General features: G+C 38.4%; 14 protein-coding genes across 22 annotated transcripts; 7 read left to right on the forward strand and 7 right to left on the reverse strand.

Moving 5' to 3' along the window:
• Positions 1-8,433: 8,433 nt before the first annotated feature.
• Positions 8,434-10,068, reverse strand: LOC103322224 (uncharacterized). The gene is made up of 2 exons (XM_089044660.1): positions 9,182-10,068; positions 8,434-8,920 (listed from the first exon to the last, which is right to left on the reverse strand). The coding sequence occupies exons 1-2, from the start codon at positions 10,066-10,068 to the stop codon at positions 8,434-8,436; spliced, it is 1,374 nt and encodes a 457-aa protein (XP_088900786.1).
• A 5,939-nt stretch (positions 10,069-16,007) lies between these two features.
• CHX19 (cation/H+ exchanger 19) lies at positions 16,008-19,179 on the reverse strand. The gene is made up of 3 exons (XM_089044935.1): positions 18,810-19,179; positions 17,642-18,643; positions 16,008-17,462 (listed from the first exon to the last, which is right to left on the reverse strand). Exons 1-3 carry the CDS (start codon positions 18,996-18,998, stop codon positions 16,203-16,205), a joined length of 2,451 nt encoding a protein of 816 aa, XP_088901061.1. The 5' UTR covers positions 18,999-19,179; the 3' UTR covers positions 16,008-16,202.
• A 394-nt stretch (positions 19,180-19,573) lies between these two features.
• LOC103322198 (structural constituent of ribosome) lies at positions 19,574-21,434 on the reverse strand. The gene is made up of 3 exons (XM_008224088.2): positions 21,153-21,434; positions 20,319-20,480; positions 19,574-19,890 (listed from the first exon to the last, which is right to left on the reverse strand). Exons 1-3 carry the CDS (start codon positions 21,339-21,341, stop codon positions 19,741-19,743), a joined length of 501 nt encoding a protein of 166 aa, XP_008222310.1. The 5' UTR covers positions 21,342-21,434; the 3' UTR covers positions 19,574-19,740.
• A 501-nt stretch (positions 21,435-21,935) lies between these two features.
• Positions 21,936-27,094, reverse strand: LOC103322199 (DEA(D/H)-box RNA helicase family protein). The gene is made up of 8 exons (XM_008224089.3): positions 26,567-27,094; positions 25,610-26,232; positions 24,758-24,952; positions 24,312-24,499; positions 23,524-23,737; positions 22,885-23,016; positions 22,524-22,699; positions 21,936-22,390 (listed from the first exon to the last, which is right to left on the reverse strand). Exons 1-8 carry the CDS (start codon positions 26,820-26,822, stop codon positions 22,153-22,155), a joined length of 2,022 nt encoding a protein of 673 aa, XP_008222311.2. The 5' UTR covers positions 26,823-27,094; the 3' UTR covers positions 21,936-22,152.
• A 642-nt stretch (positions 27,095-27,736) lies between these two features.
• On the reverse strand, positions 27,737-29,291 carry RBL14 (RHOMBOID-like protein 14). The gene is given in 3 exon segments (XM_008224090.3): positions 27,737-28,183; positions 28,186-28,762; positions 28,930-29,291. Coding segments are annotated over 3 exon segments (1,002 nt in total). The 5' UTR covers positions 29,143-29,291; the 3' UTR covers positions 27,737-27,971.
• A 349-nt stretch (positions 29,292-29,640) lies between these two features.
• LOC103322202 (Galactose oxidase/kelch repeat superfamily protein) lies at positions 29,641-32,363 on the forward strand. The gene is made up of 4 exons (XM_008224091.3): positions 29,641-29,906; positions 30,016-30,155; positions 30,483-31,058; positions 31,458-32,363. Coding segments are annotated over exons 2-4 (1,161 nt in total). The 5' UTR covers positions 29,641-29,906; positions 30,016-30,153; the 3' UTR covers positions 32,041-32,363.
• A 23,118-nt stretch (positions 32,364-55,481) lies between these two features.
• On the forward strand, positions 55,482-63,146 carry LOC103322203 (Alkaline-phosphatase-like family protein). Of its 3 annotated transcripts, XM_008224092.3 has the most exons (20): positions 55,484-56,068; positions 56,148-56,182; positions 56,267-56,388; positions 56,646-56,735; positions 56,863-56,982; positions 57,081-57,164; positions 57,249-57,326; positions 57,702-57,827; positions 57,911-58,000; positions 58,427-58,462; positions 58,558-58,613; positions 59,207-59,351; positions 60,007-60,451; positions 60,572-60,663; positions 60,833-61,382; positions 61,643-61,778; positions 62,002-62,043; positions 62,341-62,497; positions 62,614-62,697; positions 62,786-63,146. In XM_008224092.3, exons 1-20 carry the CDS (start codon positions 55,806-55,808, stop codon positions 62,924-62,926), a joined length of 2,892 nt encoding a protein of 963 aa, XP_008222314.2. In that variant the 5' UTR covers positions 55,484-55,805; the 3' UTR covers positions 62,927-63,146. The 3 variants fall into 3 exon arrangements, with proteins under 3 accessions (XP_088902981.1, XP_008222314.2, XP_088902982.1); XM_089046855.1 differs by having other exon boundaries at positions 55,482-56,068; positions 57,081-57,326; XM_089046856.1 differs by lacking the exon at positions 56,863-56,982.
• A 141-nt stretch (positions 63,147-63,287) lies between these two features.
• On the forward strand, positions 63,288-66,518 carry LOC103322226 (protein NRT1/ PTR FAMILY 4.5-like). The gene is made up of 6 exons (XM_008224119.3): positions 63,288-63,974; positions 64,091-64,184; positions 64,279-64,496; positions 64,589-65,011; positions 65,107-65,231; positions 65,362-66,518. Exons 1-6 carry the CDS (start codon positions 63,972-63,974, stop codon positions 66,278-66,280), a joined length of 1,782 nt encoding a protein of 593 aa, XP_008222341.3. The 5' UTR covers positions 63,288-63,971; the 3' UTR covers positions 66,281-66,518.
• Positions 66,519-66,869: 351 nt separating this feature from the next.
• Positions 66,870-71,673, forward strand: LOC103322205 (pectin acetylesterase 10-like). Of its 2 annotated transcripts, none has more exons than XM_016792385.2 (12): positions 66,870-67,674; positions 68,176-68,258; positions 68,784-68,913; positions 69,029-69,102; positions 69,403-69,489; positions 69,568-69,692; positions 69,776-69,836; positions 70,337-70,390; positions 70,528-70,605; positions 70,838-70,943; positions 71,027-71,214; positions 71,356-71,673. In XM_016792385.2, the coding sequence occupies exons 1-12, from the start codon at positions 67,467-67,469 to the stop codon at positions 71,461-71,463; spliced, it is 1,302 nt and encodes a 433-aa protein (XP_016647871.2). In that variant the 5' UTR covers positions 66,870-67,466; the 3' UTR covers positions 71,464-71,673. The 2 variants fall into 2 exon arrangements, with proteins under 2 accessions (XP_016647871.2, XP_008222318.2); XM_008224096.2 differs by having other exon boundaries at positions 71,069-71,214.
• HYH (HY5-homolog) lies at positions 71,607-73,212 on the reverse strand. 2 transcript variants are annotated; one of them, XM_008224094.3, is made up of 4 exons: positions 72,945-73,212; positions 72,505-72,715; positions 72,078-72,234; positions 71,607-71,969 (listed from the first exon to the last, which is right to left on the reverse strand). In XM_008224094.3, the coding sequence occupies exons 1-4, from the start codon at positions 73,084-73,086 to the stop codon at positions 71,913-71,915; spliced, it is 567 nt and encodes a 188-aa protein (XP_008222316.2). In that variant the 5' UTR covers positions 73,087-73,212; the 3' UTR covers positions 71,607-71,912. The 2 variants fall into 2 exon arrangements, with proteins under 2 accessions (XP_008222316.2, XP_008222315.2); XM_008224093.3 differs by having other exon boundaries at positions 72,505-72,808.
• A 3,268-nt stretch (positions 73,213-76,480) lies between these two features.
• Positions 76,481-79,479, forward strand: LOC103322206 (neurofilament protein-like protein). Its single transcript, XM_008224097.2, has 2 exons — positions 76,481-76,769; positions 77,445-79,479. The coding sequence occupies exons 1-2, from the start codon at positions 76,725-76,727 to the stop codon at positions 79,233-79,235; spliced, it is 1,836 nt and encodes a 611-aa protein (XP_008222319.2). The 5' UTR covers positions 76,481-76,724; the 3' UTR covers positions 79,236-79,479.
• A 6,485-nt stretch (positions 79,480-85,964) lies between these two features.
• IAA31 (indole-3-acetic acid inducible 31) lies at positions 85,965-87,263 on the forward strand. 2 transcript variants are annotated; one of them, XM_008224098.3, is made up of 4 exons: positions 85,965-86,346; positions 86,520-86,719; positions 86,849-86,948; positions 87,033-87,263. In XM_008224098.3, the coding sequence occupies exons 1-4, from the start codon at positions 86,114-86,116 to the stop codon at positions 87,085-87,087; spliced, it is 588 nt and encodes a 195-aa protein (XP_008222320.1). In that variant the 5' UTR covers positions 85,965-86,113; the 3' UTR covers positions 87,088-87,263. The 2 variants fall into 2 exon arrangements, with proteins under 2 accessions (XP_008222320.1, XP_008222321.1); XM_008224099.3 differs by having other exon boundaries at positions 85,967-86,346; positions 86,852-86,948.
• Positions 87,264-91,198: 3,935 nt separating this feature from the next.
• Positions 91,199-94,563, forward strand: BSH (transcription regulatory protein SNF5, putative (BSH)). Of its 4 annotated transcripts, XM_089047473.1 has the most exons (11): positions 91,199-91,406; positions 91,524-91,612; positions 91,721-91,815; positions 91,904-91,975; positions 92,076-92,123; positions 92,212-92,295; positions 92,407-92,445; positions 92,583-92,665; positions 92,840-92,902; positions 93,345-93,418; positions 94,077-94,563. In XM_089047473.1, the coding sequence occupies exons 1-10, from the start codon at positions 91,357-91,359 to the stop codon at positions 93,367-93,369; spliced, it is 648 nt and encodes a 215-aa protein (XP_088903599.1). In that variant the 5' UTR covers positions 91,199-91,356; the 3' UTR covers positions 93,370-93,418; positions 94,077-94,563. The 4 variants fall into 4 exon arrangements, with proteins under 4 accessions (XP_088903599.1, XP_088903598.1, XP_088903596.1 ...); XM_089047472.1 differs by lacking the exons at positions 93,345-93,418; positions 94,077-94,563 and adding an exon at positions 93,048-93,209; XM_089047470.1 differs by lacking the exon at positions 93,345-93,418 and having other exon boundaries at positions 91,200-91,406; positions 91,910-91,975.
• A 1,553-nt stretch (positions 94,564-96,116) lies between these two features.
• Positions 96,117-97,217, reverse strand: LOC103322209 (SsrA-binding protein). The gene is made up of 2 exons (XM_008224101.3): positions 96,893-97,217; positions 96,117-96,632 (listed from the first exon to the last, which is right to left on the reverse strand). Exons 1-2 carry the CDS (start codon positions 96,990-96,992, stop codon positions 96,508-96,510), a joined length of 225 nt encoding a protein of 74 aa, XP_008222323.1. The 5' UTR covers positions 96,993-97,217; the 3' UTR covers positions 96,117-96,507.
• Between the last annotated feature and the right edge of the window lie 25,372 nt (positions 97,218-122,589).

Raw genomic sequence — 122,589 nt, forward strand, 5'->3', positions numbered from 1 at the left:
GATACTGGTTAACCGCAAAAACTTCGGCGGTTTGTGGTCCCAAAATAAGCCTTACCGCAAATACTTGAGCAGTTTGCGGTTTTCCCCAAAAATTGATGTTACCAAACCACATCCACCCTTACTCCTCTCTTTCTTCCTTCGCGATTTTCACTTTTTGGTTAATTTTCTTATTATTTGAAGTAATTCACTGTCATTTTTCATATATCACCTTCTCTTTTATGACTTTACCCTCTATTACATTATGAAATGCAACACAATGTAAAACAATTAGATGGAAATTCTTACCCTTTGATAAGCTAATAATCGATGAAATAACAATAGAAGGTAGCTAGAGGTTTCATTTTTGGGATTTAGAATTTGAATTCAAAGTCTTAAATCTAGAGTTCAGAATTTGAAATCAGTGCCTAAATTGGATTCAGAATTGTAGAAATGCCATTTGCATTGTGTAGGGGCTTTTTCTTCCAAAGCAACTACAAATGGGAATTGCCGTAAAGAGCAAAATGAATGAGATTACCCCTTGTGTCTGAGTTCAAAGATCAAACCCCAAAATGTTTCAAAAGAATAGTGAAGCCTTAGGAAACACCATGGTCACCTTCACCAACAAAAACAATGGCAGCTTACATATAAGTTCTTAGGGTTTACAAGTAGATTCTTAGCTTGGCATGAGAGGCTTGTGGCATGGAAGCAAAGTTGTCACGAGTTTAGCCTTAAAGGGAGAGAGCTGTGAGTTTCTAAAAAGAACAAGGATTCTAAGAAAAGGGAGGAAAGGATTATCAGAGGGTTTGGTTGAGAAGAGGGGAGAGGCTAGGCAATGGGTGGCTTAAGTGAATTTCCTCGGTAGCTTTGACAGAGGTTCTGTCAAGTACAGGCTGTCTGCTAGGAGGAAAAATAAGGGGAGAAGGATGAACAGAGCATGAAATTGCTGGGTTTTGGAAGTAAGAGAGGAAGCTTGCTCTCTGGATGTGGTTGTTGGGTAGGAGGTGCTTTATTTATAGCCGTTGGAAGCTCCTCCTTCCCAAGAAACCCTAATGGTTTCTATCCAATTTGGCTAAATATTTCCCTTCCTTTCTCCTCTCCTCCCTTGACTTATCCTATCTTGGTGAAATTCTCTCTGCCCAATTGCACAAAAAACAGGGATTTTTGGGAGCTCTAGGCTTTTCCCGTAGCTGTTTCAGTAGGGAACTCCCATTCGTAGTCTTCCCCCATTTTCTTTCCTTCCTTCTTCCATGACTAGATCTGATGAAGGAAATAAATAGGTATACATGCTGGTTTGAAGGCTGCTTCCCCTCTTGGCAGCAACTGCGTGCTAATATCCCCTGGTCCTTTGAATACCTTTGCTTGAAATTCATTCCCACGCATGTGATGGAGCCTCTCAGCAGATCTGCATATGTGGAGGCCTTTATTCTATAGCCAAGTGCTGGGGCTTTTGCAGATCCTTATTTTAATTGCATGTCTAAGACAATAAGTGGGTTTATCAAATAAATTGGCTAACTTCACCAAGTGTTAGGCTATTTTGTCAAGGTGATGGGCTAATTTCTCTAGGACATTGGGCTACTTTCTCTCTCTCTTTTATGCTCACCCACATGTTTGGGCTCAAGAAATGAGCTTGAGTTTCAAGGCTCCCAAGCAACCCGAGACTTCCATTTCTTGGCCTATCAATAGGCCTCGTGACAACTTGTTACCATCCATACCACAACCTACTCAAGTAAGACCCGGACATTTGAGTGGCTTGGGCCCACTTAAGCTTGTAGAATGGTTGGGTGAGAAATAATGATTTTCCGCTTGGAGTGGCATGCTTTTTTATCATGATGTTTGACGGGCTAATTAGCATCTGCTCGTAGAGCTAGTGTATTTTATGATATTTATCTCAATCCTTAGCATGGTGGATTATTTATTTCGCATGACATGTGGACTGTGACTAGTGCATGGTGGACTCTCGTGTGCTCTAAATTGGGTCTTTTCTTCAAATGGTGTCCTATTGGGCCGAGAATTTATTTGGGCCAAACCATGGAGTTTTTTGGGTCTCAACATTAGCCCCCTTAATTATAAAGGCCATGGACAGGTGCTGGAATGGGCTGAATAATTAAACCCAACCGAAAAAATCAGATTTGTAATTTTAGGGAACCTCTTCTCTTCCTGCGTGCAAAATGATGGTGTGTCATGATAGACCCCAATAGTTACTTGCAGTTTCCCAACACTAACCACCTTTTTCCTCTCTTTATTATTATTATTATTATTTATCTTCCATTTTCTTCCTCTTTTTGAGCACCAAACCCAACTTTTCTCCGTTACTCTTTTCTTTGTTCTCTTCTATTCCTCCGACGAACTCCGAGTGAGTGAGAGAGTGAGATCATGCATAAACCACCCGCCTCCAGCCGTTGGGAAGGAGCCCAAATCGAAACTCTACCCAGTCATCCCTTCCTCATTCCAAGGAGTCCATTCACCGCTTCTGGAAGGGTAACCTTTATACCGGTTTTTCTTCCAAAATCCCAATTTCTCTCATTTTCTAGGTGTATTCAAGTTCTTTCCTTGGGAGATTAACAAGGTATGCTTTTTCTTTGGGATTTATTGGGGAATTTGTTGGGTTCCTCACACTCATGGATGTTGCCCTTTATTTTGGCAGCCAAGCATCAAACCCTTTTGACCTATTTTGTTACTGCTGCAACGGGGGTGCTTACGGTGTGGATGCTAGCAAAGAAGGGCTCGCGTCAGTTTTATGAGTTTCTTTCTTCTTTGCTTCGTTCCTTTTTATAAGCTCGGAAGGGTACCAAATTTCGTGAGAAGAAACTATTGGTACGGGTTTCTCCCCTTTTCCCTTTTCTTCACTTTTATCTTGCAACAACCTCTTCTATGTTTATGAAAGGGCTGAACTTTGCATGATGTGTTCTATCTCTCTTCTCTCTCTGTCTCTTTTGAATTTCTGTGCGGGTATATCGTCTGGCATGAGCGGGGGCAGTCGGAAGCTTTGCATCGCACTCCTTCTCACTGAATCTTCAAGCGCTCCGGCTTCCCAACTTAAGCATTTAGACCTCCGTATTAGTCTTTTGGTAAGCAACTCAGCCAACCTAAGCATTTTAGGAATAAGTACAGACTGGTGTTTGGTCTAGGTTTACTCCCCTTGTGATCACATGCTTGATTGATTGTGGATTTCTTTTTGTTGTTGTGGGAAATAGAGACTGACAGAACGCAGGTCTTGTAATGCTTGATTTTTATTTTTATTTTGAGAAGGAACTTGCTTGTCATGCCTATCAATCATAGAGTGAGACTTTCGCTTGTCATGGGTTTGAATTTTAAATTGCACGTTTGCTTGGATGAGCTCAACTTGCCGTGCTTGACATGTATTTCGTATGTGCTAATTTTCTTTTGCTACTTTCCACCTTTTCGTGTGCAGGGATTTGTCATTTTTCCAAGAGTTGTCATGACATCTACCGGTCCATCATCCATTATCAGGGATCATCTTTATTCCATGGATGACAGGTAAAGTGAGGAAGGCCCTTCCTTTGCTTAAGCGCTGGTGAAGGCGTAGTCATAGATGGAGACCAGCGCCAGAAAGCAGCTCGAGTGGTTGATCCTGCTTTTATATCGAGGTCTTTGTATAGAGAGGTCTATTTGGCGGTCCCTTTATTCTTCTAATATCTATGTGGCACCAGCAAGGTTGGTCAGAGTGGGTTGACCGTGAATTGAAGGACTCGTCTTCCTGTGACATCCTAAAGCTGGGCAGGGGTGCTGGACGCTACCTTCCTTTCTAAAGCGTGTGACATCCACATTGAAGCCAAGATACTCCGTTATGTGGTTAGGCGATGGAGTACCGAGACGCACACCTTCATCTGTTCATGGAGAGAGTTTACTACCACACTTGAGGATGTGGCCAACATTTTTCACCTCCCAATTTGCGGCGGCCAAGATCCCTTCCATGTCATGCTGATTCCAGAGGATGAACTAAAACTTGAGGTTTTACGAAAGGGTGCCCCGACTTCTCCTAGCACCTATCTACGGTTTAGCAATTAGATACTGATATTTCAGAGGATGTTAACAAGAATGAGCCATGTCGTCTTGCTGCGCTTATATCATTATGGCTTGTGAGATTCCTTTTCTATGATTTTTCCCAAGACTGCTTGCACGAGCGGGTGTTCCCTTTGGCCTTGGTGATAGCGCTTGGCAGCGTGATTCCTCTAGCCCCATGTTCTTGGGACATCTGTACCGCCTACTTGACCAAGTTCAGTTTCTCAAGAGAGGGGCCGCAGGAACCATGGCTATCGAGACTCTCTTGAACTTTAGCTTTCTGCAAGTCTTCTTATGGGAGCATTTCAAAGGGATAAAGGTGCTCCGCTTCCCTTTTCAAAGGCTAAGTTACTTGTTGATTCTGATGAGGGTTCCTACATACCAGGGAGACTCCCTTTGATCTGCAGGTGGTCTTAGCGAATGCAAAGGAAGGGTCAAAATATTCTGGAGTTGTTGGACGATGTTGAGATCTTCATCTTCCGTCCTTACCGTGTTTTATCGGAGGGATTTAAACATGTACCCTTCTATGCTAATTCTGACGATCTGGTTGAGGCCCCTGCAATGAAGGCACAAGGTTGTCGATACGAAGAGAAGCACTTTAAGTGCCGCATGCCTTCCTTTGCCCACACTAGGTGATGACCACTTGGAGATTTCTGTGCATTATTCACCACACCGACTCAGGCGACAATTTGGGCTTGATTAGGGTGTACCTTCCAATCCTAGTCCATAGAGATCCTTCTTCATTATATAGGGTCTTTTGGACCAGGACAACGTGTCGGAAGATGGCAGACTTCTTGCCCTTGCTTTGGTCGACAAGGGTCTTGGTGGCCTCTTGAAAGCTTACCAAAGTTATTGGAATGGCTATTTTGCTTCGTCTAGTCGGTTCGATCTGCTTATTGCGATAGATTACTTCCCATTATAATTCGTCATGCTCGCTTAGTGTCGGAAGAGAAGGCCATCTCCTTGAGTGAGAAGCGGAACTTGCCCTTCACTTCCAAAAGTGGGGAAATTGTTGGTGATTTTTCAAGCTAAAACAAAAGTTAAAAAGGTCGGGTTTTCACAGTGCTGAGAGAAGTGTTGCACATGGAAAGCAAAAGCGAGAGGAAAGTTGCGTGTTGAGAAGAAGAAGAAAGGTGTAAAGGCTGAAAAGTTTTCCCCAATGTAGCGACAAGTGGTCCTCCTAGCTCTAAAGGGAATACTCCCACGGTGCCCTTACTGGCTGACAACGTCGGCATCAGCGACAACAAGCGAGGTTGGCGAGGTGCGAAGCTATCTTCTCACAGTAAGTTCCACTTACTCACAATTCATGTATGTGTTTGTTTTTTTTAAAAAAATTTGTTTTGAACTTGCTTCCCGCCTTTTTTATTTATTTATTTTTTTTATTTTTAGAGCACTCCCCAAATCAAAGGCAAAGGCAAGGAAGTCCGCGATTCCAAAGCGTCGAAGCATGCGCATACTTCAAACAAGGTCCGCTGGTGCTCGCAAAGGCAAGGGTGAAAACTCGGGACCCAAGGTAGTGGTGACAGTTGATGATGATGACGATGGAAGTGACGAAGATGATGCTGTAGAAACTGGGATTAGCATCCACGAGCAAGAGAGCATTCACGACACAAGTGGTATGGATGAGGACCTTGACGAAGACCAATATTACAGTCGTGATGAAGACACATACCCGGATCCCGATACTCGGAGAAATCGGATGCCTAAGACATGCCTCCTGAACTCGTTAGTGACCGTGAGTGGCATGTTGACATTGAACCGGTATCAAACAATTTTCTCGCTTGTTTTACTTGGTATATACTTGTTGCATGCTGCCTGTTGTGACTCACAACTCATGCCTCGCACTTCTCTTGCAGGTTGTGCCCACTATCTAGGACACGATAGGTTGCTCACCGGAGGCTGGCGTTGTCCTTCCTGCTGCTGTCACTAACACCACGCAGGTTGTCGGCAAGGTCCCGTGGGGCATTTATCAGAGAAAAACATGTCCTGACATGAATGGGAAAATTCCTTCACAGCATTCAAAGCCTTCTTTGATGGCAGCATCACAATTCTCCAGTCCATCGACGAGCTTCTTATGCTTTGCCATAGGTTCAATGGCTATGTGACATTCCAAGGCGCTCTTGTGTATCCAGAGACGGTTGCGGTCTTGAGAAAATTCATGGACAAATATGGGAGCTTCATGGAGATTACTGGAATCACCTCTTCTTTCTCAAGGAGTGCTGCCTTCCGAGCCCTTGGCTTGGTGCTTCACGGGATAGACACCATGTAGCTCCTAGATATCACTGATCATAGACTGCTTTGTTGGCGAGACACGATTTGTGAGGCCATAACTTTGGGAATTCATGTGGATTTCCTCCTCAATTTAGTGAGGAACTTAGCACGTGCCATTCATAGCATGAATTCATCGCTTGGTTCTTACAAGGTAAATGCCGCAGTCGACACTTTGAACATTAAGCAGCGAGAGTTAGAGGACCAACGCCGAGAATTACATGCCTTTCTTCTCACTAAAGGTGTTTCTTGATAGTGCTGAATGTGTGGCGGAAGCAGCAGCCAGATCGTCTCCTAGGGCTTCCTACATTCTTTTCGGGCATTCTTCATAGCCTCAAGGTACATAGTTCCTTTGTCTCTTCTTCTTTTCTTTATTGACAGGCTATTTCTCCCAGCGTCACTTAGTCTTGACACCTACCTTCTTTCTACCTTGCAGGTTGTCCTTCCTTGGCCTGGTGATTGATTATCTTGGTGCATAATTATGTTCCTTTTGAGACTATAGGATGCATGGATCTTTGGCATGTGTAATTTTATCTCCCTTTGATTGTAGTTTTTTTTTTGGGACACTCTAACTTTAACGACTATGTCGTTATGACTTTGTAATGTAGTATTGAATCACTGGAGCTTGTATTAATTTCTGAATGCTTGAGGCATGTTGTAATCCACATATATTATATATATATATATATATATATTGCTTGGTTGGTAAAATTTATTTTTGTGATCTGCTTGAGATTTTCTGACAGGTCGGATATCCTTAAAAACAAGGTACATGCTGCCAAAATTTTGGCAGGAACAGAATTCCTAGATTTTTTTTTTGCAAGGCTTGTATAAATACACCTTCTAGTCATGCCTTCAAAGGGCCAGACTAGTGTGTGCATGGTTTTCACCAAGGTTTTGTAAAATTCCCAGATGTTTCACATATTCTGATTATTTATCAAAAGGGGACAATGGTTTCGTTGTTCTAGCACCTCAAGAATGCCTGCCCTTTTTTTTTTTTTTTGATAGCTTGGCTTTGTATACCGCGTATTATTTTGCTTAGGCATGCTGCTTGTTGATGGTTCAGGACCCTATCCAACTGACTTTGCTTGACATGTTTTATTGTTAGGTAGCGTGTTTTTTGTTTTTTTTGTTTTTTTGTTTTGTTTTAGTGTAAAAGAGGTTTAAAATGTATAAAGGAATAGTAAAACTCCAGAGACATATATATATTTCAAAATAATCCTTCATTCTCATTGCAAAGCCCCTGCTACCATGATGGTGCACCTCACAAAAGTATCTTTTTTCAAAATATGAAGGTAAGACAGAAGGAGTTTATGTCTAAAACAAAAGGAAATGCAATAATAAAAAGTGCTTGACATAAGATTAACTTAGCAGTAGTAAGGCTTGAGCCACTTCCTGTTGATAGGATCCGTTAGTGTGCCTTCTTTGTAAGAGACCAAGCGATAATAGTTGCTGCTGTAGACTTCTTTGACCGTGAATGGGCCTTCCCATTACGGGGCAAACTTGGAAGGTCCCGACACTTGTCTTCTTACGTGCTCCACAACTTTTAGCATGAGGTCTTCTTACTTGAAGGAGCGAGGCCTGACTGTCCTGTTATAGGCTTAAGCTACTGATTACGTGATGCAGTGCTATCCTCCTTTCTGCTTTTGCTCTTTTTTTCGTCCAAGGCCTCGAGGTTCAGCAAGCACCAATCCGAGCATGACGTTGTATCCCATTCGAGGTCATTAACGTACTATGGCGGTGGGGATGGTAATTTCAACAGGTGAGATGGCGTCGGACTCGTACACAAGGGAATAGGGTGAGAAGCCTATGACGCTTCTTGGAGAGGTGCGGTAAGCCCATAAGGCATCCGGCAAGTGAACATTCCAACCTCCTTCATACTCATGCACCATTTTGCTTAGAATCCTCAATAAAGTTTTATTTGTGGCCTCGGCATGACCATTTCCTTGAGGGTAATACTAAGTGTCGAGCTCACTTGCTTGTTAACAAATTGGGTGCAGTTGTCAGTGACGATCTTGTATGGGATTCCGAATCTACACACGATGAAATTTGAAATGGTAGGCCTCGTGGCCTTCCGAAGAGGAACCGCCTTTCAACCCACTTCGTGAAATACTCAGTGGCTGTGAGGATCCATATATAGCCGTCAGAAGGTGGGTGGATAGTTCAGATCAAATCAAGCCCCCAAGTATGGCCAGGGAATGCGTATGTCCTGTAATAATGTGGAGGCTTGTGGCTTAAATTGGCATGGACTTGGCATGTGTGGCACTTCTTTACAAAATTGTATGCATCGTTCTTCATGGTAGGCCAATAATACCTGACATTCAGCAGCTGCCGGTGAAGCCTCTTCATTCCTTGGTGTTCGTCACACTCTCCAACATGAATTTCCTGCATGACTTGCTGTGCTTCTGACTCTCCCAAGTATTTTAATGGTTCACCATTGAACCCTTTACGATAGAGAGTCGACTCGTCTATGAAGTACATTTTTACTGTCTTTTTGAGCTTGCGAGCATGCTTGGAGTTGGTTGGCAAAGTTTCGTTGATAAAGAATGCCAGTATGGAGCCTTCCAATCTTCTACGAATGAGATGGTGAATGTTTCTTCGGTGGAGGGTATTGTTGAACACTTGAGACAATTGGCTTGAACCATTGTACCTTGCATTGCAGATGCCAATACAAACTGATTACTTTCCAAATTGCAAGTGGTGCCATTTACCTCTTGGAGCTTCACTCATGCTTATGTTGTCCCTATGCAGCGGTCAAAATTCCTCTTGGAAGGCATCTGTAAAGCTCCTCAAAGATGATTGCATAGTCTTTTAATTCCTTGATGTCGCTTCCCTTGCTTATTTTTTCCTTCACGAATTTCCTCCAGTCGCTTTCTTCTCCTTTGACTACTAGCATATCTTTTTTTATCACAGTAATGTTGGGTTGCTCTTCAACAAATGAGAGCTTCGACCCAATGTAGCCAAAGCATCAGCATATCTATTAGTGACCCGCAGAATATGTTCCAGCACGACTTGTTTGAAAGAATTGACAAGCCTTTCAGTAGTTGTACGATATGGTGCCAATGTTGCCTCATTCATAGCAAAGCTCCCTTGCAATTGACTCAGCACCAGGTTTGAGTCCCCAATAATTTTAATTTTTTCTACACACATCTCCCTTGCTGTAGACATTCCCATAATGAAAGCCTCATAATCCACCATATTATTTGTGCATGAGAAATTTAGCTTGAATGAGAGGGTCGTGGCTTGCCCTTCGGGATTAATGAGCATTACACCTGCTCCTCCACCGTTCGATGTAGAAGACCCATCAAAGTAGAGGGTCCATAGTTCATCCTCTGTAGCAACAACAACCATTTTCCGCAGCTCCCCCAGAGCTTCCTTATAAAGAATTGATTCTTCTACTTCAGGAAATAAAGCCAGCATGTCAATCACGGCTTGTCCTTTGATGGCCTTAGGAGTTGTGCATGTGATATCAAAGTCAGATAGCTGTAGTAGCCAACGTGCAAGACGTCCAGATAGCACCGATCTTGTGAGCAAGTACCTTATAGGGTCAGACTTCACTATGAGCTGTAGCTTGTGAGAAAGAAAGTAATGCTGCAAGCGCTGTGTAGCATAGACAAGAGCAAGGCACAAGAGCTTGATCTTTGGGTATCTTGTTTCGGCTCCCCTTAATTGTCTACTCACATAATAAATAGGACTTTCTTCTCCATCGTGGTCATCTTGAGCGAGTAAAGCCCCAACCGCTGCGTTCGTTGCATCCAAATAGAGCTTCAGTGGAAGTCCCAGAATGGGCGCTCTCATGGTGGGCAACCTAGTGATTAATTGTTGCACTTGCCTTACCTTTCTTAAGTAAGGGAGTAAAAACACTCATTGTAGCAGCGAGGCCTAGGATGAAGCGTCGAATGTATGATAATCTCCCCATGAAGCTTTTCAATTCTTTTGGGTTTCTAGGCGGTGCAAGAGAGTTTATGGCTCTAGATTTTCAGGATCCACACCTATACCATGTGGTGCACTTGGAACCCCAAGAATTTACCGGATGAAACCCCGAACGTGCACTTTTTTGGGTTCATCTTCAACCCGTATAGCCGACACCTTTCCAGCATCCTTATCAGAACTTCTTGACGGCTTTATCTGGTTTTTGACTTCACCACAAGGTCGCCCACATAGTCTACTACCACTTTTCCCATCATATCGTGAAACACTACTATCATGGCCTTTTGGTATGTGGCGCCGACATTCTTAAGACCGAATGACATGACCATGTAATAGAAATTCTCATATGGTGTTCGAAATGCTGTCTTCTCAGCATCTTTGGGTGACATCTTTATCTGGTTGCAGCCGCTAAATCCATCAATGAATGACAGCAAGCCTTGCCTTGAGGTTAAGTCGATCAAGATATCCATGTTAGGCAGTAGGAACTCATCCTTTGGGCAAGCTCGGTTGAGGTCCCGAAAATCCGTGCATATTCTAATTATACCCGGTCTTCTTCTTAATGGGGATAGTATTTACCAGCCACGTTGGGTCCTTGATTGGTTTGATGAATCCAGCAGCTAACAGCTTTTCAATTTACACTTTGATTTTCTTTTCAATTGCAAGATGAAAATTCCTTATTGGCTACACCACAGGTTTCGTACCAAGCTCAATATTCAAAGTATGACTTACTAAGTTTGGATTTAAGCCGGGCATTTCCTCGTAGTTTCATGCGAATACATCTCGGAATTCCCTTAATAGAGACGCCAAAACTCCTTTCTCTTTCACTCGTTAAGTGAATGCTGATGGAGATGGGCTTTTGGGTAGAGGGATCATCACTCAAATTAATTCTTTTCAACTGCTCAGCCACCGCCATTGAACCATCTTACATATGCCTGGGTGCAGTCATTGGCTCATGGAAAGCACAAGGCATGGATGCCTTGTTATCTGGACCCTTACGGTTGTTTGCTTGCATCCCTTCTCCTCCATACTCAGGGCTTTCCTGCAAAACACGGTTGAGCCCCAAACCTGTCATAAGCGATACACTATGCGTACGTCTGGTAGCGTCACTTTTGAGCATTGGGGATGATCATAAGCATGGTTGTTGACTTCCGAGTGTTTCTTTCTTTCTCGATCGATAATGGTTATGAGTTCCTCTTTGCTCATATCACAAATTTCAGTCCATGAAGGTAGGTAGGTCCTGAAATCCTTGGATGGGTTGCTTCCGGCACCTGTGCACTCGATGTAAAATTCTGCCTTGGAGTAATGGACTTCATTTTTGTTGAACGATGCTTGATTTCTTGGTATGCGAAGTGACCTCAGCCCAATCTTTCCCTTCACGCATTGATGGTAAGTAGAGACCACAAGTTTGTGTTTGTTTTGCCATGACCTTCCAAGTAAAGCATGGTAAGCCACATCCACGTATACTACATAGAACTTAGTAAGTGATCGGATCGACCCCACCTTCAAGTTTACTTGCATGTGATCGATCGTGACCTCACTCTTATTCCCGAAACCGCTGATGCCTGTTTGAGATTGCACGATTTTGGATAATGGAATACCAGCTGCCGTAAGCACAGACAGAGGCAATATGTTGACAAAGGAGCCTATGTCTACCAAAGCTTTGCTTATAAACACATCATTGATCTATCCTTCCAAGTAAAGTGGCCTTCTATGATCCGGATATGGAACCTCCATGTCTTCATTCGTGAAGACAATAACATTATCATTTTCCAAGAATGACCTTTTTAGTTGAGCAAAAACAATGAGGATTAGACTTTGCAGAGATGTTCCTAAGAGCTATATCAGCTACTTCTTTTGCTTGAGGCCCAAAGCCAAGTTGGTCAAAGAGTGACTTGAACTTCGGGTTCCTTTGGAGGACATGTGAAGCCGTGGGCCCCTGTTTCAGACCTAGGTAATGCTCTATCACGCTTGTTTTAGCCTCTGTAAGATTGTGAAACATTACAGCAGCTATTTCCTATTGTCCCGATGAAGCCCTGAGTAGCATTCTTTCGATGTCTAAAGTAAAAACTTTGTTGCCCAAATCATCACCCCATCCGTTAATGAGCGGTCATGGTGTGTTGTAACTTGAAGGTTTTGAATATTTACACCAATATGCTTTCTCCATGTTTTCGCAAGGTTCCCATATAGCTTACGACGACTTTGGGTCATTCTTCCATGGGTGGTACAGTTCATCATCGTCGAGCAAATCATCGGAGCATGAAATGACAGCAGCTACCTCATTTGCCCTTCATTTTGATCAGCAGTGGTTGGATGCCTTACAAATTGATGGTAACGACAGTATATATGATCATTCTTCTCCTCTCTAGTAAGGACTTTGTAGGGTCTGAGAGGTTTGATTGCATCGTCAGCAATCATTGTATCAAGGATGGCGTGGAATTCTTAGTCTTTGCAAGGCAATGACGGATATGTCTCCCTATCCTTTCGTTTATGCGAGTTATGGTCACTAGATGGCTTGTCATCCATAGTTAATGTTTGGTGCGCCTCCTTCTCACTCTTCCAAGTCCTCTGTCCCGTCGGTTTGACAGACATGCTCGTCTTCCTCTCTGCTTCTAGTAGCCGAGAAAATTGGCTGATGCCAATATTCTTCAAATAAACTATGTAATCTGCTACGATATTACTGATGCAAATTTCGACAAGCGCCTCTTTGTCCTTCTCATCATAGCAATCCATAGTTAGGTCCTGAAACCTGCGCACAAAGTCCATGGGATCTTCCCCATATTTTTGGTGAGTGTTGTTGAGTTGAGTGGTAATAACTCTTTCCTCATGCTAGAAATATTTCTTACAGAACCTGTTTGCCAAATCTTCCCAAGAACGAACAAAGTCTGGTGCCAACGTTGTATACTACGTATAAGCACGATCAGTAAGGCTTTTCAAAAATTCTCGAAGCTGTAGATTATAATCACCAGCATGTGGTCCCAAGGCATCAATGAATGGATTGATGTGCTCCTTCGGGCTCCCTTTTCTTCCATCGAAGAGGACAAAGCTTGGTGCCTCATAGCCTTTGGGATATGGCTATTGGAGTAAGCTTGATGGATATGGTGGCTGAGGAATATACTTCTAATCCCCCTGGCTTCGACTTGGTTCCTTTTCTAGCATAGCAATGAAGTTTTCTTGGGTGACAAAAGATGGTCCCTTTTGTTCAGACCCCTTTCTGGCAGCAGAAGACTCCTCTTGTTGAAGTCTCTCGTTTTCTTCCCTTGGCTTAGAAACTGAACTTTTCAGCTCTTTGATTGTGTTTGCCATCTCCCTCCGGGTCTCTCCTATGGCATGGATGGTAGCAACAAGGTTTGAGAGAGTAAAAGCTCCCTCACTTGTACGTTCTTCTTCTCTAGATAAGGCATTTTGCCTTGATTCCGAATCACCATGGTCTAGCCCGTCTTGGGAAGTCATGTTATTGCTTCTATTCTTTTCTTTGGAGGCATTGATGAAGATAAGGGCGTAATCCCTAATAGAGTCGCCAATTTATGTAGGGGCTTTTTTTCTTCTGGCAGCTACAAGTGGGTTGGGCTGCCTTAAAGAGCAAAATGAATGAGACTACCCCCTATGTCTGAGTTCAAGGATCAGACCTCAAAATGTTTCGAAAGGATAGTGAAGCCTTAGGAAACACCCTGATCACCTTCACCAACAAAAACAATGGCAGCTTACAGATAAGTTATTAGCGCTTACATGTAGATTCTTAGCTTGGCATGAGAGGCTTGTGGCATGGAAGCAAAGTTGTCATGAGTTTAGCCTTAAAGGGGGAGATATGTAAGTTTCTTAAAAAAAAACAGGGATTCTAAGGAAAGGGAGGAAATGATTATCAGAGGGTTTGGCTGAGAATAGAGGAGAGGCTAGGAAATGGGTGGCTTAAGTGATTTTCCGGTAGCTTCGACAGAGGTTTTGTCAAGTACCAGAACAATATGCTAGGAGTTAAAATAAGGGGGAGAAGGATGAACATAGCATGAAATTGCTGGGTTTTGGAAGTAAGAGAGGAAGCTTGCTCTCTGGATGTGGTTGTTGATTGTTGGGTAGGAGGTGCTTCATTTATAGTTGCTGAAAGCTCCTCCTTCCCAAGAAACCCTAATGGTTTCTATCCAATTTGGCTAAATCTTTCCCTTCCTTTCTCCTCTCCTCCCTTGACTTATCCTATATTGGTGAAATTCTCTCTGCCCAATTGCACAAAAACAGGGATTTTTGGGAGCTCTAGGCTTTTCCCACAACTGTTTCAGTATGGGACTCTCATTTTCAACCTTCTTCCTTTTTCTTTCCTTCCTTCTTCCATGGCTAGATCTGATGAAAGAAATAAATGGGTATACATGCTGGTTCGAAGGGTGCTTCCCCTCTTGGCAGCTTGCGAGCTAATATTCCCTGGTCCTTTGAATACCTTTGCTTGAAATTCGTTCCCTTCCATGTGATGGAGCCTCCCAGCAGCTTTGCATACGTGGAGACTTTTATTCTACAGCCATGTGTTAGGGCTTTTGCAGATCCTTATTTTAATTGCATGGGCCTTCTAGGACAATAAGTGGGTTTATCAAATAAATGGGCTAACTTCACCAAGTGTTAGGCTATTTTGTCAGGGAGCTTCTACAATGAGGAGTTAAAGTGAGGAGGTTATTTGAGGAGACCGATCCGACCGTCAAAACATTTAAAATATTTAACTCTCATGATTTCTTTACATTTGTTGATGGTGAGATTTGACCTCCTCAAATAACCTCCTCACTTTAAGCCATCATTATAGCCTTTCCGATTTTGTCAAGGTGATGGGCTAATTTATCTAGGACATTGGGCTGCTTTCTCTCTCTCTTTTATGCTCACTCACATGTTTGAGCTCAAGAAATGGGCTTGAGTTTCGAGGCTCTCAAGCAATCTGAGACTTCCATTTCTTGGCCCATCAATGGGCCTCGTTGCAACTTGTTACCATCCATACCATAACCCACTCAAGTAAGCCAGGGCATTTGAGTGGCTTGTTAAGCTTGTAGCGTGGTTGGCAATCGGACCTAATTTTTTTAACAGAGGTGCAATATTGACTAAGTGTGAAAAATAGTTTTTCGGAATAATCATTTTCTTAAAATAAATTTTTGTGGTTTTTATTCCTTACACGTCAAATAAAAAAACTTGATTTTATGCGATTTTAATATGAAGTATATATTCACTTAATGATGCATCATTTTTAGCTTAAATCGTATTTTGCACTAAAACCGATTTTTCATATTTTGATTTGGTAGGAATTTGATTTTCTAGTATTTTTATTTGAATCTAAATTTTTTTTGAAGTACTTCCTTACTTAAATGTTGAAAATGAAAATAAGGTATATACTGAGTTGAAGCAAAAGGACAATTTGAAGCACATACAATGGTTTTTTCGGCGATGAGAAGTGCATTGCATTTCCTTGCATCTTAATAGGTTTGTCACTGATGGTTGGGTGAGAAATTATAATTTCCCGCTTGACGTGGCATATTTTTTTATTATGATGTTTGACGGGTTAATTAGCATGGGCTCGTAGAGCTAGTGTATTTTATAATCTTTATCTCAATCCTTTGCATGACGGATTATTTATTTGGCATGACACATGGACTGTGACTTGTGCATGGTGGAATCTCGTGTGCTCTAAATTAGGTCTTTTCTTAATAAGGTATCGTATTGGGTCGAGAATTTATTCGGGACTAACCGTGAAATTTTTGGGTCGCAACACATTGCTATAAACTTATAACGAAGAGAATCATGAGAAGAATGACTTATAAGTTGACCAAACAATAAGAATATTCATATACTAAACAAAAAGAACCAAAATTTATATGAGAAATACAAGTAATTATAATTTGACTAAGTACATTATCGTTTCTATGGATCATCTCCTAAATCGATGTAATTAAGGATCGAAATTTCTAACAAGACTTTTTATTCCTCATCTCCTAATTAATTTCAGCAAATAAAACATTTTCTCAAACTCTCACACGCAACAGTTAAGCCATTGACGTTTCCGGTAATTCATAATCAGCCTCCTCCACCACAAGCGGCTGCGACGCCGTGGGATTATACTGTTGAAGCACCACAACCGACGCCGTGGACGAAAACTCCGACGATGCCAAGAAGCTCCCCACGGGGCCCAACTCCGCACAGTCACTCGTGCTGTCCACCAGCGGCGCCGTTGGAGGCATTCGTCCCACCACAAACAAATTGACATTTCTGCCCATCGATTTCAACACGACACAAATCTCCGCCTTGCTCTCCACCACCTTCTCCTCGTACAGCATCGAAGGCTCCCCGCCTTCCTTGTTCTTACTGTTCCTCACACTCATGTACTCAGCCAAAAGCGACTCGTCGTCCTCCTTCTCGTCGCCGCAATCTTCCTCCTTCAAAATCTTCTTGTTCTTATCCGAAGTGATCCCGACCAACTTCGCGCCAAATATCAACGTCTTCCCCGGTGGGGCCACAAACTTCACTAAAGTCATCACAATCCCGGGATGCTCCGCTAGTCTCATGCCGTACGCCAGTGCCTCCCTGTCGTCCCGCCCTCCGAAAAACGCCACAACCACATTATACGACACGTCACTGGCCGAGACCTGCGCTGTGCCGCCCAGACCCCTGTCCACCAAAATCCCAACCGAGCACGGTGCGTGCCTCAACACGCGCTCATTGACGGACCTAAACGAGTTCCCCAGAGACTCCATGGTGCCGTCGAGCCGCTGGTGCTTGTGGAAAGGGAGCAGGATCATGGCGACGCTCTTGTGGTGGGCGCTGGCGCAGATGTCCTCGTGGATGTCGTTGAGGGAGGAGATAGCGGTCATGGGGCGGACCTTGACGGTGCTGAGCTGCTCGTAGGCCTCGAAGGCAATGACCATATGGTCCTTGTTGGAGTTGGTGTCGTCAGTTTTCTTGTTCCAGAAGGGGAGGCCGTTGTAGCGGGCCTTGTGGACCATGGAGATGGCGGAGGAGCGCTCGGAGAGCTCCATGAGGTGCATGGCGTAGACGGTGAGGCGGCCGCGCTTGCGGGTGCCGCGGGAGGACTCGATGAGGTTGATCATAGTGGGGATGTTGCGGGTGCTGTGGAAGCAGGCCAGCATTCGGAGCTCTGTGTCGGGATTTTTGCGGAAAACGCTGCGGTTCTTGTAGGGGGCTCCTCTGCGGGCGGGCTTGTAGATGGCCATCACCAGTGGCGTGGTGATGAAGGTGGTGAAGAGCGCCATTAGAACGAATATGGCGAAGGTTTGGTCGTTCAGTACCTGCCATGCGTACGTAGCGACGAATATAAAAAGTAATTAACTTGTAACATATATTAATGTAACAAAATAATAAATAAATTGTAAAATTTGTGCTGAATTTAATATCCAATCCAATATCATTGCATTGTAAAAGAGAAAGCAGCTAGCTATGCAGAGCATTAATTAGTAAACAAACAAACCTTTCTATCCTTGCCAATATTGAGGACGATGAGCTCCACCAGTCCCTTGGTGTTCATAAGGAACCCAAGTGCCAAAGCTTCCCTGAAGTGCACCTTACACATCATCGACAAAGCCACCGTCCCCACAATCTTCCCGAAAGAAGCCGTGAATATAACCAGCACCAGCAGCCCCCACGACAGCCCGCCGCTGATGGTCGCCACGTTCGTCTTCAACCCACTCGAAACAAAGTAGAGCGGCAAGAACAGCCCCGACACCAGATCCTCTATCTTCTCTATCAGCACCCCAGCGAACGGCCCGTCCTTCGGCACAACAATCCCCACCACAAACGCCCCAAACAGCGCGTGTATCCCAATCGTGTCGGTCACGAAACTCGCCGCCAGCACCAGCGACAGCGTGATGCATATGTACAGCTCCTTCACCGGCTCGCCGTCTGGGGACCGCCGCGCCATCATGGCGAGGAGCGGCCTGAGAGCAAAAATGCAGAACCCGACGAACCCTGCCCCGCAGAGTAGGACCCACACGGAGACGAGAGGGGACGTGTTGGTGCCGGTGAGGGCGATGGCGAGGGCTAGGAGGATCCAGGCGGCGACGTCGTTTATGGCGGCCGCTGACATGGCGATGCGGCCGACGTCGGTGGTGAGGAGCTTGAGCTCGGCGAGGATGCGGGCAAGGACGGGGAAGGCGGTGATGGAGAGCGCGACGCCGATGAAGACGAGGAAGGGGCCCTGGCTGACGCCTTTGGAGACGGTAGCGCGGAGAACGAAGGAGGTGAAGACACCGAGGACGAAGGGGAGGGTGATGCCGGCGACGGCTATGCCTAAGGATTTCTTGCCCGTGCGGCGAATGGCGCGGATGTCGAGTTCAAGGCCGATGAGGAACAGGAAGAAGAGGAGTCCGATGTTGGCCACGGTGTCCAGTACGGTCATTGATTTTGCCGGGAAAACGGTGTGGAGAAACTTCTCGCTTCTCCCCAATGCCGAGGGTCCAAGTAATATCCCTCCCTGCAATTACACGCACGTGTGCATGCACGATGAATTAAATTTCATGACGAAATTAAATAATGCATGTAAAATTAGTCATTTATGCACGAGGATTATTTGATAACGTAATTTTTTGTCGACAATGGAAGAGAACAAAGATTAAGCGATTAATTGAGAAAAGACTTACAATGACTTCGGCTATAACTCGAGGTTGCCGCAGAGGTTTAAGAAGGAATGCGAGTGTTCTGGTGAAAACTACGACCAAGCAGATCTGGAGGATGAGTAAGGGAAGTGCAAAATCCAGAGGATTTTCACCTTGAAACGATCCATTGGATGTTGCCTTCATTGGGGCAACAGGGCTGGCCGGCGGTGCCATCTTAAGTAACTAACTTAATTAATCAAAGATTTAAGGGATCACCACAGGCACAATGGATCCGCCACCCCAGCAGCACACCCACCCCAACGCACCCACATGTAAAAGACAAATAAAAAATCAATTGATGAGGAGATGAAGGAATTCAGTTTCCCTTTTCTTTTGATTTGGTGAAGAGAATTTCATGAGGCTGGCTAGATGTGGGAAGTCTTATATGATGATCGAATCTTTGTGGGTGGATAGATGGATGGATCGATTTCTGCGTGTGCATGTGCGTAACTGTAATTCAGCTCCGCAACGGACTTCGGGGGAGGAACAGAAGAAGCTATAGCACAGCAAGAGAGAATAATGCTAAAAATAGAAGAGGACAACACGTTGAACGCTTTCTTTGCTTGGGAGTTGGGAAGGACATGATAGTTCCTTCTTCCCCTCCTACATGTGGTTCTTGTTAGTTTGAAGATTAATTTCAACTCCAGTCTTGGATTGACCCAACAAATCTCAACTTTGAATGCAATGCCCTACTAGATCATTTGATAAGCTAGCAACCAAGGGGCCATAAAATGAGATGAGAAGAACCAAGAGCATAAATAAAGTAAATTGAAAGCCTCTCCTTGGCAAATGTTCAATTGACTACGAAAAAGCAACTCTGCTTACACATTAATACATTCTACCATCCCAAGCTTTTACAAAAAAAACTGAAAAAGGGGGTACATCAATCCAAAATAGATTTAAGTCCGACCAAATCTTAGAATTGAAGGCCATGTTCCCTAGCCGCATCAGCAAGGGCTTCCACACGACCGTGATAGGGGTACCCACCCCGGTCAAAGGCCACTTTTGTAATCCCTTTCTCCAAACAGGACTTTGCAATCACTTCTCCCACCTTCTTTGCTACTTCCTGATGACACAAACGTAAGTAGATCAGGACTTCTGTTTGACAAACATCAAAGCTAAGGGCAAGAATTTTTATAAAATATGTAGAAGGTAAATTTACCACATTAGCAATTGACGAATCAAGATCTCGGTTCAATAATAAGTAATTTTTCCAACTGTTAAGTTTATTACAATCATCATTTATCTATGAATCATCCAATATGAATTGACCTACAGAAGGGTAAACAGTAAAAGAAGAATGATAGAAGTAGCTTGCAGATTGATGCCATGCAACAGTTCAACTCAGCAATAGGCTTCAGCAAAATAAAGCTATTGAAAGCCCATTTGGCCATCTTTCCATAATAGAGATGTACAACTGAAATAAACTTTTCAGACTAACATGGCGAAGCAAGAATATTTAACAGGTTATTTAGTTCATATCTGTGAACTTACAATGGTAGGACCAGCAGTGTAATCAAATTCTTCAGAGACGGGTTTCTGCATTGTTGAAGCTGAAGCAAGTGTGTGCATCTTGGTATCATCAATCACTTGGGCATAGATATGCTTGTTGGAGCGGAAGACAGCTAACCTTGGCCTTTCCGGAGTCCCTTCAACCTGAAGAAACAACAAATGCGTCATCCATAATCAGAACCAGCAACTCTCATTTTTAGGAGATATCTTTCAACTTATTAGAGGAATGAATCATACAAAAGAACCACTAAAATTTAGAGGCTCCTTGAACCAGCAAAGCAAACAAATGTTCACAAGATGATCCCATTTGGTAATGTTAACCAGTATGCTTTGATGAGTGCATAGAAGAAACTAATAGAATCAAAGCGAAATTGTTGAACAGAAGTTCATTTGCATTGCAAAGGGAGAGTGTATCAGTGTTACCAATAAGCACCCAAATTAAAGCTTCCAAATTTCACTTTGAAAACTGCCAACAGAGAAAACACACTAGTACTAACCCACAGTAATCATGTATAAGATGTACAGTTCATGAAGAAGACACATTTTCCTATCTTGGGATGCAAAGCTCCCGTAATGTATGTTGGTCTAATCTAACGGCAAAAAGTCCATGCTCTTGTAGAAGGAGAAGAACCCATTACTCAGAAACTGACAACAAAGAGTTTCTGGGTAGGTAGGGAAGAAGATAAGGGAAATTCAGAACTCGTAAAGTAAAAGGGGGACAACTCAGATGCCTTGAATTTGAACGGTAAAATTCATCTTACATTATGTGGGTTGAAAGCGAAGCAACCAAATTACAGAAATGGTTGGCAATGATACCTTCTTTCTGATACGAATATGGCGGGCGGTTCTGTCTTCTCTTTTGGTGGTGGCTTTGGCTTCCACAACAAGAGACTGAGATTGAGGCCTTGGACTTAGAGTCGTCGTCACTCCCACAAGCTTGGGACGCAGCCATAACTGTTGGGAAGACGCAATTGCAGTGCCAAGGAACGAAATTGACGCTGACATTGTAGCTCCCTATCTCTCTATCTCTGTCTGTCTCTCAGTCTCTCTGCTGTATTTCTAAAGCCCCGTTCTTCTATTTGGCACCTTATCCCGTTCCACCCAGAACACAACGCACCGTTCTCAACATTACCCACTCTGTTTTTTTTTTTTGGGCACAAGCTAAGGCCAATGGGTTTTTTTTTTTTTTTTTGGGCATTAGGCAAATTTCTCATTTTGTTGTCCATTCTTGAAGATGGACTTTTTTTTTTTGAAATTATTCAGCGAAAGTGTGATTGGAATATACATATATATATATATATATATATTTTTTTTGTAGGGTAATTTCCTCCACTTAAAGGTGTTGTAGTGTGATTGGAATATACATATATATATATATATATATATTTTTTTTTTGGTAGGGTAATTTCCTTCACTTAAAGGTGTTGTTTTTTAATCCGCTCAAGAGAGATTCAAATAGGAACTCTTTTGACGTTAGGAAAAGAAGTATTACTAGAGTAAGAACTTGTTTAGCATTGGCCTTATTTTAGGAAAGAACTTGTCTAGCATTTGTGCTGCTGGCCATGCTGGGGAACCAACCAATAAAATTTGCTGAATGTATGCTACCAACAATAAGAAGCAAACTTGGATTAAATCATATAAGATCTGCTTATAAAAAAGCGTATATATGAGATTGTACTTTTCCCTAATGCCAAGCGCACATGTTTAAGAAAATGGCTGGTGATTTTTCCCCAGACCAGCCTTGCAACTTGTGTGTCCTGTGTCAGCTCTTTTGGCAATTCTAACTCATATATTTTACAAGCAGGCAAGTAGGCTGTTAATACAAAAGCTCATACGCAGCTGGTACATCATGCACGGGGTGACCTTTTCGGTTTCTTTCCGTTATCTTTCGTGCAAGGGAGACTTGCTTGCCCACCACAAAGATGAATGCCTTACCTATTCCTCCAGCACCTCTGGCAGTTCTTCCAACACGTCGAACATACTCACTTGGATCACGAGGGAAGTCAAAGAGTATTACATGATCCACGCCGGAAAAGTCGATTCCACGAGATGCTCTGCCAGATATTTCATAAACGTCAAGTTGCTATATACTAATATGACTCACATTTATGGAACAAACAATTAACCAGATTATACTTGTAGTGCAAACAGAGTTTAGTACTGGAAATCATGCGCAGAGAGCAATACCTATCAGTGCAAACCAAAAACTGTGAGACTTCCTTTGAGTGAGAATTGGTGAATTGCTTCATATTTGCAAGCCTAGATTCTTGAGCCAGAGCAGAGTGGAATGGTAGAACTTGAACACGAGTTCCACTTCTGTCAAAACGTGTTAAGACATTCTCAACTTTTCTGCATGTCTCAATCTGCAAATGGGAAAGGAAAAGCTAACATGAATTAAAATTTCTCAAACAACTTGAGAAGAAATTAAGTTCCATATTCATAAAACTCTATGCTCTCTTTTTCCTCAAAAGAAAGTCAGAAATGTATGTGAAAGCCCACAATCCCCAGGTACATGGTAAGCCATCCAGAAGGAAAGGTTCCACCTTACTTTGTTACAGAAAATTATTGATTTTGCAACTGGACTTCCCTCCACAAGTTGCAGAAGAGCAGATTTCTTATTCGAGAATGCCATCTCTGGAGATCTTTCACTTCCATCATCTCCGCTGCAATCTACAAGAACCTGGACATGAATCATGATAATTAAAATCCATAATGTTGGAGTAATTAGAAAATTCTAATCAAAATGATTTGAAGGGGAAGATAGGAAAAAAGGTTGATTAAAAGTAGAATTAATAATGTGGCAATGATAAGAAAGGAATACCCTTTTCTCCAACAACTGATGGTGTTTTTCTTTTCTTTTATATCAGAGTAAGATGTTATAAAATTAGTACAAGGATTTTAGGACTGTCCAATCAAAGTTGAGTAGGATAGTGGGAAGGCCCAGAGATCATAAAAGATGGGATGGGAATGAAGGCATTCCAGCCCAACATGATCTGGTGAATGGATCGAGTTCCCCGTGGAGCATTTTTTCTTTTGTCCTCGATAGTCAACAAGTTATGATAATGAAACTATGTAAACCATAAAATAAGAGCCTTCGTATTGACCTAATTACCAGGACCACAATTAAATCCATCGTGCAACGCTTCAAAATATAATAATTAAGATACTAAGCAACAGGAGAACTAACCTCTTCAAGGCCAGGGCTTACACGGTGCATTCCAGGTGCCATGACCACTTTACAATCAGGAAAAGATTCCACTAATTTGTTGTAAATGCCAAGAGGTAAAGTTGCAGTCACAAAAAGATATTGTGTGGTAACAGGTGAAGAATTGATCAAACTTTCCAGTGCTGCTTCAAAATCCTCATCATTAAAGAGTATATCTACCTCATCCAGCACAGCACTGCAACAAGAGGTTCTCATTATATTAGCACCAGTAAAATATCTTGTCACATATTGCTGTGCCATGTATGTAAATCAACAAACACAAGCATGAATGCAAGCACACACCCAGATCCACTCACAAATATAGAGATTGACTAGTCAACAACATCACCAAGAACTCCTAAGTTCTATTATTTATACTTACATCTAGATTAATTTTGGATGACTGAGTGAATTTACTTGTCATAGTGAAGGAAACATACAAGGTGTAACTGTTCAAGACAGTTTATTGTGGCTGGAGAAGACAGTTACAATACTATACCAACAAAACAACCAAGATAGCTAACGAATATAGAACTGAAATCAAGGTCCATAGTTTTCAAACCTCCCAGAGTTGTTAAATAAACTTATCACTCCTTGACAACACAGGCTATGAGAACCCATCCCAGCAAATCCTTAGTTACTTATTCATGTCTCATGCTCTGTCCAAAATATATGGGACGAAAATTCAAATTACAAAGAAGCTTTAATTTATCAACCCAGAGACAATATGACAGAAAAAGTTATGCAAAGTTAAAGGAAAACTGGGTTACCATCTTAGATTTGATAATTGCAAGAAGCCCTCTTTAATTAGATACATAAATCGACCAGGTGTTGCGATTAGAATATCAACATCTTGTTGTAAACTTTCCAACTGAGTTTTCTGTCGATGACCACCTGTCACAACCATAGACCTGACTGGAACCCCAAATTTTGACATTGAGCGGCAAATACCCAAAACCTGCACAAGTACACTTGCATTAAGCACTTGCTGCAGCCAGCATGACAATATAATTATAAATACATATAGGAAAACAGTTCACATTTTTCACAAGAGAACAAGGTCAAACAACTGAGAGCTGGCAATGAACTAATATGCGAAGAGCTCAGAAAACTGTTGTCAAATCAACCTGAGCAGAGGTGACAACAGACAACAAGAACTAAAAGCATGTAGATCACAAGATGAAAATAGCAAGTTAGAAACACAACAGAAACTGACCTGAGAAGCCAACTCAGCAGTCGGCACCAGTATAACAACTCGAGGACTCTGTGACAGGGGCTTGCTCAGTCCTTGAAGTTCTTCTTCCCTTAAACGCTGAATTACTGGAGCAAGATAGGCTAATGTCTTGCCAGATCCACTTTGGTCAGCTATCATAGAGGTTTTTCCCTCTACAACTGGAGCAAATGCCATGGCCTGCATTTATATAGGACGTGTGACAAGAGTATTAATTATGAGTTGGTGCATCCTTGTACAAGTAAACTAAACATGAACTTCATAAGAGTATATTAGCTGGATATTGCACATTCCACTAATTTTCTGATGTGTTAACTTTATTAGCAACCCAACCTATCAAACTATTATCACAACATTTATATCATGGAATTCATTCAGTCAAATCTAAAGAAAAAAGTATTTAAGAAGAACACTTCCATGATTACAGTAGCTATAATAATGCCAGATGTCTGACAAGGCAATCCTAAAGGATCACAATGTGATTGCAAGCACATAGAGATTTCAGAATCCAACGTAGCAACCACAGGCAAAACTACCAGTCTCAACATATACTAGACTTTAAATCAGATAAATATGATCAGATGATTGAAAGGAAAACATAACGAAACAGAGTCATACAGGTACGTATAAAAACTGCATCAACCAAAACACATTTCTAACAGGTCAGAAGTTCTAAAGTACGGGAACAATAACAGGATGAAGTCCATAGAGTGGATAACTATTTATAATATTTTACAGGACATTATATATGGGACACTTCTTGAAGTGGATACATTTCAGAGCAAACACCAAACCAAATTATTCACAGATGTAAATATGGGAACAACATTGATGTACCTGAATATGTGACGGGCGCTGGAAAAGCTGCCTCCTTAGACATTCAATCATATAGTCACTGCATCCCAAATCCCTAAAGGATTTTCGACTGAAAAAGTCACTGTCAGTGGAAAATTTTCTTCGCTGCTTTAGGTCTGGCAACTCAGACAAGTCATACATGGACCCTCCTCCATTACCCCATCCTTTTGCATTAGCAGAAGAACCTCTTGAAATGGAAGCCTTTTGTCTGGATACCATGGTGTCAGACCTATGAGGCTTATGCTGTTTAGTCTGGTCGTCAGTGAGCGGCTCAAAAGTATCTTTCACACTTACACCAGAGCGGTCAATGCCATCTGCTGTCCCCTTCTTCCGCCTCATGTTTCTAAATTCTTCTGAGCGAGAAGCACTTGAAGCTCTTCCTCCATGACTGGGGGCATTTACATTCTTCTTGTTCCCCCTAACTTCAAGTGTAGATTGTGAATTGATAAATGGTGGTCCATCTTGTACATTTAGTTCATCATCACTTTCATCTACTTCTTGCTTCATCCGAGAATTTCCCTCGACTATGGATTTCACTCTGTGTACTTTCAATCTCCCAAAAGTTGCAGCAAGTTTCCTAGTACGTGCTGGTTGACGGTCATTGTCTGTAAATGGTGGCACATGCTCAATTCCCACAGGATAAACATATGTGCAGTTTAGATGGGACAAATTATGTACGCATGTTCAATCAACACCTGGATTACTAAACTTATGTGCCTTATATTTACAACTCTAATTTGTCTAAAGCTTCACGGAAAAATAGAATTTTTTTAGGAAAAACCAACCTAGTGAAATTTGAAAAGATAAAAATTGATTCTCAAAAGAGGAAGTCTTTGACTCACAAATATTAGTAAGTTTAGGTGAACATGAACTAAACAGAAACAATAAGCAAAACCCAAATTGAAATAGAGAGAGAGAGAGAGAGAGAGAGAGAGAGACCTCTAAGGGTGGTGTTTCTGTTGGGAGGGTCATTGTTGGCTGGTCCCAGAACAACGAAATCGTCCATGAGGTCATAAGCAGGTGCAGGGTTGTCGGTGGGGCTCTGACTGAAACTACAACTTATCCCCCATTTTCTCATCTGACGAAGATGGAGAAACCTGCAGTTGTAAGGTGCCAGTGCCACCGTCCATTCTGGTTCAAGGCGTTTTGGCCTCAGGTGGTGGTTTACTGCTGGAGCGGGAGCTTTGGCCAGCATTTCAGTGTTTCTGGTTCTGGATATGGGCAATTTGGTATGGCTAATTGGCTGTTACTTATTAACAATAATATATTGTTGAGCATCAAAACTCATTCAAGCAGAAGAAGAAGAAGAGTCGTTGGATGGTGGAGGAAACAACGGTTATCTCTTGACTCCCTTATCACTACTTGTTCTGCTGCACACACAGACAGAGATGCCGCGCGGTTTACTGCGGTCGACGACAGTCGACAACACTCAGACGAAACAGGTCTGCTACAAACTTGGACCGGCCCAAAGAAAGGCTGATTTTGGGCCTTTTTAAACCCAATTTCCTTTTTCGTTTTTCTTAATGAACCCACTTTTTTTTTTTTGGTAGAACAATATACTCTATTGAGAAATATCATAATAGGTACAACGGATAATCCACAACCCAAATGTTAGGATTATGAACAAGTGCAGAATTTTAGTTAAAAAATTTGCGGCTCGAATACAATCACATGGTACAAAAAGAGCAAAACTACATAAACAGAGGCAATAGCAGGAAGCAACATCGAGCCAAGTTTCCTTAACAAATGTCTTTTGTAAAGATTAACTACAATTTAATGTTAGAGAAACACATTTGTATATCATTAGCAACGTTTTCTTGCTACCAAGATCGATAAAGTTGATTCTTGTAAAACTGCGGTGATTGCAATACACGTCTTTATGTTTTTTCACTAAACTGTTTCCAATTTTATTGTGGAAACTCTCTTGACAGCCGATGCTCCCATACTTCATTTTCTTTTACTAGATTTCTTGTCAAATGGCAACAAATGTTTGATGATGATGCTTTATTCAGACTTCGGTCTAATTTTGCTTCCCTCTTTATTGTTTGCCCTTTAAATCAAGTTACTTTCATCAAGATGTTACATTGGACCTACCAACATTCATTCACAAGACATAAACCCAGGCCGGCCATCCTGAGCCATAGAAATTCTCAACGATCAACAAACAATTGATAAAAGTTCAGCATATAGTTGGGCAAAGACCAGTTAGCTAAGACAATATGTTCCAAGTTCTAACCAGATTGAACATTCAAATGAAAAGGGGTGAGGAGAAGAAGAGGCATTGCATTTGCAGGTCATGCATTGCCAACATCATCTGTAACAAGTCTCAGGAATAGGAACCCTATCATCTCCCAAATCTTTCCATCCTCCGCCGACGTAATTCTTCCAAAGGAAGGTCACCGGAATAATGTGCCGATCGAGGTGAAGCCATGCCATTGGCACTGCCAGTGGCCGTCCTATTTGTCGAACACATTTCGCATACATCTAACCAAGCAGAATTCTCATACGTACAAGCATGGCATCTCCAGAAACCAGACACAGAAATTCCTCTCTGACCCCACCAATAGGTCCTCTACCGGATATCTGCCTCCTTCGGAATGGAAACATGCGTCGTAAAAATCTCACAGGCCATTTCAGCACACCAGTAAGACCTCTGATGATAACAGTAAGTGGGTCTGAGCCATTGTAAGAACCCCTCAACTGAATATAGACAAGACCTGCAAGAATTCCACCCAAATGACCAATAAAAGAGACACCAGGAACCAAAAATTGGACCAGAGCCAATTCCGCCCACGCAGCGTAACGAGATGGTATCGGAATTCCATAAACATAACTGTTCTCAGTCTGGGAATTGAGCACAACCTTCATGGCAAAGAGCACCCCAGAAAACCCAACAGAGTATTCAGTGTAGTAAGCCCATTCATAGTCAAAGAACGCAAGCAGGGACTTGGAAATCAGCAGTGAGATTCCTTGGGACATGCCCAGTAGCACAGCAACCATGGAAGCGAACTCAGCACTGTCCATTGAATTTTCCAATTGAATTCCCTTCCACAAGAGGGAGAGCATGTTGTAAACCAAGTGAGACTCTCCCACATGATAGAACGGCGACAAGAAGAAGCGCTTCAAGTCTCCATTCTGTTCAAGCAATTTCACAAACAGCTTACCCGCATCAATATATAAAACATCCAATTCACATATGAAATCAAAAGAACAAAAACTAATAATTCAAGGTTTATTACAGAGTGATAACATTTCAACCATTTGGGGTTTTTGGGAACTTAGAAATGAGAATGAGAAATTACCTTGAGGATGAGGTGGGGGTTGAACCAGACTTCTTGGAGGGAAGGGAGAATGGGGTCGAGAAAAGCAGGGCGTAAGTAGATGAGAGAATTGGCGGCAATGAGTCCGGCGGTGACAGGAGGCTTCCGGTCGAGCCTGTAATACTCGCTCGCCGCGTGAAGTGCTAACAGCGGCAGCATTCCGTTCGATCGCGGCCCGTTTCTTGTTCTCGCCATCTTCGTTTCGGTTTAGGGTTTGATAATTTTGATCTGCAACTGCAACAACAGAGCCTTTTCTCTCGATTTGCCTCCTTGGGTCGTACGAAAAGCACCTTCTAGAGTCCCTAAGACGGTTCGTCTTCGCGGTTACCTTTTTCCTTTTTCTTTTCCTTTTTTCTGTGTTTTTAATTGGAGTGTGTCATGGGCTATTTCTGTTCCAAAAAGAAATAGCCTGGCCCATTAACTCATGGCCTGCTTATTTTCTTTTGGATCACCTGCTAATGATTTGACAACATAACAAAAAAAACTCTTACTATACATTATTTATAGATTATAAATAAATAAAAAAGCTCTGATCAGTGATCACCATAGTAAATTATATCACAACAAATATAAAATATTATAAATCTGACACATCACCATAGAATATTAGCCTGCTGCCAAACCAATTTCTCCTCTTTTTTCATGTTGAATGAATTAGCCATCTTTTTTGGACTTGGACAAAAAGTATTATTCATTTATCTCTCAGCTCCATCTACTTTCAGTTCATACTGGTCCCTCTCCTCTCTCTCTCAATAGGGCATCTCTGGCCCGCGCGTAGAGTATGTGCTGAGAGGCAAGGACATTGGAGCCGCTGCCTGCTGCCTGCTACCTGCTACAATGCAAAAGAAACCAGCTTGGTTTTGATTTTCTACCTCTCTCACCATCAAATTTGGACACAAATTCCAGAGGCCCAAACAATGCATCGCCCGAAAGCGACATAATGACTAGCTGCTATTTCTGTAAGTTCTTTTTCCCCTAAATTCTCTTTATCCTTTTACATTTTTTTATTATAACCTGATTAATTTCTTTGTCTGGGCCTATTTATCTGAACCTGAATTCAATTTGCAGGAAATTCATCAGAGGGTATTCGGTGCAAGCCATTCCCTTTTGTTTTTCAGTTTGATTTTTGATTTCCAAGAGAGGGGTTGCAGGTGCCCATGCCAGATTCATAAGAAAACGGAACAATTTTGCTGGATATATTGAGTCATGTAAGAAATTGTTTCTCTCAAGTCTCAACTAACTAACATATCGGTCCCCATTATTGTCCCTCGATAATAAAATTGTGTAGAAATGATTTAATAAGTCAATCAGAGTTTTAGCTGATGAATGAACTCCTATGTGCCTGTTACTACATATGCTCCTCTTTTGTTGTTCTTGTGTTTCTTTGCGTTTTTGTTTTGTTTTGGGTTTTGTAGTTTTGCAATTGTTGTTTCGAATAACTGACCTTTATTTTATCTTTAATTCTATGGGCATGTAGTTTTTCCATTTTGGACACAAGTATTTGGTTGTTTAATTTGTCAATCTGTGGGCTATAGGGAATCTGTGCATCAATCTATCATTCCTGGATTGCCTGATGATTTGGCTTTGAGATGTTTGGCAATGGTTTCTCATGGGTATCATGGACTGCTCGAAACCGTCTCAAAGACGTGGAGAGATTTAATCCGTAGCTTGGACTATGCCAACTATAAGGCTAGAGAAGAATGGTGTGGCAACTGGCTGTTTGTTCTGACAGAAGGCTCCAACAATGAGTGGGTTGCTTATGATCCTGAAGCTGATAGGTGGCATCCTTTGCCAAAGATTCCAACTGTCCATGCTGACTGGAAACACTTCGGATTTTCAAGTATTACTGTCAGAAATCGGTTTTTCGTCATTGGAGGGTCCTATGCACCGCATGATCCAGCATTTCCACACCAAAGGCCTTTTATAACAAACGAGGTGATGCAGTTTGATCCATTTAAGAAACAGTGGACCAATGTGGCAACCATGCTTACAACCCGTTCTCATTTTGCATGTAGTGCTGTTTATGGTAAAATTTATGTTGCTGGGGGGCGCAACTTATCTTGCACCAGAGGGCTTGCTCTTGCAGAGGTTTATGATCCGGTTGCTGATAAGTATGTTCCTTTATTTGACACTTCAAACATGTCTGAGTACTGATGTTACTATCAATGCTTCTTGCATTTATACTTACGAAGAAAAGTTTTGTCATTTTTCATGTTTTGCTGTATTATCTTTCACTATTTTTGTTGGGGCAAACTACGTCAATCTTCCTTGAGGATTGGTAGACTGGTCTTTATAATCTGTTGACCTCCCTTGTTAGAAGTGTGGCCTGATGGTATTTACTCCGGATAGCTAGTGTGTTCATATACCTACGTGTGTATGCATATGTTTAGATGTTTGTTTGTGATATATATTTTATAGTGAATGTATTCAATTGGCTTTCTTTCTTTCTTCTATATTTTTTTTCCTAAACTGAAAATTCTTTATTTATGATATGACTATAAATTTTGCAGATGGGAGGAGTTGCCACCAATGCGCCACCCTCAAATGGACTGCTTGGGCTTATCATACAAAGGCAAATTTCATGTTTTGAGTGACCAAGTAGGCCTGCCAGACCAAAATACCTCAGATGTTTTTAGTCCAGCTGATGGAACATGGCGCACAGTTGAAGATATCTGGCCTTTTTCAAGGGCAATGCAATTTGCAGTTCAGGTGATCGGAGATAATCGAGTATATACTGTTGTAGACTGGGGTGAGAGCTTGATTAAAACAAGGGATACCGAAAAAGGAGAGTGGTACAACATAGGCTCAGTTCCATCGGTGAATCTTCCTGATCACTCGCGGCAGCTGGAGGCTTTTGGTTATGGTTTTGCTGCATTAAGACACGAACTTTATGTTCTGGGAGGGAAGGCTCTCAAGTGGGAACAATCAGGTGCTGGGAGGTTTGACATTGTGAAGTTGGGTTTGGTGAGAGTTTGCAACCCCTTGGTTAAGCCCTTGAAATGGAGGGAAACTAGACCCATGGTTGGGTCGGCTCGTGGTACTGTTATAGGGTGTGCGTCCATGGAAGAAGAATCTTCAATTTTCCCAAGGTAAGGTTTTAGGCTGGAAAAAGGGACGTATATGCTGAAATCTGATGCATTTTATTCAATGGCAAGCCTCTAAGACTAAATCTGACATTGGCTGAGTTTTTTTTGGGTCGAATTGGCTGAAGTTTGATGATAGTGTGTGAGAAGATCATAAAATGGGGTGATTTTAGCTGATGCACTGACTAGAAAAGCCTTGCCTGGAGAGTGGAAACATATAGGAAGAATTTACTCAAATTTGCCAAAGGGAACATGCTTGGCTGTGATTCTGAATTGTTATACAATCAAATTCTTTTATGAGTTACAAACTTCACTGAAGTGTGTTACCGTGAATGTTTTGGTTTAAGAATATAAAGTAAAAAAAAAAGTATATAGTTTAGACTATTGCTTATACTAAAAAACAGTATATACAGTAAATAAAGATGATTACTATTAAAAGAACACAAGGAGATAATGTGAGAAAGAAGTTGAATGTATGTATAGCACTCATTTATGTATGCATGTATACCATCACTTCATATAATTCTACGGCCATGTTTGGATTAGCCTAATGCAATACCATGTTTGGTGTTAAAAACGGAATGTGGATACAAATGAAAATGTGAAGCATCTTATAAAGGATCAAGCTCCCCCTGTTGATATCACAAATGTGTTGGTGTTTCAAACGCCAGCAGGAGGCTTTTTTATTAATTACTTGACGACTTAAAATACTATTATATTTTCTTTTTTTGCAATTTTATTTTTTTTAGATGTCCGTCTCAGAAAAGAAATATATGCGATAGAAAAAAAAAACTTTTGAAACGAGTATATATAAAATATATATATATATATACAATTGCACATTGTTATCAAACTAAGGGAGAAACTATAGAGAGAAGTGATATGCAAGACAAAGTTTCACCATGTTTATTGACAAGACCTGACCTAAATTCCACTTTGGAATCCGAGCTGAACCTTGTGCGTGTCCGACACCTGGCGAATGCCGGGCATAAATGCCCAAACTGCCCTTCTAACTAGAAACCAAATTTTACTATCAATTAGGTTGTTGCCGAAAATTCGACAGAGTCTTCCCTGTAACTTGCTCGTTTCCCAAAAGTTTCCACCTGTCAACAAACATCTATATATACCAATCGTTCCGCATGCATCAAATTATATCCAAGCAATCAAGCATCATATCATTCTGGCCTCAGACCTCAACAAATCAAATAAATCATTCTGCTAATAAAATTCATCTCAACTTTCAGAACATCAATAGTACATTAGCAATCTCAAACACTCCAACTCGTGGCTGCATCTTGTAACATTAGGCTGCCTACTTACCCTTACTGAGGGATCAAGCCATATAGTTCTTTCCCTTTAATAATGTAATTGAATATCTCATTCATTCATCATATTGTCATGTGTTTTGCAAATCAAATTGAATTCTCATGTGCGAGATGTACTCAATCATATTCACAATTCTAAAACAATATTTTGCAACTTCCCAATACTCGTAACAGTCATATACTGATTATAGATAAGCCATACACTGAACTCCCTCTTATTTTAGTTTAAGAACATCTCAAAACTGAAATTCTCTCTACCTAGGCGTACCCCCATTCCTAATCCGCCAATTCTATTAATACCGTCAATTCCATCCTCACAATCCTCGGAGACACTAAGTCTACTCGAACCGCAATACTCACAGGCCTTGGAGATATCCAAGTCTACCCTAACCTCAATCCTCGCAGGCCTCGGAGATACCAAGTCTATTTGAGCTGCAATCCTCGCAGGCCTCATGGGACCATTGGTCAGCCTGTATCGCATTCCTTGCACTACACAGTTCAGATGTCCCCGAAACACATGGGGCATTATTTATAAATGACATTGTTTCAAAGCAACTAGGGGATACCTTTGTGGTGGGTTTGAAAAACCATATCCCAAACTTATATCAATACTTTCCCTTTATTTCACAATTCATTTCCCGACCTTTATAATCAACTTTATGATAAATTGATTCTCAACTATACTTAAAATATATATATATATATATGCCACAATCTGATAAAAACCAAGGGCCATGATTCATCATTTTCAACTACTAGTACATTAGCAATTTATAAATAACTATCTATACTCAATTCGTAACCTGGCCCAAATAACTTATTCTCAGTCAGGACTCATTTACATGGTCATTTTAACACTTTCTAAAGGATATATCTGCCTCGGAAGACTCATGGTCAACCGAGGGGTCAAACCACCTAAACTCGGTCAATCGGGCCTGCGGGGCCCACGACCTCCGATCACAATTCCGGGAGTCCTTATAGGTTCAACGCACTCTTCTGAACCTACCCTGCAAGTTTGGTCCAAATCGAATGGTTGAATTGATTACGATCGCACGATCGGATGACTACAATTTATCTTGCCCTAGGGTTTGCGATTTCGGGGTATCCGGAACTCCGATTCACGATCCGTCGATTTCAATACAATCCTGAAAATACAAGGTACAACATACAAAAGTTTGTGTTTGATCCAACGGTCCAAACATATCAAACCTGGAAATTGCACAATAGGCGACAATCCGTTCGAGACTCAAACGATATCCAAATTGAAATCCGATCACACCTATGCGCTCGTGACCACTAGGGGATTGCACTGGGACACATATGCTATAGTGCCCAAGCGTTGCCACATGCACCAGCAGTGCATGGGTGCCTAAAGCAATAATGATCGTAGGAAAATTCTCAAAATTAAGGGCCAAGCTTCCTACCCTATGTATAAAACCTCATTTGGAGACACTTTTATTCTTGGACCTACCTCGAAAAACAAGCCAAAGTGGCCGGAATCGAGCTTCCAAAACCAGCCAAACCCTAAATCCAAAATTATCCCACCTACGCTAGAAATTTATCAAATCCTACCTAACCATCAGCTAAAGCACAAAAAATAGGTGGAAAAGCATACCTCACACGACCGGATTAGAGGCTGGAGAAGGAAGAAACAACTTGCCAAAATTCTATCAAAAACCGATTGGAAATCTCGATTTTCTGATGGTTTGCGGCGGCGAGGGAAAGGACCGGGCTTTGACGGCAGAGTAACGCGTCGGTGCATTTGGGTCCGATCGGTGGGTCGGGGTGGGGTGTGGCGGTGGCTGGGAGGAGGAAGGTGGTTGGGAAGAAAACCCAGGGGTTATCCCGAGAGAGAGAGAGAGAGAGAGAAGAGAGAGAAGGTTTTGAAAACAAATATATTTTTCCAAATTACCATTTTTCCCCTCAGTGTATTTTGATAGTATTTTCTTCAATATTACTCAGATTTGAGCCCACTACGTGTCTACGAACTCATCTCAATGTGCTCTACACAATGGTATAATTGAAATTCCCAAATTCCTTCCCGGACAAAAACTCAACTTTTAACCTAATAAAATATTATAGGGGCATAATGGTCTTTTACCATAATAAATTAATAATTAAAAATTGATTTAGGATCGGGTTGTTACATTTATTCTCATTTCATTTTTGGTAAAGCCACCAATTTATAGGCTTATAAGATAGGAGATTAATTACCATCATTTACAATATACCTATAGGTTACAAGCACTAATTACAAATACTTAATGCATAGGTTGCATAAAATCCAAAGAATTGGAATACTAAGAGGTATGGTGGTCATCCGCCAACTCATCCATTTACAACACTCCCCCTTGATGTCCACCATACAATAACATAGTTGTCCTTATTAAAAATCTTGCTTGGAAAACCCAATGGGACAAAGCTGAAGACAAGGGAAAAAGAATGCACTCACTACATAGTCACTGGCATCACACATCAATTCGAAAGGCAAACTCCAATCAGGTGCAGTGATAATGGGTGCTGTAGTTAGTAATTTCTTCAAAGTCTCGAAAGCCGTCACTCATTTAGAATCAAAATTGAAGACAGCGTCCTTGAGCAATAAATTACACAGTGGCTTGGTGATCTTGGAAAAATCCTTAATAAATCGATGGTAAAAACCCGCATGACCCAAAAAACTCTGGATTCCTTTACTGAAGTTGGCAGTGGGAGCTTTGCAATTAATTCAATTTTTGCTTTATCAACCTCAATGCCCATAGCTGAAATTTGATGCCACAAAACTATACCTTCTTGAACCATGAAGTGACATTTTTCCGGATTTAATACCAAGTTGGTCTCTACACATCGTTGTAAAACCAAGATAAGATTATCCAGACAGTGATCAAACGAAGACCCAAAGGCGGAGAAGTCATCCATGAAAACCTCTATGAATTGCTCCACCATATCTGAAAATATGCTCATCATACACCTTTGAAAAGTGGCAGGAGCGTTACATAATCCGAAAGGCATCCGTCGATATGCAAAAGTACCAAAAGGACATGTAAAAGTTGTATTTTCTCGATCTTCTAGAGCAAGATTTGATTGTAGCCTGAATAACCGCCAAGAAAACAGTAGTGTGAATGACCGGCGAGTCACTCCAACATCTAATCAATAAACGATAATGGAAAGTGGTCTTTACGGGTGGTGTTATTAAGTTTTCTGCAATCAATACAAGCACGCCATTTGGTTGTCTTCCTTGTTGGCACCAACTCGTTATTTTCATTTTTTACCATAATAATTCCATTCTTTTTCATCACTACCTAAACTGGGCTCACCCATTTGCTGTCTGAGATTGGGTAGATGAAACCGGTGTCCAGTAATTTTAACACTCAACTCGGACAACCTCTTTCATATTTGGATTTAATCTTCTTTGGGCTTCAACAGATGGTTTGCAATCATCCTCAAGTAGAATTCAGTGCATACACATTGTTGGATTGATTCCCTTAATATTTGTGATTGTCCAAACTAATGCTGTTTTATGCTCTCACAAAACCGGAAGTAATTTTTCTTTTTACACCTTACTGAGATTTGTAGATATAATGATAGGAATGATCTCTAATTCTCCCAAGTATGAATACTTCATATGTTGTGGTAGTTGCTTTAGTTCCAGTTTTGGTGCTGCCTCAATGGATGGCAAAACTTGGTAGGTGCAGCTCCTAAAGCTTCAACATAATTGCTCCTCTTCACTAATTTCGGCAAGGCCTTCAAATGATGGGCCACTTCACCAATTTCAGAATTTACAATGAATGTTGGCAACATGGACTATGCATGTTTTCAATGGGATCAAATGGATATTCTTCATGAAACTTGGTGGACACAGCATGGTGCAAGATTTCAGCTCTACAACAATTTTATGTCTCAATTAGATATTTTGTTGCTTCAAAAACCTTGAACACCACATGTTCATCTTGGACCCTCAGCGTTAATAATCCTTGTTGAACATCAATCAAAGTTCTTCCTAGAGCTAAGAATGGACGACCCAAAATAATGGGTATTTCTCGATCTTCTTCCATATCCAAAACCAGAAAATCAGCATGAAAAATTAATTTGTCTACCCATACTAATACATCTACAATAATTCCTTTTGGATATGTGATAGATCGGTATGCAAGTTGCAAAGAAACAGATGTTGGTTTAATCTCCCCCAAACCTAATTGTTTAAATATGGAAAAAGGCATTAAATTAATACTTGCACCCAAATCACACAAAGTTTTATATAAATAAAAAATAAAAAATAATTTCCAACAGTGCAAGGAATAGCGAAACTCCCTGGATCTTTCAATTTGGGTGGCAACTTCCTCTGTAGCACTGCACTGCATTCTTCAGATTGCATCACCTTCTCGTGCACAATGAACCATCTCTTGTTGCTGCAGATATCCTTCAAAAATTTAGCATAGCTCGGAATTTATTTCACTGCATCAAGTAAATGAATATTAATATGAACTTTCTTAAATAAATCAAGAATCTCAGAAAATTGATTTTTTTTTCTTATCCTTCTTGAGACGTTGTAGGAACGGAATGGGTGATACATAAGCTTTTACTGGCTTGAGAAAAAACTTAGGTGCCGTAGGTGCGGTTTCAGAACTTTCAGCGGATCCAATGGCAATTTAGGAATTTTCAGAATCTTTAGGAATGTTCTTCTCGGGTGCTGATTCCACTTTTCTCCCATTCCTTAGTGTGATTGCTTTTATTTGTTTTTGATTTTTTGGATTCACCTCAGTTTGACTTGGGAGTACACCTTTTTCCCTCGCGTTGAGAGCATTGGCCATTTGCCCTAATTGAACTTCCAACTTCTGAATAGAAGCTTGTTGATTCTGCAAAGTCGTTTGGGTAGCCTGCTTAAAATTGTTAGTTTGTTGGGCAAGCTGAGCAATTAAATCCTCTACCGCATGTTTTCTCTGTTGGTTGGGATTGGCTAGGTGGTGGCCTAAGCTGGTTCTGAACATTATGAGTGTTACTCCATTGGAAATTGGGATGTTGTTACCATTTCCTACATATAGAGACGATACTGTGCAGCCGAATACATAAAATCAGTCAATGCTTAAATAAGGAGAGAGATAATCTATAGGAGGATTTTCTCATAGGTTACAATTCAAATATAGAAGGAGTTATGCTAGCTTGACGGTCAACTGAAGTTATTGTGGGAGAGCTCAAGATGGAAGGAAAATCAAATCAAATATTATTATTCACATTAAATTACATGCATGAGACAAGGGATTGAAGACATTTTGGAGCAATTATGATTGATTTGAAGGTCAATTGATGACCGACCAAATTGAGACGCACCGAAGCCCCTATAAATACCAAGCTTATAGAAGACAGAAAAGAGCCCCGAGACAACACACAACTTGTCATTTTACATTCTCTTTAATTTCCATCGTAGGAGTAGCATAACGTAGCCATAGCCTAGTTCTTATTTTTTCCGCTCTAGTTTCTGTAGATTTCAATTATGCCTTTAATTTCTTGTTCTTGTTTTTCATTCTACTTTAATTATAGTAACTTCAATTCATGTTATCTTTATTGTGCTTCGTAATCTAGTTTACTTTCTGCCCTTTACTTTACGCACTCGCATTTCAATTATTTAATTTATGCAATTTACATTACGCACTCATCTTTACATTCTTTATTTTACGCACTCTAAATTACGCACTCATCTTTAAATTATTTATTTTACACACTTTACTTTCCGCACTTGTCTTTCAATTATTTTATACATCAATATATATATCATAGATGCTAAAGTATAATCAACGACATCGGTAAGAAACGTCAAAAATTTGTGTTGATGCCTTTATACCCTTTTAGTCTTATTAATTATAAAATCGATGCCTAAGATACTAAATCATCGGTTTTTAGGTTTGTCGATGCCTATATGGTGTTGTGTAAAGTAAAATTTGGCATAGTGGAAAAGTGCAAGATGAAAAGTAGGTTTATATAATATAAGGCATTCATCAGCCCATGGGCTGGCCATTGAATTGCCAAATGTCAACTCTTTTTAAAATTCTTTCCTTTTGAAGCCCCCAAAATCCGTGGATCATGTCGGCGGATATATTATGGTTGCTTGATTTTCTCTCGTTTTGAAAAATTCTGAATCGTCATCAGCCTTCTTGATTTCTTTCTTGTGAGGCCTCCGTCACGTGCACACTGACCTCTGGAAATCTTGGGCGCGAATTTGTGGCTTGGGCTTGGACCTCCGAGATTTCATCTTAACATTTGGTGGAACCTTCATGCCCTTTGAGTTTTTAGAATTCTAGAGTTGGCTGACCGTCCGCCAAGGTGGGTGGTATGGGAGCTCCAAATATTTGGATGTTGGGCTTGCCCACGTTGGACTATCTTTGAGTTCTCAAAATATTCAAATATTGGAAACTCGGCGAACATACCTCTCACCGAACTTCAACTCTCTAGGGGAAATACCTCCGACTTTCAACTCACTCGGCGGAAATACCTCTCGCGAACCTTCAACTTTCTCAGGGGAAACACCTCCGAACTTCAACTCACTCGGCAGAAATACCTCTTGCCGAACTTCAACTCTCTCTGGGAAATACCTCAATTTCAACTGGAGGATATACCTCTCACCGAACTTCAACTCTTTCGAGGGAAATACCTCCGAACTCCAACTCACTCGGTGGAAATACCTCTCACCGAACTTCAACTCACTCGGTCCCAACTTTGCTTGCCCAAGTGTTGCGAGGAGGGTGCCCATATGCGCAAGGAGAAAATCCACCCCAGCACAGCTTTTTGCTAACCAAGGTATTTAAGGAGTGCCCGACCCACCTTTTTGAGAAGTGCAGCCACTTTTACAAAAGGAAGCATTTGACCAATTTTGCAAGGATATGCTTGGCCATTTTTGCAAAGGAAAACGCCTGACCATATTTTTGAGAATGCACCATGGCCTTTGAAGAAAACATATCGGCCCCATTTTTGAGAAGGAACCATGGCTTTTGAGGAAAACACCTTGACCACTTTTTTGAGAAAGCACCTTGGTCGCTTGAAGAAAACACCTCAGCCACCTTTTGGAGAAGGCATCTCGGCCGCTAGGAATCCCTCGCTAGGAATTCTTGTTCGCTAGGAATCCCGCCTAGACTGATCAGGTGAATTTTGACCACCCCTAAACAATTGCCTTCCCCATCTTTTCTCTGGATCATTCTGAGTTTCAATATCTTCAAGTTAGGTGTTGCACTTAAGCATGCAGGGCAGGAAATCCCAAGCATAGTTGTGCCCAATCTTCAAGCTAATCATTCTTGTGACGATCATTGAAGGAAATATGGCTGCAAAAAGGTTCTTAGCAGCCATTTCATCAGCAAGAGACAAACACATCCTCATAAACATGAAACCGAGTGTCTGTAGAAAATGAGCACATTAATAAGAAACACTAGCAAAAAGCAATAGAATGAGCACATTAATAAGAATCACTAGCAGACCCTCGTTGCCTTTTAATAGGAGAACAACTTGTTCTCTTATAAAAAGTGTATTATAGCAGGAGGTTTATAAACACAAACTTTACTTAAATATAATAACATTAGAAAATACTCGTGTGAGTATCTTACCTCAAGACATCCATCTCTCACAATCATCGACTTGGAAATTGGTGTCACCCTAGCAATAGTAGAAAATACTATCTTCAAAAGATCCCAAAGTTTTATGTCACTGAGATGCTTCTGGCCTCCCAAAATCCGTTATTGAATCTCGCTTCTTGAAGGGTGGCAACTCGCTGATCTCGAAAGTTGCAAACACAGTCTCGTCAATTTCAAAAAATTCAAGTCTTTGTGCATAAATATGAAATTCATAAAGATTGATAGCAAACTAGCACACATCTCGACCTTTATGAAGATCTCGTCTTTTTGAAGATTAAGTCTAATTACTAGCCTCTTGAGGCTAATAGAATTTTCTAAGAAAGTCTACTTCCTCGGCGGCTATTCCACCACTCCCTTCGATCCAAAAGTCTTAAATCATTGGACAAATGCGGTAAAATCCTAGTATGGATGGATGTAATGGCTGAGAGATGTCCACATGTATTTTATGCAATCTCGTGTATTGTTCAGGAAGGATATCAGTTACAAGTCCTTGACCTATTTTCAATACCTTTATATTTATGCTTTGGAACACCTCCAACGGTAGAGTAAATTCCAAATTCCCGTGACAAGCAACTGATATGTCCAAGACAACCACCTTTTTTTTTAACAATGGCATGAATGAAATCTTTCAAATACTTGCGCATTGCATACTTCCAACACCTCAACTTGAAGCTGAGCAAAGAAATATGAAGAAGTTCTTCATTCATGCCTTTCCAAAAGGCGGATTCAGAGGCTACAGAATAATCATCACTTCACTAAGTCTCCAAAATTCTTCCCACCTTTTGGACAGGCAGGTTGTGGACATCTAGTCATTTGCCGAGAGGTGAGACACGATTTGACAGAGAATTCCATCTGGAAGGTCGAGGATCTTGTCAAATTTGACATGATATAAAAGCCAAATCAGTTAGCAACTAGAAGCAATATGGTATCAAGATGTTAAGAAAACAATGTAAAGCACATATATCATAATCCTATCAATATTAATAAAAAGTAAAGAATATGAAATACTATAAACGACAAGAAAAAAATCATCTACTAAGACTCATCTCTTTCTCACCTATTTTACAACTATTTTATCACAGCAAGAATAACGTCAAAACAAACTTGGTTAACTCAGCCAAACAAGTTATAGCCATTAGGAAGAAGCAATATGGTATGAAGATTTTACATCGCATATGTTAACAGTCCAATCAATATAAATAAAAAAAGGAAAGGAAATAAACTATTAACTAAAATTAGGATTTTAGGAACCCATGATTCAAATATTTTCTTACTAAACCTTTTAACCATGAGTAATGAAACTATTAACTAAAATTAATTTCACCATAAATTTACCACCACATAGTTATCCTTCAATGAAGGTAACTCAAGTACACCATCAACATTGCCAATATCGGGCCTGGAGGGGTTAGGACTAAGCCCTTGCAACAACCAAAAAAGGGGGGAGGGGGGAGGCGAGGGAGGATTTCAGAAATCTAGTCATAGTTTGAAAAACAATATTAAGAAAATAAAAGAAGCAATATGTTTGGGTAGTAAGATAAAAACTTTTAGTGCTAACATTCTTCAAACCTGATGATTTTTCCAGATTAGTTCCTCCATTACTTTGCTCCAACACAGGGGGTGGTAAATTATAATTGACTAATCTTTCATTGGAATTGTCTTGTTTGCTAACTCCATACGTCTCATCAGTTATAGAAAGTATCACCTTTACACGTATCGAGATCAATGTCAAGAAACGAGTGATTGACCCAACTTTTTGAGAAGTGTCTAGCCACTTTTGCAAAAGGAAGTGTTCGGCTAATTTTGCAAGGATATGCCTGACCACTTTTGCAAAGGGAAGCACCCAACCATATTTTTGAGAAGGCACCACAGCCTTTGAAGAAAACACTTTGGCTTCGTTTTTGAGAAGGTATCATGGCCTTTGAAGGAAACACACCGGCCACCTTTTTGAGAAAGCACCTAGGCCTCTAGGAATTCATCGGCCGCTAGGAATTCCGCTGCTAGAAATTCTTTGGAATTCTCAGCCACTAGGAATTGCGCCACTAAGAATTCTCGGCCACTATGAATTCCTCCTTGGCAGATTAGGTGAATTTTGACCACCCCCAAACATCTTTAAAGCTACACAAATATTCTCCCAATCAAACTAGGATTCCCTCCATTCTTTTATATAAACCTCAGTGTACTAATCAATGAAGTACATCACCATTGTAAGCACCAAAAGAGTCTTTGGCTATTCTCAAGGTAAGCCACTTCTATATCTTCTTCTCCAGCTCCGTGTGTATACACATATATATTTATATATCTATATATTTTCTTACTTATTATTTTTCCTTTGCTTTTCTGGCGCACAATCAAGATTTGGAAGACACACGCTATTCAAAACTGTCTTTCAAATTCGTGAGTTTTCAATTTTGGCACTATACTTTGTTAAGATATTTACTGTTGCTTCATATATATATATATATATATATATATGCATACAAATATATATTTTCTAGCCACACAAATTTGGCCTGTTAATATTAAATCAAACCATGGTGCCATCGATTTTGCCCTGTTAGTCTTAAATCAAACCATGCCATCACTTTGGCCGCAATGCCACCTAATTGGCCTTTTTTTTAAATTATTTTTTTATAGGGTAGTTTTGACCAATTTGGCCCAAAAGGCCATTTATTATGATCGTCAATTTATTTAACCCATCTTAAATAGACAAAATCTAAACCTTAGTAAGCTAAAGTAGCTCAGGTAAAGTAACTCAAGTAGCTTTATAATCACGAGCAAAGGACTGTGGCTTTTGACTCTGGCTTTTGTGCTTTTACTTGAATCTGCTTACTTAGGCTTTAGCTCAGAATCTGCTTTAACTCAGGCTCTTTATGCTTTAACTTAGAATCTGCTTTTACGATGCTTTTACCCAGGGGCTTTATGCTTTTACCGATTCAGCTTTCAATTTTGTCTGCTGCATGGACTCAATGATGATAAGGAATCTCAGTCTGAATTAAGCTCATAGGTGGCGTATGCTTCATTGGGGTCCTGACTGTGAGGATAGTCAAACCATCTCATGGGGCGATCAGGGCTCGGACTTTGTTGGCGAGGTTGGCAGCTTGAGGAAGATTGGGACTCATTGTCTTCATCATCTTTGCATCTGAGAGGCTTGGAGTAGAAGTTGCTTGGCCATATCTTGTAATTCTGTTTTAGTTTTACTTTCAATAGAGAGGGTAGTCTGAGAAGAATGAGGAGAGGTAGGCTCAGGTTCATGCTTAGGGAATGTAAGTTGTGGAAAATCACGATACACAGACTCAGAAGTACGGTGGGTTTCAAAACGATCCCACCACTTAACAGAAAACTGCCGGGAAAAAATCCGGGTTTCCAATTAACACTATAAGACCATTTCATAATCTAGGGAATCTTATAACGGGTAAAGAAAAGTTGAGGGATTGGGAAAAAGGAATCACGCTCAGGAATTTGAACTTTTGTAGAGAAATATGTAATTAATTCAGTGATTTGGGGAGGAATAATATCTGATTTAGGACCATGTGTATCCCACCAGTGAAGAAACCAGTAGGGGAGTTCAGAACGAAATTTACTGTCAAAATTAATGAACCAGGAATGGGTAAAATCAGGAGTTTGATGTAGGAAAATGTAATACCAAGACTCAACGTAATCAGCATAATTATATTGTAATTTGGATGGAAGGGTTCGGAGTTCATAGGGATGTGATCCCCAGCTTTTTTGGCTCATTACTTGGTAAATGTAAAGGGAATGGTAGATGATTTTCTGGGGGTCAGTTTTATCACGAATAGGCTTAATATCAACATATTTGGTCTCATGGAGTATTTCTCGGTAGAACTTAAGGGATTTGTAAGGACTATGGGGAAGATAATGAAAACCAAGGGGAAAATGATTTTGGGCAATCATAATGGGGCTCAAAGATTTAGGAACATGGGGTTCAACAATAAAAAGATTAGCTGTACTTTTATAGACATAGGGAGAGGTCTTATGGTGGTAGGAAGAGGAGGAAAGAGGCGTTGCAGTTGGGGGTAATTGGAATGGATCATAGCTATAGGTTAATGCAGACTGGTAATTAGGTCTCATTTGGCTTATTGTAGATCCTAGGGGACTGTAACGATTCAGAACTTGAATGGGAGAAAGACCAGGAAAATGGTGATTGTAGATTCAGGCTTAGGAAATGAGGAAGAACCAGGCTCAGTTTTGGGTGTTTTTTGGCTCAAGGATGCAGGGAGGATCCTGGGTAATTGGGGAGATGGGCTATAACTTTCTTTGTGCTTGTCTTTCTCTTTTCTGCCGGCCATTGTTTATCCTGTAGAAACTCTCTAGTAAGAAAATCATGGAGCAGAATTCTCACTGCCTTTTAGATATTCAATGTCAAAATCAAATATGCTTAAAAGAGCTTGCCATCGTGCAAAAATTTATTTTGATGCAATATTTTGAACATCTTTTTCTAAAACATGCTTAGCTGACTTACAATCAACTCTGACTAAATTTTTTTGATTTAATAGATCATCTTGAAATTTAGTAATGCATAATACTATAGCTAATATCTCTTTTTTAATAGTACTTATAATTAGATTGTGATTTAGTCCAAATACCAGAATGAAAACGAATGATTTGCTTAGGAGGAATGGACTCAGTTTTCTGCTTAAGGATTCCACCATAACCTATCTCAGAAACATCTGTCTTGACGATTTTAAAAGAATTGGTAGTAGGAATACCTAGACAGGGAAGAGTTTTGACATGACTCTTAATTTGCTTAACCATCTCAGTATGAATGGAGGACCAGGGAGGAAGATTATTCTGTAATCTATCATATAAAGGTTTACACTGACTCCGTAGGTTTTTGTAAAAATCAAAAACATAATTAAGGGATCCTAAAAATCTTTGTAGTTGGTTCTTATCAGTTATCTGGTCAGGGAATTTGTCTGCAAATTGTATGGCTCGATCTATCGGATGTATTTGTGATTGACTTATATTGAAACCAAGGAATCTAATGCTAGTTTGAAATAATTTAATCTTTTAGCAGAGACAACTAATCCATTAGTTTTAACAATTTGTAGAAATTTATGCAAGTGTTTCCAGTGTTGTTCTATAGATTTAGAAAAGATGAGAACATCATCAATGTAAACAATAGAGAAATGACTATAAGGATTGAAAATCTCATTCATTATATTCTGGAATTCACTGGGAGCATTCTTAAGCCCAAACGGCATAACATTCCACTCATAATGACCAAAAGGAGTAACAAAAGCAGTCTTATATCTATCAGATTCATCAATTTGTATTTGCCAAAAACCACTCTTTAAATCAAATTTAGAAAAGATAACAGCATTGCTTAGATGATTGATTAGGTCTCTTTTATTAGGGATAGGGTATCTAATCCATTTTAGAACAGTATTTAGGGGTTTATAATTAATGACTAATCGTGGTGATCCTCGTTCTAACTCAGCATTTTTCTGTACATAAAAGGCAGGGCAAGACCATGGTGACTTACTTTTTCTAATGATGTTTTTTTGTAATAGCTCATTAATTTCAGTTTTGCAATAGTTTACCATTTCTTGATTCATCTGTATAGGACGGGCTTTAGTAGGTATATTATTTTCAGAGAAATTTTTGATGTAAGGCAATTTAACTACATGATGTTTTCTATGCCAAAATGCAGTAGGTAAATCAGAACATATTTCATCAATTAATTTTTTCTCAAAATCCTGAATTTGTTTTTGCATAAAAGAATCATTTAATTGAGACTCAATTCTTTTGGTGTTTACTTCTTTCTATAAGTGGCAAATGTGGTTGGTCTTATCTTGAATTAACAAAGCAGTTTTAGTAATATTATTATTATGCAAAAATTTTAATGCATGCAATTCTGGCCGAGTGAGAAATTCAAATTTAACTTTTTCTCCTAAATGACTAGAAACTACTCCATCAAATTCAACTTGCAGAGGATAAAGAAGGCTTATAAAAGGCAATCCTAAAATGACTATCAGTTATATTTTTTATTAAGACAAACGAAGTTTTAAAACATACTTTATTCTGACAAACATGGGCTTTCGGGATCTCATATTTTAATTGTAACAGTTTTCCAGAAGCAGTGCTTAGAGATTCTTTAGATTTCATATAGTACTTTGTTGGAATTAATCCTTCTTTTATGCAGTTAAGATCGGCTCCAGAGTCAAACAAAGCAATAGTATTAATTTCAAAATCCTTAACAATTATAGTAACTTTGGAATACCATTTTCTGAATGAGACATGATTAATTAAATTAAGGGCTTGATTATTTTTCTCATTTTCTTCAGAATGGGCTGGGCTACCAAGTTGACTATCAGTCTTAGGGACTCTTTTTCTAGAAAGAAATTTAGGTTTTGCCGAATATCATAATTCTCAGTTTGCAACTTATGACTTAATTGTTTTAACTCAAGTATTTCCATTTTTATAGTTTTAACCTCAGCATGTAAATCTTGTAAAGAAATTTCCTTTTTCTTATGGAATCTTTCTAAGGTTGTATTGAGACTTATAGTAGAAGAAGAAGGCTGACTTATGCTATTTACTTGGGTCATAATTTTCTTTAATTTTTTTAAGTATTCAGATTTCAACTCAGGATTTTCTATCTTGCTAATCAAGTCTATTAATAGTTCTTCTTGTTCTTCTTGCTTAGTTAAGACAGAAATGGATTTAAGAGTATTACAACATTTATCTTTACAACCTATTTGAATATTAGGTGAACTTGGTTAGGAATCAGAAGACTCATAATGAGATGACTCAGGGTTGCTTATCATAGTTATGTCTTCATTAGACTCAGAATCTCTTATTTCAAGAACTTTAATTAAATTGGCTTTTTCATCATCCGTGATTTGCAGCTGTCGGATAGCATCTTTCACTTTACACTTATTAGCATAGTGACCAAACTTTTGACACTTATAACACCTAACTTTACTTTTGTTGGTTATTATTTTTTTATCTTTTGGTTTTTTGGACCAATTTTTCTTAGGATGAAACTTTCTTTTCTTATAAAACTCATTATCTTGTTGGTATGGGTATTTCTTTCGTTTGTAATGACGGCTTTTTCTAATATGCCTAGAAGAGCTGTATTTATTTTGTCTAGAAGGAGGAACAGATAGACCGTATTGCTCACAAAAATTTCCTAATTCATATTTGGCAGATCTTTTCTCAGATTGTATTTGCCGATTAATTTTCATATCAATGCACATTTTCATACCTTCTTGATTGATCGTACTAATAATGTTACCGTAAGTTAAATTATCATAGTCTATATGGCCTAATTCATTGCTTAAAACAGTGCGTATTTTATGGGCAAATAAATTAGGTAGTCCATTAATAAATTTTTCTTTCCAAAAGGCTTGGTTACTATCTTCTCTTAACATGACTCGGGAAATAAAAACATCTTTATACCATCTAAAATCGCTTAATTGAGGGCATCTTAAATTACTCAATTGATCATGTATTCTAGACTGAGTATGGCTTGGCGTTCCTATAAAATGTTCAACAATTGTATAAAGGAGAGTATTAACACCATCTTCTATGCCACGACCTATATTCTCATCAAACAGAGGAAGACATTCATCATTAAGTTTTATTGCATGAATAATATCATTCCGAGACTCATCAGACAAATGTTTATCCCACCAAGAACGTAAGGTTCCTGTAAAACCTGTTACTAATAGAGGAACGATTTCAGATTGTCTTAAATTATGATTAGTGATATAACTATTAGCTACCATGGACATGTGGGTTAATTTATTCATTATTTCTTGTTCAGATAGACCATCTATATTCCATTCATATAATTTATCAGAGGAAACAGAAAATTGGCTTAAATTATTTCTTTCTTCAAATTGAATATCAGGTGGTGTAGGCTTAGGGTACCAATTTTTTGTTATACTTGTAGGAGTAGTCCTATTGGTTAGACGTTTAACTCTCAAATCAGATTCTAATTCTAGATTTTTAAAAGCATTTTCAATTTTTGAAATATTGCTAGATTCAATAGATTATGTATTCGACTCGGAATCAGTTATATATATATATATATATATATAACAACAACAAAATTAATATCACTGATGGCCCTAATGAAGATGAGGCTGCTTTCTCCAATGACTTTTATGATTTTGTGTCCCATGCATGCCATTCCATGTAATATGGTCCATGGTCCCTATTTTCACAATTGTATGCCCAGCTCTGTTGTTGAGGTTATGCGACCGCAACAGAAAGACATTTGTTTGCTAGGAAAATACCTTAAATGGCAGGGTTGGGATTGACCCAAGCTTATAAGGGGTTGGCCTACTTCAGGGTAGGAAAAATGGAACAAGTAGCTTGATCGATTGTCAAGCTTGTGCAATATGCAATGGAGGGAGAAGGGCATCTATGATGCAATCATGCTTTGTAAGTCTAGTTTCACATGCGACCGTAATCTTGTTGCAGTCGGTTGAAGTTGAATTTACTCCACCTATTCAGGACACTACCGTAATTGCAACACATGAAACAAGTGTTTTGTAGCCTAAAAATGTACACCTTTGGTAGGAAGCACTCCCTTCAGAGGCTATATTGGAGTCACTTTAAGGCATGAGAGATTATTTGGTTGAAGCAAAGGCCGCCACCGTTTCTTCGTACAATTCCTCCTTAAATATTGCGTCCAAACCATCCTTGGACTTACCCTAACCCAAATAGTGACTTTGGTGATGTTGTATTCTATAAAAGCAAAGAGTACGCACTTGAAGCCATGGGAGACATTGAGTCATTGGATGTTTTTAGCAGTGAGAATGACCCTTCACAGTTGCCACAACTGAAGCGAAGCACACCATTTCAACCATTTCGACCTTATTGTTTTCATGCATATCTTGTGGAATCAACTAAGGGAAACTTGTTGCATATCTTAAGATTTTATGCGTTAAGTGATGATAGGTTCAAGTATGGTGCTGGGCGGCGGACTACTCACTTCGTGATTTACAAGGGGGTGTTTGATGATGAAGATGGAGGATCTATTGGGCACAATTTCATGGGCGACAACCATTCAATCTCTATTTTGGCTTCAAACTTTCCTGGATGCCAACCAAATTTCATATATTACACCGATAATTACTTATCAAACTATCCATCGTTAGAGGATGATGAACCATATGATATGGGAATCTTCAACCTGGAGGACAAAACCATCACACAACATTACTCTCTACACTCCAATTCTCAAAGAGCAATTTGAGTTGTACCACCATGTAATGGACTATGTTAGTTTTTTTATTCATCTTACAATTCATAAGTTATGATGTTTTTGGAGTTTTTCCTATAGTTATGTGTTGTACAATTATAATCTTTACTTTATGTGTAACAATATTAATTTACTATGAAGTAACTTTACGGGTCAGTATTGAAATTTTGAAGTTCTCATCTATTCTTAATAGTTGTTCCCCCTACTGATGTATTGTGTTTGTTTGTAATTTGTTTTACAATGGCACACTTAAGTTGTCCTTGGTTTCGCCTAATCACCAAGGCAAATCTTTTTTTACTTGCTTTTATTTATATAATTGTACAATTTAAATGCTTTGGTTTATGCCTAACAACTTAAAAAAAAAAAAATTACAAGCGATAGGATTATAACTCTTTGCTTTATGTGTAACAAGGGTAAATTTTTATGAAGTAACTATATGGGTCAGTATTGCAATTTTGAGGTTCTTATCCATACTTAACCATTGTGCCCCCTATTGATGCATTATGTTTGCTTGTAATTCGTCCTACAATTAATGGCACACTTAAGTTGTTCTAGGTTTCACCAGAATGCTAAGGCCCTTTATTTATATAATTGTACAATTTTAACTCTTTGTTTTATGTCTAACCAACTTTTTTAAAAAATACAAGTGATAGTCTAAAATTACACACACAACTAAGATGTCATGGGGGTTCAAACCTGAGATCCTCTGATTTACAAGTCAAGGTCATTTTTCCACTGAACTAGACTCCGGTTGCCATATGTCTAACAAACTTAAATGATTATGAAGTAACTCTATTTATGCATCACATATTTAAATTTTGAAGTTCTTATCTATACCTTGTTTTTGGTGAAGAGTTGGCCAATTTTAACATTAATGTCTTTCCTTATTATTATTAAAGCTAATGAATGGCTAATTATAAAAATCTCCAAGATATTGACGTGAACAAATGGGAAGAGGAAATCTCATTTTGCCCTAGCCAATTAATGGTAAATAATATGGGTATGACATACTTTATCTTAAACTGTGAGGAGAAGAAAAGAAAGGTGTATTTACTTTCTTATTTGAACCGAAAGGAGGTTGATCATATTAATTAGGGGACATTACCCATAAATTATCTTGCCATGATTATAGCAAATTATTATAACTAATTTTCATTAGTGAGTTAAATATATAAAAGGGATTTTTGTAGAAATGTCACCTGAAGTTATACCTCAGTTTCAATTTGTCACCTTAAAGAAAAATTTAAGAGAAATGCCAACTTAATTTTTCAAAATCCATGATTTGCCATTTCACTTTAACACCATCCAATTTTCCAATTCATTTTAAGGTTATTTTAAAAATAGAAAAATCATTCTTAATTTTTTAAAAAATATCTTTTAAACAATTAAAATTGAAAAAAAAAAAATTTCTCACGTTCCCTCATCTCCTGTGTGCCACCAGCGACTCCAACCAACTCCGCCCACCTTGAAATACATTCCCCCCTTCCCTCTTCACAACCTCTTCCTCCTCTATCTACCATGAAACACCTACCCTCCTCCACACACAAATTCCCTCAACCCACCCAAACAGAGTCCACCTTTTTCTTTTCTTTTTTTGTTGTTGGTATTTTTCCATTTACATGCGAAAAGAGAGAGAGAGAGAGAGAACAAGGGAAGGGGGGGTCCAGTGTGATGTGTTTTGGGAGCAGGTGTGGTTAGGGGTGAGGGAGAAAGGGAGAGAGAGGTCTATTTTTTCTTTTTTTCTTTTCTTGAAAATGGAAAGACTAAAATCCCCTTAAAATGTATGGGAAAATGGATGGTGTTAATGTCAAATGACAAATCCTTGGCTTTGAAAAATTAAGATGACATTTCTCCTACATTTTTCTTTAAGATGACAAATTGAAATTGAGGTATAAGTTCAAGTGACATTTCTACAAAAATCTCTATATAAAAATATGGTGTGGTTACTTTCCTAGTGAGAATAGTTCAAATAAGAGAAGTAGCATGTTTAGCGAGAGGACCAATCAACGGTTTGCTTGTTCTAAAAAAAAAAAAACAAGTAATAAAATTGGGTCGATTAATAACGACCATAAAAAACAATATTTGTTATCAAAGAATGAAGAGTGCAGTTGCATGAAAATAATTAATTAAACTTTCACAGTAAGATTGCTTTTGGCAATAATACGAAAATAATTTTGAAGTTCAAGATCATCTAGAGGCCGATGTAAGAGTAAAGTCTTGAACCGGCCGTGTGTTCGTAAAAAAGAATTAAATTTAAGTTTTCATAAACTTAGCATGCGGCAAAATTCATAAAAACCAGGGGGCAATGTTTGGGCTTGGTTGAAATTTGATAGGGTCAGGCCTGAGATCCGACAATTAAATTAATAGTGAGCCCAAGGTATATGTTAGTGGCCCTAATCAATAATGGTCAGATAGAAGCCCAAAATCATAAATGTGGAAGAATATCTACATATGGTGGAATACATCAATCTGGCCGAACACTGGCCAAAAGCACAAAAGTGGTCAAAAGCCTATATGTGGCCAAAAGTGTAGATATGATCGAATGACTAAAAGTGGTCGAATACATAAAATTAGCCAAGGCTTAAATAAGGAGAGATATAATCCATAGGAGGATTTTCTCATATGTTACAATTCAAATATAGAAGGAATTATACCAACTTGATGGTCAACCGAAGTTATTGTGGGAGAGCTCAAGATGGAAGGAAATCAAATCAAATATTATTATTCACATTAAATCACATGCATGAGACAAGGGATTGAAGACATTTTGTAGCAATTATGATTGATTTGAAGGCCAATTGACCATTGACCAAATTGAGATGCATTGAAGCCCCTATAAATACCAAGCTTATGGAAGAGAGAAAAGACCCCCGACACAACACACAACTTGTCATTTTACATTCTCTTCAATTTCTATCCTAGGAGTAGCATAATGTAGCCATAGCCTAGTTCTTTATTTTCCGCTCTAGTTTCGGTAGATTTTATTATGCCTTTACATTCTTGTTCTTGTTTTTCAATTCTATTTTAATCATAGTAACTTCAATTCATGTTATCTTTATTGTTGTTCGTAATGTAGTTTACTTTCCACCATTTACTTTACGCACTCGCATTTCAATTATTTAATTTATGCAATTTACATTATGCACTTGTCTTTACATTCTTTATTTTACACACTTTAAATTATTTATTTTACACACTTTACTTTCCGCAGTTATCCTTCAATTATATTTAAATTCAAGCACCTTTTACTTTGCACATGTGTTCTTTGTTTCATTACATTTCACCTTCAATCTTCATCTCCACCCACTCCACTTGATTTGATTGCTCACATAAACTCTTGACTCCAAGGTAGTGAAAGAACCTAGACCATGAGGAGGTTCCAAGCTCGGCCGAACAATCGTTTGAATAAAGTCAGATTTCGAACGCACCATCTACTCACATTTCATTCAACCCTAATTTGTGGCTTAGTAGTGGCACGCCTTGCATTCAACTAATGAAGGACCAAAAAGTCCTTCAATCGGCCTACTTGGCCGAAAAGAGGGAAACAACAGAGTATAAAAAAAGGAAAAAAGGTAAGTATTATTGTATGAGAGAGTCCATTGTGATCTTTGGACTTTCCTAGCTATTTGGCTAATTGGTATAACATAAGGGTGGGCATTTGAATCGGTGAATCGAGCTAGAAAAAAAAAAAAAAAACTATGTTGACCAAAAAAGTAAATGAATTTTCAAAAATTGAACTAGACAGTTTTAAATTGATACCCATCTTGATTCTTTTCGTGGAAAAATCAGTCCAAACTTAACTGGACCAATTATGTTAAGCTTAGTTATTCATTTATATCCAAATTTATTATTAAGTCTAACTAATGTTCAAATCACATTAGTAACCCTAAGTAATATCTAGAGACTTTAGCCCAATTAATACTCAATTGTCTTAGTCGTATTCATACCCAATTAAATAACAACTCTAGTCCCAGTTATTTTTCTTTTTGGTGAATCAAAGGCATTCCTCTTGTTGGACTTCTGTCTCTCATTTTCCACCTCTTTTTATCCATGTCACATCTTGGGATTGGCTCCGCCGTAGCACGATATTGTCCGCTTTGGGCCCCTCCCTCTGCCCTCACGGTTTTGTTTCTGAGAACTCATGAGCAACTTCCCAATGGGTCACTCATCCTGGAATTGCTCTAGCCCTAACTAGCTTAACTTCGGAGTTCCCATGACTCCGGCCGTGAGCTCCCAAAAGGCCTCATGTTAGATGGAGGCGGGCATGTACATATAAGGCACATCACCCTTCTCCGTTGGTCTACGTGGGATGTTACAATCCACCCCCCTTAAGGGCCCGATGTCCTCATCGACACACTCGTACCACACGACAGAGTGGCTCTGATACCAAATTGTCACATCCGGGATCGGCTCCGCCGTAGTACGATATTGTCCGCTTTAGGCCCCTTCCTCTGCCCTCACGATTTTGTTTCTAGGAACTCACGAGCAACTTCCCAGTGGGTCACCCATTCTGAGGATTGCTCTAGCCCTAACTCGCTTAACTTTGGAGTTCTCATAACTCCGAAGCCAGTGAACTCTCAAAAGGCCTCGTGCTAGATGGAGGCAGACATGTACATATAAGACACATCACCCCCTCTCCGTTGGTCGATGTGGGATGTTACAATCCATCCATCTTCCTTTTATCTCTTCACATTCTTCTCTTTTCTTTCTATTTCTATCTTCTTCACCTCTTCCTCTTTTTCTCTTATTCCAAATTGCAAAATGCCCAAATCGAAATTGTATTGGTCCTATTTGATTCGGTTTCTCTAGATACTTTGTATAAAAATCAAACCAAACCGAACCATGTGTAAGTATTGGGTTCAATTCCAATTTGAAGGACAAACAGGATCGTGCCTATCCTAGTAATTTTAAACTATCAATTTGCCCCGTGAAGTTTTTTTAGTCAATTAAGGATATGAATTCTCCTCTTTTGCCAATGTCTTTTTGCTATATAAATTCTCATATTTAATGGAAACTTGGACTTAGATAGGAGACGCATATTGGCAAAAAAAAAGTTTGGATCTTTAATTGACTGAAAAAAGGTTTTGGGAAAAATCAAAAAAAATTAGGTAATACAAGAAGTTCAGGGGCAAATTGATGTTGGAAGTTTGAAAGCAAATGTCCCACATTGGAGGAAACAAAAGGTTCCATCTTAATACCAATTAAATAAGATTGGTGAGTTGCTAGGCTTGATAGTAAAGGCTATACATGATTGGCTTGCTTGATTAATAATATTTAATTAATCAAGACTTGGGCCTTGAGACTCTTGATTTTCGAACTATTCATTGTGAATCCGCAAGACATTTATACAATTTTCGTATTTTGCTACTCTAACTTGTAAGAAAGAAATTGCGGGAGTCGGAGAAAATTTAATGGCTGCCTACATTTGAACACCGGTAAAAGCCCAATGAATGAAGACATGAAGGCACGGTGATCGATCACTCACCTCAAATAGAGGATCTCATAAGATTTGCCTGAAAATGGCTGCCCACGGTCTTTCCTTATAAAGAAACAAAGTAACCAGTCGTCGTTTCTTCTGCTTCTTCTTCGTGTAATTACTTGTAAGATGGGAAAACGAATATGGGTTCACTGGGTGATCATGGCGCTTCACGTTGTCGCCATTGTCATCTTCACCCGAGGCTTTCTGCTCACTCGAACGGAGCTTCCATTTTACAGCAATTGCTCCGACCTTTTGCAATCCCCTTGTTCATTCAGCGTCAACGAAAACCAAAACCAGAACCAAAACGACACCGTCGATCAGAATCAGCAGCGTTGTTGGAGCAAACCTGCTATTGGCCGCCTTGTCATCATCGTTTTTGATGCTCTCAGGTAACCCATTTCCATTATATCAAATTTTATCGAAGATAAGCATGTGGGCATCTCAATTTGTTAATCTTCTTTCTCTCAGGTTTGATTTTGTAGCTCCCAGTACTTTTTTTCAAGGTTAGCATTCTCACCTCACAACTCAGTGCCTGCAAATACAATTACGATTATAAATTCGAATGTATAATAAATCATATGTTGTAGAATCAAGGCCATGGATGGACAAATTACAGTTTGTACAAGACCTGGCAGCTAAAAATGCATCATCTGCTCGGATTTTCAAAGCCATTGCTGATCCACCTACGACAAGTTTGCAGCGTTTGAAGGTTAGCTTATCACTTCCTTGTTCTGAATTCTAATGCTAGCTTCAACATGGCTGCTCTGTAGAATGCTTCATGCGCCACTTTTAGTTTATGGCTTCTATGAATTATAATTTCTGCTCATTACATTTGGGTTTGCTTTTTCTAGTCTCACAGTACGCTTTGATATTCCAACTTCAGTGAAATTAGAGCCTGCTTGTCAGCTTTATGTCAAGGATGAGTTTTTTAACTTCATCAATTTCTTCCTTTGCAATATTTTCTAGGGCTTGACAACCGGTGGACTGCCGACTTTTATTGATGTTGGGAACAGCTTTGGGGCTCCAGCAATACTTGAAGATAACTTGATACATCAGGTTGCTGTATCTCTATCTGTCCCCGACCCCACCCCTTTACTTGCATCATGTCATGTGTTGTATTTTCTTTTTTTCAAGTTATATAACTTCTTATTGTCATAAATTTGAAATGTGGAACAACTTGCAGTTGGCTAAAAATGGAAAGCGAGTTGTGATGATGGGGGATGATACATGGATGCAGTTGTTTCCAAACCATTTTGAAAAATCGTTTCCTTATCCCTCTTTTAATGTTAGAGATCTTGATACGGTATGCCTTATATGCTAAACTTTTAGTAACATTTCCTTGAATGCGGTCATATTGTTGCATATAAAGATGGCTAAAAGTAATTTGTCTTACTGTTCCAGGTGGACAACGGTTGCATTGAGCACCTTCTTCCATTCTTGCACCAAGAAGATTGGGATGTTCTTATTGCACACTTTCTTGGTGTGGTATGGTTTGTTTCCTTGATTTTTGCAGTGATGAATACACTTGGATATTTTTGTTTCCTTGATTTTGGTTTCTTTTTGGCTCAGGATCATGCTGGGCACATTTTTGGGGTTGATTCTGTGCAAATGATAGAAAAGTTGGAGCAATACAATAGCATCTTGCAGGTAAACCCTCAAACTTACTTATGGAAATTGCACATGGAAAGTATTCTTTATTGGACTTTCTGTTTCGATGGATTCCTAATTCTTGTTCACTTACTAATTGGCTTGTTACTTTGGGTCCATGTGATAAACTACCCAGTTTTTTTCTTTGTTTTGAAAATTGAAATTGAATAGTCAGGTTTGTTTCCTTCGTATTTCTTTCGACGTTGGTTTTACTTTCCCAATAGGTTGTTGACATGCAATATATTGTTTTAGGAACATACGTTTGGGTGTTACCCTTTCTACTCAGCGTCGTGTTCACCTAAAATGTGCTATAGGTCTAGCTTTTTTTATCTATCCTTCCCTAATTTCCTCAACAAACTGATCAGTTTGCTTTAGAAAGTAGTTGAAGCACTGGAGAGCCAGTCTGCACCAGGGGGACTACATGAGAATACTCTTCTACTTGTGATGGGTGATCATGGGCAGACCGTAAATGGAGATCATGGTGGGGGGAGTGCTGAAGAGGTATATTACATGTATAAGACGAATATTGTTCTTAAAGGGTTTTCATATTATGTTCGCTAATGCTTAATTTAAACACAATGCAGGTTGAGACATCAATTTTTGCTGTGAGCTTTAAGAATCCCCCATCTCCCTTACCATCAGAGTTTGAGGCTTCATCTTGTGGACTTGATTTGGTACTGCCTCTCTCCCAAAGTACACATATATGCTTGTGGCTTATACGTTACATGGAGATCTTCTAACTTTGAATTAGTTGCTCCCTTTGCCATCCTTTTCTACTTCAGTGGAGGTTCAGTTTTATTTCCTTGAAACAGAAAAAAGAAACATTTAAATTGGTTGGACTGTGAGATATTTAAATTCACAAAAAATAGTTTTCATATTATAGTGGTGAATGAAACTTGATTAGATATGTCAACAGAACTAGTTTGTCTTCCAGACGTTTGATAGAAATTATCTTGGTTGAAGAATTTTATAGAAGATATCTTCGTTGAAGAATTTTAAAGAAGAAAGTATCTTCGTTGAAATGTCATTTTTAATTAGGTTATTATGAGTCATAAGCCAATTTGTTTTCTTCTGATTAATTATTTGTTGTACGGTTTTAGGGAAGGAGGAATATTTGCTTCAGTTCCATCCAGCAGGTTAGAATGGGTTAACATTTTTTTTTTCATCTTACTTGATGTAATTTATGATATATTTCCAAACACCCATCCTTAGTCCAAGTCACTCTCTGCAGCTTGACTTTGCAGTGACGGTATCGGCGCTGCTTGGTATCCCCTTTCCTTTTGGAAGGTGTAGTGTAAGCATCCTGTCAATATAAGTTTCACCATTATACATGTCATTCAGTGCTTACATGCAGTACAGTATTCAACCAGGTTGCTCATTTTTAAACTTGAAAAGACCATAAAGCAATTTATTAGATAAATCTGTCAGTGTAGCAAACCTTACTGAGTCAATGAATGCGTAAGATGGCATACAAATTGGTTTTTGTTAGTATCTTTTTAGGAAATCAAATGATCATATGGTTGATTTATATGGTTTTGTTTTGGATTGTTAACATGGTACTCGGTTTGTTAGAGCATTGTACACTAAAAATGCAGCCATTCACTGTGTCCAATTGTCAGTATCTCGTGTTTTTCTTCACAAGCTTAACGTGCTTGAAAACTTTATTTCTAATGTCAATGGACTCTGATAATTTTTCCAGTCTACATATCCTGGAGCATATGTTGGCTTCCTGCATTTCCAAATTTTTTATGTAGGTCTCACGATAGTCAATGTATTGTGGATGGTTCACATCTCTACCGCTGTTTCATGTCTTTAGCTTTTTGTTGTTCTAAGAATTTGTATGCAAGTAATATCACTTATGACATTGGTTTTCTTTTCAGTATTGGGCGTGTTAATCCGCAGCTATATGCTTTAGGGGCTGGAACATGGAATTTTGAAGACAGTGTGGGAAATTACCAAAATAAGTCAAAGTTGGAAGAATGGATGCTGAATTATGCCAATGTACTCTGCATCAATTCTTGGCAGGTATTTACTTTTAAGTTTATATTATGTCAATGTACTTCATTAATTCTTTGAGGAATGGATGAGTGATCCTTTTTTGACGAACCACTTCACGGGTTGTATTAGGTTACGCAGTAAATGGGTTGCGCTTTTACTGCCGAACCCTCTGACCATCCGCCTCTCAAGGGAGGAGAGGTAGTGAGTCTCACTTTGACTAGATTAGTGGCATGTCTAGAAATCTGAATGAATTGAATTCTTTTATTCTTCTCATTCTGAGGTATTTATAAGATGTACAAAGTATACAAAGTCAACTATATTAAATAATAATAAACCCTAAACCTAATATATCACGCCAACAGCATGTTTATCAGAATATAAAGAAGCTGTTTTGGCAGTTTTATTTTGAGAAAGAGAAAGCTCATCATTTGATGGGCATACAGCAATAGTATAAGAACCTGTCAGATGACATGACATCAAAATTCATTAGAATATGCTCAACAAAATGAAGCACATTTGGCTCTATGGTTTTCTGGACTCAGAGTTGGAGATGGGCATTGTAGATCTCCAAAAAGATATGACTTGTCAGCGTATATTTGTTTCGCAACGTTTTGTTTCAAAAGAAAATTTTGACCCTCCGGTATCATTTATTTTAAATAACAGTTGGATTCTTCTTGTTTAGGTGAAAAGATATATAGATATTTATTCAGCTTCATCTGTTATTGGATTTTCCAATGAAGACTTGTTGCACATAGCAAGCATGTATGCTAAAGCAGAGGAAAAATGGTCACATACTACACAGAAGTTGCTGTTACATGAAAAGGAAAGCCACAATGAGTTATTGCCTGCTCTAAGGAGGCAAACTGATTTGTATTCTGAATTCCTAGCAAGTGTTGCTGAACTTGCCCGCTCCAAATGGACTGAGTTTAATTTAAAGATGATGGGTACTGGACTTGGCATTATGTTGATATCACTTCTTATCCACTTCCTTGTAATTAAGAAAGTGAAGGAGCAATATGGTTTTTCTTTTACTTCATCTGGAGATTCTGGGATTTCCTTCGGGTTGATTTTTTCTAGTTTTATGGTGGTCATACGTGCATGCAGCTTCCTCTCGAATAGTTTCATCTGTAAGTAATAGGTACTGTTCATTTCTGTATGATGCACAGAATCCAGGGTTAATGCTCACATTGGGAAATTAACTTTTTCATTTTTTCTTCTTTTTTCTTTGATGGGAACTTTGAGAGCAGTGGAAGAAGGAAAAGTGGCGTGCTTTCTTTTGGCTACAACTGCACTAGTTAAGATGCGATATTCAATCATGAAGAAGAAGATGATATTAGAAGTAAGTTGTTTATTTACCTCGGGTTTCTATAATTGTTCCCCAACCAAGACCCTTTCATTAAATATTGCGAACATACTGTTTTATATGAAGAAATATGTGACTGTATAACTGACAGAAAAATAGAAATATGGTTTCTTGTAATGATCATTTTTCACTGATATAATTGCAGGCATTTGTTTTCCTTCTTCTGATCACCATTTGCAGATTTACTATTGAAGTTGGATTGTCGAAGCAGGCTCCTAGTTCTGATTTTATGAATGCATATCCTTCGTGGATGCTCAGGATTGCTGCAGGGTTTCCAATTTGGAATTTTGTTGCTGAAGCTTTACCGGTAGTTGCCCTGATTTTATTGGCATTCTTGCTGCGTGAGGCCATTACTAGAAGCTCTTCAAAGGGTATTTGGAAGTATATTATCATGGGAACTAATTTAAGTTATATGCTAATAGCAGTGCATTGGGCTTCAGAAAGTGACAGATTGAATCTGGCTTGGGTGCTTAAAGGCACTGGAAGAAGTTATATTCCTAGACTAATATATGCCATTGGATTTGGACAATTGTTATTACTGACATTTAATCAGCTTTTCAGTAAAAGGAAATCCTCAGATCACAGCAATCTCTTGTATATTAAAACAGTCGCCATGTTTTCTGCATGGAGCTCAACAATCATTATTCTGTTGGGAAAACAGGGGCCCTGGGTTGCTTTAGCATTCATAATTGGAGGTGCGTGTATTTACATTTTTGGTGCTTTAGTTTTCTAATGAATGGAATATTTTTGGCCAATAAACTCTCTTTCTGCATGAATGCAAGACTTTTGCATTCACCTTTCTGCATGACTTGTTTTATTTATTTATTTAAATTTTGATATTTGTTCAGTCATAGAAGTTGTTTCATTGGATTACACGTTAGGTTTTTAAAAATAATTTGTGCTCTTTTTCTGAAACTTTTGGTATATGTAAGAAGTCTGTTCTACCTTTTGACAGGCTATTGCATAATGAGGCTGGATAACATAGAACTGGATGTCAAAGATGGAGGCAGTTGGAATAGGATGCTTGATCCTGTTCCTGTAACACAGTGGAGCCTTTTTGCTGTGTGCCTGTTTTTCTGCACTGGTCATTGGTTTGTTGTTTGTTTCCCACTTTTTTCATGTTTTCTGATTTCTCTTTTCAGCACATTTTGTGTTAGGTTCTGTAATCCCTTTGGTTTTGTTCCTACAAAAAGTTGTTGTTTCATTTTTAAATAGAGTTGAACCTTATCTAGAGTTGAACCTTTCTGTAATAAATTTGTTTTCTCATCTTTTGCGCTCTTGTGTTTCATAACCCAAAAACAAACTTTTCTTCAGGTGTGCTTTTGATGGCCTCCGATATGGTGCTGCATTTACTGGGTGAGTCATGGGCATCCGCTTTCATGAATATAGTTATTAACTTTTTTTAACATCCAAGGGACTGAGGAAGCCCACACTGGTCATGTTCAACATGTGTCATTAGAGATTTCAGCACTCACTTAGACCTTTGTCTTTTGTAAGCTCAAGATTCAGTAGTGATTAGAGCTCACTTAGACTTTTCTTTTGTAAGCCCAGTAGTGTTGGCTCCCACTTTTGCCCTTGTTACTGTTCACATTCTAGGACTTATATCCATTGCCCTGTAGATGTAGCTTATTAAAAGCCCCATATTATTTTCAGGTTTGAAGAGTTCCTCCTAGTTCCCCAAGCAATCCTTCTTACAATGGACACATTTGGTTTTTCTCTCATCCTTCCTATATTTGGAGTTCCATTTCTTGTCGCACGCCTGGGTCAGAGCGAGAAAGAGAAGAAGTTCATACTCACGCGACTATCTCTGGTAAGTTTTTTCTGTGCGTATAGATCATATGTTTGACAATTGTTGTAATCTTTGTTCTTGTAAAAGGGATCCTTTTGAAAGTTGATTGGTCATTGTTGATATTGTTGATGTCTTAGGTGTACATGATTTATGGGCTCATCATGGCAACTTCAGTCACAGCCACCATAATATGTGTTACGATGCACAGGCGGCATTTAATGGTAAAGGCGTTTTTCTAACACAACTTTATTATTGTTTCCACAACAATTTTTGCACAGCTAAAACCCATAACACATGTTTAAATCGCAGGTATGGGGTTTATTTGCTCCCAAGTTTGTTTTTGATGTGGCGGGTCTGATCCTCACAGATATACTCGTTTGTTTGGCCTCACATTACTATTTCAGTGAAGTAGAAGACGATGCCGTACAAGATCTGTCTACCAAAAAATAAAAACCCTACATGTAATCAACTCCAAAATTTTGTCTACATTTGTTATTGGATATTGGAGCAAATTCATGCGAGGTAAAGTTGAAATCTGCATAGAAAATTTTGCTGTAACTTCACAACCAAATGCTGGCATTATTAGAAAGGAATATTGTGTAATATTTACAACCAACCTGATTGAAGCTCTTGTTTGTCGAGATTTAATAAACAGCATATTGGTTCAGAAGGTCAAGCGCATTAAAAATTGACGAAAAATACAATTGTGATGAGTACTGGATGTGAAATCAATGATGCAACTCAGTTTGTATGAACTTTGGAGGCAAAGGGATTTTGGAAGATCCGCTTGTAAACTGAGACATGTGGAGGGCGAGGGGAGGTGGATTTGGACGTTTTGTTGGGTAGCTATGGTCTTCAAATGAGAAAGCCACCAAAGCATCTGATGCCCTATAGGCCGTTCATGAGCAGCCAGAATCTCACACCCCAAAAAGCAACAAAAAAAGAAAAAAAGGCATCTAAACAACGACTCCCTGTAGTCACCTTTGGGAACTTCTCTCCAACTAATAATCTTTGGTTCTACCTTTCATATTACTCAGTAATTTGTCATCTAATGTTGCCCCTTGTAGTTGCACATCACGTGTTTGAAAACGACATTTGTAATTAACATATATATATAATAGCAGAACGTATGATTGGTGTATAAATTAAGCTAGAGCCGTTCGCTGTCGAAGCTACCTTGATTGAGATCAGTGTTGGATCTCTCATGGCCGGTCCGTCGGCTTATGCTGGTTTGGTCTTGCAAATGGCATGGCACTGTTTTTGTATGCTACCACTAATTAGATGGCATTGGCATTGGGATGATGATGGCGTAATCTTTTATGCTCTTAACAAAACATTAATTCCTTGGCTATTATTATATGTAGTACAATGCTGCTCACTCTGTTATATATATGTATATATCTAATTGGAACCTCCTTCACCATTTACACCAGGAGCCCTGTCTCTCTCTCCTCACGCACTCTTCTTCTCCCAGAAGTCTCTACCATCCTTGGCCATGGTAATTACAATTTTAAACAAAAGCAAAAGAAGTAAAGTAACATGCATGGTTGTTCATGTTTAGAACTACAACATATTTTATGTGGTTTTCTCATATTAGTTAGTTCCAATTTGCAGGGGTTGGACAGTGAAGTTGGCACTAAAAACTTAGCCTATGAACCTATGAAGAAACTAAATCACGGTGGATTTAAGGCCAACCGTTTTATCTTTGGTAAGTGATGGATCGATTAATGTACGATATGGAAACTGGAGGAAATTAAATATTTAAGGCAGCAAATAATTAAACTGCGTTCATATATATGCAGCAATGATGTTCCTGGATAGCATAGGCTTTGTGGCTAACATGGCAAGCCTGGTTTTATACTTTATGTTCGTCATGCACTTTGACCTCTCTGGCTCCGCAACCACCACAACAAATTACTTGGGCACTACATTCTTGCTCACAATCGTTGGAGGGTTCATCTCTGATGCCTACATGAATCGCCTCAACACGACTCTACTCTTCGGTGCAATCGAATTGCTGGTAAATCTTGTTCCTTCCCAGCTTCCCACATACTTAATTTGATTAGTTTGTTTCTTATGTTAATCAATGCATATATATGTTTTGGCTTGCAGGGATACATGTTGCTCATAATTCAATCCCATGACACAAAACTGCAACCTTTACCTTGTGGAGAATCAACCTGTGTGCATGGCACAAAAGCCCTGCTGTTTTATGCTTCGATTAGCTTAGTGGGACTTGGAGGAGGTGGAATCAGAGGAGCTGTCCCTGCTTTAGGAGCTGATCAATTCGACCACAAAGATCCAGAGGAGCACAAGTACATAGCCAGTTTCTTCAATTGGTTTTTGCTTAGCATTACAGTTGGTGCTGTGGTTGGTGTCACGTTTGTGGTGTATGTGAGCTCAAATGTTGGATGGGACATAGGATTTATCATCTCCTTGTCCTGTGCTGCTGTTGGTCTCATCTTTGTTGCTCTGGGAAAGCCATATTATCGTGTTCGAGTGCCAGGAGAAAGCCCTTTGATAAGGGTTCTGGAGGTCTGATCTCTCTCTTTCTCTCTCTCTCCCCCCTCTTTTGTTCCCTTGCTTAGTAATGCCAGTAACAGACTGATTTTCTATGACCCATTGTGCAGGTTTTGGTGGTGTCTGTAAAGAACTGGAGGTTGGTGGTACCCCAGAGTCCTGATGAATTGTATGAAATACGCGACCGTGAATCTGTTTCTCGAGGAGAGCTCATCCCCCACAGCAATCAATTCAGGCAGGTTCCTCAAAGCTTTAGTTTGTTATCACCACATTCTCTGTCGCAGTTACTTGCTATTCAAGCATGCCCGATAAAATAAACAAAATATACAAAACTCACTGACAAGTCCCCATATCTACTTGAGCAGATTGCTAGACAAGGCAGCCGTTCTCCCTAAAGGCACGAACGGAGCAGGAAAATGGAAAGTTTGCAGAGTCACACAAGTGGAAGAAGTGAAGGTCTTGACAAGGATGATGCCTATCCTTCTAAGCACAATCCTCATGAACACATGCTTAGCCCAGTTGCAAACCCTTTCAATCCAGCAAGGCACCCTCATGGACACACGCATCGGCAATTTTGACGTCCCATCAGCCTCAATCCCAGTGATTCCTCTAGCGTTCATGTCCCTTCTCATACCCATGTACGAATTTGCTTTCGTTCCCATTTTGCGAAAAATCACAGGTCACCCCAATGGCATAACCCACCTGCAGAGAGTTGGTGTTGGGCTTGTCCTCTCAGCCATCTCAATGGCCATAGCAGGGATTGTAGAAGTGAAGAGAAAGCATGAAATCATTCACCACAATCACAAAATCAGCCTCTTCTGGCTCTCTTTTCATTATGCCATATTTGGAATTGCTGACATGTTTACACTTGTGGGGCTCATGGAGTTCTTTTATACTGAGGCTCCTGTTGGCATGAGGTCTCTGTCCACTTCCTTCTCTTGGCTCTCTCTGTCCATTGGCTACTACTTGAGCTCGGTTTTTGTTGAGCTCATTAACTTGATCACCAGCAAGCTTACAAAGAGCAAGACAGGGTGGCTAGAAGGGCGTGACATGAACAAAAGCCACGCGGACCTTTTCTATTGGTTCCTGGCAATTCTCAGTGTGCTGAATTTTGCAGTTTATGTTTGGTGTGCCAAATGGTACAAGTATAAGAACGATATTTCACTCGATGAGGAAATGTTGCTCAAAGCCGGTGGACGCAAAGATGATCAATCTTTCTCTGCAAGTGTAAGCATTGTGTCCAAGGCAGAAGAGAAAGAAGAAAAACAGAACGGAGCCAAGTAAAATTGGATGGCACCAACTACAACTACTATGTCTTTTTTGAGTTCATGCATAGAGAAAATTTTGAGTTCTGTGTCTAAAAACGTGGAACAATCATGGTATGAAAGGCTGTTTTTATGAAGAGTAGTAATATAATATATATATTTATATATAGGTGGATGCATGGACCACAACATCATGTATAATTGTAATTTGTACCACCCCAAAATTAAGGAAAAAAAATGAAGATTTGATTTGGGAATTTCTAGTATGAATATTATATCAATCACGGATATTAATTATTATAAGGTCATTTTTTTTAAATATTCTAGTGCCATACAATAATTTCTTGTGCATGCATAACATTGAAGTTGTCAAGACAGGTGGGAATGTGGGACATGGATATATGCATTAGCAGGCCTAGGATAAGAACTCATGATGGTATGTATGACATTGAAATGTCACTTACTAGGGATGATAATGTTAGATATTTATAAGTATGGGGTCATGTTCATGCATAGATACCAAATCAGTGAGCGGAAGTGTGAGAGTGTGGTACAGCTCTGCTGGGTATGGTTGGTCATTAAATAGAGTGTCGGCGGCCATTCTCAATAGTTAGGTGCTACACTGTGGATTGCGTTTATCTTGGCACTTGGCCTAAACCATCATTAAATCCACCCTAAATTTAGAATTTGTGAGCTCATGAAAAAATGCAAGTTGACCTGACCAAATGGAGAAAAACCCATTTCTCTCCCGCTTCTTCTCCACCATTTTCTTTATTTTTAGTAAATAACTTTGACTGTCTTGTCTTTTCCAATGTCTTGCTGAATTCTAAAATCTCGCTGTTCATAAAATATTTGATTTTTAGCCACTGCCAACCGTTGGGTTGCTCACTTCCTCATTTTACGACAACATTCCTCTTCATATTATTACCATCCCGCCTTCAGTCACATTCTCTCTCTGTTTCTCTGTATCTCTGTCTCCCCCCTTCCATTTCTTTATTCTTTTCTTATGCACCACCCCCTTTCTTCAGCTGAAATACAGTGAAATAATTAAAGAAAAGGCTCTGAATTTAACTCTATTTTTCTAATCAGCATTTGGGTTATTTTTATTAAAATCTCAACATTGTCTTAGGTGTAGCTTTTACCATTGTTTCGCTGTGCAAAGAGATTTCTGGGCAAAGCAAGTGAGAGTGAGAGGTCCAGCCAATATGAAGCTGTTGTGGGTTTTGGGGTTTATGGGGATGGTGTTGTGCAGAAGGACGGATGGTTATGCGGATGTGAATGGTACAAAAGAAGAAGACTTGCATTATACTGAGAGTAATGTCTATGGTTATGGACCTAATGGTTATGGGGTGTTCAGCAGACCCTTGATGGTGGGTCTCACTCTTATCAATGGAGCTGCTGCCAAAGGAGCAGGTTTGCCTCTATCCCTCACCTTACCTCCATGGACCATGCCTACTAGACTGCTAGTATTAATTACTAAAGAGAAACAAGAAATAAAAAGTTCTCTTTATCAGCTCTATCTATTGCATATTACGGTTTGTCTTGATGGGCATACCCCTTCCTGATATTTTATTCTTAAAGTTTGCTTCTTTCTCAAATCGTTGGATGGATTCAATGGCATGACAAGAGCATTTTATTTTTCTGTTAAAACTCATCTGTTTCTTTGAATGCTCCTGTGGCCAATTTCACAATGATAAGGAAAAGGAACTGACCGTGTTTCCTGAATGCCTTGAGTCATATGATTGGTCTTCATATAATGTATTTACCTGCTTTGTGCTCATGGTAATTATATCATGTTTGCATAAAAACCAGGGCTTATTCAAATATTTCAATTGCAGTAAACTAGAGCATGCCCTGCAGACTGTTAGTTAAATTCTTTAGTGATTTCTTGACTTCTGTATTCTCTATGTGCAGTCTGCCTAGATGGAACATTACCCGGTTACCACATCCACCGTGGATATGGGTCAGGAGCAAACAGTTGGCTCATTCAGTTGGAGGTATGTCATCGGAAGCAAACTAAGACTTGTCATGCAGTTGAAAGAGAGCACTATGATAGTTCTGTTTTTATCATCATCACAATTGAGATCATTGGGTGATTGTTCAGTTGTATTACCATCTAAAGATTCTCGCTTGCCTAAGTTATTTTGTTCATCTTTGCCTTTTGTATGGGTCTAAAGGAGATGCAGGAAATAGGCCTTATCCTGAGCTATCAGGGAAGAGACTTGGTATCACTTTGTTTCTTTTATTGGGTAGCTCACCAGTAACACGGATTGGAGCTAAGAAGAATTTCTTTCATTTTGAAGTTCAATTTCTTAGTTGTGAGGGAGACTGGGAGCCTGAGTTACCATATACAGATTAGTGCAAAGTGAAAGAATTGGATATCAGCAGCATCATACTGTGCTCCTTACATTTCTGTGGCATTTCTTATACTGGGAATTAGATGGGGAATTCCTACTTTTTGTGCTTGTCCCAACTCTTTTACTTGTTAAACTCACCTTTTGTTAAACTTCTTTTATTTACAGGGAGGAGGATGGTGTGATACAATCAGAAATTGTGTCTATCGAAAGAAAACTCGTCGTGGTTCATCAGCATATATGGAGAAGCAGATACCATTTGCAGGGATATTGAGCAACAAAGCTGGAGAAAACCCCGGTGGCATATCTGGCTGCGTCCTTATTTATCTATACATAAAGCTCTACTTGCCCTTTATATTTCTTTCTGGAGTAATAAGTAATCTGATATTCTGAATGGGACATATTTATTGCAGACTTTTACAACTGGAACAGAGTCAAGGTTCGATATTGTGATGGTGCATCTTTTGGTGGTGACAGTCAAAATGAGGTAAGTGGGAATCAATGATCACAGGCTTCTATATACTTTCTCATAGAAGATTTTTTTGTTGCTTAATTTCCAAACACCAGATGTGAGGAACTCAAATAAAATAAAGTTGATGTAGATACTGGTAGTTGTGATGTAACAAATTCTTAAGATTTCTATTATTAGACATTTGCTGCACTCAAACCAAGCAGTATTTCTTATAGCTAAAGCCAACACTCTGGAGGACCCTTTTTTATAGATTGGCCAGGTCAACCTTGCATTGCTTATGACTGAAAATATAGTTGCTTATTATTTGATGCTCAGGCAGCCCAATTGTATTTTCGAGGCCAACGCATCTGGGAAGCTGCTATGGCAGATTTGATGTCAAAGGGAATGCGCTATGCTAATCAGGTCTTTGTTACTGACTTTTTGGAGATTATATTGTTTCTTTCTTCTGCTAACGTTATACATTTTACTTTGGATTTCTAGGCTCTTCTTTCTGGATGTTCTGCTGGTGGTGTTGCAACTGTACTCCATTGTGATGAGTTTCGTGCCATGTTTCATGGAACTACTAGAGTCAAGTGCTTGAGTGATGCTGGATTATTTCTTGATGTGTAATAATCTTTTTCTTTTTATCAGTTTTTGACATGCCTTTCGAATTTTACTCGGATAATAATGGTGTTCTCTGAAATTGCAGAATTGATGTATCTGGTAGGCGCACATTGAGAAATATGTTTAGACGAGTGGTTAGCTTACAGGTATTATCCATTGTAAAATAGATTATTCTTTATCCGCCTTTTAAAATTCTAGTCCTAAGGGATAAAATCTAGGTGATTCTAATGTGCTTATTGTGAATTGAAACTGCAATGACTAATTATAGATGCCAAATTACATTCTTGCTGATCCTCAAATGTAAATGGGTACTATGGAGGCGTGTGCTGAAAGTAGGCAAACAAGTGATCTTAATTACTTTTCCAATCAGTAGATTTCTAAGTCTCCTGATCTGTGCTAAAAAGTAATATGGTAACTAGAAGAGTCAATTCACAAAATAATCAGATAGTTAGCTCAGAAAGATGGGGCTGTATCTATGTGGATGTAAGTTTGTTGGATATGATGATAGTATGAACTAGCTATGGTAATAATAAGTGGTAATAAAGCAGAAGACAGATGCAATTTGTCATTGACTGTTGAACTCCTACAATTTTTTACTGGTTTCATCTGGGGAACTTTTTATGAACATAGATATAATTATTTGCAGGGAGCATACAAGAGTCTTCCATGGAGTTGTACCAATCGCCTCAACCCGACTTTGGTAGTTTCTTTTCTCGTATTTAATCCTCAGAGAAATTCTTAAGCAAAAGAAGAAGAAAAAATTATACAATGAACCCGATTTCAGAAATGAAGTTTCCCCTTTAGTCTTAATTATTAACTATATCATTCGAATTTCAGTGCTTTTTCCCGCAGCACTTAATTGCAAGTGTCAAGACCCCCCTTTTTCTGGTCAATGCAGCTTATGATACGTGGCAGGTGAGTTAAGATTTGCCAGTGTGCATCCTTTGTATCCCCTGAGGAACTAATTTGTTCAAAGTTGAAACTATTTTAAAGTCCCTTCTACCATATGACTCTTAATATGCCTCATAAAAGGTCTCTTATGAGCTTGTATATTCTCATACTGCATGAACGACCTTATATCTTGCAGTAGAACTATATTACCTGATGACTGAATGATCAATTTGAATTTTTGTTATCCTTTAATCAGATCCAGGCCAGTTTAGCTTCACCAACAGCAGATCCTAATGGCCTTTGGCATGAATGCACAAAAAATCATGCGCGTTGTGCTGCATGGCAGATGAACTTTTTCCAAGGTAATCTCACTAGTTTTGTTAGCGTCTTTATGCTTTGTGTTCCTAATGATGATTAATTATAAGCTCAATGCTTTGTATTTCAGGTTTGATTCCAATTGTATCTTTTATGCTTTTCAATAAATCAGGTTTCCGGAATCAAATGCTCAAGGCTGTAAGTGGCTTCTCAAGGGCCAGTAAAAATGGGTTATTCATAAATTCTTGCTTTGCTCATTGCCAGACTGAGAGACAAGATACATGGTTTTCTCAAAATTCTCCCCATATTGGAAATAAGGTATGCCCTATTTTGTACTAATTATTTCATAAGTTACATAATGCACAAATTCCCTGTCATTTATTTTTCACATTATTTTTTGTTATAGACGAGTCTCTCTGTCTGTGTGGTGTACTCATGCAATCCATTATATATCTGCAGGGGATAGCAAAATCAGTCGGAAACTGGTATTTCGATCGAGTTACTATCAAGGCAATAGATTGTCCATACCCTTGTGACAAGAGCTGCCATAATCTGGTGTTTAGGTGAAGATTTATGTATCATCTATTTATGTCTTCTCTGCCGCAATTATATTGCCAAGGGCATGTAACAATCTCTGTTTAAACCCGAGTCATCGCTGTGAAGCTCGAAGAGCGATCAGCAAGTTCATCTATTGTCTTTATGAGCCAATATATAAATGTTCGCATCTTGATTATCTTTCATCAGCAATGAAGTCATTCATGTGTTGTATACAGAAAAGAAGCAACTCCTCAAATGAAGTTCATCCAAAACATAAACACGTATTTAAATAAATACATGGCAAACGGAGAAGATAAAAGTTCATATTGAAACAAGAACACATACTGATGCACAACTGCCATATGTGGTGGGGGGACTGAAGGCCCTGATTCACATTTTCGTCGAAACGGGACTCTAAAATTTCTAAATATGTTCGTCTAAAATGCCTAAAACAGCACCTTATGCTTGTCTGCTCTTACTTATCCTGCCTTTGGCTCAATGCTTTCGTCCACTTTCGGCCTTGTATTCATAAGAACCTGACGGACAGAGAATGAATTATGTCAAAATAATAAAATGCAACCACACAGAGTTCACATTTGTAAACCACAATTAGTACTAATTTAACAGTAAGAGAGAAACTTCACCTTTCGAAGCATGGCGTTTTCGTTGACGAGTGTAGAGATCTTTTCTTCCAACTTTGAATTGCTATCCTCCAATTCTTTGGCTCTTGATTCCAGTTCATTGACGTAAACCTTCTTTCTTTCCCGAGCTTGTTGAGCAGACACCCTGTTCCTTAGCAATCTGCAAACCAAATTAAATTGGACAATTTTTTTGACAAGTCACTACAAACATTTCAATGAACTTATTACTAAGCTGATATGATCAGATCGACCCATATATATTTATATCTATTTCACATCAACATTTAATTTTCTCATACCTGTACATGCCTTTATATAGTAGCAAGTTGTTTCCCAGCTATATGTGCATGCATGCAATTTGTACATACATAACACTTGTGTAAAACAAAATATAGAAGATATTAATTTGACAATATTTCATAAATAGTACCTCTTGAGTCGTCTGTACTCCTTATCAACTGGGTTTCGGCCTCTGCGGCGTTTTGCCGGAAAGCCAGACTGAGCTTCTGGGTTGTTGTTGTTGTTGTTGGTGCTGCCGGTGGCATTGGTGGTGGAAGAGGTATTATTAGAAGTGATGTTATTGAAAGGAGGAGGTAAAGCCTCCACGTCCGGAACCGTGAACATATCTTCGTCGCTCTCTTCTGGAACATTCACATCATCACCATCATCACCATCACCATCATCATCATCATCACCATCATCATCATCATCCAATGACCAAAACCAAGGAACGTCTAATTAAGACCCCAGTACATACAATACAAATATACATTCAAAATCAACAATTAATAGAAATAAAAGAAAAATGTGCAGCATTATTAATTTCCAGTCACCAAAAAAGTATCACAAAACTAATTAAAAATAGCTAACCTAGTTTGCTCTTCTTATTGTTTTGATGAACAAGAAGAGAATGAGGCCTCAGTGAAGAAGACCCAGATGGCTGTTGGTCCAAACTGGAGGGCATTATGGGGTTTTTGGCTTTACCATCTCCTGGTTTGATGGGGACTGACATGGCTTTAGCAGCTAGATAGCTCTGCTCTCTCTCTCTCTCTCTCTCTCTCTCGATGAAGAGGTTATGAATAAATTAATATTGATTTATGTGTGTGTTTGTTTGGGTTTTTGAGTGTCGAGGCAGAAAAGCAAAGCAAAGCAGTATGATGGATATGAAGACCTGTGTTGTGAGCAAAGCTTTGGCTCATGAAGGAACACGTTGATATAAACACAACCGCGCTCCACTTTTCCCCACAACAACACACAACCAACCATTTTTTCTCTTTTTCTCCAATAACAGCCAAACTAAAAAAATATTTTTATTTGCAGATGTATGTTACGCCAAGCAAGGCAGTGTGTCCGCCTCGTACTTGAGTTGATTCCGTACATTAGAGTAGTTTAGAATATTGCTTTGTAAAAGGGACACCTCAATAGAACCTCTCTGTATATCAGTTCTTTATATTGAGGGACCACATTTAGGGTACCCTACGAATATTTTTCAACGATCTAAACTATTTATTTTTTAGGTTTTCATTCATTAATCATTTTTGCAAAAAAGTAGACAAATTGAAAACTATTTAGACATCTAATTGTGTCCTATAAAATTAATGAACATGGTGCTTCAAGAAAGTACTAAAATTTCAATAATTTAATTAAGTGGTCTAATGACATCGGATTCAAATATTTTTTATAAGGATAATCTTTGAATGAATATCTACAAAATAGACAGTTTGAATTAGTGAAATACAATGCAGAGTATGCCCTATAAGAATGTGCCTCAAATAAACTTTATTTGAGATATCCCTCAATAAAAACTATATATATTCTTCCTCCTCTTTCCCTTCTTTCTCTTTTAATGTGGTACATTAATATTTTAGAACATGTTATGCTCTGGTATATAATTTTTCGAAGGCATATGTTATTGTAGTTTATGGAAGAAACTAACAACAAACAAATGAAATCATCCAAATTCCTATTAAACAATATTCCATAATCACATCTTTCACTTTCAAGTTTCAATTCAACCAACCATGGTGGGCCAAGTCCTGGTGCGCATCCACATATCCAAAACATAGTAAATAAATAGGATATGGAGCAAGTCAAAAAGTTGGAAAGCTTTGCTTTAGTTTGCTTTAACTTTACAGACGGAGAGACTCCTGGCATGTCAAAGACCACAAAATTCACAGCTCCTGGAACCATTCTCGCGTCACGCATTGCCTGCCCCTGTGCTTGCATGCTGTACATCCTTGATTCTTGGACTTGCTGCCTCACTAGTCACTACCAACCCTTTTAGAGATTCGGATGTGTTATGTCATGTAAGATAAATAAGATATCACAGCCTTAAGAACTAGTTAGAAATAAGATAAATAGCTTAGGATTTAGTTGTGTTTTGTCCAACTACATGATTTTACACTGATCCATAATTGATAGTGGTATCAATTGACCTTCTTCTTTTAGAGATTCGAATGTGTTATTTCATGTAAGATAAATAAGATAACAGCTTTCACAAATGAGAATTCGAACTTGAAATCTTTTCTATTTTCAATGTTAAATTTAGAACTAATTAGAAATAAGATAATAGCTTAGGATTTAGATATGTTTTGTCTAGTTCATGATTTTACACTGATCCATAAATTATTATTATTATTATTATTATTATTTTGGGGACAAAAAGCGATAGTGTTACCAATTGGCCCATTGGGTTGTTTCTAAAATTGAAATAAAGTCGAAGGGACTTGTCCAAATAGGAAAACAGAGTTGAATTCAAAGCACGCCCTAAGCACAATGAATGAATGGGCCCTGTATCCACAGCCAGAGAGCAATTTACAGCTATTGAGATATAGATATTCAAACTATGTGCTTGCATTGACAAACTGACTTGAGATCTAGGGCAACATGATTCATGAGCGTATTGGCGCCATAGCATATGCCAGACTTGGGAGCTCTGAGAGCTAGATGGAGAAAAACTTACATATCCAGATTTTATTTCATACCCTCCTCATTATATCCCTCTCATCACTTGACTTGAGAAAGACGGATAAAAAAATATGTGTATCGAAGTTTTTCAAAGGGACACTGACAAAACATGTTTGCCAATTGCCTGGACAACTGGACGAGTGCCTTCCAAGTCCCAATTGCAAAGGGAATGAACGTATTTGGCCTTTAGCCCACAAGAGCTACAATCTCACGTCTAAACTAAGGTCATATGCTACATGTACAAGTAGGTCAACATTAATAAGTGACACATATCAAATGCTTAATCACTTGCCTTTTCTCTTGGGCAATTATAACGTGGTTATAGAAAGATCATATATTAGATATAAAGCAGCAGGGAGGGAGAAGTGAGTGGTCCATTTTCTTGAGAAAAGAAAAGGTGGACTGGCCCCTGCCTCTCCACATGCTCTTGGGTCAGTTGACAACGTGGGGTTCTTGGCATACCCTGCTTTCTGTCTATCCTCACCCCTTCCCTCAGAGAAGCTTTTGGAACTTGCTTTTATTATCCATCCTCGCCCCAAAAACAATAATGTATTTCACTAAGTTTCTACATGTTTTGTTCTGTTATGTCACATTGGTAATGATAATTAATAATTATAAGAATCAGACGTGGGTTAGGACAATAAATTTGCCTCTTTACACACAAGTTCGATTTTCTCCCGTAACTTAAATTAGTTTAGACTATTACTTGTATCAATAATATATAATTATAAGAAAACAATCCCCATATCTATTTAGATTACAAAATCTTGATTAAATATTCCTGAAGAATACAACTCCATAGTCGGTTGATTTGTCTATCTGTTCATAAGCTGGCAAGCCAATCAACAACTTCACATTCTCTGTTGCATCCCTAAGAATATTGGTTGCTTTGCTTTCAATTCTAAAGGCGGTTGTTGATTAAGACTTTATCATATATTTTATGCTATTTGAAACACTTTAGGCTGGTCATTCTGTGGGATGGGAACTAATTAAACATCTAAATAACTGTACTTAGAGAAGAGAAAAAAGAAATCATTTAAGTAGAAGATCATGATCACTTTCTGTGATAACATGCCAAAGACTATTACTTTTTTTCTGAACCTTCAAGCCCAAGTTGGGGGAGGAAGCTTTGAACTTTCTGGTCAAAATCTAAACTTCCCAAAAACAACCAACAAGCTGTCAGCAGCAAGCCTGGTGCATGCCAAGGCCTGAATGCTAGGTAGATTTTTGATCTGTAAATTTGTGTGAATCCTCACTATTTACCAATATAAATATATTAATACACCTGAAATGATAAAGTCTGAGACTGAGAGAGGGGGGGTTGGCTTTGTGCGTGCCACCATGTACATATAGAAGAAAGGAGACTGAATAATATTTAAAGTGTTATTCGATTATGTGTTTATTTAAATATGATTAAGGCTGGGTCTTCTGGGATTAGTGTGATATGTGACGCCTTCATACATGCCTAACCAGCTCATGTGACAAACCCCTCTGTCAAGTGCTTTTCTCAAATATATATTTTTATGTATATATAAATATATAGGATGCATGCTCTTTATCCTTTCATTTCTATTTGCCTCTCTGTTTCTTGAAACTCAACTGGCAAAGTAAAGCACTATTCTTTTTCTTCTTCTTCTTCTTCTTCTTCTTCTTCTTCTTCTTGAATCTCATCCCATAGCCATCATGTCTACTGAGACTACTGTTGCATCTGTTCCTGCTGATGATCAGGTAAACCTGCTTACTTTTTACAACTGTTCTATTTCTTTCTTTAGTTAGATGTTGTGTGTGTGTGTGTGTATATATTTCATTATTTTTACCGACAGAGGAGTTGATATGTGTAGGTTTAGTGCTTGATATGTGTAGGTTTAGTGCATGATATGTATATAACTCTTTGCATGTTTGTTTAGATATGCAAGCACTTTCAAGCCACAGTTAGACTGGCTTTGTTCTTCCATGACCAAACTTGTTTCTGTGTATGAAACCTTCCAATTTTGGTAGTTTTACTTGCAACTCACTGTGCTTCAGTAGATATTGGTAGAAGAAACATATTGAGTTTTTGCTTTAAAGCTGTTTGAAGAGCGCCCCCTTCTCCGGCTATGTATGATTAGTTTGTAATATGTTTGTGTGTAATATGTTTCTGTTTTTTCTATGGAACTTAGACTCTTTAATTTATTTCTTTTGGCAGTTCAATTGTACAATTTGTCTGGCTCCAACTTTCATTTCATTTAACTCACGGATCAATGCGTAGAAAACTCGCAATATGTTAATAATTTAAGTCTCATGAGGCTTTCTTGATTTGTGGATGTTGTTTTTACCAATCTGTTAGTATGATTCGAAATTGGTTGTGTGTTCTATTCTTTGGTCATGTTATGTTGCAGCTAATATCATTTTGTTTTATGGCAGCCAATTGAGGGAAAGGTGCATGAAGAAATAACACATGCAAGCAAAGAGATTGAAAGTCTTCCATCCAAGGATGATGGAAAAAAGGATGAAAAGGAAGATCTTGTAGTTCTAGCAGAGAAATCTGATGGTTCAGAGTCTCAGTTAATTTCAAGTATGTCTGAAGAAACACCAGAGAATAACCAGACGGAGCACCCTATCGTTGTCGAGGGCCAGGTTGATCACGTTCCAGTCGAAGCAGGAGCGAAAGAGGTTGAGAGTTCTGATCAGGATCCAGAAGCATCAACCACAAAAAACTCAGCCAGTGAAGCTGTTGAAAGCCAAGCAGATGAGAGTCTAACAATTGAAAATGTTCCAGTGGAGAAAGTTGAATCAGTTGAAAATACACCAGTGGAGAAAGTAGCAACTGAAGCAGTTGAGGAAGAAGCAGAGAAGGCACAAACTGTTGAAGTAGTTGAGGATAAACCAGTGGAGATAGTAGGAATTGAAGAAGCTGAGAAAGAAGCAGAGAAGGCAGAAACTATTGAAGCAGCTGAAAACAAACCAGTGGAGGAAGTAGCAACTCAAGAAGCTGAGAAGGAAGCAGAGAAGGCGGAAACTATTGAAGCAGCTGAAAACAAAACAGTGGAGGAAGTAGCAACTGAAGAAGCTGAGAAAGAAGAAGAGAAGTCAGAAACTATTGAAGCAGCTGAAAACAAACCAGTGGAGGAAGTAGCAATTGAAGAAGCTGAGAAAGAAGCAGAGAAGGCAGAAACTATTGAAGCAGATGAGAATAAACTAGTGGAGACAATTGAAACTGCGGCAGTTGAGAAAGAAGCAGAGCAAACAAAAGCAATGGAAGCAGAAGAGAATAAACCAGAGGAGAAGCCAGCTACTGAGCCAGTTGATAAACAGATAGATGATGAGAAGCCAAAGGTTGAAGCTTCTGAGGCTGATCAATCAACTGAAGCAGCTGGTCAGGCAGTGGAGGAAACCTTGGAAACATCTCTTGTCAAAGATTCAGAAACAGTAAATGAAGTGGAGGGTAAACCACATGAACAGTTGAAAGTTTTATTGGAGATGGAAAGAAATATTGAGAAGGTACTCAAGCCTGAAGAAAATGTTGCCACTGAAAGCTCTGTCCCAGCCATTGAGGAAGCTCAAGCAAATGAAAAAGTATCTCATGTTGCTGAGAATACAGAGAAAGAAGCAGGTGTGGTTGATGAGGTTGGAAAGTTGTTGAAGGATGAGACTGAGGTGAGTGAAAATGCTGCAGTGGAAGAAGAAAAGATTGTCAAAACAGAACAAGAAACTGAGGAGAAAATTGAAAAGACTGAGGCAAAGAAAACTGAGGATGACAATAAGCTTGAAAATGTTGCAGAAGTTGCAGATAGAGAATTGGGTGAGGCTAAAGAAGTACTGGTCAAAGAAGATGTGTACAAGGACATCAAAGAGAATGAAGAGGTGGTTGTGCCTTCTGCCATTGTTGAACCTGTAGGAGAAGCCAAGACTGTGGATGATGCTAGTAAGTTGGAAAATACAGAAGAAACTGCAAATGAGTCAAAAACTGAGCCTGAGACTCTTGAGGCTTCCAAAGATCAGGAAAAGCAAGATGTTTCAGTGAAAGCAGCACAAAAGCAATCAGGTGGCATCATATCAAAGGTGAAGCAATCTATTGTGAAGGTGAAGAAAGCTATCATTGGGAAATCTCCCAGCTCAAAAGTCCCTCACCTGAAGTCAAAGCAGAAGAACCTGTCAAGTAAGTTTTGTCAAGAGAAAGATGGTTTATATATGGAGGTTTTTTTCACTGTGTAGATTCCATGCAGTGAAACCTGTGGTGTAATTGATTGATCTGGTGTTTCCTCATGTGCTTGCCTCCGGAATTGTGAGGACATACAGGAGGGCAAAGACCATGCGTTTTGTTTTGTGTGAGATTTGCTAGATTTTCTTAGCTCTTTTCATCATAGGTACAAGGTGTTACTTGTGTTTGTTTTGGTGAGTCATGTGTGTGACATGTAATTGACATTATATTGATTTGTTTATTAATTTTTTTTTAAGCTATAGATTGGTATCTCACATGTAAAATTACTTCTGGAAATGACAAAAGTTTGTTTGCCTTATTGCTATAATGATCCAAAGAAATGTTAGCAGGGATTACATCTGCGTGTTAGTAAAAACCTTACAACTTAAATAAAGTATCTAATGCATATTGATATTTTTTTTGTGACCTTCAAACACAAGACCTAAAGTGCAAGGATAACTACTTTCAATCACTTCAACTACAAGCCTCTTGTTTATGAAACATTATTTAAGTGGTATATACTTCATTGTTCGCTTATTGGTACTCAATTTAGAATTGAACGAAACAGACCCTACTACCCTAAAGAGTCATTTTATCCAATAATTAAAAGATAGGGTCTCATCTAAGGGTCTTAGATAAGACCTTCACTATATAATTTTTGAGGGAGTTATTTATGAATTGGGCTCAAGGCTTGGAGTTTTGCTTGGCCGAAGTTTAGAATGGACATTTTATGTCCAAACACAGGTGGGCTGAGCAGCTAATAATTATGGATAATTTTTTTCTTTGGGGCCCATTTCTGATTTTTTACTTGAGTGCTTCTAAATGTACCCAGAGATTTGCTTAGCGCATCCAACCTCTAATGTTTTTCTTTTTCAATTTCCCATTTAAGGGGCATTTAGCAAAGAATCTAAAATATAAAAAATAAATAAATAAAAACCAGCAATTAGCTGTTAAATTTTGAAGAGATAGGCTAACGATCCTGTTTGGGCTTGAAATATACATGCCAACGTGAAACAAGTATTGGATTCACTCTCCAAAATGGCATTGGGCTTTAGTTTACCAAAAGATGGTGAAAAGCCCATACTATTCAACTATTGGGAATCAATTTAAGCTAATTCACATTTTTGACAGTTGAGAAACAAAGTTACCACCAATGGTAATTCAATTCAAAAAAATCAAAGCTGTTTATAATAGTTTTTTTTTCCCAAAAGATCACAGTTTATTAGTGGCTAAGGTTTTGTCAGGGTAAACCCTCATCGTTGGTGGCTAAAATCCAAAGAAAATTTATGACCTTAAAAGCTGGAAAGTAAGGTGAGACTTGCTTTAGTTAAAAAGACACGGCTATTTATTGCAAAATCACTAGTTTTTTCTTTTCTTCCACTAGGATACTAGGATATTTATGGTACCAACGTTGGAACAATCTGCATTATTGCTCACTTCAGCTAGGTTGTTATAAAAGGAACGATCAGGAGGCATTCAGGAACATTGATGAATAGATGCCAAAATTGATTAATGCATTGAACTCACAGAACTTTTGCCACTTATGCATTAAATGGAGGATAGTCTAAAACTATAATATCCAGATTTCTTTAGCATAACTTTTTCTTCTATAAATACAAGAGTGTCTGCAGTGGAGAAAATCAACCAACCAATCAAACAAAAACTCAACAATCAGTCTAGATTGATCAAAAGAAATCAAAGGTCATACAATCTTGCAATTACCAAAAGCAAGCAAGCAATCTTCCTTTAGAAGCAATCTAGCTCAAGAAGAAGTTTAGAAAACCAAGAAGAAAACAAGATTTCTCTCGTAAACCAGACATAGTAAATTAGGTAGAATTCAAAAGAGAATAATTTCTCTTACAAATTTGGTTAAGAAAATTAGATAAAACAGGCAGAAGTCAGGTATTTTATTATATGAGAACTTGAACAAATTTTCCAAAGACATCTTAATGTCTTGAAGTAGTCTAGATAGCTTCCAGATAATTTAGAATCAACCAGAACATGTACCCACGTGTAGTTCTGATCACTTTCCCAGCCTCTTCAAGGCTCAACTAGTTTATAGCTTTGCCAACTTCAAACTTGGTATCGATTTGTAGCCAATCCATATTAGTTGAAGATGCTAACGTGCAATTCCAGTATATAAACATTTAGTCCAGTCAACAAAATCTAGTCCAGCCTGATCATAAGTCATCATTGCGACTATTGTTTCAAGCAGAAGTCAAAGTTAAACACCTCTAAGAAGTAGTAGATTTAGAGATTCATCTGATACTTGTGCTTCAGACAGTTCTGCTTGGATTTGTTTGTTATGTTATCCATAAATCAGTGTATTTTGCTTTGCTGACCATATTTGTCTAGATAAATTGTGAAGTCTTCACACCCAGAATCACAATCGTTTGTTTAAATTCTATTGTTTGGGGTGCTAATATATAAAGTCACTTAAATCTGTTAGGGTATTATCTACTAACCGTGGCACGCTCACATAAAGAAAGTTAATCCAAAGGGTAAACATATCACCTACAAAACTCACTGATATTGTCATTAACTTAACCATCTACAAAACCTAATATTTATGGGGTTTTATAACAAAAGACATTAGTGATGTTAGCAGTGAAATTATTCATTATATGTTGTATTTTATTTAGTAAATTTCGATGTGGAACTTTATATTCTTCAATAATAGTTCCCCATATGAGAATAAAACAGAAATGAAATTCTATAAAAATGTTATTTGAGGTGTTTTCTTCTCTTCAGTTTGTGGCATTTGTAGTATCGTTCAAAGAACATTGGGACTAGGTGTGTTTTCTCTTTAAAGGAATAGGATTTGATTTGATGGTCGTGATTTTCAGAATAAATTAGCTAAAGGTCACCTGCCCACCTAACATATAGGTACAGCACAGAGAAAACTCCACAAAGCAAGCCTAGAAAAAGGATCGTGCCCCACACCAGCGAGGCAGTAACTCAAACACCTTCCTATATTTGACTGAGAATGAAAAGGACCCAAAAAAGAAACCAGATCAAGCTCTATATGTAGTAGATTAGGACCATTCAGGAGGCACAGAATAAAGTTCAAAGAGAGAAAAAAAAGGGTTCTTCTTCTTTTTCTTTTTTTTTTAATTATATTTTTTTTGTTAAAAAAAATAAAAAATTCTTCTTCAGTATCTATCTAGCGGCCTTTATTGGGTTCATAAATTTTGAGACGTGAAAGAAAAAAATAAATAAATAGAAAACTGACATTGTAGGTGACAATGGGGGCAGTGGTAATTAGATGTTGGGAGCTAATGGTTGGTCCGGGTTGGAACTAATTGTAAGTGGGAGGAGCTAAAGCTTTCCCAAGCTTATATATGGTGGATATATGGCATATATATAATATATTATATGCTTGAGATGTACACAAAGTGATAAGATGAAGATCAATGTCATTGGAGCAAGAGAAAGATGTGTATTGGCAAAGCCACTGTGCCAGACCGAAGCAACATTGGGGGAACAACCTTTTCTTTTACCCTTCTTTCTTTTGTTGGTTTACAACCCAAATCTTTCTCCCCTCAAGTCCCTCTTTCTCCCCTTGGACCCTTACCTTTCTTCACCACCAAGCTTGCCTGCCTGTCCCCCCATTACCCCTCTCTCTCTCTCTCTCTCTTAGTCTTTTTCTCTTTCCAAACAAATAAATTTCTTACCAACTGATGTCGCTATTTGTATCACATTTTAAGTACATATCTAATACATATGAGTTTTCAAACAGATAGAATTGACATGGCCGTAGCTTTCCTCTGTTACAAATGTGATCATCAATACTGCGTGCTAAATCGGTCCCGACATTTGAAGGGGAGGGGCAGGAATCTACCTCTGTTTTGGTTTGAGATCCAGACTTATATTATGCTTCACGTCTGTGACGCTTGCCAACAGGACTCTTGTATGATGCAAACAAATTTTTTAATGCATTTAGACAAACTATATGACTTGTGGCAGATGTCCTTGGTCACATAAATAGATAACCCATGACACATTAAAAGATCACATTGTTGGAATGTTGGAACGAAACAACATAATTGGACTGTTTGTTCTCATGGAACATTGATTTCTCGTGTAATGCATTATGCATGGCAGATAAGACTTTACTCAAACCAGGAAAGAATGTTGATAACATGTTGTGATCACAAGCTCACTTATGAATTGTTGATGTCTGTGGGTTTCACTATGTGCTCAAACGCGTCAACGGTTTTATTTGAAATTTCACCATGTCATGAGCACTAGTAGGAACTATCAGGTCACGGACACTTCTCAAATTAAGGGGATGATTACAAACACATGATAACTGGTCGTGTGTGAGGAGGGCTAAACTTGAAACAATAATTTGTGAAAGCATATATATTGATTCTAAAATAATTAATTTAATCCCGCATTCTTTTTGCACGTGTATTAGAGGCCCATGTGCATGTATTAAATATTTTTGGAATAATTTTACAGACGAGAGAGAGAGAGAGAGAGAGAGAGAGAGAGAGAGAGAGAGAGGTAGGTTTATAGGCGTTGGGTGCGGAATTTAGTTGATTGCATGTTTCATAAAGTTGAGCTCATGTCTTCGCTTTTGAGAGACGTCTCGGATTAGTTCAAAAGTCTTTGAAACAATTTATCAAACACCTCATCGACCCTCCTACGACTTTTAAGACTTTGTTTTAAGTTTCAAACCTCATGTCCATCTCTGTCTCCCCAGTTTCATCCTTTCAATTGCTTTAATGTCCCTTTTAACCTCTTCCATTATCATAATTACCAATAGCAAATAGTTCAATTTCATCCGGTGTCTTCTATAGATATATAACATTCGCTCATATCAACCGTTAATGTAAGTGATCTTATATATATCAACGATTAATAATTACTTACACATCAACGTGATGTATGTACAAGTCTCTCTTATCTACTAAATTTCATGTCGAATAGCTTTTCAAAATTGCTTCTTTTTGCCAATCAAGTGTTCAAAGGGGCCAACAAAATTAAGGTCCAATTTTGCGTTAAATCACGTGAGATATGTATGTAATTTAAGGGAGGAGAGCGTGTTGCCAATGCCAACAAGATGTATTGAAGGCGGTAGATGATGATTTTATAAATTTTGTCTGATGGGTGGTGGTGGGAAAGCAATCACTTCACTTTATTACAATTATAAATATAAATAATTAATTGGTGGAGTCTATATGAGAGCAGAGGGATTAATGTGAAGGGACAAGGTGTGTGTGCATGGCTGAAGCGTGAAGGCAGAAGGCTGTCCCAAGAAGGAGACCTATTAAAACCATTTTAAATAAATCATGTTTATTAGGTGTTTAATCATAAAATATACTCCGATTAATAATAATTAAATCCTGAAAGAGAATTTAAAAAGTATAAAAAGAGAAAGAAAGAAAAAAAAGTGCAGGAGGGCAGATCATCTGCTCTCCAAAGTCTGGATTTGTAACTTTAAATATCTTCTTCTTTGTCTCCACTAGGCACTAGGCAACTCCCTTTGCTTTCTCATCTGCACTTCGTGTTTATTTATTTATTATTTTAAAAAAGGATGCTAAAAGAAACAGTTGTCTGGCCATCAAGTTTCTTTGTTTGGTTGGTCCTGTTTGTCTGGAATTTTGGATTAAGAAGGGTCTAAAATTTGTTTAACATACACAAATATTATTGGCAAAGGAGACACAACCCAAGTATGTGCCTAAGTTGTCTATAGCCCTATGGGTGCCATCATTAGTACACCCAATTCTCTCCATAACTTAATTTCATGTCAACAGAAAAACACATTGTATAGTACAATATAACTTCTGCAAAATAAAATATTACAAGTTTCTTTTGTATATAGCTCTCAGATCGAATCAAACTAATTGCAATTTAGCAGGTACGTCTCTTCGTTACCCAATCAAATTTGATTTTTTTCTTTCTTTCTTTCTTTTTGGCTACACCATAGTTCCATAGACAATCCGTCATTCTTTTAAGAAGTCACAAAAACGTACACACCAACCATGGAACACAACATTTCTCCTTGACAGCAAAAACTCAGAACATGAATTAAAAGCCTGACTAATTTCAATTTGATTGGGAGGCAACCTCTTCAAAACTTGTACAACTCTGGAAGTGGGGACATTAAATGTGATTTAATTAACACTTATCTACTCTCCACTTTATAATCAAGGAGGGCCTGCATGCAATTCGATTGCCAACATGCAGCATGATTAATGTTGATATAGAAATAAGATATGAAAAGAAAAATGCAGTAAAAATTTCTCCTTTTGAGGAGATGATCAGTAAATATCCATAAGAACAGAACAAGTACGTAAGTTTTCTTTCTCTGGTAAAATAGATTAATTAAAGTTACTTCTTTTAAGTTAATTAAATACTTCAGAACTTTTTCCACCTGTTTAGGCCCTGAGTAGGTGGTGGTTACTTTTGTTTTTCTCTATGTGTTGTTTGATTCTTGAACTAAAGAAAAAATAAATTAAATTGAACAAGGGGCTTGTATCAAGTATATAAGGGCATTTACCCCTATATCTGAGGTACTAGGTTTGATTCTTTGAGTCCTAATTTAATATTGCTTGTAATAAAGTTTGGTTTCTTAAAACTGAAGAGCAACTCCTCCTTACGACTAATGTGGTTTTGACACTAATCAAATTTTTTAAATAAAAGAAAAAGCCATGTAGGATATGCTGAGTGGGCATAGTGGGCCCACCCTGCTAGCAAAATCAATGATAAAAAAACTGACTAGAGTCTTCTTATGACTAGTTCATTTGTTTGGGAGTTGGCTCTGCCTGCCTCCCTCTCTTTTTTTTCTGGGGTAGTTTGTGTGTGTATATATATATTATACACAGAGATTCATGGCCTGAGATAGCGGCTTTTTCTCTCTGAAGTCTTAATATCTGAGTAGAAAATGGGAAGAGCTGCACATTCATCATCTTCTTCAATAGATAGCAGCAGCCATCCTGATCTTCTTCTTCCTGTGCCTGCTGGCTCATCATCTTCTTCCTCTCTTTCTCAGAAAATCAATGGCAATTATGGTAACAGTCATATCAACACAAGAACAGATTTGAGCACTGATCTAAGACTTGGCCTCAGCATCTCCCCCTCTCATCACAGTGACTTGTCTTCCACTTCAACCCCAGGGTATGCTAATATCACATTCATTGAACCAACCAATGTACAAATTATTTTATTATATTTTTTTAAGAACAAGAAGAAGGGAAAAGTTTTCTTGGGTTTTTCCCAAAATTTGTTCTTGATCAACTTTTGTGGTTGTAACTTGGTATGTATGTTTTGACTCAAAGTTGACATTTCAGGGAGGAAGCACTGATAAACTGGCCACCAATCAAATCTATCTTGAGGAGCAGACTTGCAGGAAAAGCAGACCATCCCTCCTTATTTGTGAAGGTCTACATGGAAGGCATTCCAATTGGTAGAAAACTGAATCTGTTTGCACATGATGGCTATGCTGCTTTGATTACAACTCTTAGCCTCATGTTCAAGGCCACCATTCTATGTAAGTTGTTCTTAAACACAAATTCTAGGACCTCCCATCATGAGATCAAATCAAATCATAGTTGGGTTCATTTTATTTTGGTCACAGTATTTGACTAAGAAAAGCTTCAATGCTATTTCCATCTGGAAGCAGGTCCTGAGGAAAATCATGTTCATTCAGACAAATATCATGTGCTGACTTATGAAGATAAAGAAGGAGATTGGATGCTGGTTGGAGATGTGCCTTGGGAGTAAGCTTACCAACTTTTGATTCTCCATGTTTTTCATAATTGTTTTCCTTACATTTTGTTTCTCATTTTGGGGTTGGTACACAGGATATTCTTGACAACTGTGAAAAGATTGAAGATCACCAGAGCAGACAGATGTTAGTTAATTTTTTTTGGTCATCTCAGACTCAGTTAGCAGATATACTCTGCCCTGATACAGTTTTGTCTTAGTGGTGGTTCATAACTATATACTCAAAAGAAATTCAGATTAATACATAGTTTGGGGCTGCATCCAATATTGTGTACATTATCAAATATAATAACAGTTGTATTTGTAGACTTTTTTTTTGCTTTTGTTTTCTTCGTTCCTTTTCTCTATGGAGCCAATTATTCTATAAGTAAAAGTAAAGGGAAAACAACATGAAGCTTTTGAAAAATTGCTATGAGGGTAGGGAAGGTTTGCTAATATGGGACCATAGATAATGGTCTTCATTTTTTCTTGTGTGCTTTCGCATTATTAGGTGGGATGTGGTCTTCGTGTCGATAAATTCTTAGATGAAGTGGCCCGACCACATCATCCGTACGATCATTATCACGAAACAAGAACCCTCTTTTTATTTTTTATTTTTTGAGAGAGTGATCGCACGTGTGACGTGATCAGACAAGCTACTCAAGACCTTGTCGTTCACTTCCCTTGTTTTGACAAGAAGATTTGTAGCCTTTAACTATACGTGATGATGATGATGATTATCAAACTGTGATAGATCCTCAATCAAAGACCCTTTGGGTACACGTGTTCCGGCTTGTGTTGTGTGAGCTTGTTAGACGTGCACGCCATCATGCTCATGATTCCTATGGTTTTGATTGCAGAAGAGAGATCAATTCAAAAGATAGATAAAAGTTGCAAAGCAAGCATCATAACTTTGATCCTAATAATAATGTTAACAGGTGCAAATATTGACCACCCAATTTCGTGAAACGTGGTCATGTGGTGCCTCGAAAGCAATAGGAAGCTTTTCTTCATAATCTCATCCCAGTGTATATTTTGTAGATATATATGTAGGTAGGCAGGTAGGTATATTTGCACACAAGTCAGACTGTGAAAGGAGAGAGCGAGAGAGGACGTATTTGTTTGTTTGTTTATTCTTCTTGTTATTCTTTGCAGGCCATTTCAATTAGTGCAGGCAGAAGAGTAATGTTATTAGGTGAACCAACCTCTAAGCTGCCACATGAGGAGAGAGAGAGAGAGAACCTAAATTGGTTCTTTTTTCTTTTCTTTTGGCAAATTGCAAATGGCGCACTGCTCTTTCTTATTGACTAAAATGGTATGACCACCAAGTTTAGGCAGTTTAGCTACCAAGTCATCCTCATCAATGATGATGCCATCTTGGCAATCTACAATGGGAAGGAGCTATTCCTCCTTGCTTCTTTTGTGCAAATCACAGTTAGATACATATATAATAATAACTTATTAAATGCACAAAATGAAAAAATAAATATGGACATTTGGCAATCGAAAATCTTATTCGAAAATTTTATATGAAATTTGAGATGTGAATTTTATAATAAATATGGACACGTGACAACCGAAAATCTTATTCAAAAATTTAATCATAAAATTTAATATGAAATTTGAGATGAGAATTTTATAATAAATAGTGACACGTGGCAACTGAAAATCTTATCCAAAATTTTTATCAAAATTAATCGTTTAAGTATAAAAAATAAAAAATAAATTAAAGTGAATAGTAATTGCCCTTACCCTTTCCCATAAGAGCATTTCCAACAATTAGCCCCTTGCCATGGCAAGGGGAGCCCTAGGGTAGCTACTATTCACTTGAATAGTGGCTACCTAGCCCCTCCAGAAAGTATGTTTCCAACAGTTTAGGTTTGCCATGACAAATACTATTCATTTTTTTGTTTTTTTCACAACTTTGTTTACTTAAACAATTAATTTAGATAATATGTTCGGATAAGATTTTTGGGTTCCTACGTGTCAATACTATTCATATCGGATAAGATTTTTGTTTTCAAATTTCAGATAAATTTCAAATTTCAGATAAATTCAAAATGTCATATTTCAGATTCATTTCGAAATTCAAATTTCAGATAAATTTCAAATTTCAAATTTCAGATAAGATTTTCACCCTCTAAGATTGCACCATGTGTCATATCTATCTGCCTAAATTTTTTTATAAAACCAGATGCTCAGATCATATCTCCCACACAAGATCTTCTCTACATTTCCATTTCTTAGATTTTAGATTTCATTCTCCATTTTCAATGGCAGACATGCAAGAGGTTTTGGAGAGGCAAGAGCGAGAAACTAGAGAAAGAATGTGTAGACGGGCTGCAAGCGAAAGGGCGCAGAGAGAACTAGATGAGTAACTTGGCATAGCCATTGCTTTGCTGAAGGAAGAAAACTAGAGCTGTCGTGGTTCACAAGAAGGCCGTGGCCCGAATATGGACAGACATAGACATTCTCAGGGTACATACTCCCTTTCATTGCGGACATACTCCCTTTCTTTTGCATATTCTAGTTGAATTGCCATATCGTGCTCTTGTTGTTTCATGTCCATTTCAATTCTCATAGCTTGGTGCTTTGAAAGTTCCTCCAAAAATTTAGATGCATTCTTGGTAGAATTACTCCATCTCTTCACCTTCGCCGCCTTCCTCCCAATAGGCCTTGGCTCCTTTTCGATGGGTGAGTCTTGAATCATCGGGAAATTCATAGGTGAATCCGATGTCGGTGTCTCATGAAGTGGCGTCTCGTTCAAGACTACCGTCGGACCCGTTGGAATAATTCGGAATCTCTTACAATTCTTCACCGCCTCCCAACATTGGGTATGGTTGAATACTTTTTTGCCTTGCCCAGTAGCACCATACCACATTTGTGCTTGCATAATCTATATAAAAAATTGAAAATGCAAGAAACTTTAAAAAAAAATATTGGCTTGGCAATGCAACAAATATAAGCAAAATAATGAAAATGCAAGAAATTTTAACAATTTATTGGAAATGTAAGAAATATTTAAAAAAATATAGATATTGCAAGAAACATTTAAATAAATATTGAAAATACAAGAAATATTAACAAAATATAGAAATAGCAAGAAACATTTAAATAAAAATTAATATGACATTAAAATTAATAAAACGAAAATTACAAATAATTTACCTCATTGCTAAGATTTTCCCCACTTCTATGGTTGTCCATCACTTTTGCTAAGGCATCTCTCCATTTTTCCAACTCTTTATTGAGAATTTTTCACCTACTAGATAATACCATTTTCATACGAGTTGAACCCCCCGATCTTTCACAAAATTCGGTATGAATTTTTCTCTACATATGTTGAGATTTCATCTCATTGCCCCTTACAGGACAATGACTAATTTCGACCCAATACTCACACAACAAAACATCTTCCATCATGCTCCATGCCTCTCCGGTTTCACTAGAAGAACCCATAATATGATAGAGAAAAATACAACTTGAAAGTGAAAAAAAGATTGAGTAGAAAGTGAATAATAGTAGAAAGAGAAGAAAATGTATGAGGATTTGGTGTTAAAAGTGAAGAGTATTGGTTGGTATTTATAGAAAAAAAAATTTAGTAATTTTTTTGTATTTAAAAAAAAAATTCTGATTTTTTAAAATGTTTTTGCACAAAAATTGGCTGCCGTTGGATTGGAGCAAAAATTCTGATCGAAGAGCCCAGGACGCGACAAGTGGCACATAACCGTTAGCGAAGCAATCGTGAGCATTCAAATTTTTAACGTTAGCGCGTGCGCTTGACCGCGGCTTACGCCAAGATTCGCCTAGGGTTGGAGCTCGGGCCACCCTTGTTGCTGGGTCCCACCTTGGGCCCGAGCCTCCCTTTGCTGCTGGAATGTTTTTAGCCCAAACCCCAGTCCTCCCTCAAGCCCCACCGCTGGAAATGCTCTAAAGGTGGAAACAAAATTGCAAGGCGCCACTATTCACATGAATAAGAATAACCTTACCTTGCCCTTACCCATAGGGGGGGAAGTGCTCTTAGGTCCATTAGTTTGTTAACCAGCTCGTCATGCTTATTTATCCACAACTAACTGGCGGGTATGATCGGCGTGAATAGTAACAGTCCTTCCCATAGAGATAGAAGTGCTCTTTGATCTATTAGTTTGTTAATCAACTCGTTATGCTTAGATCCACAACTAACTGGTGGGTAGGAACGGCCCAATCCAATCTGTTAGCGGGTCCTGGAAGGTCGGGTTTAAATTTACCCGCAGCTCGTCAAGCCCGTTGAAAAATGCAAGGAAGAAAGCAATAGGAGGGTTTTTTCAAAGAGGAAGAATCTCCGAGACTCGGACCGAAGAAAAGAAGAAGAATCGGGTCGGGCATGTCAGCCGCTCCGAATTAACTGAAGAAATCTAAAATTGGTTGAAGAAGGGAGGAGCCATGAAAGGTCAGGCGTCGAGTTCCTACAAAGGCGCTGTCAAGTTCAGGATGTGAGTTTCTTGCATCTTATTCTTCTTCTGTTCTTTTCCGTTTTCTCTCAAGTGTTTTGGTTTTCTTCTACGAATTATTGCCAAATTTACCTTATGTATACAAATTACAATGGACAGGCCAACAGCCCAGAATTTAGTACCGATTCGCTTGGACCTCGATGTCGATGGCCAAAAGTTCAAAGACACTTTCACTTGGAACCCATCTGGTAGAAGTTGGATTTTCTTCATTTTTAAAATTATATTTTTTTAAATTTGACTCTTGCCCAGTTTGCAGAAGTTAATTATGGGATTTGTTGTGTGGTGATTGATGGCAGACCCTGACTCCGAGATTGTGGTGTTTGCGAGAAGGACAGCAAAAGACTTGAAGCTTCCTCCGGGTTTCATTACAGTCATGGCTTCTGCCATTCAGGTTGGCACTTCAACTACGTCAAATTTTCCCACCAAAGTTTCTACTGAAAACTAAACACTGATAGCTTATGACCATGTTCTCTGATCAGTCACAGATTGCAGACTTTCGGTCGTTGGAAGGCCAAGATATGTACCCGGGCGAGAGGATTGTGCCAATTAAGGTTACCCCTTATCTTATTATAACTTGATTATCTGTACTGGCAAGTGGCAAACTTTCAATGCTTTTGGCTTATCAACAAAACTGTGATGTGTTATTCTCAGCTTGATCTTCGAGTGAACCATACTCTTATTAGGGACCAGTTTTTATGGGTGAGCTTCAACAGTCGTTTGTTTCATCTTATCTTTTCAATACCTCCTTCTCTTACACTTGGGGTTCATCCGTTTCGAGGGATTTCAGGACTTGAACAACTTTGAAAGTGATCCTGAAGAGTTTGCTAAAACATTCTGCGCAGATTTAGGTATTCAAGATCCTGAAGTGGGGGTAAGTCATCATATCAGTTTTTTAAACAAATGCAAAGGCTTTTGGTTTGTGTCAAAGTTGGAATATTGATGTCTTTTCAGTTTGCTAAAAGAAGCTATTCTCATTTTCCAGCCTGCAATTGCCTTTTCAATTAGGGAACAACTGTATGAGGTTAGATTTTGTTGCTTCTTTGAACTATTATGCGTTTATTATGCTACCTTTATATGAGTTACATTATGCAAGTCATGTGAATGAACTTTTTTATATGGATTCACTTACTGTGGTCTTTTTTGTGTTTCATCTTCTAGATTGCAGTTCAAAGTGTAGCATCAGCAAGAGAAAACAGAATAAGCAAAAAGGGACGCCGAGGGGCTGAGTATACTCCAGTCAGGTTTGTGTGTTTGACTTTTTAAAAATAAAATGAAGAATGAATAAAATTTATTTTTTGACCCCACCTTGCTGTTGAACACAATTTATTTTAGGATAGGAAGAGGGTATATGCATTGTAAAGCCTACATGATAGTATATATGTCATTAACTCTCTCTCCGAATCTCTCTCTCTCAGTAAAGCAGGTAGTACTGGATTGGACCTGGTGAAGTTATTCGGTCACAAATCTAGTGTTGTTCGGTATGTCTTCTAACTATGCTAGGTTTTGGGAATTTCTTAAATTGGAAAGCTTCATTGTTTATGCTAAAAATTCTACCATTGCTGTTCTTTGGAGTTTATGTTTGTCTTGTGGCCACTGATATTTAGGCCCCTCTTCACTCCATAGGTTTGGTTTTCTAGTTTTTCCAGTAGTGTTCAGGGACGCAATTCCCTAGGGATCTTCATTAAGGTACAGACAACTTTTAATGGCCTTCCGACAACCAAGATCATATATTTTCAGTAAATCTTCCTGGGATAGCTATACTATGAAATTACCATTTATTCAAAACACTTTTTCTTTCATGAATATTTAAAATCAATTTCCCGTGGCACATGAGATGCTACAACCTTGACCTAAGACAGAAGATATGTTGGCATACTTAATATAATTCTATGGGTTAAAATCATCTTCCATCCATTACAGATCCCAACAGCTTATCTTCTTTTAGCACAATCAAGAATAGTCTTCTGTGTTTGGTTTGCCAGAAGAACTTAAAGGTGAATGAATCTTCACGCCTTACATTTGAAATTCACTGTTAGTGTTCCAATATCAACAACTTTACTCATAATCACCAACTCACTCTTGTTTCTATCTAATTCAAGGAGAAAAATGCTTTGACAACAGGGCAATGGGCCTATGTTCTGTATCTACTTATTTCGAAAATTAAATTTTGGTTCATCTGCATATAGCTACTCTAAATCGTATCAACCACTCTGTAAATTTAACATATTAAAGTCTCCATAAACAGTGGAAAAATGAAACTTTCATTCACATATTTTACCCCCCTTCAAAGCTCTTGAAGAAACTAAAGTCAATACTTTGCTTGAATGGGTTTAAACCTGTTAGAATACATATAGATATTAAGATCCTACATGCCTCTCCAAACTCATCCTCGTAAGTGAAGGAAAAAAGTTCAAGGTTGAGCTCAATGTTACAAGTACTTCCCAATGATAGTGCCCCCTATAATATGTGTTCAATATCAAGGTTTTTGATTCCCCTCCATCTCTTCAACATCATTTATTTCATTTCAACCGTCTGATGATGATTAAATTCAGTACTGTGTGTTTAACTTTTTTCTTTTAGTTGATAGAGTTAGAAAAAAGTTAAAACTGAGATACTGATAGTGGTTTGCCACTTTGCTCCTAAATGTATCAGGAAAAGGAAGGAGTGGGATGTATACGAACCCATTGTTGATCTTCTATCTAGCGAGGAAGTGGATGCCCTTCAAGCAAAAGAAGAAAGGCTTACTCGGTGAATGAACACGACTGTGAGGGGTTTTACTTGTAGTTTGCATAGGGCACCTGTAGGTGACTAACTAGAAGTCCAAATTCTACGACTAATGAAATAGGGTACTTTAGTTGACTCGTGAGGTGACTGAATTCTCTGCATAATGAAAATTCGCCAGTCATTTTGACACTAATTCTGGTTCTCTAAGTTCATTTCTCAAAGCCTGCAAGGTGCCCCCCTACATATGAGGAAAATCTTCCCTATAACCATTGGATACACTGGATCTCTCAAATCCATTTGTCCCGTGATCGGCACGTGAAGAGTTGGATGTAAGAGGCCTATTGTGTAAAATGGTTGCAGGAATTCCCATAACTTGCATTGTGATTTTAAATGCATAAAAATGCAGTTTTGCTTGTGCCCTTGTCTCTAAAGTCAATTCTTGGTGCAATTACTTTTCCTATCATTCATTACCAGCTTTGAGATATCATCTTCATTTGTCCACTTGCCACAACAGGACAATTTGATCTTTAAAAGGAAGGAGATGAAGAAGAAGAAGACAGATTCATTCATATCCATCAAGTCTTGGTGATGGTGGTTTTAAAAAGAAGAAGACGAAGGTTGGTGGGTATTATTTATTTACCAGTGTGAAAGTAGTGACGATCCAAACCAATAATGCATGGACTTTGGAGCCTACCCATAGCTAAATTTCCTTGCTTTTGACTCCTGAATTGGAACCTATAGGGCCGTACACACAAATCAACCAATGCAAATTTATAGTCAATTTGTGTGACCCTTTGTGGAGGCACCGACTTCGAGTCTGATTGGTCCAATAAGTGATCAAATATGGGGAACTGCCTGACTGGACAATTTTGAGGACGGCCTTCTTGTACTGGGACGTACCTTTGTTTAATAGATCCAACTGGTACATTTTCTTTGCTCCATCAGTTTCCTCCAAAATTTATGCTTCACTGTTCCTAGCTCCATTATTTATTTTGGACAGATTATAAGATTAATAACAAATGCAAGGTTCACGTTATTGTTTTTTGTGTAGTTGCATGACAAATGGGTTATAAAAAGAAAAAAAAGTTTTTGACTCATCTTTTTTCTATCTCCATCAACTCTACTTATCCAAAACTTCAATGTCTTCAAATTATCCAAAACTCGAGCTTCAAAATTGTACCTGCATCAAAACCAATGTTAGAACATGGTAGACTTGTAATTTGGGGTGGGGGGGTGGGGGTGGTGGGGGTTGGATTTGAGGTTGAGGATTTGAATCACAAAAGTAGTGTGCATTTGATTGTCAGATTTTCTTTTTGTTTTTGGTGAAAATTGTCAGATATTTTTGTCATACAGGGAAAAAGATAGGAGAAAGACTTCCATGAAATGGGAAGAGCCTAACTAATAATGCTATGACATGCGTGATATCAAAACAGTGTTATACCCATTACAACTGGAATATGTTTTTCTCAAAAGGTAGATTGCAAATGAAGATGAAAACCGAGCGTTAAATAGTATTTTTGTTTTGTGTGGTAATAATAATAAACAACTTGCCATTATCTCATGTTTGGCATTGTGAGTAGATGGGAAATTTTTGGTTTGGCTTATTAAATTTGTTTTCGAGCAGTCACAAGAAGCACATCATATTTATTACAAAAGCAATGTGTTGGATTTTTATTAAACAGCTGAAAAAAGTAGTTGGGAGCTTTTTGATTTGTTCATAGAATCCCATTCACTTTGTTTGATTTGTTCTGTCAATTGCCCATAAAAAAACTTCTGACTGTTACTCTATTCGAATTAGTTCTCCAAAAAATAATCTGGACTATATTTCCTATAAAATAAAATAAAAAAGGACTATACAGTAAAACAAGTCAGTTCACCATGCAAAATTGTGACGCTGCAAGTCTTACTTGAGGACCAGGAAGAAGAGATAAGATGGTAAACTACAAAGAAACAAGAAGAAGAAGAAGCTGATTAATTTTTTTTTCTTCTAAATCTCCATTAATAAATCTCACTGTGATCTTTAATCACAGGGATTGCCTAGTTCATTCATTTAACAATTACAAACTAAAAAAACTTTCTTGTAATGGGGGCAATTTTACAATTAAGCCTCACAAATCCCCCCATCTTTTTTTTTTCTTGGTAGTTTTGAACAGCAGAACAAGTTGATCATCTAACACCTCCATTTCTACAAGTAATTAATGAGAACCAAAATGATGCAAGCTAGCATGACCCAAATGGTATACACAGATATGCTAATTGCTGAATTGGGTCTTTCTTTGTTTTCTTCCTTTTTTTTTCGGTTTTTTTGTTTTGTTTTTTGGGGATGGATATTGGCCTATTTTTTAGCCATCCATCTGTGTTAAGAAGCAGTGATGTTGCAGGCTGAGGGCTTGGACTTGTCCAGAATAGACCACATCACCTGAACATCTTCATATGAGCATGCCATCACTTCACCATGCAGAGCCATCACACTACTTTCATTCCCTGTTCATAACATCATGGAAGAACACATCACTCACTATGTTCCATATTATACTCATATACAATTGGCATCAATACACCATTATCCGATAGACTTGCTTGTCGGACTGTAAATTTGGACCACGTATTCTAATAAGAATTAGCCATATCACTGGTCCAGATTCATAATCTGACAACATAAACATCTTATTACATTGCCAATGTAAGTCTGACAAGAAACATTTCTCATATACAGAAATGAGGTAATATAAATATGTATGTACCTTGCAGCTGGGATTTCTTCTGATCTCTGCCTGGCTGCTGGTTGAAGAAAGTGCAAGCTTTCCTGAATGGAGATGTGATGGTTTTTTTCCAAGAAGCCATGTGTGCTTTTCAAAATTGGTGTTCCAATCAATGTAGAAGCTGATAATGTTGCAGAGCAGTAGCAGAGTTTAGAATATTTTGGACCCAGATGACTTGAATCTCTCAACGCCTTTTATGCAGAGATAGAGAGCTGGTGTGAACAATTTATATAGTTATATTATATATATAGGAGGTGGAGAGAAAGAGAGGGGCAAGATCCGTGAGATGGGCTTTTTGAGATTAGAGGAACATCACTCTTTTTCTTTTTTCTTTATAAAATTTTTATTTTTCTTATCTCATCTCACCAAGGTCGCCGACTGCACCAAAGCACATGGCGCACGCTCCCAAACAGACCCTTCCCTTCCCTACCCTTTAGACCCTTAACACGTGAACCCCTTTACTTTTCAGAATGTGACGTATATTATGGGATTTGCCCATCTTACTGTTTCTCTCTTCTTTCTTTGTCACATAGTAAGCTAACCAAATTGCCTTTTCACCGAGGCTTTTAGACCACATCACCTAATTGACTTTGCTCACCTTTACTGTTACATTGCATTGCATTACAGTCTTTTTGTTTGATGATGATGATTGCATTTCATGCTTATATGTCCCCCTTAGAAGTAATGCAATTTGCCAATTACTTTGCTTCTTTTTTGGCTTGTCGATTGAGAAAAACTTGGGTGAGGACATCCTCGCCGCATGATAAGATGAGTGACAATTAATGTCATGTTAAAACGTAGCATGTATATTGCAAGTTTTTATTCAAGATTTCAAATTTGTAATACATATTATAGTTTAATTGGACTCCAAGTTACCATGCGAGTTTTATCATCACTTAAATGACTTTAGTCACTTAAAACGAGATTTCCCGCAAAATATAACATGTGTTACAAATTTGTATATATGATTGAGATTCTATTATATATGTTATGTTTTGACTGTACATTTTTTGTCACTCATCTTAGTCTAGGGCAGAGAAATTCACACCCAAGTGTTTCTGCTAACATTTGTGAGTGACTGAGTGAGCCCCCAGAACCCCCCAACCAAATGCTGCAAATTCTTGGCTTAGTAATGTGAGATATTTTAAACATGATTATGGAACAGGCCTAATTATCCATTATTATTAGGCAGAAAGACTGACCAAGACAGCCAAATCTATATGCAGTCTCTGTATATTATGCTCTCATGACATATACCCAACCCAACCATGTTGTGTGCTTATAACTAATTAAACCCATTAATCTATGCTTAAATTCAGTTACTTAGATTAATGGATCCATCCGGCATCAAACCGTACTTTGATTAATATCTAATAAAACCGGATTAGTGGTGCGTTGATTTTAATCATGGGTTGACAAAAGAATTCACACATTCCATAGGCAACATGATTTAATGTCACGATATTACTCTACCATTATCAAATTGATAAATTGTGGTCTCAAGGCAGCAATATTTGCCCTATTAGCGGGCACATGATCATCTTTGCATAATGTGTTTTTCTAGCAACCCAAGAGGGTCATGTTGCTAAAACTTTAAGAAAAAGAAAAGGGGTTTTAAATTAAGTCAAGGTTTACCAATTCCTTGGACTCTCAACAACCCAATAGATTAATATTTGTTTTAGAAACTTAAAATGCTCTGTTATGTCTCTGAGCTGAGCACTTGTTCTCATGTAAAATTTTCATGCAGTGTGAAAGTGCATCCCCCCTTGGATTTTTTGCATATCTCACATGCTCACAATGGCAGTTTACCCTCTGATAAAAGATTTTTTTAATCATGGTTTATGAGTGGATCTTTTGATTAAACAATAACTGAGAAGGATGATTGGTGGGCAGTTTTCACATGTAGACAGAGCAGGCTGCATGTTTGTGCACTAAATTGATGGTCGGTTTTCGTTTTTGGATTTTTTCTGAAAACTTTTCAATGGATGGTGTTGGTTTTTGCCGATCTATGTGCCTGTCTTTTCCACTTCTTGGGGCCCTTTTTCTTCTTCTTTAAATATGCTTGTCCTTTTTTTCTCTTGGATTTTTCGTTGAAAAGACTCATAGGAAGCACAAGACGACCCACGTAATAGTTGACACAAAGATTATGATGATACTGAGTGATGGTGATGGTGGTGGTGGTGATGGGGAAGAAGTTGCATTGCAAAAGGCTTGTGAGCTCTCAGAGTATCTTAAGAGAGATGTCAAATATCAAACATCAAATTTAAATTTAATAGCTGATATGACAATTTGACATCTTATACAACTTTACACTCAACCCGATATGTCAAATTAAATTATTACTTTATTACATTTTAGTGTTGATTTATTTTTAATTAATAAGAAAAGAAAAGAAAAAATAATAAAATATTTATTTGACATCTTACTTTTGGGATATCAAAAATAACATCTCAACTTCCAAATTCATTCCACATCACTTTGACATATTGGTTGGAGGGATGTGAAATATTATTTTTAATGTTAAACGTCTATGTGGCATGTTTAACACATCGATTAGAGATGCTCTAAATTTGCAACTAAAATTGAAATTGGATTTTGCACAAGTGCAAGAAGAAAATAAGAAAGAAAAGGAGATTTTGATTATACGAACAGGCCAACCAACTAACCTGACCGAAGTTCGTGCAAGATAGTACAATTCGGGTTTGGTTTGGTTCGTTGCCTCAACTTTTAGGCCATCACCGCTCTGAGGCTCTCAGCTGCTCCACACAATCATGTGTGTGTGTCTCTCAAAGCAATGGAAAAGTGGCCCCCACATACTTTCATATTTGTAATTAGCTTCAATCATTGCCCATCCCTCTCACTTCCCACTTGGTTGGGTTGAGTTGGATTTTCATAATAATGTAAGGAGTTTGTAATTCAGATGGTTAAGAAACAGTTACTTTTACGATTGAGATCTTGTGTTTGAATTTTTTCTTTTAATATTATTTGTGAAAAAATAAAAAAATAATGCTCATGCTTGACTAATTAATTAATTGGAGCACAAGAGCGATGAGATTAAGCAATTTTTTTGGGTCATCATGTATTAAGAGTGTGATTAAATTAGTCTTATCAGATGTTGCTTATGGATATAAAACATATAGTTTATGATTCCTTGTGATAACTAGATAGAGAACAAATTTAAAACAAGAACATGTGCAAAACCTAACAACTAGAAGGATTTTATTTAATCTTCCAAAGACTCAGAGTAACTGAGCATTGATTAAATTGGATAACTATTTGTGATTAATAGCTTATTTTATGTTCTAAGTTATAACCATAAAAATTCAAAATCTAAACAAGAAAGTCTTCAACCAACAATTGAGAGAGATGTTTTTAGAGAATGTGGTATAGATGTCAGCCTCCAATGTTGTTTCTTCACCTCTATTACCTCTATTTGGCAATACTGATATGTGCATCTTGTATTTTTCTACTCTATCTTAATTAAAAAAAAATTGAGAGAGATTAAAGGGAAAACTTTAGAATTTTATGGGGGCATTGGCCCTTGACCCCAACAATCAGCCTTCAATGTACGTGATTGTTGTCATATATTGAGCTTGATTGTGCAAGATGGTCTCAAAGTTTTATATTCCTCTATTGATAAAATTATTGATATTGTACATAGTATGAATTGATCTAACAAGAGACATGAAATTTGGGTGAAATGTTGTAGTGATTTCAACATGGGAAAGAAAAATATAGACAATGATGTGCCTCATAGGCTGCCTATGAGCTTTTGCTGATTGCTATAGAATATAAAGCTCATTCGTATAGGTATATTCAAAAGGTAAATGAATCACGTTCTAGTAATTTACAAGTACCTAATGAAGAAAATTGGATGTAGCTCAACTTGTTAGTGGGTTTTTAAAAATTTTTATTCTTCAACAAAGATATGTTTTGGTGTGTATTATCCTACTTCAAGTCGTGTAATTAATTATTTGACATATATTCATGCATCATTTACTGCCAGTGGCCCCCCCAAATTTTGATATCTCCTCTATTATATTATATATAACATATAGAATTTGTAATAAACAACTTATATTCTAAGTTAAAATTCCCTCTAAAACAAATTAGATATGATTAAATTATAAATATTTAGCTCTAAACATGTAACTAGTAAATACTTACGTACTTTATATGCTTGTATTTTCTACTTCAGTCCCCCCAACTTTGCGATTCTAACTCTGCCCCTGTTTGTTGCATATTTTGAATTTACTGTTTTTAAGGGTACTTTGATTGAAATGAAAGTGAAATTTGATAAGTAATGGGCTGAGTTTCCTATTGTTTTTTGCTTTGCTACTATTATGGACCTTGGGTTTAAATTATTTGCAATTGGTTAATGGTTAAAGATGATGGGATTGATCAATTCAAAACTTTATGATTTCAATTATTTGACATCTATAAGAAGAGTGTAATGTTTGATGTGGGTCAAAATGTGCAAACTTCAATTGTAACTTCAGGTACCTTGAGCCAAGCTCTTGGTTCTATAGCTGTCCTTATTATGAGAAATTTCTCTATCCAAGGCTTGAAAAGGGTGAAGCTATCTTCTTCTTTTTCTTCTTCCACTGCTACTTCTGAGTTACAATTTTATTGATATACCAACAATAGAGGTTGATGATGATAATCAGTTTAGTGTTTTATGTTGGTGGAAAAGCAATCAATCACTATATCCTATTGTTTCCCTTATGGCTCATGATTTGCTAACTATTCCAACTTCTATTATAGTATCGAAATCATGTTTTAGTGCAGGTCATAGAGTTGTATCAGAGAAGAGGGCCAATTTGAGTCCAAATACAATAGAATCATTAATTTGCTTGAAAGACTGGGCCTTAGCAAATTTAAAGATGCAAGATGCAACACAAGATGAGCAATGCTCTGAAGAATTAATGAACAATAGAGCATCAAGACCAGATTGGATGGCAGCTAGTGAAGATGTTAAAAGTGAATGTGATGAAAATTTGACAAGTCAAAGTTGAAATGTTATGTAATTGAAAGCGCAACCCATGGGGGCTGCCCTGGACTTTTATTTTTTGGTGAAAGGCCAGCCGATCCAAGCCCAACAATTTTGAGTCAGGTTGACCCGACCCAGCCCATTAACGAGCCCTGTAGTAAGCAAGACTTTTCAAATTGCCACGTAGGTTAACAAACTTCAATTTAAAGAGTTTTGGCTAGCTACTACCATTGGAGATGCTCTAATATGGCTTAAAAGGAAGTGTTGTGGGTTTAATTTAGAACATAAACCTTGGGGCTCTTCCACATGGCTCAATTAATTGCTAAAATAAACTTGTATGTTGGAGTTTTACCAAAAATCTAAAACCACAAAGGACTTGTAACTCAAGTAGTTAAGAATGTAGGTTCGATTTCCTCTCCCTCAATATCACTTGTATTAAAAAAATATATCTCAAACAAACTTTGAAGTTTGAAGTTTGAAGCCTCTTTTTACTGCGCGATCCATTTAAAATGATGAAAGAATCTTTGGCAAGTCCAACCAGAACTGTAGAGTGTTAGACTGAATATGAATTGAACACTAAAGTAATGGGAAAAAATCGCAGAGCACTGCCCAAACTGATGGCTCTGAGTTTTAATCTGCCCTCAATCACAGGTTAATTGTAGAGTGTAGACTGATTTGTATGGGATTTATAACCCCAATAGAATTAAATATTTCACCAAACTTGAGCATCATTGTGAACCATGATTTAATATAAGCATAGCTATAGCGTTTCAATGTTTCATGCAGGTGGTCACAATTTGACCCAAATAAATAAATAAATAACAGGGACATCTTTCATAGAGAAAAGGGTAACTTTTTGTTCTTTATGCAAAGCATCAGCAGAGTGGATAAGAAGTTATATTATCCTATGGTCTTTTTGTGTGTATGCTAAATGGTAATTTCTCTGCAGGCTATATGGGTTCTGTGACCTCTTGGCCCAATGCCATGCACTCTGCATTTGTTGCATTATTGGTGAATCAACCACTTGGGTGTTTGTGGGTATATAGATTTTGATTTGGATGACCTAACCAAAAGGTTTGGGGATTCAGGTTGGGCCATGCATAGGCCCTCGAAAGTTCTAGGTATTTTTATATCAATAACTTTGTTTTTCTAAATAAAATAGTGCTGGAATCCTGTTCTAGTAAAACCATGTTCTAAATTCTTCCCATAGATCTTAACCTAGTTTGATCTCAATCACAAGTATAATGCCTATAATTTGTGATTTACATCTCTTCCTCACGATATAAATACTTGAATGGAAACTTCCCTGCTGTGTGGTAGGATGAGTGACAAACATTGTCCAGTTAAAACATAACACACAAGAACTTCATACAAGATTACTTACATCGATAGATCTCATTAAAACTGTAGTTACTTATGGGTTATTATGTTTTCATGCATTCATCTTATATATAATAAGAAAATACATTCAAGTAACTAATCACATATAGTGGAGTAGAAAGGCTTTGAAGACAATATACCGCTTTAAAGATGCACATGTTAGAACCACAAAAGGGTCTTCATAAAGGGATCTTTAGACGGTCCAAATGCATTTAGATGATTCTCCTATCATGTAGCTGCGAAAAAGAAACAGAACCCAGTGAGAGTTACTTTTAGCCTGGCATGCCATTGCCTAGCTTATCACACTGATTGTAGCTTCTTTCACCTCAATGGAAAGAGAGAGAATTCAGAAGAGGAGTTAGAATCCTTAAAGAGCAAGTAAAAATAGCAAAACAAAACACTTTTGTATTGTCTTAGACACTTTTTCAAGGTGTTTGGTTTTTTCTTGGACTAAGCCATGAGTTGGAAACCACAAGCATTAGGTTCCTGTTGCCATTTTAGTCTCTTACACCCAAAACCAGAGCTCTGTTTATTCTTTCTTTAATTGGAAATTGGCAGCACATCTCACTTAATCTCATGGTTAATAACTTAATTTCTGTGATTAAAGACTTTAAACGTAAAACGCACGGCACTGAATTTAGCTATCTTCTCATGGAAGATACCAAACAGTGCTTTGTTGTTACAAGGCATGCCAAAATTATATGTATTCCCTGCAGGTACACTATGTGGTACATATCATTGCTCACTTGGAAGTGGACAAAAATTCTTTTTTCCCTTTAGTTCTCTTATGGGAGTAGAAAAGTTGGCAACTTAAATTCATTATGATGCCAGCTTTTGATGTGGATTTTGATTTTGATTTTCACAGCTGGGGACCAAACTGATTTTGCCAAATTGACATTAATTTAGCAGTTGAAAAACTGCCTGATATTTGGATATTAAGGAAACTTCTACCCATTTTTTCCAGTTTAAGTTTTTAGATATGTGGCTTTAAGAATAGTAAAAAAAGAGGAGAAAGGGAGATATACAGAGGGAGCCAACCAAAAAGGCAAAGGAGCAAAGTTACATATAATCCAGGTGAAACTGCACCCTAATATGTATTGATTTGATGGTGAAGATGCAGCAAAAGAGGCAATATTCTCAGTTTTTTCGATCGCATGCTGCTCAAGACGAAAGAATAAACAAAGCAATTTTAACTAAAACAAGAAAAATAAAAGAGAGAGAGAGAACAAAATAGCAGTTAATTGCTTTGCTGCAGAAATACCTGACTGTCCCCGTACATGTTAATTTTCTTCAATATATTCAACATATAGTAAAATGTGTTGGCACCTGTTGCATGTATTTCTCTAGTAAAATGTGTTGGTTTAATAACTTTGAATTGTAATTGATGACAGATTGCTAATACTTCAACTGTTTGATATAAAGATTATTTTGACGGAAATATAAGCAACCAAGCAAGAAAAAAAGTTTGAAGGAGGAAACTAGGTTGTAAATTTTTATTATCTGGATTTTATTGTAACTAAGTCACAGATTACATGCACACTTCCAAGAAAAAATTACAAGAGAAGAAGGAGGGGATGGAGGAAGCATGGCAAAAAATTGAAGTACAATCAGCTGGTCTGATCAACCACTACTACATCTCAAGCTTAATTTCATCAAACAGCAAAGGTTTGGCACTCGGGATCGGAAACATGACTAGCATAGAATCTGGTAATGAAGTCAGAGGCTTTGCCGTCGATGCCAGGCTCAGCAGTCCAACCTCCTCTGTCTTCATCGCTTGGACATATTCTTCTTCTAACATAACCACCACCGTCGTCAGAGTAGGTATCGTCTCTGCTGCTACTAGAAAAGCAGGCCTTGAATATGTTGCAGAAGGAGAAGATTGAAGAGGACTTTCCCATCTTGTGCTTAATTGGTTTCTCTAGTTTTTGACAAGCAAGGTTTAAGGTTGGCTAGGCTATGAGGGTTTTTGTTACTAGTTGCAATGGCATGAAATATCTGTGTCTATTTATAGTGGAAGAAAACAAGTAGCTAGCTAGGCCTTAACATGGGGCAGGAGAGTCCAGCTAAGTTGGCTGCTGATTTAAGATGATATGGAGGGTCAGGATTCAATGATATGACTTTGTAGGAAAGGATATGATGGTTGTAAAACTAAGAGAAAGCATAAGTGTTATTGTCCTCTGCTTTTGAATTGACCCAAACAGTTCTCCTTGGTGGTACAGTACCCAACTTTTTCTTTTTCTTCTTACCATTTTTCTTTGGCCCCAAAAGATGCCCTCTAACCCTTTAAAATAATGCCTAGGGAAAACTTAGATTGGATTTGGAGGCACTTGTAATTTAAAATGTATCTCTCAGAAAGCTGATGCATGGAATTTAAAACTAGAGAAGTACTGTTACTGAAGTGAAAAAGGAAATCAGAACATGCATAGCCCCAAGGAAACCAACACAAAATCTGATCTCTCAGATTATCTTATGGTACTGTAAGGTCCATTGCACCATCAGAATTAGTAAGATTTAGAGAACCATTCACTCATTTTGCTTCCAAATCAAACATAAAAATTGAGAAATAAGACCAAGTATTTCACTGAGAGTTTAGACTTGTACTTAATCAAATTCTTGGAATGGCATAATTGGTTACCATTTTAAAAATATTTGGTAGCTTGATAAAGTCGCACCGCATACTTTGTACCTAGCTAAGAGTTCTCTTAGAGGAAATCAAAGGGAAGGGTTCAGAAAGGTCAAAGATGGAAGCAGAAAAATCAAAAGCAGGCTTTGGAATGTGCAGTGCCTTTCATTACTTAATTTTTTTAAGGTTAACTTTTCGGATAAGCATCGGCTGTTAAGGGTTGGGAGATTGCTAAGAAAGTCCCCCCACAGCCCTTCACAGCTACAAGCAAGCAGTGCATTCAAGCTGTCTAGCTTTGTGGCATCTCAAAGAAAACCCTGCACTGGAGCCAGAGTTTGGTATGCATTTCTCCTTTTCAGGGTTTTTCTATTCAAAGTTCAGGACACAAGATCTCTGCCTTTAGCCTTTAGTTTGTTTCATTAATCACTAATTAAGTATTATATGTTTTCTTGTTGTAATCACATCTGCTGTGTTATGTCTTAACTTTATGCCCTTGTGTATATAAATATATAATTAGGCAGAAGGGTTTGATGATATACATGTATGTATGATCATATCCCAAATCCAGCCATGTGGCGGACCGACAGTCACCGAATATATCATATATGTAGAGGGTTAAGTCTACAAGTTTGCAAGGCATATAATCTGTGCAAGGTAAAGACATTCCTCTCTTTATAAATTCAAAGCTACAATATTAAACTGACCAAAACCCTGTTCAATAATCACAACTAAAACTACACCATCCAACTGAAAACCAAAATATCAATCTACTTAAGACCATAATTCTACTTATGTCATTGTCTAAGTATCTGTTTCTTCAAAGGTTCCAATTACTTCCAGAGCACATGTTCTCGCTAATCTACTAGCAAAGTCTCACTAGTCAAAAAGGATTATAGAAATATTACTTTGACTACTTTGACATGTTTTCAACTGCTTCTAGCACATGAGGCAAATATTTTTAAGTAATTTCAGATTACCTTAGTCTTTGGATATTTGGGTTGGACGTTGGAATTAGAGGTGGCTTGGGGTTGGGCTACGCCTCACAAGAGAGAACTCCGTAATTTTGTGACCCATTTGGATCTGGGGATTGGACAGCAATAAACAAACTGGGCCACAAGAGCCTCCACTTGGATTATGACCCAAAAAAGGTAAAATTTACCGAAGGAGGGGTTTGAAAGAGTCATTCTATAATGAGGGTCTTATATGGTCCTTAGGTAAGACCCTTTGTCTTAATCATTGGAAAAAGAGAAAAGAATGAGAGATGGAGAAATTTACTGGGATAAGAGACAGGAAACACCACTGAGATTGCAACCCGTCACCCTACAACAAAACACCAACCAACAAAACTATAGATCCACAAATTTGGACACAAATAACCTCCCCACAAGTACAACCCCAAATCCAGTAGATGGGAAAGGGGAAAAATAAGTATGAAGGTAAGGAAAGAGAGAGGAGAAAAGAGAAGAAGCAGGAGTGGCCTCCTCCCCCCTCTCCGGAACACACAATGCAAAAGATGTTTGAGAGAGAGAGAGAGAGAGAGAGAGAGAGAATGCAGGCAAGGATTTTCTAATTTTAAATTTGAATAATTTCAAGACTTTGTTTGTTTGTTTTTTTTTTTAAAATTGTAAAAAAAATCTAGGATTAAATACATAATTTAGCCGAAAAAGCCACTAGCCACAAATGACCAATACAAACTAGCTACAAAGGGCCAACAATTAGTGCTATTATTGGTTCGGTAACCGCACCGATATCTGGCAACCGGCTACCTCCAGACCCTCATCGGAATGGTCTAAATGACAATGTGTCCAGCCTAAGTTGCGCGCATCTTTGGCGGGTCCAGTTGATTGTGGACTTACTGTGAAGTCTAATTTTTTAAGTTACTCCCAGTTTTCAAGCCCATTTTTGAAGATCTTGCCCAGTTTTTAGAAGCCTTTTGGGGCCATTTGTTTCAAGCCTTTGTTTGTATAAGTTTTAGGCCACTTAACTTTTGTCATTCAAAACTTTTGGTCGTCATGCATCATCATATCATCAAATTATGATACATAACAAGTAAAACTTAATTTTAAAAAGTTACAATCCAAATAGAAAATGAAGTGCAATGAAAATTTATTTGAAAATAAATTACAACTCAAATATGAAATGTGCAATGAAAACTTAAGTTGTTACAAACCATGGTGTCTCTCACAACTCAAAAGTAGGTAATGATGATGTGGAAGCAAATCGAGGAGCTAGTGATGTTGTAGAAGTTTGAGTACCGGCCAAATCTAGTAGTAACAAGTAAAAAAACAAACATGAATGTTAAAAAAAGAAGCTACAAACATAATTTATTTAAAACAAAATATTAGATATGTCTTACTTGCTTCAAGTGCTTCAAGTTCTTTATAGAATGCAAGTTCTTCATCCGTTGGCTCCTTGTAGAAGCAAAATTCATCCGTCCTAAGCCAATCACTAGTATACACTAATGCCTCTATTTACAGGAACCGACCTAAATTCCACTTTGGAATCTGTGTTGAACCCCGTGTGTGTCCAACACCTGACAAGTGTCGGGCATGAATGACCAAAATACCCTTCTTGGCCTAATCCCAAAAACTGCTTGAGGTTTTGACTTCTATTGGAAAACCAACTGAGTGTTAGTATTGATTTTGTGATTGGCATTCCCTAGATACCAAATAGACTAAGTATAGCTGGTAAATTAGTTGTGATAGAAGAGCAATGGAGGTTGTCAAAATTTCAAGATATGATTTGAAGGCACATATGTCAACCAACGATCTCTAAGGTAAATTATTCATTCAATCATGCATCTTGATTGTGTTATTTCAAGAATTATTTCAAACTCACAATCTAATTAACATGGTTAAAAGGACTTTTATTTAAAGAAAGATTGATTTAATTATAATATGCTTTCTAGTTTTGAATATTAAAAGTCTTTTTTGATTGGAAATCAATTAGTCTGATTTTGGAAATTAATCTGTTTGATTAGGAGCTAATTGATCTTGTTTCCAGTTTTGAAAACCATTATAAAAGCAAGGCTTGGTTTCATTCCTTAACACAACTTTCGACTACTAGAGTTTTCTTGAGTTTTCATATAAGCAAAAGAAAGTTGTTGTGCATTATTTTCCAGAAGGATAAATCATCAAGAGTAAGATTATCTTGGCGATTTGTCTTTGCATTCCTTTGCATTCATTTGCATAAGTTACAAGGTTCTCATACCTCTGGTGAGCTTGGATCGATCTCGTCAAGAATCAGATTCAACATAAGGAGAGAAGGAGAAATCCCATGAGAAGTTGAGTTATGAAGAAGTTGTTCGTTGTCTAGAGTGTCTAGGACAAGTTTGTATACTTCTTGTAATCATCGTTCTATAGTGGATTTACCTTGGACTATCAGGTCCCGTGGATTTTCCCCAGAGGTGGGATTTTACCACATAAAATACTTTCTGTGTACTCTTTGCTTCTATATTTTGCACTGTAGAGGATTGATACATCATATCAATCCCTTAGGTGTGTTTTTTGTATTACCGCATTACTCTTGACTACTCAAAATGCAGATCTTACTCTTTTGTGTTTTAAGCCATCCTATAGGTATTTTCAATTGGCATCAGAGTAGGTTGCTGAACACTCTCAGTAGGATCTAACATACCTTGGGATGGAGCATGCCGCAGGCTCAGTTGTGCATCCACCGTATTTTGATGGGAACAACTATGGTGCTTGGAAGGCTAAAATGAAGTCTTTCTTATGGTCTCTAGATGAATGTGTTTCGAATATTGTGGTTCATGGATTTTCTGAACCCACAAAAATAACTAGAAAAGGAGATGAAGAACGCACAGTTCCCAAACCTAGAGAGGAATGGACAAATGCAGAAGTCACACACAGTACCAATAACCAAAATGACAGGACCCGCCCCAAGTTCCTAGGAATCCTTAACTGATCCTGTGGTATTTTCGACATCAAACTGATGCCGGGCCCACTTGCTAACAATATCCTCTTCTCCAAATCAAAGGAAAGGAGGGTTGAGACTTTCTGCCGAAATTTCGGCAGAGTCTTCCCTGAAAACGAAATTTTCCCAAAAAAATTTAACCTGTCAAACACATTTTAAATAATCCCAATAGTAGCATGCACAATGTAAAAGCACACAATTTACATATTAGACCTCTGGCCTTACGTTCAACTCTAATATGGGCGATTGCAGAGCAATTCTAAGAATTTCAGTTTACAAACAAAAATAAAATTCAACGAAATAGAAACAAGTAAGAGTTTGTCCTACAGGAGCTCGGGGCTTGGAAGTTCAGGGCATTGTTTGGCTGCTCGGCTCAAGTCAACTACTGCCTGGGGGGCGCAAAACAGAAAACTTGTGGGTGGACAAAAATAAAGTTTTCATATAGTTAAAAACAACATACTAACCCCACCGTTTGGAAAACGATGCCGAAAACATGCAATTGTAACCCGATATATTCGTATATAGTCCATTAAAACTAAGGTAAGAACCATATTTGATAATAGTATACTAATACTCAAACTCACTCAACACCCTTCCCTTCTTCTCAAACCACTCTCACCCAAAACATGTGCCCATTGACACCGCAAGCGAGGAAGGATCCTTACTGATAAACAAGAACGAAGGTAACAATCTAACTGGGGGATTGGGCTCACCAGACGCACAATGAATCCTCAATACTCGTACGCTTGTGACAAGTCCTACGTGAGCAGACTAACCCCGCTAAGGGTCTACGAAACAACTTGTCAAGGGTGCCCGGGTTCCGACATATTCAAGTATCTCATAATTCCAAGTATCGAATCCAAGTATTCCAAAACTGGGGAGGTACATAGGGTAGTGCTAATAGCACTCCAAGCTGACATAAACTACAACCCAACTCACATTCCATAATCTCTTTCCAACAATCCCATGTACCTAACACACATCCGAGTATAGATAGTAACTCTCAAAAATAACATATATCAATTCAAAATAATCACAATTTGCAAATATCCAAATATACTTCCAATACTTTCATAATAATATTATATTTCAACATTTAAATATATAATAAACTCAATATTCAAATAACCCATTATGCATAGTCTTGCGTCTTTGAAAGTAATGATTATTAATTAAAAACAAAGTCCACTCACAGATAATCCAAAGCTGCTTGACCCTGGGAGGGGCTAAAGAAAGAAGCACCAGTCATTCATATCCATTGGTTGTTGAGATGTTGATATAAAACGAAAGCTAATACAAACAAGACATAGAAGAGGAAGAAGAAGAAGAAGAAGAAGCGAACTTCGATTGGAGTGGTATTCTAGGAGAGATGGGAAGCACGAGCTGTGCTTCCATTTCCAACTTGAACTTCATTCGTAGTCGCATCCATGCATCCTTGAGCCTTCCCCTGAAAATAATGTATAAAAGGGTCAGGCATACCTCAAAAGAATTGGAGCCAAAAATCAGGGTAAGGGAATTTGAGCAGTTCTTAACTTACCTGTTGAGTACGCTGAGCCGGCGTATCTATTGAAGAATACGAGGACTAGATCAATTAAAGTACTTCAAACGAGAACTTTAAAAATAAACTCCTAGTTTTCCTGGGATTCAAAGTGTGTGTACAACGAATGAGGAGTTCCTAAGGTCCAACTATGCATTTCGAATGGTGGAATAACCTCGGAAGATGCTCGGTCAACCGAGTGGTCAAACTTCCCAAATTTGGTCAACGGGGCCCGCGAAGCCCATGACCTCCTATCTCCTATCCGAAAGTTCCTACGGGTTCAACAAAGTTTACTAAACATGTCCTGCGATTTTGGTCCAAATCGAGTGGTCAAATCGCTCGCGATAGCAATATTGGACGGTCACAGTTTTACGTAATCTTTGAATCATTGATTCGGAATACCGGGACTCCGATTATGGATCCGCGAATCCTACATGATCCTAGAGCTACATAGATCATCATATTTGGGAATGAAGTTGATCCAACGGTCCAAACATATCAAACTCGGATAACGCCTAATATGCGTAAATTCGATCGACCGCCAAATGGTAATTAAATTCAAATCCGAGCATATCGTCATGCTCGAGACGATATGGGGAACATTTTAGAACCAAATTGGCCACCCAACCATGGCCCACCCACCACCACATGTGCCAGTAGCGAGTAGGTGGCTTGAGAAAATTCTGACAACACGAACATTTTCAAAACACCCATCAATACCCATACTTACATGATGAGGACAACTAGTGGATCAACTTTTGTTCTTGGGCCACGGCCAAAAGGTGGCCGGAGCTTGTGGAAAATTCAAGCCAAATATCGGTCAAAACTTGGTTTCAGAATGAGTTTCAAAACTTCAAAATCAATCCTAACCAACCCAACTATCAGCTAGATCACATTGAAAGGATGAGAAAGCATACCTAGACAGACAAAAAATGGTGGCTGGAATCGTAGGAAATGACACCGGAAATTTCGAAGAAATTCCGTCTTATTTCAAGCTTTTGGTGGCAAGGGCTGGGTGGGTGGAGCAAAGAGAGGGAGCTGGGCTAGTTTGTTTGGGACTGGTGCCATCTCGGATCATGGTTGGACGAGGGTGTTGTCGGCCAAAACAGTGGCAGTTAGAGGTTGTCGCACGAGAGAGAGAAAGATAAGGTTTGGGGGAAGAGAGAGAGGAGAGAGAGAGAGAGAGAGAGAGAGAGAATTTGATTGGGTTTTTAAAATCCAACCTCAAAAATATTATGGTTGTGCCACTGCACTTCCGTTGATTGTAACTTTTTCATTAAAACTCCGATTTGAGCCCATTACATGTCTACGAACCCGTATCGGCGCGCTCTATACCATGGTGCTATCCAAGTACCCAAAATCCTACTAGATTAAAAGTGACCAAAAATGACCCTTCCTCAAGGGCAAAATTGTAATTTCATGAAATTTGGTACCTGTCATTCGAAGAGGTGAGGGTACTTGGCCTACATCTGCGCCTAGGGTTCCTAAGTGTCTTCCTCGACGGTTTGACTCCTCCACAATACCTTCACTACCGGAATGGTTATAGAGTGTAACACTTGCTCATTTCTATCCAGAATTTGCACTGGTGCTCCTCATAGGTCAAAGCTTCTCTCAACTCCACAGGTTTATGTTCTAGAACATGGGAAGGATCAGGTATGTACTTCTATAACATGGATACATGAAATACGTCATGAATCCGAGATAGTTCTGGAGGTAAGGCAAGTCTGTAGGCAACGAGTTCGATGTGTTCCGTGATCTCATAAGGTCTGATATAACAAGGGGTTAACTTCTCACGTTTCCCGAACCTCATCACACATTTCTAGGGAGATAGCTTCAAGAACAGCTAATCCTCAACTTTAAATTCAAGATCTTTGGACCTGTTGTCTGCATAACTCTTCTATCGGTCTTGTGTAGTTTTAAGCTTTTCTATGATAATCTTCACATTCTTCGTTGTTTCTTGAATACTTTCTATCTTTTCCAATTTTCCCTCACCCACCTCATTCCAACATATAGGAGTTCTATACTGCCTCCCATATAAAGCTTCATACAGAGCCATTCCATTGCTTGAGTGATAACTATTATTAGAAATATGCCCTTAAAGCCAACTAATTATGTAAAAGTTAGAGTTAAGGACATGTTTGATAAAAGACATATTATGTTATCAATGAGCAAGAAAGGTTGTTTTATACATTAAATTATCCTATATTATCTTTCAATATGTAGAACAACCATAGTCCAAAGAATACACAAGTGGATATGAGAGCTATGTAATGAGATTGCATACATGGAGACTTCTCATCATCCTTAAATCCTGAATATGTTCCTGGTCATAGGAATATTGATTGGGTGTCAATATTTTGCAAAGACCAGTACACACAGTATCGTCTCTATATGTAGAGAATGACAAGGTCTGAAGTCATTAAGTGTGGAGACACATCGATATATATATATATATGTCGGTGTTTATAAAAGAATAAGTACATTAAACGCGATCCAACACATGAGTTACAGCATGGAAGTCTTTACTCACATGACAAGCTAGAACTCATAAATTGCAACGGTGCAAACTAATCCTTAAACCTGAGGCATCATAAATGTTTTGTGGCTATGTTGTTAATCTTGGAGGGCACTATATGGTCATGCTGAATTAAGCATAGCTTAAAGGTGCTCATCAGTATTCTGAATAGAGTCGTGAAAGCAAATGAATGTACAACAAGGAATCTCTACTCTCAATAAAGGAGAGAGAATACTCCAAGATATGATTGGTCAAATCTCTGTGCAGAGTAGTGGATGAGACTTGAAAGAACAAGTTTTCAAATCTTACCAGGATAATCATATAAAAGGAATGATTCACATTAGGATATTGACAATCGGATTCCATGGTCTAATCATGTGAATAAGGAGTATTGACATAAGAGAAGGATTCAATTGCATGGTCATTCCAATTTGAATAGGTTCTTTCACAACGTCTCATTTAGCTCGGATAACCCTGACTTCCTGCTAGGCGACAACCATGGTTTGTGGATGTCCTAAAAGGTTTCAATTAACCTTTATTAATAGAAAGAATTAAATTGTGGAATTTAATTTGTATATCATCTTTGAGGAGTTGAGTCAACCCACTACCTTGCTAAAGGGAACCTACGGATCTACACACCCGAAGAATGTAATTAGAGATACAAATGAGAGGAAATGAAATGAGGAGACACAAGTCAATGGTTAATAATCAAATGTCAAAGTCAACGGTCAAAAGTCAGTATGTTGACCAAAGCAATTGACCAAAGTTAAATAGTTCGACCGGGTCAATTGCGTAAGACTGTAATAATAATTTAATAGTTAAATTATAATTAAAAGATTAATTATGGAATTAATATTGACATATAGAAATATTGGATTGGGCTTTTAAATATGATTTAAAAAGAAAGAGACAAAATAGCCCAAAAGGCTATTGGGCCCAAGGGATAAGTGGCATAAGATGACATGACCCATGGACCAAATGGAGCCCCAATACCCACCCAAACCCCTTGCCTTTTTGTGTTGTCCTATATAAGCTAAGTGTTGGAGAAAACCTAGTTAGGGTTTTTGGTTTCCTACTTTGGTTGATGAGTGATCATCTTTGTATCTCATCTTCCATAAACCAAAAATTGGTCCAATCAAGATGTAGACTAGCATCCATACTTCTTGATTGCATTCTCTTCATCTCTAGGAGCATTTGGTGTGGTGAGGTAGAGGACTCCAATCTTAGAGCCTTAAGGTGAAGTGGTCAAAATCAAGAGAAACAACATGCCTTTCCAACAAAGGTGTTCATTCTTGAGAAACCAAGAAAATGTCATCAAGGGTAAAGGTCTATTCCTTTTTCCTTTTTCTATTTGTGTCCAAAGAGACTAGGCTAAGTACTTGGTTTAAAATGAAAAAGGTTCAGCTCAACTAGTATAAACAAAATGAATCTGCCATTTAGAATGTTTTTGTTGTATAGGTTATGGCTAAAGTTGATTTCTTAAGCATTAGATGCATGTTTCCTTCAAGTAGTATTAGAGCCAGGTCTAGTCTCTTTGAGCCTTTTATTTTGATTATTGGTTTTAATATGGGTTTGTTTTCAAACTTATGTGTTATATGTGTTAGATTTTCTTTTTCATGTCATTTATTCATAGGATATGGGATATAGGATGAATGAGTAGGAGTATGAAAATAAAAATCAAGAGATGGCACCAATGGGGGGTGGCACCAAGGAGGGTCTTTTTGGGTCTTGTGTGTGCCCATGTGTAAATGTTTACATAGTTGTGTTAGTCTTGAAATTCTAAGTATGGATATGATTTTTGCATGAATTTAGGATTTTTGTGTGATTTATGAAGAGTCATAAAGATTTGAAAAAGGTTCTTGAAATGTTCTTGGTGTTCATGATATGTTCATAAGAGTTCTTGTTAAGCATGCTTTTTGATCTTATTTGATACTTGACATTTGTATGTTGAATGTTAGTAAAAAATATTTTATGACATCCTATGACATTTTCATAGTATATAGTTTATGTCCCTTAACGTTTTAAAAAGAAACCAATGAAAATGAAGATGCTTTTTGGGTACATATTGACCAAGATAGGATCCAAAGGATAGTCAAACAGGGATACCTTGAATCTTTGGGTTCAGTCCCTATGCCCACTTGTGAATCATGTCTTTAAGGAAAAATGTCAAACTTGCCTTTTTCAGGAAAAAGGGAAAGAGTCACTAAGCTTCTTGAATTAATCCACACTGATGTATGTGGGTCATTTTCCACTACATCAAGTGTAACAACCCGGTCCTTAATTAATATTTAATTATTAATTTATTCCAATAAAAGATCACTATACCCTTAGAATATTTTAATAATTTAAAAGTTAACTTTTTGATTGGGAAGGAATTTGGGGATTTCAGTTATACCATTACGTAGAGCACAGTGAGATGAGTCCGTAGACACGTAGTGGGCTCAAATCGGAGTTGTAACGAAGGAGTTACAATTAAAAGAAGTTCAGTGGCATAATCGTAAATATTTCAAAGTTGAGTTCTTAAAAACCCAGATTTCTCCTATGTTGGCAAGTCGACCAGCCGACTTTAGGAGAGGATTTCTCTCTGCTACGAGCACCAATTCGAGCAAGACCGGTGCCAAACGAACCACCTCACTCCCCTCTTTCAGTCTCAGCCCATCCCAGCCTCGATCCACCATCGTAGTCGCCGGAAACCGCCACGAAACAGGGCTGTTTGGACAGTTTTTGATGGAATTTCATGGAGCTCGTTCGGACACCTCCGGCCACCAAATCGGACGAGTGAGGTATGATTTTCTAGCTATTTTTCATGCTATAGCTGCTGGTTGGGTAGGATTCCATAGATTTCAAGCGTAGATCGTTCGATTTTTAAGTTAGGTTTCAGCAGATGATAAGGTCATAATTTCACACATTTGCATGCCTTCTTTGCTTAGTAATTTTGTTTAGCTTCTCTTTATTTCGAGTCTCTTACCTATGTTTGTGTGTTTTGTAGGTTAAGACAGCAAGAGATCACATTTGATGCAATCCATGCTTGTTAAGGGCTGATTGGGATAAGAGGAATATGGGCTTAAAGACAAACCCAATTTGGGCCACACTCCTTGTCAGTCCAGTTTCGTAGGTCATCTTGCAGGCCTCATTTCAGCAACTTACACAGGTCGGATGAGGAGACATCCTTGATAGAAGTTGTTCCAATGGGTGTCTATTATAACATATCCAAATTTCAGCCCAATTGGATAAATCTGGAGCCCTTAGCACGTCAAAGACTGAACCAAGGTCACAGAAATGTCATGATTGGCTGCCATCACATCTACATCCCTAGAGCCATGTGCTCAGCATGGGCAGCCATACATGGGAGTCAAATCAGCTCAGGAACTCAGAAAGATGAACAAAAGTCAAGCTTTCCATAAAGACACCATACCAAAGCATGGGCAGCTGGAGCAAGTGGCAAGCATGGGCAGAAGGGAGCAGTTGGGAGCAGCTAAGAGAGGTGTGCTTCACCAGCCAAAGGGGAGGACGAAATTTCTCTCTATAAATAGAGAGCTGCTCACTCATTCAAGGGAGATAGGCAGACACACACATTCACTTCATCCATTACTCTCAAACACACATTCAGATTCACCACAAAGAGAGAAGAGAGCTGGAGCTGTCCTGGGAATTCCTTGCTGCCATCATCTAGTTCTTCTCCTCTCTTTATCCTATCTATGTATTTTCTTATTTTCTGTACTCATAGTTATGTCTAACTAACCCATTTAGTTAGGGCTTAGGATGAAGCCCTAGTCATGAATATTCAATGTTATGGATGATTTTATAGTTAATTGATTTCCTTGCTTTCATTACCAAGTTGTTAATCTCTAGTTTATTATGTGCTTGATGTATGTTTTCTTGGAGTAGCTAACTAAGATTTTATGCATCTAGCACAGGTTGGGAAGGGGTTTAGATTCACCAATTCTACTCTCCTTTCACAAGCAACACATGAATGGCCTAAGAATCATTCAAGGGGTTAATAACCATAGGTTGACTAGGACAGATACCATGTTCTAGGACTTGTGTGATTATCATATTCTCAAGGAGCTTAATGACTCTTGTATGCTTTATTCTAAGTAGATACCATGCTTAGGTTGCGTATTAGAGATCACGTGTTGTGTAGATACCATGCATAATCACATGCCTTAGGAGAATCATGCATCCTGCACCTAGATACCATAGGCTTGTATGCGATAATCTATTGTTGATGAAGCTTGAGTCAATTTCTATGCATTCATAACTTGGATAGGAAGACTAGTGGTAGATTCCAAGGCTCTAACACCTCTCAATCTTTGTTTCACAACTTTTTGATTGCTGCCAGTGTTTACTTTCGAGCACTTTCATTTCACGTTCTTCTTTTCATTTCAACAACAAAACCCCCATTTCGAAAGTGCGTGTGTGGTGCTAGGATTCTGTCCTAGACCTTGAGTAATTAGCAAGAGGCATTGTTGAATTCGACCTTGCCTTTAGCTAGTTAGTCAGTTTCTTTGTTCTATGTTTTTCTAGCATTCTAAGTAATTTAACTTGGAACCAAGTTACCATTCTCTATGGGATCGACCTCGTATTTACATAAGCTATACTATAAACGGTTCGTGCACTTGCGAGAATTAAAATTGCTGTTTTTAATAACTCATTTTAGTTGTTAGGAATTGAATCAACAGCAGACTTTTAGGTCATTGTTCCGGCCACTTCCAGCCAGTTTTTGGGGTAGGTCCAAGAACAAAAGTGGTTCCAAATAGAGTGTTTTACCTAGGATAGGAGTCTTGAGCCGATATGTTGAGATTTTCGGGCGAAGCGTTACCGCTGGGCAACCACGAGCCGCCACTGTGTGGCGCGTCGGCATGTTGAGGCATTATGTTCCAATGTGATCCTCTTGTTGTCACGAGCTCGTAGGAATTCATGGATATCAATTCGGATAACGTTTGAAGCCTGAACGAATCTCGCATAGTGGGTGATTCCTTGTGAGGTTTGAACTGTTGGATCGTAATCATGTTCGATATGTTGACCTAGGTAATTTCGGATCGTATAACATTTGACGGATCGTAAAACGGAGTCTCGGATACTCCGAAATGTCAGCCTTAGAGTGAGGTTTATCAGAAACAAATCCGATTCTGTTAGGAACAGAAGAAAGAACTATGTATGGCTTGATCCTCAAGAAGGGTAATGAGGCAGCCTACGATTATCAGTGCAGCCACGAGTTAGGGGCCTGGGGTTTATGTTACTTGTTTTGGGCATTTTTGGTCATTTATCACCCATACCCACCAGGTGTCAGTTTTAAATAGGATTCGGCTCGGATTTCAAAGTGGAAATTGGGTCGGGTCGTTTCAATTGGTATCTGAGCATTAGGTTAACTTCCTGTAGACATTGCATTACTTGTGCATCCTTATTTTCAGAATTGCTGGACATTTCTTATGGTTGAAAAATTTGTTGAGGTTTTCATTTGAAAAACTTGTTATGCATGTTAATATATATATATATATATATATACTTGTATGTCGAGAACTGAGGTTTAGCAAGTTGAGCATTTAATTATCTGTTCATTTATCACTTGCTTATATATTCAGTGGTTGAAAAGGAAGAATTATAACTTTTGGTTTTTATCAGATTTTGGTATATATATATATATATATATATATAGTTTAGTTGAGAGCCAATTTATTGAAAGTTTATATAAATGATGGGTTATGGTTTTCAAAACCCACCGCGAGGGTACCCCCCCAGTTGCCTTGAGACAATTTGTTATTTATGATAATGCCCCACGAGTATCGAGGACGCTTGAACCGTGTGGTGCGAAGATTGCGGCTCAGGTTGACTAATGGTCCCCTGAGACCTGCGAGGAATGCGGCTCGGATGGACTTGGTGTCTCCGGGACCTGCGAGGATTGCGGCTCAGGTTGACTAATGGTCCCCTAAGACTTGCGAGGAATGCGGCTCGGATGGACTTGGTGTCTCCGGGACCTGCGAGGATTGCAGCTCATATTGAAGTTTTATCTCTGAGACCTGCGAGGAATGCGGCTCGGTTAACTTTGTGTTTTGAGACCTGCGAGGATGGAATTGATATTAAATGAATTGACGGTATTAAAGGAATTGACGGATATCAGGAATTGACGGATCATATATGGGGGTACACCTAGGTGGAGAGGATTTAAGTTTTGAGATGCTTTTAAACTAAATTAAGGATTTTATATAGTTACCATTATTTATTTAAACATCACAGTTGTTTTACAAAGTAATAGATGGAATATATATATATATATATATACGTATTTACTTATGGACTTTATTTATTTTAGTTTAGTTTGCTTTAATTTATCTTAGTTTATTTATTTAAGTTGTTTTATTTTATTTCACGTAAGTTGTTGGCTTTCATATTTTATTATTGGATATGGTATTAAACAGTTTCAGTATTTCTAGCATATTTTGCCCCACCAGTCTTACGATTATTCGACTGTGGAGCGAGTGCGGATCGGAGTTAACTGATGTCTCTTGAGTCCAGAGGATTACAGAGCAGGATGAACTATACACTCAATGTTTTTCAGCAGAATTACTGTTTGGAAAGTCATGCATAAGTAGAAATGCAAGAGTTAGAATGTTTGAGATTGCCAGTGTATTATTGTTGTTCTGAAAGTTGAGATTGATTAACAAATTGATTTATTTGGTTGTTATGACATGAGACCTGAATATTATGATGTTTGATTGCTTGGATATGATTTAATGCATGCTGGCAGATGAGTTATATAAATATACATACTTGTTTTACAGATGAAATGTTTTTGGGGAATGTTCAGTTTACAGGAGAGATTCTGCCGACAACTTACGTGAAATAAAATAAAACTGTAAGACTTTTGTGTTTGAATTTAAATAAAACTGTAAAACTGTAAGACAACTTACAGGAGAGATTAAAATCTGTAAGATTCTCTGGCAGATGTTTTTGCGTTTGAATTTCATTTAATTTCAGCTAAAAGGGCAAATTAGTCTTTGTGCCCAGCAGAGCTGTCGGATACTCATAGGAAAAGGGATTTTAGCTAATTATCAGATTAAGGGCAGCAGAGTTTTAAGTTTATCGAAATTCAGTTAATTAGCGATCTTTTCGAGTTTTATATTTCCTTAAGCCACTGGTATTCAGATATAAATGTGTGGCCCTCAGATTTTCTTGATTGCCTTATAGATACAGTTATTGAGATGCAAATAGTAAGTGCAGTTCTAAAAGAGCAGACTTGAGAACCCGAGTAGCAGATGCGGGCCCAGTACCCTCACTTTTTCGAATGATGGGTATGTAAATTTCGAGGACGAAATTTTTATAAGGGGTAGATTGTAACAGCCCGGTCATTAATTAATATTTAATTATTAATTTATTCCAATAAAATATCACTATACCCTTAGAATATTTTAATAATTTAAAAGTTGACCTTTTGACCGGGAAGGAATTTAGGGATTTTAGTTATACCGTTGCGTAGAGCGCAGCGAGATGAGTCCATAGACACGTAGTGGGCTCAAATCGGAGTTGTAACGAAGCAGTTACGATCAAAAGAAGTTCAGTGGCATAACCGTAAATATTTTGAAGTTGAGTTCTTAAAAGCCCAGATTTCTCCTATGTCGGCAACTCGACTAGCCGCTTTAGGAGAGGATTTCTCTCAACTCCGGGCACCAATTCTAGCAAGACCGGTGCCAAACGAACCACCTCACTCCCTTCTTTCGGTCTCACCATCCCTCGATCGATGTCAGAGTCGCTGAAACCGCCACGAAACAGGGCGGTTTGGACAGCTTTTGATGTAATTTCACGAGCTCGTTCGGACACCTCCGGCCACCAAATCGGACGAGTGAGGTTTGGTTTTCTAGCTATTTTCCATGCTATAGCTGCTGGTTGGGTAGGATTTCAGAGATTTCAAGCGTAGATCGTTCGATTTTTAAGTTAGGTTTCAGCAGACTTTCGGGTCACTGCTCCGCCACTTCCGGCCAATTTTTGGGGTAGGTCGAAGAACAAAAGTGGTTCCAAATAGGGTGTTTTACCTAGGATAGGAGTTTTGGGCCGAGATGTTGAGATTTTTCGGAGAAGCGTTATTGCTTCGGGCAACCACGCCCGGTGGCGTGTGGCATCAGAGCCTTTATGTGAGGCATTGTGTCCCAATGTGATCCTCTTGTTGTCACGAGCTTATAGAAATTCGCAAATATAAATTCGATAACGCTTTGAAACCCGAACGGAGCTCACCTATTGGGTGATTCCCAGGTTTAACAGGTTTGAACCGTTGGATCGTAATCATGTTCCAAAGATGTTGACCTAGGTAATTTCAGGATCATATAGCATTTGACGAATCATAAGACGGAGTCTCTGGATACTCCAGAAATGTCAGCCCTAGAGTGAGGTTTAAAAACAAACGATTCAGAAGAAGAAAGAACTACGTGTGGCTTGATCCTTAGTAAGTGCGATTTCATGGGCATTTTGGTCATTTATCACCCACACCCACAGTGGTGGAAATTGGGTCGAGTCGTTTCATCAAGGGGTGGCTTTTCTTACTTCATTATGTTCATCGATGATTACTCTTGGTTGGGCTATGTATACGTAATACAGTATAAGTCCGAGGCCTTTGAAAAGTTCAAAGAATTCAAGAAGGAAGTTGAAAAGAAAACAGGAAAGAGTATCAAGATTCTAAGATCAGATCGAGGAAGAGAATACCTAAGTA

Source organism: Prunus mume, linkage group LG2, assembly GCF_029339155.1.
Source record: "Prunus mume cultivar Tortuosa linkage group LG2, ASM2933915v1, whole genome shotgun sequence".
In the NCBI taxonomy this organism is placed as follows: Eukaryota; Viridiplantae; Streptophyta; class Magnoliopsida; order Rosales; family Rosaceae; genus Prunus; species Prunus mume.

Excerpts from the sequence above, each read along its gene's own strand:
- IAA31 (XM_008224098.3), top strand. The coding sequence starts at position 86,114 with ATGGGAAGAGCTGCACATTCATCATCTTCTTCAATAGATAGCAGCAGC. Across the intron at positions 86,347-86,519 it reads TCTTCCACTTCAACCCCAGG|GGAGGAAGCACTGATAAACT; the intron begins GTATGCTAATAT and ends TTGACATTTCAG. Across the intron at positions 86,720-86,848 it reads GTTCAAGGCCACCATTCTAT|CAGGTCCTGAGGAAAATCAT; the intron begins GTAAGTTGTTCT and ends TCCATCTGGAAG.
- LOC103322206 (XM_008224097.2), top strand. The coding sequence starts at position 76,725 with ATGTCTACTGAGACTACTGTTGCATCTGTTCCTGCTGATGATCAG. Across the intron at positions 76,770-77,444 it reads CTGTTCCTGCTGATGATCAG|CCAATTGAGGGAAAGGTGCA; the intron begins GTAAACCTGCTT and ends GTTTTATGGCAG.
- BSH (XM_089047469.1), top strand. The coding sequence starts at position 91,357 with ATGAAAGGTCAGGCGTCGAGTTCCTACAAAGGCGCTGTCAAGTTCAGG. Across the intron at positions 91,407-91,523 it reads GGCGCTGTCAAGTTCAGGAT|GCCAACAGCCCAGAATTTAG; the intron begins GTGAGTTTCTTG and ends TACAATGGACAG. Across the intron at positions 91,613-91,720 it reads TTTCACTTGGAACCCATCTG|ACCCTGACTCCGAGATTGTG; the intron begins GTAGAAGTTGGA and ends GATTGATGGCAG.
- CHX19 (XM_089044935.1), bottom strand. The coding sequence starts at position 18,998 with ATGGCACCGCCGGCCAGCCCTGTTGCCCCAATGAAGGCAACATCCAAT. Across the intron at positions 18,644-18,809 it reads GAGTTATAGCCGAAGTCATT|GGAGGGATATTACTTGGACC; the intron begins GTAAGTCTTTTC and ends GTGTAATTGCAG. Across the intron at positions 17,463-17,641 it reads ATATTGGCAAGGATAGAAAG|GTACTGAACGACCAAACCTT; the intron begins GTTTGTTTGTTT and ends TACGCATGGCAG.
- LOC103322209 (XM_008224101.3), bottom strand. The coding sequence starts at position 96,992 with ATGGCTTCTTGGAAAAAAACCATCACATCTCCATTCAGGAAAGCTTGC. Across the intron at positions 96,633-96,892 it reads GAAGAAATCCCAGCTGCAAG|GGAATGAAAGTAGTGTGATG; the intron begins GTACATACATAT and ends TGTTATGAACAG.
- LOC103322205 (XM_016792385.2), top strand. The coding sequence starts at position 67,467 with ATGAAGCTGTTGTGGGTTTTGGGGTTTATGGGGATGGTGTTGTGCAGA. Across the intron at positions 70,391-70,527 it reads ATCGCCTCAACCCGACTTTG|TGCTTTTTCCCGCAGCACTT; the intron begins GTAGTTTCTTTT and ends TTCGAATTTCAG. Across the intron at positions 71,215-71,355 it reads CTCCCCATATTGGAAATAAG|GGGATAGCAAAATCAGTCGG; the intron begins GTATGCCCTATT and ends ATATATCTGCAG.
- LOC103322226 (XM_008224119.3), top strand. Across the intron at positions 64,185-64,278 it reads GGCCAACCGTTTTATCTTTG|CAATGATGTTCCTGGATAGC; the intron begins GTAAGTGATGGA and ends ATATATATGCAG. Across the intron at positions 65,232-65,361 it reads CCCCACAGCAATCAATTCAG|ATTGCTAGACAAGGCAGCCG; the intron begins GCAGGTTCCTCA and ends CTACTTGAGCAG.
- LOC103322224 (XM_089044660.1), bottom strand. The coding sequence starts at position 10,068 with ATGAGAGCGCCCATTCTGGGACTTCCACTGAAGCTCTATTTGGATGCA. Across the intron at positions 8,921-9,181 it reads AAGAGCAACCCAACATTACT|GTACAATGGTTCAAGCCAAT; the intron begins GTGATAAAAAAA and ends CTGCAATGCAAG.
- LOC103322199 (XM_008224089.3), bottom strand. The coding sequence starts at position 26,822 with ATGCTGGCCAAAGCTCCCGCTCCAGCAGTAAACCACCACCTGAGGCCA. Across the intron at positions 24,953-25,609 it reads AGCGCCCGTCACATATTCAG|GCCATGGCATTTGCTCCAGT; the intron begins GTACATCAATGT and ends ATATAAATGCAG. Across the intron at positions 24,500-24,757 it reads CTGCTGAGTTGGCTTCTCAG|GTTTTGGGTATTTGCCGCTC; the intron begins GTCAGTTTCTGT and ends GTACTTGTGCAG.
- HYH (XM_008224093.3), bottom strand. The coding sequence starts at position 73,086 with ATGTCAGTCCCCATCAAACCAGGAGATGGTAAAGCCAAAAACCCCATA. Across the intron at positions 72,809-72,944 it reads CAATAAGAAGAGCAAACTAG|ACGTTCCTTGGTTTTGGTCA; the intron begins GTTAGCTATTTT and ends GGTCTTAATTAG. Across the intron at positions 71,970-72,077 it reads AAAACGCCATGCTTCGAAAG|GTTCTTATGAATACAAGGCC; the intron begins GTGAAGTTTCTC and ends TCTGTCCGTCAG.
- LOC103322198 (XM_008224088.2), bottom strand. The coding sequence starts at position 21,341 with ATGTCAGCGTCAATTTCGTTCCTTGGCACTGCAATTGCGTCTTCCCAA. Across the intron at positions 20,481-21,152 it reads ATATTCGTATCAGAAAGAAG|GTTGAAGGGACTCCGGAAAG; the intron begins GTATCATTGCCA and ends TTGTTTCTTCAG. Across the intron at positions 19,891-20,318 it reads ACACTGCTGGTCCTACCATT|GAAGTAGCAAAGAAGGTGGG; the intron begins GTAAGTTCACAG and ends TTGTGTCATCAG.
- LOC103322203 (XM_089046855.1), top strand. The coding sequence starts at position 55,806 with ATGGGAAAACGAATATGGGTTCACTGGGTGATCATGGCGCTTCACGTT. Across the intron at positions 56,983-57,080 it reads ATGTTAGAGATCTTGATACG|GTGGACAACGGTTGCATTGA; the intron begins GTATGCCTTATA and ends TTACTGTTCCAG. Across the intron at positions 57,327-57,701 it reads AATACAATAGCATCTTGCAG|AAAGTAGTTGAAGCACTGGA; the intron begins GTAAACCCTCAA and ends AGTTTGCTTTAG.
- LOC103322202 (XM_008224091.3), top strand. Across the intron at positions 31,059-31,457 it reads TATGATCCGGTTGCTGATAA|ATGGGAGGAGTTGCCACCAA; the intron begins GTATGTTCCTTT and ends TAAATTTTGCAG.